The following is a 128618-nucleotide window of genomic DNA, read 5'->3' on the forward strand; positions in this document are numbered from 1 at the left end:
GAATCACAGAGTTCCTAAAATATTGAGTGGTGTTCTGATTTACTGTTTACTTAATATCCTCATCTTGTAATAATTGAAGCATCAATGTGACATTCTACATTCTCAATCAGTTTTCCTCTCATGGTGAATAAGCCTATTTAAAATGCATACTTGTCATATCTTTAAAAAGTGGGATTTATTCACTGGTTATGTCAGTGAAGTATTAGAAGCAGAGTTTTATCCACCATTTGCAGTCAGTGAATGCAATTCCGTTTCACACTCACCATGTGTTTAGACACAATACTAGACAGCCCAAGTGCCGTGTGCACAAAGCACAGCAGGTTGCTGCCCTCAGAAAGCTTACAGCTGTAGAGAGAAAGTAAAGATTAAACAAGACCTGAAAATCGTTAATTAAATCATTACCCAGTGTTGCAAAATGTTTTAAAAGAGAACAAGAAACAGGGGACCTCCTGGATTGTAAAGTACAGAGATGATAATATCTTTGTGGCATTTTCAAGGTAAGTAATACAAGGACGTCGAACATGGTTGGGAAGAAAAAGAAAATTGTCTGTTTTGGGCAAAATGTAGAGTATTAAAGCCAAGGAAAAATGCTTTAAGATATGAAATCTTTGTAGGATAGTTTATTTAATAAAAAAAAAGATATGAAACCTTAAAACCCCTTTCCACCAGTAGCCAAATAAAGTTGCACTAATATGCAAGCAAAGCTGCATACAATAGTGAAAGGTAGTTTTTTTTTTCTATAGTACATTTTGTTTATTGCCAAATTCACTGATATAATCCTAGTGAAACTATTCCATTTTCTTTTTTTTTTAAAATTTTTTTTTCAACGTTTATTTATTTTTGAGACAGAGAGAGACAGAGCATGAACGGGGGAGGGGCAGAGAGAGAGGGAGACACAGAGTCGGAAACAGGCTCCAGGCTCTGAGCCATCAGCCCAGAGCCCGACGCAGGGCTCGAACTCCCGGACCGCGAGATCGTGACCTGGCTGAAGTCGGACGCTTAACCGACTGCGCCACCCAGGCGCCCCTCCATTTTCTTCAATAAACATACATCGCATGAAATAATCCTTTGCAAATTCGTTGAAAATCACATTATTCTCAGGGCGCCTGGGTGGCTCAGTCGGTCAAGTCTCCGACTTCGGCTCAGGTCACAATCTCGCGGTCTGTGAGTTCGAGCCTCGCGTCGGCCTCTGGGCTGATGGCTCAGAGCCCGGAGCCTGCTTCTGATTCTGTGTCTCCCTCTCTCTCTGCCCCTCCCCTTTTCATGCTCTGTCTCTCTGTCTCAAAAATAAATAAAGTTAAAAAAAAAAATCACAGGGGGGCCTGGGTGACCCAGTCGGTTAAGCGTCCGACTTCAGCTCAGTCACCATCTTGCGGTCCGTGAGTTCGAGCCGCGCGTTGGGCTCTGGGCTGATGGCTCAGAGCCTGGAGCCTGCTTCCGATTCTGTGTCTCCCTCTCTCTCTGCCCCTCCCCCATTCATGCTCTGTCTCTCTCTGTCCCAAAAATAAATAAAATGTTAAAAAAAAAATTAAAAAAAAATCACATTACCCTCAAATGTAACACATGCTCAAATACCACATAAAAGATCTGCTCCCAACTACATCTATTTTAATATTACTTGATGGTCCCATGTCCTCTTGTAGAAAGATCAAAGGTGCTTCTTACATGTTCCTGAGGATTTAGATTATTTTGCCATAGGAGACTGGGGAGATAATTATGATAAAATTTCTTCTTCAGCAGACAATATATAATTTACCTTACTAGCTTCAGATTCTGGAAAATTAATTTTGTTCTTTTTAAGCAGGAAGCACATGTCTCTCAACATACGATGAAAATTTTAACTAATTTCTGTTTTTTCAAACATAGAAACTGAGGCAAAGAGCATATTACCTTTTAATTACTATCCACTATTATTACCTTTGGATGAACTGAACTCCTGTAGCTCTGGAATTTTGAATTGCTTTTTAAAAAAGTGTTTCTGAATTTAAAAATTAGAAAGGATAGAGCATTGCCAACAGACTTCCTGGAGCTGGGTAAAATTTCAGCCCCAGACATCAATGACACAGAGATAAATAAGTTTTCCTTCTATTCAACATTCACACATGAATCTGGAAACTGGAACTTTTGTTGTCTATGAAGGAGTGAGGAAGGCATATGGTGAGGGCAACATCTAATTTAATAGCCTTTTACCAAACATCTCATTTCAGGAATATAACCCATCTCATGCCAAAAAAATCCACATTAAAAACATACCACAGATGTTATTCGTTAGCGGAGGGGTTGAGGTTGGAGGGAAGGCTGTAGAGAGAAGTCAGTTTGTTAAGGGAAGTCAAGATCACCAAGAGTGACAGAGAAATTCCCAACAGCCAGAGGACAAAGGTCAGTGTGTGACAGGGAACAAGGGAAGGGCCTGGAGAAGCACTTCTAGGAAGGGATACAGAAAACCAGGCTCCAGCTCTGGTCATCATTTACATTACAGAAGATTTCACATATTACAAAGAGCTTTCCGTACATTACTTTCTTCAGACCTCATTGTGGGGAGGCAGGTTTTACTAACTACATATTGCAGCCAGGGGAACAGAGACCCAGAAGGCGACCTGACTTGGGTTGTGGCACTTGCCTAAGGGAACATAACTAATAAGCAGAGTCCAGACCTTCTCCCAAACAGGCTCACTCCTCTTCCCAGTACCTCACATTTGGACTCCCCTGTTATTACCAGAAGCTCCAAACTTTACTGTTGGCAACGACTTCTCCTACCATGTAAATTTTAACATGTTTCATCAGCCTATGATCCAGTTTGTTTCTTTCTTCTGCTTTGATTGCACAGTATATAGGAAATCTGATTCAAATGGATACACAGTTGTAAATAGTAACAATTTTTTAATAGCTCCTCTTGTAATTTCAAGAAAATTTCAATTAAATAAAAATAACAGAAAAAAACATTTTTCCAATAACTGCATAAAAATGAGTTAAGCTGGCAGCACAAATTATAGAGTTGTCTCCAATGAATAAAGGTACAGAATTCAATGTACCTGTTGTTTTTATAACATAGTTTCAACAGTGTCTGTGTGCATATACAAGCACTATTCTATGTATATAATATGTATGTATACATATATATGACATCTATGACATACACATGTGTATATACATATACAGAGATACATATGGAGGCAGCGATATATATAAACATATACATATATATAATGACTTGAAATTAGAGTCAAGTATTTGAAAAACAAGGTATTACTCTATGTGTATGCCACCAAAGTTTGCTCTGAATCTTTGAAAAAACAATGAGGGTGATAACCAAATGACTTTATCAACAAGAATTAATTGGGTTGTATAAGAGGGCTATGAGAGAAGCTTACAGTGCTGAAGAATTGGTCTTAGATAATTATATTCCTGTGTCTGAGCTTTATGAATGAAAGAACAAACAAATGAGTTAATTCATCTTTATTTGAGGCAATCAATCCATAGATATTTACTGAGTGACTTCTGCTTGCTAAAACCACAATGTTATGAACTCTAGGGGATATAAAGACACAGTCTAAATAGAAGTTAATAATGAAGAACAAACAGGAACAGATAACCAACCTTACAGAGAAGTGAATAATGAGTACCATGAGAGTCTTACGAACAGTAAGTAGTCAAGTGGTTCAGAAGGGGAGAAATCGCTTCCATCCCAGGGATTCAGGATGTTGTAGAGGGGGTTCAGCTGGTGTCTGATAGGTGATTGAAACTGGACTCACAGAAAAATGGAAGAAGGGCATTGCAGGCACAAGTAGATACTACAAACTACTCTGTAGTTTAAAAAGGGGGGTGGGGGAGCTGGTGCCTAGGTGACTCAGTTGGTTAAGGATCTGACTCTTGATTTCAGCTCAGGTCATGATCCGAGTGTGGTGATTCAGCCCACATTGGGCTCTGTGCTGGGTATGGAACCTGCTCTATCTCTCTGTCCTTCTCCCCCTCTCTCTGTCTCCCTCTCTCTCTCTAAAATTGAAAAAAAAAAAGGCAGGCTGTAGCCTTTTGGGGAGTCATTACCTGACAGACTATATAATTTGAACTCTGTCCAAGAAAGGCAACCACACAAAGCTTTGAGGGAAGGGAGAAGCATGATCAAGTGGTAGGGTGCAAGATGATTAGAGACTTGGGAAATTGTCCAGGCATAAAGTAACAAAAGTCTGGAGGAGGGTAGTTGCAGTGGAAAAGGAAAGTGAAGATATGAAAACAATTAAGTCTTAACTAACCAAGGCTCTGACTAGACTCTACATCGCCTGGAGGACAGAGATTGCATTGTATTTACCACAGTGGCTGACTCTTAGCAGGCTGACATTTAGAAATCTGGATTTTTGCAGAGAGAATGAATACAGAAGAGAAAAGAAGGAAGGCTTTTAATGATTACACTTTAAAAAAAAAAGTTTATTTATTTATTTTGAGAGAGAGAGAGAGAGAGAAGAAAGAATCCCAAACAGGATCCATTCAGCACAGAGCCTGACGGCGGGGTCCAATCTCACAATCACGAGATTGTGACCTAAACTGAAATCAAGAGTCAGAGGCTTAACCAACTGAGCCACCCAGGAGCCCCACTGATTACACTTTTGAACCTAAGCAGCTAGAAGAAAGGTGGCATTGTTAACTAAAATGGGAAAATCAGTGGTGAGACAATTCTGATATTAAAAATGACTATAAGCAAACCTCACCTTACTATGCTTTGAAGATACTTGCGTTTTTGACAAACTGAAGGTCTGTGGCAACCCTGCGACATGCAAGTCTGTCAGCACCATTTTTCCAACAGCATTTGCTCACTTCGTGTCTCTGTCACATTTTGCTAATTCTCACAGTATTTCAAATTTTTCATTATTATTATTTTGAGTTGCTGTGATCTCATGATAAAATGTTAATGGATGAGGAGTTGGGCGAACACAAAAGTGGTTTCTTGAAACTGCTCCTGGTGAAGATGTGGTGAAGATTGTTAAAATGACAACACAGGAGTTAGAATGTTCCATAGACTTGGTTGATAAAGCAGAGGCAGGGTTTGAGAGGACTGACTCCAATTTTGAAAATTCTACCATGGGTGAAATGCTCTACAATATCATCACATGCTACAGAGAAATCATTTGTGAAAGGAAGTGTCAATCGATGTGGCAGACTTCATTGTTGTCTTAATTTAAGAAACTGCCACGGGCACACCAGCCTTCAGCAACCACCTGATCAGTCAGCAGCCATCAACACTGAGGCAACACCCTCCATCAGCACAAAGATTACACCTCACTGAAAGCTCAGCTGATAGCTAGCATTTTTTTTTTTAGCAATAAAGCATTTTTAAAATAAGGTATGTACATTTTTTAGACTTAATGCTATTGCACGCTTAATAGACTACAGTGCAGTGTAAACATAACTTTTTATATGTACTGGGAAATCAGAAAATTTCATTTGACTCACTTTATTGAGATATTTGCTTTAATGCAGTGGTTCGGAACTAAACCTGCACTATCTCCAAGATATGTCTGTAGAATGAAATTCGATAACTGTGTTGAATTGGAATATCACCATTATCCCAGTCCCCGTTACCACACCTAATCTATTACTGACCCACAAAATTGTTTTTAGGTCAGGTCCTGCTGGCGTCTGTACAATAACATGAGTCATTCCTTTCCTCAGGATGACTGTCTTCTTTCCTAAGTTCCTAACGCCAAACTTCTGTAACTCTGGGAAGTAATTACAAGAGCAAAGAAAAAAAAAATGGACCGATTGTGCTCAACCTGAAACCATAGCACCAAAAAGGCCCAGTCCATGGGAGCACCATCTAGCCCACACTGTATAGCCAAGGGGACAAAAGACAACCCCCTGACAATGGTTCCTCAGACCTCAGATCCCAAGAACCTGTAATGACACCAAACGTGAAATACATCTGGCATGACGTGGACCGTATCACAGGTACACAGAAGTGGGTGAACTGTTCACTAATGAGTAGTACTCACTAGCTATTTTAAGACCAGGAAAAAAAAAAAATTCAGTCCCAAACAGATTATTTAGTTGGACTTATTCTCTCACTTGTTCATCATTTTTTTAATCAGTGCTTCTGTGGGCCTTTTTATATAAAAGGACATTCTCTATTTCTGCCAAGTCTGAAAATGTTATCCAATTCTTCCTCATAAAGATGGCAGTTTGCAAACTTAGCTCACAAATTCAAATAACTGTGTAATTACCCACCACATCTTTAATTTAGAGCATCTGACATTATAAGGCATAGAAGTAAAAGTAATGATACTGAACACCATAAATGTCTTGATAACAAATAAACCAATAAAAATATTACTCAAGATAATGCATGCAGTAAGAAAACTCGTAGAGGATTTATATGTATGCTTAAGGCATCCATTCAAAATTTGCTTTTACAATCACTTTAAATGAATAATAAACATGTTACATTACTAAAAATAAAATCATTCAACACAGTAACAGAAGCAAAGAGAGCAGCTGGTATGCGCACTCTCCTACTGCAGCTGTTTTGTATTATTAAAATTTTACATTTTACAACTGACACTAAAGCAATCTAGACTTTTCCAAATGCTATATGATTTGGACTACTTAAAAATGTTTCCCTCATAGCCCAAAAATACAACTTAAAAAATTTCTTTTTAATGTTTATTTATTTTTTAGAGAGACAGAGAGACAGAGCACGAGCTGGGGAGGGGCAGAGAGAGGAGGAGACACAGAATCCGAAGCAGGCTCCAGGCTCTGAGTGGTCAGCACAGAGCCCGACGCGGGGCTCGAACTCACAAACCATGAGATCATGACCTGAGCAGAAGTTGGAACTTAACCGACTGAGCCACCTAGGCGCCCCCCAAAATATAACTTTTTAAACCTAAAACCATAAATGTCAATCCCCGTATTACAATGGGTCTACATGCTCAAATATATGAATGGATGGGGTCAACTCTTAATAAGCTTCATATGCTGCATATTTGCATCTGTTTATAAGATTTTTGTTTCAAGAAGACCTGTAAAGGAAAATAGACACAATCTTCAAAATACAGACTATGTATTCCCCTGAAAATTATGTAGGTATGAAGGCCAAATCTAAAGAGATCTGTACATAACAGACCATGTAATTATGTGAAATACGGCCACTGGACATAAACTTTGGAGTAATTCAATGAAAACATCTTACTGGACACCTACTACATGTTGGGTCCTGGAGGCACAAATAAATGAAAACAATTCTTGCCCCCAAAGGGAAGACATGAGCAAGGAAACCACAGATGCTGGGATGCCTGGATGCCTCCATGCCAGTTACTTTCTGGGTCATCTCATTTAAATCTCACTCTGAGAGGTTGTCCCATCGCCTCATTCTTTCTCTCCCTGTGAACCATCTCTCCCCTTCTGTTGTGTCTTCCCCTACATTTATCCACCACTACTTCCCTTTCCTCTGTCTTTTCCTCCCTCTAAGACATCCTAATTACTCCCCCTCTGCCATAAATCCTCCAGAATAGAATAAGAGGCACTGGGAAGATATTGCTCTAAAAGATGGCTTGCATACGAAATTTAAGATCAGGTCAGTGTATGGCCCACTATGAAACCCACTCTTGGCTTCAACCTCCCTGCTGCATCACAGCCGCCTAAGGTCAATTGCTGTCTGCCCAGGAAGCTTTCTTGACATACGGCTTTCATCTCTACTATGGGGTCAAAGGACACAGCTCTATACCCATGGTCATTTCTTATGATCCCAATTTAAAATGAAACTAAATGTATGTGCAGGTCCTCTCTCCCTGGCCCATGCTACGCTATACACCCCGTATTGCTAAATATTCCCATAGTGCCGAAAAGATGGACATCTTCCAAAAATTGCTAATTTCTTAGCAAACAAAAGAGACTTTGTGCAACAACATTGTGTCCTTTATAGATGACAACCATGCTTGAGTGTGAAGCATGCACTTTGTTCTCCCGGCAGAGACCAAGACATAGTCTTTCTCCTCTATTTTCTTTTTATGTCTTGATTAATTCATGTTATCTGTCTAATCGTTAAGTATTTGAGATCAGAGCTCTTTTACACTGTCCAAGCACAATATGATCACACATGTTAACATTGTCGACCCTCCAAAATAATAATGACATTTGGCATTAATGATTCAGAAGTTAGTTTTTCTCTCCTAAGCAAAATTTGTCCAGTGACGCCAAGGTGCCCACCCCTATCCTATAATCAGGAGGGGAAGATTGACAGCTTGTGCTACTTGATGTGATCTCAGGAAGCCATATCTGCTGGTCTACAGGCTGCGTTCAGCAGGTCCAGTGTGTTTCTCTCGTGCTAGGACACATGCAAATATAGTCTCGTTGGATCATCCTGCTAATTTTAGAATCTTCTTTTAAAATACTTTTGTATGCCCATTATAAATTAGCCTTCAGTAAATGATTAGGTCAATTTCCTTTGGCATCGCTAATAGTTTAATAAAACTTGTTCAAGTTTACTGAATATATTGAAAATGCCCTTGAAAGTCAAAATTAAATAAATTCACCACTTTAAAAATATTAAACATCATAATTAAAGCTTCCTTGCGATTATTCTGAATGATATTTCAAAATCATCAGGTCAATTAGTGAAGCAACATTTACATGACATCTTCTCTGTCTTCATTTTCGGATCACTTTAAATGGGAAAGTTGCAGGAGTTTTTAGTCCAAACTGATGGAAATACACACATTTATAGCCCGAGGATTTCTCATTTGTCAGTTGGTTTGCAAAAAATTGGCTCTAAAGAAATCATGGTAGGAATAAGTGTGGCTACATGATATATTGTTGGTATTCTTTATTGTCATTATTTCTGGGGGGGAAAAAAACTAGTACTAAAGTGATTTGCTCTTCTTCGTAAGAGGCTCCAGAATTGATTTCCTACCTAACCACCCACACATGAATTTACATGGAGCACTGCATTAACTCTAAGTATGAATAATCAGTCCCTTACTAATGAGGTAGAATTCAAACTAGACTTTCCCCCTTCAGCTTGTGTGGTAAATGTTTTCCTACCAAGTTAGCAATCTTTACAGGTTACAACTAGTTCATAATATTGTTACATACCCACCCTTGGCTGGGGTGGGGCTGCTACTCAGGTGGTTCTGAAGGACAGAGTGGTCAGAGCATCCAGCCAAAGAGGGTTATTCTCAAGACTTAAAATCTAATGTCATTAGCCCTGCCAGTGTCAGACTTGCTTGGGACCCATGACTCTTCCTCCTCCTCCTCCTCCTCCTCCTTCTTCTTCTTCTTCTTCTTCTTCTTCTTCTTCTTCTTCTTCTTCTTTTTAATTTTAGAGAGAATGAGAACGAATGCAGGTACAGAAGAGGGACAGAGTGGGGGGAGGGGCGGGAGAGAGAGAGAAAGAGAGAGAGAGAGAGAGAGAGAGAGAGAGAGAGAATCTTAAGTAGGCTCTATACTGGGATTCTGAGCCGAAATCAAGAGTCAGCCAGTGAACTAACTGAGCCACCCAGGTGTCCCTCTTCCTTTCTGATCTTACCCCTTTTGGAGTGGAAATGTGTATCCTACACCTGCCCCACCAGTAACTTTGTTTTCTGGTTTCATAGGTTTGCAGATGGAGAGGACTTTTGCCCCAGGATGAATCATATCCCAAGAATCAACCATAACTGATTTAAATGGTATTTGGATATTTTGGACTTAGAGTTGATGCTGGAATTCGTTAAGACATTTGGAGATGTTGGGAATGTGTTTTGTATGTGAAAATGGTAGGAATCCGGGGGAGGACAAAGCAAGAGTGCCATGGTTTGAACCATGTCTCCCCAAGATCCATACATTTCAGTCCTGACCCTCATTACCTCACAGTGTGATCTTATTTGGAGATAGCGTCTTTACAAAGATAATAAAATTTAAATGAGGCCATTAGAGTGGGCCCTAATCCAATATAATTGGTTTCCTGAGAAAAGGGAAATTTGGGGGTGCCTCACTGGCTCAGTTTGTTGAGCGTCCAACTTTGGCTCAGATCATGATCTCACAGTTCGTGGGTTCAAGCCCCATGTTGGGCTCTGTGTTGACAGCTCAGAGCTTGGAGCGTGCCTCGGATTCTGTGTCTCCCTCTCTCTCTGCCCCTCCCCTGCTTGTGCTCTGTCTCTCCCTGTCTCTCAAAAATGAATAAACATAGAAAGAAAGAAAGAAAGAAAGAAAGAAAGAAAGAAAGAAAGAAAGAAAGAAAGAAAGAAAGAAAGAAAGAAAGAAAGAAAGAAAAGAAATTTGGGCACAGAGATCTGCATAAAGGGAAGATGATATGAAGACACAGAGGGAGGAGATGGCCATCTACAAGCCAAGGAGAGAGGCCTGGAACAGAGCTTCCCCTTAGAAGCCCTAGGAAGGAACTAAGCCTGCCGAACCTTGCTTTCAGATTTGTAGCCTTCAGCGCGGTGAGACCATAAATTTCTGTTGTTTAAGCCACACAGTGTGTGGTACTTTGTGATAGCAGCCCTAGCAAACTAACACAACACAATTTAATACTAATGAATTAACACAGAAAACATGCTGATCTTTAAATCATAAAGTTTATGTGATATTTGAACATTTATTCAACGCTATAAGTTATATTTTGCAGTAAGATATTGATAAAGCTTTAATTTCCTTATAAAACATAATTAATAAACATAGAATTATATCATAAAAGTCATGTATTTACTATGCATAGTCTGCATTTGTGTAATTGATTTAAAGGAAAAAAGTCAAAATAGAACACTCTGACAGCATATGCCAAAGAAAAAATAGTTAAAGTAATACTAATTATATATAATGGATAAATATGCTACCGAGTCCTTTTCAGAATTTGGCTGAGCTTTACATTTCAGAGCTGAGACCATGATTGTACTATTCAACAAATCAATTCTTAAGAGAATGAAAAGTTGATTTATTAAAAATGCATAATTCCCCATGAGATAAAGCTTGTATACAAATAAATAGAACTATGTCTAAAAGTCAGACTTCCTCTTACTTGACTCATTCAAATTAGATTAAGGAAAAACTCAAATAACGAACAAAATAGCATCCTTAAGTCATTCTGACGTCAGATTCAACTGAGATTTCTCCAAAAAAAAACACTGCCAATTAAATAATACACTCATGAGAGCTCTTGCGTCTAAAATTTGAAACTTCTCTAAAGCAAATCTCTGCTAAATAAACATTGTACCTATGTACACTACAAATGAATAAAGAATACCAAGTACATTAGAAAACATTCAATCTTTTAACTTTGATCCTTTTTTTTATATGTGTTCTTCATGCATTCCTTTGAAATAAAAAATAGTTACTTCTTTTTTTTTTTTTTTTTTTTAAATTTTTTTTCAATGTTTATTTATTTTTGGGACAGAGAGAGACAGAGCATGAATGGGGGAGGGGCAGAGAGAGAGAGGGAGACACAGAATCGGAAACAGGCTCCAGGCTCTGAGCCATCAGCCCAGAGCCTGACGCGGGGCTCGAACTCCCGGACCGCGAGATCGTGACCTGGTTGAAGTCAGACGCTTAACCGACTGCGCCACCCAGGCGCCCCAAAAATAGTTACTTCTTTTATGTGTTGAATAGTTTAAAGGAACATGGTCAGGGGAGCCTGGGTGGCTCAGTCAGTTAAGCATCTGACTTCAGCTCAGGTCATGATCTCACAGTCTGTGGGTTCGAGCCCCATGTTGGTCTCTGTGCTGACAGCTCAGAGCCTGGAGCCTGCTTTGGATTCTGTGTCTCCCTCTCTCTCTGACCCTCCCCCACTCACTCTCTGTCTCTCTCTCTCTCTCTCTCTCTCAAAAATAAGTAAACATTAAAAATTTTTTAAAAATAAAAAATAAAGTAACATGATCACTTAACATGTCATAAATCACCCCTGAATATTGTCTTTTGTTCTTCCAGGGTCTTGTTTTCAACCAGGAATGAGGCCATTTGAATCAACTCTTTGTACTGGTGCAAAGAAGAGAGTTCTTCATCTACCTCCCACAGGCTTCCCTGCCCTTGAGTCCTTGCCACCCATCATCTTCTCTGAACAGCGACAGCCTGAACGGGAACCCTGGAAGTCAGGGGTCATGCACCCAACAGCCGGAAGGATGGTTTTTTCCGTCATGAGAGCTATAGGACCACCTGCTCTTTTCCAGATGTCAGTTGAAATCTCAGAAGAGCAGACAAACCATTCTGATTCCTCTCCTCCCTCTCCCGCCCCACACACCCTGGTTCCCAAAGGCTCCGACAATAACCGTGCACTTTACATTAATAGGATAACTAGAAGTCATTGTTGGGAAAATTTTAGAAGGTAATGAATGCAGTGCCACATCTTTGATACAAGCTGCATGGTTACATATAAGCGCATGATGATCTCTTTGCCCCATTGGGTGAAGCTTGCCTTTGACAACACCCTGTAGTGTGTGGGGACACAGAGAACAGTGGTGCCCATCCCCGGGCACGGAGATCCCTGTCCAGATCCACGCCAAAGAAGATATGGTCCTGGATACAATCATTGAGATGCAGCAGCAACCACTGCCTTCTTCAGGATGGAGGGACCAATAAGAAATACAGACGCCCCGCTAACTCTGTGGGACAAAGCTGACTTGGCCACTGATGGGCTATGTTCTTAACTGACTTAACCTCTCTTAAAGTTGCTGTCCTGACAGATGACAAATGACCTACGTGGCCAATGGATGCCATTTTCTTTTTTCTTTCTTTTTTTTTTTGAGGGGGAGGCTTATTTGTTTTCTTGACCTATAGCCTTCCTAGAACATGTTCTTCGATGTCTCAGAGACCATTGCTGGCCCCAAGGCCAATTAGAGTAAAGCCTCCAGCTAGGTTTCGCTGCAGTTTATAACGTTAAACATTTGCAAGCAATCTGATTCAAGGCATTCATCTTGTGATATTTAGAATTTAGGTCCTTTTATTCTCCAGCTGGTAGAGAAAAAAAACCAAAAAAACAAAAACAAAACAGCTGCAGTGAAGACCAATTGAATAGCTTAGCCCTGACACAGGGAGCAGAGAGTGTTGTGGAACTTCTCAGTTCATGAGGCAGGAACCTGACCTACTTGTTCTCAGTCATTTCCCCTGAAAGCTAGATGTGACTTTTCTGAAAATGGACTGCCTCCCTGCCAAAGCATAGGCAGGATATTTGGACACATTGTCTCCTTTCTATGACCTATTAAATGTCATTTATGTACTCCAGAGCAGAGACCATTATTTATGGAGTGGGACTTGACAGAAAGTTCCCTGGAGTGACAGGGACATATGAGGAGTCCTTCCCTGCAGGACACACTTTTAGTGAAAGTTGAATTAATTTAGAAGGTAAAATGCGGCTCAGTTTAAACAATACATTTGGGATGATGAGAGATAAAAAACATGCAATATGAATAAGTGAAATTGCTCTGTGTTGGGTGGGCGGGGGAAGCTTTCACAAAATAAATATTTAGCTAGATGTCAAATTTGCATTCTCTAAGCAGAGCTGTCACCAGCCTCTAAGGAATGAACGAAGTCTGAGGATGGGAGCAAGCAAAGCTGGTAACAAAAGGGTTAATGGGACCAATAAGCACAGCTGCAACTTTTTACCCAGACCTTTTTCATTTGCCCTTAAATTTCCGAGTCTCCTCCTTCTGGGAGGTGGATCAGAGGCTTGTCTTTGCATCACCTCCATTTGGGTGCCTTTCAAATAAGCCCTTTCCTTGCTGCACCCTTGATGTCTCAATGATCATCTTTGCTGCCTGTCAAGCACATGAATTTGGCAAGCTAGCCAGGAGCTTTTTGCCTGTGGTTCATGGGCCCCCAGCGTGTACTGGGAGTCCAGTGAGGACTCCAAGCAGCTGCCAGGGCATTCTTTCCTAGGGACCTTCCCTAGGCAACCCCCCCACCTGGGTGCCGCTAACCTTTGGCACTCAATTTAACTCTTGCTGCAAGAAAAGGGTTTTGGGGTTTGGTTTGCACAGACAGACACAGCTCGTGGTGAGTACTTCGTGGGGAACAGCACCTGAGCATATTTCTTCCTCCTCTCTGGCCAGGCTCTCCCTCTCTTAGATTTCCTCCTCCCATTCGGTTGTCTCCATATAGGCAGTGTGGGTTCTCGTCACCGTCTTTTCTAGCTTAAGAAGCTGATAAGGAAGCCATTTGGTTCAGTCAGTGATGCTCCGACCCTTAGGCAGGAAGTTGAAAGCCATCTGGTTCAGTTGGTGAAGCACTAACTTCTGGGGAGGAACCAACACTTGCAGAGGTACCCTAGGCTTCATTTGGTTTGTTTGCTGCTGCAGCTTTGGGTAGGTTTCCATAAAACTGACCATGTTCTAACTGGAAAATGGGAAATGACAATTTGATTCCCAGATGCAGCCGTTGGGCCGTATTCTCCAAAACTGAGCAATCTTTTTTTTCTTTTAAACATTGCTTGGCCACAATATTCAGAAAGGTGACCAAGTAATGGTTCCATGAATTATAATACTATCTTGCAATCAAACTTATTTTGTAAAAGAGAAAAACTTGTAAATTGGGCCTTTAAAATTTTGTTTGCATCTTTGCATTTGTATGTGTTCATGTATGTGGTATGTTGTGAGATAATTTTTCTACCTTCAAAGGTATTGCTAAAATAAATTTGTAAAAGAGCCCTATTTAGTTGGTTTAAAGGCAAGCGCTTATAAGAATTTGGACATTCTAAAACTCAGAAAGATAGAAACTAACTCAAATGTATTTCAAATTCATGCAATCTTGGAAAATACTCAGTAGTAAAACTAACTTAGGGTTGTTGGTTTAATTAAAATGGACATGGTTTTAGAATTATCAGCATTAAATGTAAAACTCTTATTTCACTCATGTTTATTGAAAGTCAAATGAGTCAAATAAGTTCATAATGTCCATTCCATTTGTCAGGAAAAAAAAAAGACCTGAGAACTTTGTCAAATGCCTTAGAAAGTTTTATGGGCAATATAAGAACAAACAGATGTAAACAATTTAAATAAATGTAATTAAGACTACTTAAAATAAGGGAAACAACTCTGTATGCAAGGAAAGCAAGACTGGTTATTTAAAGAGGGAAAACTTAGGACAAAATCTGAATGAATGTAAAAGGAACTTTGGAGAAGGTTTGTGAGAAGGGAATCTTTGGAAAGGAATTTTGTGCACGGTCAGGACAAAGATTATGGAGATTAGTGTGTAAACAAGTGTGTTAGGGAGTGATCAGCACCTGGCAAGGAGAAGGGGAGGGTAAGAACAAGGTTAGGCAGGAGTTGAGTGGTAGCACATCAACAGAAACCTTAGCTGACTCTCTGAGGAGTTCCAAATGTTGGATTGCCCTTCAGAATCCTCCTAAATTGGGACAAAAAGGTCGGACTTTTATACCCTCCTGTTGAACAGTCATTGGATGTGAGCACCTGGGGAGAGGGCATGCCCTTGGCAAGGCAGCTGTCTTCAGTCAGGGCGACTCCCCAGTGGCATCAGAGAGTTGGGGACCATCGGTGGTGTCCCTACAGCCCAGAGTCCGACATTTCTGATGGGGATTCTGGTCAGCACATCCCAGCACCTGCCACAGGAACTCAGATCCACACGGTTCCCTGGATGTCCTGGTCTCAACATCAACATGGGAAATAACAGGTAAGAAAAAAGGGAGAGATTGAATCATTTTTTAAAATTCATCTTCCTGGAAAGAATGAGTCTTAATATTATAAGTATACCAGTAAAAGATTAGAATTTGGTGTGTCTCTGTTAAAATGAGATTTTTCTTAGATTATTGGTCTAAATTATAAATAAAGGTTTTTTATCTTTAAACTGTCTAGAAAAATGAAGCTTCTATGTTTTGTCTTTATTAGGTATTTGATTACTTAATGCTGCATCTTCTCAATATTAAAAGTTACAACTATGTAACCCTCTGCATTTACCTTAGAATCTTATTGCCACCTTCGCTGAATATATAATTTTACAATGACCTCTAATTTTATTTAGGCATGTGCTTTAAAACCTTGATATTTCAGAAAAACTTCCCAAAATTAAGCTTCTAAATTAAATCTTTTTGACTAATTAGGCTTGTAATGTCAAATCACATGGGAAGCATTATCAAACAAGTGATGATAAATCTCCTTAGGTTATGTTACATGGTTGAATGCTAGAACTGTTCAGAATTTGTATAAAATTCCTAAGGTGTTGATATGTCCTGGTGTAATGCCATCACTTGCAACTCTAATTACTAAAGTGTTGTGTGTCACAGAATTTTCTTGCCAATTGCATTGTAATAACAAATACAGGTCTCTGATATCTTTAAGGTCATAAAACTAAATCTGGAACTAATGGGAAAACTGCAAACAGACTCTTGTTAAAAACATTGCTGGTTCTCTAATGTTTGCTATTCCAGATTTAAGGCTACCTATGATTTGTAGAAATTTCGTAAAATATTCCTTTGTAAACAAATATTTGCATTTATCTTTATCTCCCTACCTGATCCCTCCAGAATTCAGACACTTCTATTTTCATGGCAATGTATTTATTTGCATAAGTTTAATAAGAATCTGTTTTACTGATGTCAGAACACAATGGAAAAAACATTGGTTATATTGCCAAGGCTTTGACTGGAATGTCCTAATTTAGGGAGATATGCATAGACTCAGCTATGACCAGATTGCTTTAAGGAATTAAGGTTGACTTCATGGAGCCAATGTAGTCTCTCTGAAAAATCAGCCTGATACCTTGCTTACAGGGTTCCAGCAGCCTTCCCAGGTGAGTAAAGAAGGTCACTTCCTGGCAGGTGCAAGAACCTCAGGATACTTGGGGGACCTTGAGAAGAGAGGAATTCAGCCAAACCTGTAGGTATTGCAGGTGAAATCTGATGGCAAGTATTTGGCTTGGCTTCTTAGCCTTGAGAGGCAATCAAAAGTTCAATCTGAAAATCAGATATGAAATTCAATATGAAAGTTTCCAGGAAAGCAGATGTAAAAAACAAGCAAACAAACAAAAACCTATATGGCCAATCACTGTTTTGCTGCACTTAGGGTAAATAATTAGGCCAAGTTTGTCATAACTGGACTTATTTTAGAAACAAATTAGCGCCAATTTAATTATCTTTGGAAATGGGGGTGATTTTAGAGAAATTCTATTTCAGTAACACACCTTTGTTACTAGTTAGATTCTAGTTCTGATTAACTGTCTTTCGAGTGTTTGTTGTTTGCCTATAAAACTGAGCTGGGTTCTGAATTCTTCTGGTTTCCTCAAATATCTGGCTAGGACTCTCCAAACTAATATTTCCTATTTTCTCCCATTCTCTTGACATGCAATCACTGAGAAATAAAACTGTTCTTTTTGCAGAAGCCCTGCAAACTGAAGCTGGACAACTTGAGGTAAATTTCGAGAAAAACTGCTGCGATGCCCCATGTTTAGACTGTCTTTATGCCTGTTGCTTCATAAACCACTCAAAGATCACCAGAGACATACAGATAATTGAGCAAGTTTATTCCAGACATCCTGATCTGATGGATTTGCTATTGGAAAATCCAAAGTTTGAGACGTTTATGGACAAGAACAGTTGTATGGATCCAAAACCATTAAGAGCTGATTGCAATGGTGACCCATCAGCTATTGTCCACTGCTGAGGACACCAGAAATTAGACTGATTGTCCAAGGGAACAACTGGGCAGATCAAGCTACCAGGCTGGCGGCCTATACTAAGGTCCAAAACCCTCTCTAATTATAGATTTTAGTGCTAGACATAGATTTAACTAAAGTATCAGCCCCAATATTCCTTAGAGGACAAAAAAAAAAAAAAAACTTTAAGGAATGGGGATTTAAACACCATGCTGACATTAAAGCCAGCTGGAAATATAATGAATCCTTATTTCAGAACCTCTTGTGGGAGAAATAATTAACTATATTCACCCAAGCACCTATTATGGGTGAGATGCTACTCTTCAGTGGATCCAGAAGTATATTGCAGATCCCAATATTTAGAGAACTATTAAAAATGTGACAGCTGGACTAAAAAACAATCTTAAGACTGGGCCCGTCCCAGTGCTAAAAGGTATGCAATTTAGAGACACCAAACTTGGAGAAGATTGGCAGGTAGATTTCACCATGATACCAAAACAACAGGTAATTTTTGATATTTTCTATTTGTAGACAACTTTACAGACTAGGTTGAAGCTTTTCCATGCTGTTCAGAGAAGTCCTCAGAAATTGTCAAAACACTTTTAAGCAAAATCATTCCTAGGTTTGAATTGCTGCTAATAACTCAGAGTGACCGTAGAGCTTCATTTGTGGCAAACGACATACAAGCAGTGTCCAAAGCCTTGGGAATTAACAGAAATTAAACTCCTTCCTGGAGACCCAAATAAACTGGAAAAACAGAATAAATGAACTTTAGCTAGGATATGCCAAGAAACCAACTTGGGAAAAAGCCTTGACAGGTGCCTTGCTTTGGGTTAGAGCAGCTCCTTAGAAGTAGGCTTGGTTTAAGCCCCTGAGAAATGTCATATGGAGGACTCTACACTTTTTTCATGACTTAAGAGTTCCTGGGGCACCAGGAGTGCCTGGGTGGCTCAGTTGGTTGAGCGTCCAACTTTGGCTTAGGTCATGATCTCACGGTCGGTGGGTTTGAGCCCTGCATCAGGCTCTATGCTGACAGCTCAGAGTCTGGAGCCTGCTTCGGATTCTGTGTCTCCCTCCCTCTCTACCCCTCCTCTGCTCTCTCTTTATCTCTCAAAAATAAACATTAATTTTTTTAAAAAGTTCCTGGGGCACCTGGATGGCTTAGTTGGTTAAGCATCTAGCTCTTGACTTTGGCTCAGGTCACGATCTCATGGTTCATGAGATTGAGCCCTGTGGCCAGGGCAGAGCCTGATTGCGATTCTATCTCTTTCCCTCCCCTGCTCATGCTTTCTTTCTCAAAATAAATAAATAAACATTAAAAAAAAAAGTATGAGTCCTGTCCTGTCAGGAACTCTATCAGGTATGTTCAGTACATATATTTGCTTCCAGCAGGTTGAAGCACTCCACAGATGTGCCCTTACAGCACCCGAATCCTTGACTTAGTGTTACTGTAGCTGGAAGACCAAACACCCAGAGCACCGACTCCAACTTCCTTGTACAAAACCTTGCAAGGTGCTGTTGACCACCCATCCCTCAGTGAAACTAAAGGGAATTAAGCCATGGATTCATGACACTCAAATTAGAAGAATCCACAGGTTCCTTACATCCTGTCAGCAAGGAGAACATCAAAAAGAACCTCGGTTGGACCAGGAAGCCTCTGAAGGACTTGTAACTATTTAGGAAAGCTAGTTCAAGAAATATATGGATAAGTACAACAAGCTACTTGGTTATAACAAATCTCCCTGAAGGCTCTAGATAAACTATAGTACAAGAACTACTATAAAAATATAAAAATCCAGGTAATGTAAAATGTTGAGTTTCAGCATAGAGCTAAAGATTGCTAAAAGCGCAGAAAGCTCTCATTCCTCTCATCCTGATCTTTGCCCCATTTTAGCAGGAAGTGCCTAGAATGGTCATTGTCCCAATTTCCTCAAGAATGAGAAAGGATCAAAAGACTGGTAACCTAAGGGTTAACAGGACTAATAAGCACAGCTGCAGCTTTTTCCCAGACCCTTTCCATTTGCCTTTAAATCTCAGGACCCTCCTCCTTCAGGGAGGTAGATTGGAGGCTTGCCCTCCTGTCTGTTCATCTCCTCCTTTGGCAGCCTCCTGAATAAAGCCTTTCCTTGCTACATGCTCCATGTTCTAGTAATTGTCTTTGCTGTGCATCAGGCAGATGGACTTGGGTGCAGTTACAAAAAAGTTATCCTATCCTTGCACTATTTTTGTTTCTTTGTTTTGCCTGATACCTGGACTTCAGAGTACATCGATTACTACTTCTTAATCTTTTATTCATTCAATCAACAAATAGCTCTTATGTACCTGCTGTGTGCCAGTCCTTGGCATAAGCACTGGCTATCAGGGTCAACACTGCATCCTCCCTACTCTCACGTTGCTTCATCAAGTTATCCACAAATGCGTAATTACAAACTGATTTAAAGTGGCTTGGGGAGCATAGGAAAAAGGGTTCCTGAAGAAGATGGACATGAACTGAGAGGAAGGAGGAAAGCCAGAAGGATGTGGCCAATGGACAATATGAAAAATAGCCATGAGATTTGGCCACATGGAGTTTGCCAACGACCTCAGGTAGAATTTTGTTGATGTTTCTAACGTGGAAGCCAGACAGTAGTGTTCTAGGAGGGAGGGAGTGGGAGGATAAGTAATTTAGACAGCAGGAAAAACAAAAACCCAAACCCCACTTTCAAGAGGTTTGGTAGGAAAAAAACAGAACAGAGAGAATGTTAGCTGGAGGGTTCGAGGACAAAAATAAAAACTTGGTAGTTTAGCCTTCCGTCATCTCAGCTGCCTACACCCATCTCTGCCTATGATGAAAATAGCACGTGGACCAGATAGTTGCCCAGAGTGAGTGGTGCTTGGACAGGAACCAAAATTACACTCACACAGGAACATTCATTTGGTAAAGTTTAATATATGCAAAAAAGTTCAATGATAGAAAAACCATCCTTTGGACAAGGCAGTAGCTGTATGAACTATAATTCCTCTTGCATTTACAATGGAATTTTACCTGTTTCAATTCAAAATATATATTTTTTTTAATTTCTGGGCACACTGGACTAGCATAATTAGGCTAAACATTTTGTTTTAAATTTGCCATCTCTTGGGGCGCCTGGGTGGCGCAGTCGGTTAAGCGTCCGACTTCAGCCAGGTCACGATCTCGCGGTCCGTGAGTTCGAGCCCCGCGTCGGGCTCTGTGCTGATGGCTCAGAGCCTGGAGCCTGTTTCCGATTCTGTGTCTCCCTCTCTCTCTGCCCCTCCCCCGTTCATGCTCTGTCTCTCTCTGTCCCAAAAATAAATAAACGTTGAAAAAAAAAATTTAAAAAAAAAATTTGCTATCTCTTAATATTGTTATGTGAACAAATCTATACTAATGGGGTATACTAGCATTCTACCTTAGTGGATTATGTAGACCCCTGGCATTTCACTGGCTGATTAAAACATTTAGAAAATTAACTCTTTCAAGGCAACAGCAGATTATTTCTACTCTGGGAGTCAGTGCTGCTGCTGCTGCTGCTGCTGAAATGAATCAAACCGACATCTGCAACACAGTAAAACAAAATAATCTGAGGATAACATCCTACATGTTTAAATTCCCCTTGAAGTCATTTTTACCACTACAGTTTTGGATGCCTCTATTTTCATGGACATCAACCAGTCTCACATTTACACTAATTGCATAAGAAAGCGCATCGCCATTTTATTTACAGGAAAAGATCAGTCTTCCCTGTGCTAAAAGGACACCTCTAATATTTTTTTAAAAACAAGGATGGGAAGCTAAGTAACTAACACTACACCCACGGAAGGCAGGCATCCTTAACTAAAAGCCAGGAAGAAAGAGCCTGATGGCATTCCAAGTGTTAAATAGATTAATTCACAGAAATCGATCCAAGGGCCTGGGGTATTCTGCTACTGTTTCTCTTGACATTCTCGCCTCTGGCTACTATATATTTTTCTACAAAGAAAGTACTTAGGAAACAGCATGTCTAATAAACTCAGAGGGAGTCACTGTTGATCAGATTCGGAAACCACATTCTAAAAAAAAAACGAAGGCAGCCAACCTGCGCCCCCCGTTGTGGTATGTGAGACCCACTGACTAGAAACCAATTTTAAAAGCTATTCGAGTTCGCCTGCCTGGATGCGCATCTTGTTCCTCAAGAAGTGAGCAGAAGAAAAATGCCAGGGTTATTTTGGAAGCACCGAATTACAAGATCTGGAATAAGCAGCTTCATCAGACAGGCAGCTAGAAAATCCTGTTTGCAAAATAGCTCCCACTAGCTTCTTTTATGTCCGAAGTGAGACTCAATTTCGGCTAGAAAATGCACGCCTGTCAGCGGTAAGGAAGAGGTATGGTGGCGCTCCCCCCCATCAGAAACACGGTTGCCTGGGTGAACGGACCGCGGGAGCGCCGTGTCTTCCACGCGCAGAACTGACCCGGTACAGTCGCTGTCACTCTCCCAGTCCTAAAGGACAATCTCTTTGAGGCGTCCGGGGAGAACATCCCGACCAGCTGGTTTGAAGCAGGCAGCCGGGGCTGCGCGGTGGCCGACTACCCCTCCGGGCACGAAGGTCAGTAAGGTAGCCAGGTTAAAGGCACAAAGGAGAGGAGGGGCGAACTCCGGCACCCTCGCCTTAGGTGTCGGGGCGTTGGGACAAATCCAGCGGTCCCGGGAACCAGCCGAGGAGAGACTTGGGACTCAAGCAGGGCAGAAGGTGGGCAGAGCCCCTTCTCCCCGCGGCTTTTACCTGCCACAGCCGAAGCACGGCCACCGGCTCTTGCTGAGTCCGCGCCTCGGCTCCCGACTGGACAGCAGCCACTCCCTCCCCAGCCTGCACCTGCAGCTGAGCCTGCCCTCTTCGGACTGGGCAGTCTCCGGGACATTCCAGCGCCGAGGTCCCATGGCTGGGACTTCTCGGCGCCCCGCTGGGACGCCCCGGCAGCTTGTCGCGGCGCTCGCCTGCGTGCTCCTGAGCTGCCCCGTGCTACATGGGCAGGTGCCCTCGCCTGGGACTGAAGACCACCCTGCGCTCTACTGGCCCACCTGGGGCGCACCGGGCGTCAGTAGCCCCGACGGCCCTAGCGTCCTGATCGCCAACCCCGGACTCCGGGTTCCTGTGGGCCGCTCGCTTTGGCTCGACCCGCTCCGGGACCTGGTGATTCGAGTGCAGCCGGGGGACTGGTGCGAGGTGACGGTGCTGGAAGCCCTGCCGCTGAGCCACGGCGCGCTCTCCCCCGGCCGCTTCCCCTGCGCCTTCGGACCCCGCCAGGTCCAGTACACCCACTTCGGCTCCCGAAGCCCCGGGCGCGCTCGGGTGCGGCTGCAGCTGCGCTACGACGCCCCGACTTACACGCTAGCACTGCCCTTCACGCTGGCTGTGGACGTGGTGTTTCCCCAGCCGGAGCTAGTGATGCGCAACAGGCCTTTGGTGGTGGAGAAGCTGCGGGGCTGGAGCCATGCCATCGACAAGAGAGTGCTGGACTTTGCGTCCCTGGCGTCCGCAGGCTCTGCCCCCAGCAGGTGCCGGCTCACCCTTCTTCCTCCCCAGGGCGGCCCACTGCCCAAGTATGGGCGTTTGGTGGACGCCATGGGGGCCCCTCTCCCCAGGGGCAAGGGCGTAGACTGTGAGGCTTTTGTCAGAGCTGGGGTGCGCTACCAGCATACCGCCACCACCCTGTCGCCCAGTCGGGACTATGTGCCCTTTATGGCGGAGCTGCTAGGGCCAGAAGACAGAGGCGCGGGGTCAGCCGAGGTGCTGCTCCGTGAGCATTTCCAGCTGCTGGTGAACATCCGCGACGGAGTAGAGAACACCGCACCTCGGCCCAGTTTTGTGGCCCTGATGATGATGGAGGTCAATCAGTTCTTGCTGACAGCCCTGACCCCTGACGCACTGGCTGCGGAAGACACGGAGTCTGACCCTGATGACCTGGTCTTCAACATTCTCAATGCCCCCACAACCACACGAGGGCACGAGGGGTACGTGGTCAGCACTGACGACCCCCTGGGCCTTCCAGTCTCCTTCTTCACCCAGCGGGAGCTTCGGGAACTGAAAATTGCCTATCAGCCCCCTACAAAGAAATTGGATTCAGAGCAGCTCTTCCAGTTAGAGCTGGAGGTGGTGGATGGAGATGGTGCCACCTCAGACCCCTTTGCCTTCATGGTGATAATGAAGCCCGTGAACACTCTGGCCCCAGTGGCTAGATATAACCGGGGACTGCTGCTATTTGAAGGTCAGTCCAAGCCCCTGTCCGGCACCCACAGCCTTCAGATCAGTGATAATGATAACCTGGAAGAAGTGACAGTAACTGCAGTTAGGGGCTTAAGACATGGGCAGCTGATGGTGCTTGGGGCACCCGCTGGGTGCAAGCATTTCACACCGGTGGACCTGGCAGCAGGGCGAGTGGTTTACCAGCATGATGGCAGCAACACCTACAGTGACAACATCATCTTCCGGATGGAGGATGGACACCACCAGGTGGAATTCCTCTTCCCCGTCACCGTCATACCTGTCGATGATGAACCACCAAAGGTCAAGGCCAACACCGGGCTCTCTGTTACAGAAGGACACGTGGTCCAGATTTCCCCCTTTGTCCTGAGTGCTACTGATATTGACTCTGAGGACTCAACCATCCACTTTGTGCTGGAGGACCAGCCTCTGGAAGGGAAAAAGGAAGAGGGAGGGCGGGATCTAGCCCCTGGTTCCTCCTACTCCAGTCAGTACCAGGGGGAGATGCTGCTGCGGCAGACTGAACCACCTCAGTCCCCTGAAGATGAGGACTGGTCTTATGTGGAAAGAGAAGGACTTTATGAGAAGGTGGTGACTGAATGGCTTCAGCAAGACATAATGGGAGGGAAACTCTTCTACCGCTATCTTGGACCCCATAGCCCTCAACCTGTAGTGGCCCGGCTGACTTTCCATGTACAGGATGACCATGAGCCACCCAATCTATCCAACCAACACTTCTTCACTGTCAGGGTCCAACCAGTGGACCTGAAGAGTCCGGAACTATTTCCAGGAACTACTCTAGAAATGACTGTGCAACAATACCAACTCACTCACTTCCAGAAGAAATTCCTCCAATATACTGATGAGGACTCAGATGACCAGAACCTATGGTACACCCTGCTGACACCCCCAACTGACACAGATGACAACCACCAAGTCCTGGCTGGAGAAATTGTCCTCACTGATTCGCCAGATATGCCCATCATGCACTTCACCCAGGCCCAGGTAAATCTGCACCAAGTTGCCTATCAGCCCCCACAGAAGATGCTGGGTGTCGCACGACGGGTTGTGCAGTTCACCTACCGAGTGGAGGATGCTGCAGGCAATAGTGTGCCTGGCACATTCACGATATTCCTAAAGCCTGTGGACAATCAGCCTCCCAAAGTCACCAACAGAGGCTTTGCTGTCTTAGAGGGAGAAAGTTTTATCCTCAGCAGGAATGAACTGGGTGTCATAGATCCTGACACAGATGTTGACCAGATTGTCTTCATATTAGTCTGGGGTCCCCAACATGGACACTTGTACTACTTAAACAAACATATGACCCCAGGAGAGCTTTTCATGCAAGCTGATGTAATTAATGGGAGTGTCTCTTACCAGCACAACAGAGACCAGACTACCAATGACACCTTCCATCTGGAGGTAAGTGACGGGGTTCACCACATACCCATCACCATCCAGATTTCTGTGCATCCCACTACAGCTGACAAAACTCCCAGGATCTCTATTACAGGTGGTCCATTATTAGATGTTTCCATTGATGTACTAGAGAACAGAGCCACTGAGATCACCATGGGCATCATACATGGCAAAAAGAAGGGCACAGATGACTTGATGTTGTCTTTCATTTTGGAAGATAGCCCAAAATTGGGTACTATTCTCGTGCATGGTTTACCTGCAGAACAATTCACCCAAGAGGACCTCATCAGTGGGGCAGTAGTCTATGTCCACACTGGGGGTGAAGTTGGTTTCCAGAAACAACATGATGCCTTCAGCCTCACCCTCTCCAAGGGTTCTTATCAGTGGTTGGTGGGGAACAGCATAGTGGAAAGAGTGCAGGTGCAAGTGGTTGTGCTGCCTGTGGACAATGTGGCACCCAAAGTCTCAGTGGCAGAGTCTTATATTGTTGATGAAGGTGGGAAGAGTCCCTTGACCTTACAACATCTCAGTATTGAAGATGTGGACACACCCCAAGATGAAATCCTATGCACAGTGACCAGTCAGCCAGCCTCTGGCTACCTGGAAAACATTGCACCAGCTCCTGGCTCAAAAGAATCACGGGCTGGTAGCCCCATCAGTGCTTTCTCCATCAGTGATATCCAAGTGAGGCATATCAATTATGTACAGAGTATTCACAAGGGGGTAGAGCCACAAAAAGATCAATTCACCTTTTATTGTTCTGATGGCATCAACTTCTCCCCAAATGTTGTCTTCCCCATAATCATTTTACCCACCAATGACGAGCAGCCTGAACTTTTTGCTGGTGAGTTTGTGGTATTAGAGGGGATGAGCCTGGTCATAGACACCCCACTGCTCAATGGAGCAGATGCTGACTTGCCACAGAATGAGCTTCACTTTCAGCTCACAGCCCTCCCTCAGCATGGACGAATCGTACAGCAGCTGGCCACAGGCAGCCAGCCCATCCACAGTTTTACCTTACAGGAGATCCAGGAGGCCTCCACCATTGTGTATGAGCATGATGACTCCGAGACCACAGAGGACAGTTTTGAGGTCTGGCTGAGTGACGGCAAGCACGTTACCCACAGGAAGGTACCCATTGTGGTGATCCTAGTGGATGATGAAACCCCTCAGCTGACCATTAATGATGGGCTGGAAGTAGAGACCAGACACACTAAGGTCATTACAAATTGGGTCCTCAAAGCCACAGATCTTGACTCCGATGAGAAGAGCCTCAGTTTTGTCCTCCGTTCAGGGCCTCAACAAGGGCTTCTACAGCGACTGAGAAAACCCAGAGGGGAGGTGAGGAACAACCTCACCCTTGGGATGAACTTTACCCAGGATGAGATTAACAGAGGCCTCATCTGTTACACTCACACAGGCCAAGAAGGAGTTCTTGACATTGTCAAATTTGATGTGACTGATGGGATTAACCCTTTGATAGACTGCTCCTTCTACATCACTGTTGGCAGTTTAGACAGAGTCTCACCTGAGGTGGTTAGCAAAGGGATTACCCTGACAGAAGGTGGCAGAGTGACCCTTACCACCAATCTGCTTAGCACCAGCGACATCAACAGCCCTAATGAACAGCTTCACTTCAGAGTCACACGGGCTCCTAGCCTCGGGCACTTGGAGAGCTCTGACCACTCTGGGAAGCCCATTGCCTCTTTCACTCAGCTACAGTTGGCTAGCAACAAAATATGCTATGTCCACACTTCAAATGATGAGATAAAGATGGACAGCTTTGAGTTTCAAGTGACTGATGGACACAACCCTGTGTTCCGAACCTTCAGGATCTACATCATAGATGTGGATGATAAGAAACCTATCTTGACCATCCACAAACTAATGCTGCAAGAAGGGGAAAGCAAACAGATCACTCCCTTTGAGTTAACAGTGGAAGATAAGGATACTCCAGATGATCTTCTCCTCTTTACTATCACCCAGCTCCCCATCCATGGCAGGATTTTGTATAATGGCCACCATCCTGTGACCACCTTCACCAAGCGAGACCTGAATGACAACCTGATTAGCTACTGGCATGATGGCAGTGAGGCGACTGAAGACTGTTTCTCTTTGACTGTGACAGATGGCACTCATGCTGACTTCTATGTCTTCCCAGACACTGTCCTAGAGACACACAAACCTCAGGTAATGAGGATCCACATAAGTTCCCTAGATAACAGACTCCCCCAGATTGCCATTAACAGAGGTGCATCGGCCTTGAAGCGCCTTCACACTGGACACATGAGCTTCTTGATTACCAGCAGGTCTCTGAGGACAGAGGATCAGAACAGTGTCCATGGGCTCCTGAAGTATAAAGTGACCAGAGGACCAGAGCATGGCTTCATTATCAACACTGGCCTTGGGAACAAGAGTACGCGAGTGTTTACACAAGGTTAGTAAACAATATCCCCGATGCCTCTGTCCCTCTCCTTGAGCAGATTAGATCTCCCAGTTCTGTTTAAAATTGTCCCAAGCTCTGCATTTGCAGAAAAATTCTGATTCTGATGAAATACAATGGAATGCGAGATTATTCAGATAACAAAAAAAGGCAAGTAGTCTTTCTTCAGCTATTTCCTCAGGATGCCCATTTAACAGGAACCCTTGGACAGCTAGTAAGGCTTTTAGTTATGCCTTAAAATTACAGAACGCAGGTGGACAGCTTCTGAAAAATATCATCATAAGATATGATTACATTAATTTTGAAAATATCCATTGAATTTCAAATTTTAAGTAAAGAAGCATACCTAGGAATTGTTTTCATAGTTCACTAGTAAGTTTACTTTTCTGAAGATGATATTTTATATTTAGATTTTAGAGACAAATATTACACTGCACATTTTATTGTTTTCAAATAATTTTCAAGTAATTTCTGCATCTAAAAAAAAAAAGCATAGAACTAAATTTTCCTAAATGCAGAAGGATATGTTTGAAGGATTTTTTCTTTCTAAATATATTTGTTGTTACTACTAATGGTGAACTTGAGTCAGGTTCCTCTGTTTTCCCAGGCAATGTGACACCTGGTCTCTTTGGTAGCCCTTTACATTGTCTTAACACTTTATCGTGCAGCTCTGTGTGCATGAGATGTGAAGAGATTAAAGGAATTTTCTACATATAATACATTTAAACCTAAATGCAGTCTTAGAGTAAAACTTATGAAGGCTGTTTAAAAAATAATTTAATTATCAGAGTACCTGGGTGGCTCAGCCAAGCATCTGATTCTTGATATGGGCTCAAGTTGTGATCTCACAGTCGTGGGATTGAGCCCTGTGTTGGGTTCATGCTGAGGGTGAAGCCTGCTTGGGATTTTCCCTCTCTGTCCCTTAACTGCTCATTTTCTCCCTCTCTCTCTCTCTCTCTCTTTCTCTCCCTCTCCCTCTGTCCTTTCCTTCCTCTCAAATAAATAAAACTTTAAAATGAAAATAAAAAATAGTTTAGTTACATTTTCAGAATTGTCTCTAAAGCCAATGAAATCATATGTGGTTTTACAAGAGAGAGAAGAGAGAGAGAGAATCCCAAGCAGACTCCGCACTACCAGCACGGAGCCTGATTAGGGGGCTCGAACTCAGGAACTGTGAGATCATGACCTGAGCCAAAACCAAGAGTCAGTCGCTTAACTGAGTGAGCCGCCCAGGCACCCCATAAGAATTATCTTTATAAATAAATACCCCCAAAATGCAAATTGTCTTTAAAATACTAAAAACACGATAATAGACCCAAGGGACAAATTCTTAAAAATCCAAGAGAATAGGTAATAATAAAAAGTCATGATTTGATTCTCATTTTCTTTTTCCTTAGAATGCAGCCATTGTTCTTGTTTAAATTCATTTTGACAAATAGTTAATCAATAACTGCCATCAGGCCAAGCTCCATGCTTTTGCAGAAGACCTAAAACCACATGGACTCACCTCTCCATAGAGGGCCCAGATGTTGTGAAACATGCACATCTAGAACGTCCTTTTTGGGGGGTATTATCCTAAAGTTCATACACATAGCCCAGTAACAACATTTTAAACTAAGTTCTATTTTTGCTGGTATAACATTAAGAACAATTTAGATTCATGTTCACCTAATCGTTTTTAAAAAGTTAGATTTGTGTTCGTTTCATCATTTTAAAATTTCTTTATTGTAGTATTTTCATGCCTTAAAATATTGACTTTTTTTTAAGTTTACTTATTCATTTTTGAGAGAGAGACAGACAGAGAGAAAGCAAGCAGGGGAGGAACAGAGTGAGAGAGAGAGAATCCCAGGCAGACGGTGCTCTGCCAGTGCAGAGCCCGTCATGGGGCTGGATCTCACAAACCGTGAAGTCATGACCTGAGCCCGAAATCAAGAGTCGTTCACTTAACCAACTGAACCACTCAGGCGCCCCAAAATGTTGACGTTCTTAACATCCTCATTTTCTGTTGTGCCATTATGATGAGTGAAACTTGCTCTTTCATCAGCTGACATTGATGAGAGCAGGATCTGCTATGTGTTGAATGAAGGCAGCAAAGCAACAAAGGACCTCTTCTACTTCTCTGTTGAAGACAATGGTAAGTCAGTATTGAAACCTTAAAAGGGAGTCTTGGTTATTTAAAAGCAATATGAAATTGAAAAAAACGAAATCATTTGCATAGTAATCACAATCAGTATATGTCATAATACAAACAAATGAATTCTTTTTGCTTTATTTGTGATCCCATGTCAAATGGTCCTTGACAAATGTTTTTTGGAAGGCAAAGCAATGAGGAATTTCAATAATGAGAGATGAAGTATTTTACCTGACCTAGATTACGTGTGACATCCCATAAGCAGGTAAATCTTTTCTTCAGGAGGTTCTGAGAATCTGACTGGTGACTTCTATCATTCTGGAACACATTGGAAAATCCACCCTTAGATTTTGTTAGGATTTTCAGCTCCAGAACTGAATCTTAGTGGCTCCTTCTCAGAATTGTAATCTTCATGGATGCAGTGAAAAATATATTGACTGGCATAGAGGAAAACTTGCTTAAAAAATCGCCTGTGTGCTGCACCTATATTGGTTTACTCTGTCTTCAAAGTAGCGCAATGGGAAGTAACTAGCTAACAACAGGCACTCTCTTTACACAGCTAGGAATATGCTGACTATGTTGTCAGTGAAAAATTATTTTGCAGTATAACACGATAATTGCAAAAATTATGTCTGTGTGCTGCTTGCCACTCAATAACTTCTCTCAGTATAAATCATTACTCATTCCCAGTAAGTAACATGCATTTTCTTCCTCAGTCTTGTGTAACCATTGAAGACTGTTTGGAAAGCAGACCTACATGAAGGCCATATGGTATACTGAGCTTGAATCCCAACTGACCCCATGTGACCTTGAAGAAGTTATGTTGTCCTCTCTGTGGTTCATTTCACTCATCTGTAAAATGGCAGTCTTCATACAACTTCCAGAGGGCTGCCAAGAGGATTAAGTGAGATAATATATGTAAGCCTTTGGCACAGAGTAGATGCTCATTAATAATGAGTTACCTTCTCCACTTCTAATGAGACTAACTATAGTGGACACCACTAGCCCCTCCTCTCAATCTTCTCACTTAAAGTTTAAATGTTTATTTAATTTGGAGGGAGAGAGAGACAGAGTGTGTGTGTGAACAAATGGGGGGAGGCCAGAGAGGAGGAGGACAGAGGATCCAAAGCAGGCTCTGCCCTGACAGCAGGAAGCCCGATATGGGGCTGGAACTCACAAACTGTGAGATCATAACCTGAGCAGAAGACAGATGCTCAATCAACTGAGCCACCGAGGAACCCTTCACATGAAGTTTAAAAACAGAGCTTTCCTTCATTCCCCAGTTTCCCAAGGATGAAAGTCCCTAAAAAGATGAAGATGAATTTAAGTCTTCTAAACTGATTCACTAATGTAAAGCGCATTTGAGATCCAAATGATTTATAGTGACTATTCTTCTGATTTTGAGTGGGATGATATTCTAAAAAGATATATATCTGACTTGGACACTATGCTTTCTGGGCAACATCAGAAACAGAGTCAGTCTGTGTTGATAAATGTGAATTTTATATTGCGACCATTTTGAATATGTACTTTCTATGGGCCAGACAATGCTTATATACATTACGACTTTGGGTTTTTACTATAAAATAAGAGGTAAATGTTACGATGCCCATTTGAAAATGAAGGCACCAAGGTTGACTAACTGGACTCGTGCCATACAGGTAATAAGAAGGTGAACTAGAATCAAACTCAGGTGTTGCAGGTTTCAAAGCCAAGGTTCTTAACCACTATTGCTATACCACCTCTGTTCAGGAAGATAAAATCATGAACAGAAGTCAGAGAACAAGGCAAGGATAGCACTTCTTCACCTAACAAAGGAGCCCCTAGCAAATTAAAGTGATAAGAATAATCAAGACTCTAAAACATTTGCAGATACATTTACTCATAGTTGGATCTTAAAACACATATGTATGTCCATATGCCGATTCAATATTTATGCATTTATTTGGGGCACCTGGGTGGTTCAGTCGAATAAGTGTCCAACTCCTGATTTCAGTGCAGGTCACGATCTCACGGTTCATGAGATTGAGCCCCGCATAGGGCTCTGTGTGCTGAGAACGACACAGAGCCTGCTTGTGATTCTTTCTCTCTTCTTTCTGCCCCTCCTCCTCCCCTACTCCTTACCTCTTTTGCACGTGCTTTCTCTCTCTCTCCCTCTCAAAATGAATAAGTGACCTTTTAAAAAATATTTATGCATTTATTTGTTCCCTGGATTTTTTTATTGTGTTCTGAGTGCCATACACAGAGCTGAGATCCATGTTGCCATTTTTAGAATCCTTGGAATCGTTTACAACCACTAAAGGACCCACTTAAACATTTTTGTACCAGGTATTTTTAAATTGTATAAATTTATTTCTGTATAATAGCCAGCTTCATCTTTTCTTTAAAAATATCCCAATTTTTAAAATATTTCCCAAATAGAATGGGACAGCATATAGCTTGACAGTGTATAGCCCTTCCAGTTATTTAAGCTTTTGGAATTGGACACACTTCTAGGGATACATTTTCTTACCAATGGGCTGAAATAGAATTTGGTGGTGGTGGTGGTAGTGGTGGTACCGACTTTGGAGGCATTAAAAGAAGACTGTGCCCTACCTCTAGGACTGTGCATTAGGCACATCCTCAGGTGAGCTCAGGGTCTTAAAGGTGAAAGCATTGTCAGTATGACTCTAGAGCTGCAATTTATTAAAACCCCAAAGCTTGACAGCAGGAAGGCTTCCAGTTCATAGGCTCTGAAACCAGGCTCCCTGAACTCAAACCCCAGTCCCACCATTTAGTGGTTGTGTATCTTTGAGGAACTGTGCTTTCATTTGCTCATCTGTGAATTGGAGACAATCATAGTGTGTATCTCATAGGATTATTATGAGGATTTGATTGGTTTCCTATTGCTGCTATAGTGAATTACCACAAATTTAGTGGCTTAGAACAACACAGACTTGCAAGTCTGTCCGTCAGAAGTCCAAAATGGTTCTTACTGTGCTAAAATCAAGGCTTAGACAAGACTGCCTTTCTTTATGAACACCCTAGGGGAGAACCCATGTCCTTGCCTTTCCAGCTTTAGAAAATGTCCCATTCCATATTAAAAGCCATAAGTGTCCAAGTCTTTCTCATGTTGCTTTACTAAGGCACCAACTCTCCTCCCTCCCTCTTTCACTACAAGAACCCTTGTGACTACATTGGGCTTACCTGGATAATACAGGATACTCTCCCCATCACAGAATCTTTAATCACATCTGCAGAGTCCCTCTTGCCCTGTAATAAAACATACGTACGGGTTCTGGGAATTAAGAAGCGGACATCTTTACAGGGTCATCATTCTAAGTACTACAAGTACTAAAGAAACAACCCACACAAGGCATTGAAGTGTGCCTGGCACAAAGCAAGCACACAGTAGATGTTATTACCTTTAGAACTTTTAGCTGAGATACCAAACTTTTATTTCCCATCTTTTAGATAAAAAGAAGTTTAACAATTTATTCCTGAAACTCTATAACTAAATCAGTTGATTATTTAAAAAGGTCAACTTTAAACTATTATGGTGAGTTATCTTATTGGGGTATTGCCTGGAACTCTTGGTTTCTCATCCTTTTCTCTGCCCACTCATAAACTGATTCCATATTTGTTAGAAGTCCGCTAAGGAGACAAAGGAAGAAGAGGAAGTAACTCAAATCCACGGTACAGGTTTTGCCCGTGCTTGCTCAGCCTCTGCACAAAGGAATAGCTTGCCTATCCGCATCCTGTTTCCTGTATCAATTGTGCCTTTTTCTTTTTGTTCTGCTGTAGTTAAATGAAGTCGCACATGCCACAAACGTAATAGGATACGTTTCTTCTTTCCTCTCAAATAGTTATGAGCATACCTATACTTGTATACAGAGCTGAACTGGGAATTCACATGGAAATTTTTGTCGATGTACCTGGTTTGTATGTTGCATCAGTTGCTGCCTCATCAATTTTCAGTAACCAAGACTAAGGCCATTGCTGTTTAAGATCTCAGTCTTTTTTATAACATTGGTGGTAAACTTCATTATGTTCAAGGTTCTCATGAAAGTCACTGGTGAAATAGAGAATACATTTTAGATTTATAAAGCTCTGAACTGTACCAGTTAAGCATACTGTCAAGTGCATTTGTATTCCTTCTTAAGTCATTATACTTATAGATTTGTCTTGAAATTTTGCATATCTCTACTATATGTAACACTGAACAGATCTGTTCCACTTACCATATAATAATATTAACTTAATATATATAGCACTTAACATTTCTCCGAAGTGTTTTACAGATGTTATTTCAATTGATCCTTACTATAACCTGTGAGATATAAGTTATCATCTCAAATTTTACAATGAAGAATGGATTTGAAGAATTAAAATGATGCAACCAAAGGAACCATCAGAAACATTAAGTCCATTCTTTCTAATAAGCCACACTGAATGATTAGATGGGTGTGAGACAATTTTTAGTTTGGCGATGTACTGTAGATATGTCCTTAAGACCAGAAACAAATTGCTTTATTTTCTCTTAAATTATTCCGCGTCTAAAACCAGTTTGACTAACACTATGCATTTTGATATTTGCATTTGACCTGATACTTGCCTCATGGTCCGTATGAATACCAGTTTTCTGTTTAGGTGAACTGTCTTCTTCAAGTTATGAAAATAAAGTAGTGAACAATGATTTTTTTAGGACCAGTGATAGAACTAACCATAAGTCCAGGGAGTCTGCCCCTGTTTTTAAGGTAATATCATGCTTGTTTATTTAGAACTTTAAACTCCCTAGAACACATCTGTGAATTCAACAGCAAGACAGAAAATGTCTCTGAGTAGTCCAATCAAAATCCATGGCCCAGTATTTTCACACTTGACTCAAAGAAGCCCTTTCCTGGAGTCTAATTACTCTTATTTCCCAAACAATTCTAATTTCATTTTATTTTTTTTTTCAACGTTTATTTATTTTGGGGACAGAGAGAGACAGAGCATGAATGGGGGAGGGGCAGAGAGAGAGGGAGACACAGAATCGGAAGCAGGCTCCAGGCTCTGAGCCATCAGCCCAGAGCCTGACGCGGGGCTCGAACTCACGGACCGCGGGATCGTGACCTGGCTGAAGTCGGACGCTTAACCGACTGCGCCACCCAGGCGCCCCTCTAATTTCATTTTAAATAAAAACAGTAATAAGAAGAGAGCGGGGGGGGGGTGGTAAAAAGCAAAGAGTTACAGAATGCAGAAGGTATAGGTAAAAATGAGCAGCTACAGAATTCAAATTCAGGAGAAACCAAGAGACAATATAGAGAAGAGACAACATGTTCCATGTATTTCTATGACTATAATATGGCAGAAGCAAAACTGCAGTAAAACTATAAAATATTTTGCCAGCCTTCAGGATGATGTCATAATAAACCTGTTTTTAATATGGAAAGAGGTTCACAATATACTCTTAAATAAAGAAAATCAAGTAGAAAACAGTATGTAAAGTTGTAAAGGATGATTACAAGGATGATTACATTTTCACGTATACATCCATATGTATATGCATAACAAAAAGTCTAAAGTATATGTAGCAAGATGTTAAAAATGGTTTGTAATGGCAGTGATGGATTTTAAGTTGTTTTTATTTCTTTTGACTTTTCTTTACATTTTCTTGTGTAAATGCCTTACAGTGGCCACTATTATCAGGGAAAAAAAAAGCAATTTCCATTTAAGAAAAAAGAACACTTGAATACATCACAACCAACTTCGTTTAATAATATTGATTTAAATGGCTAACCGTGTTACTCTGGCTTATAAATAATTCAAAAATGTCTCCCTTAATAATGTAATGGATTCAAAAATCCAAACAAAGGAGAATCAGTGTGGATTCTTTTCAGGCGGGAAGAAATCAACAGTTTACACTTGTCACTGACTCTTTCCTTCATGAATCCTACCTGCTTATATCTTTTATCCCTTCCCACCGTGACCAGAAATGAACTGTTAGCTCTTGGACAAGCCATAATAAGCAAGGCAGGTCCAAGGGCTATGTGGCAGACGGCTAGAGGGACAGGAAAGGCTCACCACCAGTGTCCCATGTTTAGTACCAATCTGTGGAAGAATTAGTTCAGAGCCACAAAGTGTAGGAAATAGCTAGAGGGTTGGACGTGATGATACTGTGCTAAGCAAAACTTTGTCATCCCCTTTCCTTTGTGAAATATGCTAGGTAACCTTTCCTTTGTGTCACTTGTGATTTGATTTGATTTTTTCACTTTTATACCGAAGCCATTGATTCTTTATAGAAAGAGAGAAGAGGTACTTCTGTTTAGATCACCTTACATGCTGTCTAGACAGTCAACTCAGCCATATTTCCTCTCAGTTTGGAGGCCACACCTGTAGTTTAACTGTCCTGCAGCGATATTTTGCTACAAATTAATTCTTTTAGAAATGGCAACATCTTTCCACAACACTCAGTATGGAGTCATTTTTAGGAAGAGCATTCAGTGAATGGGAGAATGGTAAGGAACAATATTGAAAACTAGCTTAATGGCACCCTATTCAAGCCTTGTTTTTAGCATTGCTAATTATACTTCCTGCTGAAAGCTTTAAGTCTTCAATTCTGCATAAAAATACCTGACTGTATGGGTATTTTTAACATAGTCTAAAATGTTTAAATGGCCAATAATTCCTCCACCAGATAACTTGCTGTAAACATTTTTTTAAAAAATAAATGCATGTACATGGTTAAAGAATAATAAACTGTACCTTGATACCTGATCCCTTTCCCCAAAGGAGGAATTGTTCTTTCTGTTTTCTTACAAAAAGAAAATTAATCACATAGCAGAAAATATATGTATATCCTTTTTAATTTACACAAAGGAGATTATTTATTTTTTATGCTTGGCTCTGAGCCTTGCCTTCCTGTGTTTAATGTATGTCTATATTATATCCAGACATATATTGAACTAGTAAAAACAGATCAACCTTATCTGCTTTATTTGTTTTAGACAGCTATGTAATATTTTACTTTTGACTGTATTGTAGCCTAATTAACTGGTTATGTAACCCAAAGTATTTTTTGCTCTCTCATTTTCAGTGCTACTATGAACTTACTCTTGACCTACATTTGTGAATGCATACGTCTTCTTAGCAATGAAAGATGCTGATTTAACCTGGATATTTGCATGTCTAAAACATGTCTAAAACATTCTAGCTTTTCCCTAAATTCATAGTTGCTTCAGACATGCAAAACTTTTCCTCACAACAGTACCAAGACAGACATGTAGTTCAGACAGAAAATGTGAAAGCAGTTTATTCCAAAATTAACTATTAATCCTTAGAAGTTAAAAAGTGTCAGCAGGGGCGCCTGGGTGACTCAGTCAGTTGAGCGTCCCACTTCAGGTCAGGTCATGATCTCTCGGTCTGTGAGTTTGAGCCCTGCGTCGGGCTCTGTGCTGACAGTTCAGAGCCTGGAGCCTGCTTCGGATTCTATGTCTCTCTCTCTCTCTCTCTCTCTCTCTCTGCCCCTTCCCCGCTCATGCTCTGTCTCTCTCTCTCTCTGTCAAAAATAAATAAACATTAAAAAAATATTTTTTTTTAATTGTCAGCAAAGAAAAAAAAAAAGGAAAGCCTTTGCTTCTGGGAAGTGCTCCCAGAAATCCCTGAAGTTTTATACCCAGTCAGTTATGGCTTCCTTGGCTCTGCTAGGGCTGACTTTGGAGGAGTATCTAGTTTTGGTATTTTTAAGGTCTGTCATGGCTGAACTTGCAAAGATTGAGTCTCCAATTTAGAATGAAGTCTGAAGTCTGCAGGTGCAGTGAACTGCCCAGGATGGACCACTCTTCTGAGTAGAGGTGAAAACAAGTTTTGCTAATCTCTAGCTCACTGGTCAGTGGGGTCACGAGGACCACTATGCAGTGACAACGAGAGAGACAGGGCAACCTCATCCATTTACATGTCACACACAGAGTGGAGTCTAAGTCACAGCATTTTATAAAATATTGTGTGTCAGTGCCGGGTGCTGGACTACTACACCTATTTACAGTGTGGGAATACTTTTAAACCTCATAATTCTAGATAATTCCCACATCCTATTTTGTGTGACACCAGCTAGCCCATGCTTGATAAACATAGCAGCTTTTAAAAATATACTTAATAATAACAAATAGAATTCTTTACTTGGTTTCCACATAGAAAATTAAGTGGGGATTTGAGATAAAAGTTCTTCAGATGTTGAGGTGAAAGTGAGATGATTTCCAGATGATTTTCTCACTTCTCCATTTTATTCTGCTAGTGCTAATGTTTTCAGCCATATTGTTTTAAACTAAAAATAATATGTGTACAAACAAAATATAGTCCAAATAGAGTTAGCACACACACATACCTCTTGCTGTAATTATGTCTTCCATTAATTTTGAAGTCCTAGAGGGCTGGGAGATAGCAGATAACTTAAATTTTATTTACTTATTGTCTGCTTTTTAATCTTTATGTAAAAAGGGAGTTGTTTAGGATTGTATTTTGGGCTGTGTGTACCAGGTAAAGAAGAAGAGGAGATAATCTGGCTGATTAAATTGATGTGTTCAATCGAATCATATAATCCTGATCATAATCTGTGTTAGAATTGAAATGACTTCCTGACAATACCTAGCATATAATAGGTGCTCCAATCATATTGGTTAAGCAAAAGTATAAACACAAACTCATGAAAAAGCTACCAAATCTCAAATTCATTTTATGATTTGTAGAGACTGTATGCTTAGTCATAGTTGTGATTTAAAAAATAATATCGATCATAATTATGGATAATTTGGAAAGAGATTTTTGAAATTAAAAAATAAATGTATTTTAGAGTTTATGATCGACAGCAAATAATCTCAAAGAAAAATTGCTTTGGTCACTTTATCTTTGAGCATGAAAGCATTTTGTTCATCGTTTTCTCCCCATAAAATAAAACACAGGCTTATTTTTTTTTTACCGTAATCTACTTTTTTAAACCATGCAATTCCATGTATAAAAGTTGAAAGCCAGGCTGAGCATGCAGTAACCTAGGAAAACTCTGGTATGAGAAAATAATCACTCTTCACAAGGATGATTAACGAAAGGAGAAAACATTTTTGAAGGCTAAGAAATCTTATGAATGATGCTCTTTTAGCATTCTCTACTAGTAAGTCAATACCTACTATATTCAGGGAGTGTCTCCTTTAGATCACATTATTGTGCAACGCTTGCTTTTCATTTTCCAGTTGCTAAATATCCTCATTACCACATACATCAATTTAAGAAACATTTTATTGCTTGAAAAGAGAGTTTATTGCTTAAAAAAAGACAAAGCTGTTTTTGTCTTGTGTTATGTAAACAGGCTCTTAAATAATCACTTCAGGGCTGAATTTAAAATAAAACTTGACAGGGGTGCCTGGGTGGCTCAGTTGGTTAAGTGTCCAGCTCTTGATTTCAGCTCAGGTCTTCATCTCCAGGGTCATGAGTTCAAGCCCTACATTAGGCTCTGTGCTGACAGCAAGGAGCCTCCTTGGGCTTCTCTCTCCCTCTCTCTCCCCGCCCCTGTCCCACTCATGTGCATGAGCTCTCTCTCTATCTCTCTCTGTCTCTCTTTCTCTCTCAAAATGAATAAATAAACATTAAAAAGTAAAATAAAATAAAACTTGACAACTTCAGCATTAAATTCCATGGACATAACACATGTGCCTACTAAATAGATAATTATAAATAAACAAATACACATATGTGTATATACACATATGTATATTAGTTTATGAGGTATATATGGACACATAGAGCTCTCTAAACTGAGAAAAACATTTGACTTACTTGGAATGGCTAGTTAACATGTATCCATCTTCTTTTTTTTTTATTAAAAAAAATTTTTTTAACGTTTATTTATTTTTGAGACAGATAGAGACAGAGCATGAACGGGGGAGGGTCAGAGAGAGGGAGACACAGAATCTGAAACAGGCTCCAGGCTCTGAGCTGTCAGCACAGAGCCCTACGCGGGGCTTGAACTCATGGACCGCGAGATCATGACCTGAGCTGAAGTCGGCCACTTAACTGACTGAGCCACCCAGGCGCCCCCCATCTTCTTGATAATGAAGTAAAGTAGTTTGGTTTCAAATTCAGGTTCAACATTTATTGAATGTCTATCTTGTCCCGGGTATTGTGCTCGACATTTAAATTCCTTACCTCTCATTTAATCTCCACAGTATCATCATGAGATAGGTATTATCCCCCCATTTTATAGGAAAACTAACTCTTGGTGACATTGGGTAAAATGACTATTAGTATTAATGTTATTAGCACTTGAACATGTGGAAGGATAAGACAATCACAAAATCCTAGTTCTTATAAAATTAAGTCAGTATTAATATTATCCTTAAATGTATCAATCTGCTCTTTGTTCAGAAATTACATGTTGCTTTGGAATGCAGAAGACATTTAATTTAAAGCAGAAATTGTAGGCAAATACTCGGAAGCTGATGTTTATATACTGCACATGCATAAAGGCAAGTCCTTCAGAGAGAGGAAGACGAGAAGCACAAATGAGCGAATGATGCCATTGCCACTTTTACAAATCAGAAGTCACTGTTTCAACTTAGGGCAGATGACTCATCTGCAGTTTTGAATGACTGGAGTCACGGAAGACAATATTTTTAATAGAAAAATTATCTACAGATTGCATTCTGACTGAGCTTCAAATAAGTTGGGCTGCTGGGCATTTTGTTCATCGTTCGCTATCAGGCCACAGACACACTGGCTTGGCTCCATGTACGATAATGATTCAGACTTTTCTAAAGTAATTTGCAAAAAGTGAGAATGAATATGCATATATCCATCTGTGCCCTTTCAGCCTAAATATATGAGAAGCTGTCAGAGAAACAAAACCTATGTAAGAGGCGCAGAATGAATATCAAACCCTGACCTCACTAGCAGGAGACCATGTAGTTAAGTATGCTAAACATCCCTCATGTTAACCTGGTCAGGTTTCCAGAGGCTGTGTCCTAGCGGTAGCACAAAGCCAGGAAGCCAGTAGCAATGTGATGTCAGCCTCTTGAAATCTCAAGCTAATGTTAGGGTATGTGGTTAACTGATAAAATGATCAAGGATCACAGTGTTTTGTTCATTAGGTGTGTTATTAGAAATAGAGCCTGGGGGCACCTGGGTGTCTCAGTCGATTGGGCTTCCGACTTCGGCTCAGGTCATGATCTTGCGGTTTGTGGGTTCGAGCCCTGCGTTGGGCTCTGTGCCGACAGCTCAGAGCCTGGAGCCTGCTTTAGATTCTATGTCTCCCTCTCTCTCTGCCCCTCCCCTGCTTATGCTCTCTCTCTCTCTCTCTCTCTCAAAGGTAAATAAATAAACATTAAAAAAAAAAAAAAAGAGGGGCGCCTGGGTGGCGCAGTCGGTTAAGCGTCCGACTTCAGCCAGGTCACGATCTCGCGGTCCGTGAGTTCAAGCCCCGCGTCGGGCTCTGGGCTGATGGCTCAGAGCCTGGAGCCTGTTTCCGATTCTGTGTCTCCCTCTCTCTCTGCCCCTCCCCCGTTCATGCTCTGTCTCTCTCTGTCCCAAAAATAAATAAACGTTGAAAAAAAAAAATTAAAAAAAAAAAAAGAAATAGAGTGTGGAAGTAGAATGTTTGGCTTTTGCTACTCTTTTGTGACAAGAGTTTAAGAAAGTGAACGTGGGAATGTACCCTTCTGCGGATATAAGCAGAGGGAGCCTTGGAGCTTCCAAATCATCGTTAAGTGACGTCTTCAGTATTCCGCTTTTTGGCTTTTACTTTCTTCTTCTTTCTACCTCTCCTTTCACCTTCTGTCCTCACTTTCCTTCTCGTTAGCTTTTAATTGCTTCTGCACAACTTAGAGAATTAGTTCTGGAGGCTCGTCATATTCCTCTTCTTCTCTGGTTCTTGGTTTTTTTCCAGCCCTGCAATATACTTCACCTATGACTTTATTCACATTTCTTAATCCTACTTATGCATTCTTTTCAGAAAACAGAACATACTTTGGTGTATGTATTAAAAAGTGTTTGACAAAGTGTTTGACAAAAATAAAATGCCATTATTAAAGCAATCCCTCCATCTTATAATAAGCAACTTTCTTAATACCTGACCTTAGTTACATCAAACAAATGTGCTGAGGAAGGTATGCAAGTTGTTATTTCAGAAGTAAAAATTCTCTGAAACAGAATGAGGTGTGATGATGTTCATGCAAAAAGAGCGAAGAACATTAGAAACATCCACTAGAAAATAAAATCCTGCTGAAGGGAGAGAAATGGAATCCCTTTGAGCTCAGCCATGTAAAAGGTTTCCTTCACATGAAGAGCTTCAAGAAGCTAGACGTCCCGTCTTTAATCATCAAGGCAGGCACTAAGCCATGCTCAGGACAGGCCCTTTGGTAAAGTTGGCCGTGTTACAGCTGGAAGCATCTTCGCTCTGGAGAGCCAACTGAGTTTCTCAGCCGAAATGATTATGATAGCCTGAAAATGGCTGTGGTCTCTGCTTCCTGTGATGAAAGAAAAATGGAATATGCATCAATTGGCACAGCATTGGGAGAAAAGAAAATGGGTTTCTTGAGACAATGACTTTCTGGTCTTTTTAAGTGACTGCATAGAGCTGCTGGAGTTAAATGATTATTTGGGGGAAGACCTGTAATGGATTTCCCATTTCCTTTTTTAAAAAGGCAGTTTGATCTTACATGCTCTGTTAAATTAATAAACGCTGCCTAGCTTCAGAGTCTCAGTGGCCAAAATTGTGTGCGTAGATGAATTAAAGACATTAAAGGCAAATCCAGTTTTTCTCCTGCGTAGTTTATTTTCAGTAACATAAATCTGTAGATCTTAACCCAAGAGATCTGTAGATACAATTCAGACAGTCAAGGAACTTGAATGAAAAAAAGTAAAAAGAATATCTTTATAATTACTAACCTCCACCTAAAATACAGCTTTCCCCCCAATTATACAGGTAGGTAACAAATGCTAATACCACCAGCAAAACTTATGGCTTTGTAACCAACCAATAGGAATAACAGATATTTTAATATCAAATTATGGGAATTGTAGAGATGTCAAAGTATCCTTTATATTCATCACTACTTTGAAATTTTGGTGATATTTACTATTGGAAATTTTTTTAATAGTCTTATGAGATAATTCACGTACCATAATAATTCATATTCATCCATTTAAAGTGTACCGTTCAGTGGGTTTGGGTATACTACATTATTAATTTTTTTTAATTGTAGTCATATATGTAGCATAAAATTTGCTGTTTTAGCCAGTTTACATATATAATTCAGTGGCACTAATTGCATTCACAGTGTCATACAACCATCACCACTATTTTCAAAAATTTTTATATACCCCAAACAGAAATGCTCCAAGCATTACACAGTAATTCCCCAACCCCTCTCCCCCAGCCCTTGTAATTTCTAATCCACTTTCTGTCCCTATAAATTAGTCTTTCTGTATATTTCACATAAGTGGAATCATACAATATTTGTCCTTTTGTGTCTAGCTTATTTCACTGAACATGATGTCTTAAAGGTTCATTCATGTATCAGTATCAGATGTACCAGTACTTCATTTTTTTAAAAAAATGTTTATCTGAGAGAGAGAGAGAGGCGGGGAGGGGCAAAAAGAGAGAGAGAAACAGAGGATCTGAAGTGGGCTCTGTGCTGATAGCAGACAGCCCGATGCAGGGCTTGAACTCACAAACCGTGAGATCGTGACCTGAACTGAAATCAAGAGTCAGATGCCTAACCAACTGAGCCACCCAAGCGTCCCTCAGTACTTCATTTTTATCACTGAATAATATTCCATTGTGTGCATATACTACATTTTGCTTATCCATTCACCTGTTGACAGATACTTGGGTCATATCCACCTTTTGGCTGTTGTGAATAATGCCATAATGGACACTAGCATAGGAGGGTCTGTTCTAGTCCCTGCTTTTCATTCCTTTGGGTATATATATCTAAGAATGGAATTGATAGGTCTCATGGGCTAATTCTATGCTTAGCTTTTTTGGTAACCACCCAACTGTTTTCCATAGCAGCTTCAGAACAAATGTTTACTATTCTGATAACTGTGTTTTAATATAATTGAGTTTTACATAATTATATCCATTTTCTTGTGTACATTCAGAAACATTGTCTGAGGAACGGTCCCCAGGCTGTCAAAGGGCTTCCATGACACACACAAAATGTCAGGAACCTCTGCATACTGGCTTCTCTTTTGTTAAGCAAACTGATTTAAATCTGTGAAATCCTGGCAAGTGGTTGATGTCTAGAACTAAAATTGTCCATCATTATAAAAATAGTGATTTTGCATTACCTTGGAAATTCAGTTCAGCTGAGCTAGACTAAGGACTGAACTTTAAAAATGCTTTCAGAATCAAATTTTCTTGGTTGATAACATAATAGGCATCTTTACTAACAAACATGTTAAGAAAACATAACATGCACTTCAATGGGTAAGTACAAGTTCCGGCTTTCAGTATTCTAGAGCATAAGGGCTGGTTGGATGAGTATACTTTGAAAAGTCAGATCGTTCCTGAAATGTGGCTGATTTATCAATCAGTTACAGTGGAGTTCCGAAAAGAGAGAATAAAAAATATGAACGCTTCAACAATTTGCATCCCTCCCATAGAACTATAGTCGATTTAAAACATCATGAAATGCATTCATTCACAGTCTTGTGCAACCATCATCGCTATATATTTTCAAAACTCTTGTCACTTCAAACAGAAGCCACATAACCATTAAACAGTATCTGTTATCATTAATGTGTCATTTATGTAGAGGTTCACTTAAACTCTGTGTTTTTCAATGAGAAATATATTGTAGCCACTTACTCAGTCCAAGTGTTTAAGATTTGGAATATGATTGTCATCAACTATGAAAAGAAACACATAGGAAGAACTTGCCTCAAATTTCAGAAATGGCATAGTTCTGTTCTGACTTAAGTATCTCTTATTTAATTAGAAAATATTTATTGGGTACCTGCTATATGCCAGGCTCATGATATATAACAGGAAAAAAGGCATAGTCCCAGCTGTGAAGCAACTTACAGTCTCATGGGGGATAAGTTAAAAGTCAGGGTAAATGCTATATTGAGAGTCAGTTTAGATTGTTATGAGAGCAAATGTGAAAGGCATCTTATCCAGAACTGAAACGAGGCTTCCCAAGACGTAGCCAGGTGAGGGAAAAAAGGAAAAGAAGAGTGGAAAGGCAAAACAGAAGAAAGAACAGAGGAAATTTGGGGACTGCCGTGAGCTCACTCTAACTGCATGGGTCAGAGAACAGAGGCTGTGGCAGGAGCTGAAGCAGTGAGCAGGCTCCAGACCAGGAAAGATGTTCTCAATGTGTCAGTGGACTTTATCCTGAAAGTGAAGAAGAAACAGTAAAGTTCAGACAGAGCGGTGACGTGATTACCGGGTGCTATGTGCACATAACTTTGCATTATAGAGACTAGATCACAGTCAGAGGCAAAAGTAGAAAGGGGGAGATTGCAGTAAGATAAGTGAGAATTAATGTTGGTATAAGCTTAAGTGGTAGCAATGAGTGTGGAGAGAAGTGGATAGATTTTTTTTTTTTTTAATTTGTAGGAGCTAGAATTGACAGTTCTTGAATTTGAGGGAGCGGAGAGAGGAACTCAAGAGTGATGCCTAGTGTCTTCTTTCTAACATTATTATTGTCTCCCTAATATACTGTGTTCTCCCAAAGTTTTAAATGCAAGTGAGCAGCCATTCACCAGTGACTGATGGTCTGTGTCCTACTGGAACAACAAAAGAGAACAGAAAAATATAACCAGCTCGAAAAATACAAGCCTGATAGTGCCTTTTGTACAAGGCATAGAGACTCGAAGAGGCATTAGTAACTGAGACTCATGCTAAGACTGATGTTTTGATCAAACCTCTTGATTGGGCAAGAGGATAATCAAAAAGGGGGACTGTTGAAATAAATTCCTAGGCCCAAGATGGAACTGTTTCTGCCTAGGGTGTCACATCAGGGAACTAAACTTAGATAACTTTTGTGTCCCTGTAAAAGCTCCACTTGACCAGAACTGCAGTATACCCAGTCATCCAGTCTCCAAATGCCAAGCCAACTCTGGGCCTTCTCACCCCAATCAAGGGTGACTGGGTGACCCCAGCCAATCAGATGTTCTCTATTTGTTTCTTCCTTGGTCTTTATTCTTTATCCTATAAAATCTTCTTGCCTTCCACCCATTTTGCAGTTCTCCAAAAGGAAACTGTCATGAAGTGTTAAATGAAATTTGTTTATGTCACCTAAAACAAAACAAAACAAAACAAAGTGACGCCCAGGTTTTTAACGTGGGAACCTGGGGGACATGTTGGCAAGGAATAAAGAGTTCTGCTTGGAAAATGTTGAGTGTCAAGTTCTCATTCCAGAGCCAGTACTTACCAGCCCTATGGCTTTGGGCAAATCTTAGGACTTTTTGAACCTCTGTCTAAAATAGAGATGCTGATTTCTGTCTGGTTCACAGGATGTGATGAGGCTCTAATAACTTATGCTTGTGAAAGCCCTTTAGAAACTATATAACTGAAGAGTACTGTGATTGAGATGTGAGTACTTCAGTAACTGACTAAAACCTTATTCAGTGTCATCATTGCTATCCTGAATTACAATTTAGAGATAGGCTTAGTGGGAAAATATAAGCCAGGGAATCAGGAGACCTGAATGTCTGCTAGCTCCACAATGGAGGACTGGTCCTCCTCTGAAACATAAAGTTGTCGAACTCATCATCTCCAAGGGCCCTTCTGGCCCTAAAATTATAAGAATGTTGTTAACTGTTGTCTTGAAACCTATTGGATATCCAGCATGATCTTAGTAGGTCTAAGGGGATTATTCTTGTGGACAGCAGTTCAAGAATTTTCAGTCACCATTAGCCTACTTTATGGAGGAAAGAAGGCTCAGGCTTTCTGAGAAACTATTATTACACAAATAAGTACATATGTGATTAATATGTTACTTGATCAATGTGAATGTGTTGCAGAAACAGTATAATTGAATATGACTAAGGGATGGTAAAATGTGATTCATTTGGTGCAATGAAGAGTCAAGAAGGGTATGAAGTAATTCTAGTATCTCCTATTGGATTTCATTTTATGGATTGAATATATGAAGTTTGATTTTCCCTTATGCCTTTAATCTGTAAAGTCCTAAAAAATTCCCTGCTAGATTATTTTATGCTCTGCATTGCTGAACATAAGCAACCACTCCTGGGGCTTCCCCTGCCCCTTAGTTTTGTTTTGTTTTGTTGCAAAATCTATTTATTTACATGAAATTTAAGTACATAAAAATACATGAAATGTAAATATAATATTTTAATACCTTTATTGAGATATAATTCGTGTATTATACAATTCACCCATTTAAAGTACACAATTTAATGGTGGGGCACCTGGATGGCTCATTCAGTTAAGCATCTGACTCTTGATTTCAGCTCAGGTCATGATCCTGTGGTTGGTTTGTGGGTTCAAGCCCCAGGTCGGGCTCTGTGCTGACAGTGCAGAGCCTGCTAGGGATTCTCTGTCTCCCACTTTCTCTGCCCTCCCCCATCCTCTCTCTCTCTCTCACTCTCAAAATAAATAAAATGAACTTAAAAGAATAAAGTACACAATTCAAAGGTATTAACATATTCCCAGGATTGTGCAACCATCACCACAATCTAGTTTGCTAACATTTCGTTCCCCCAGAAAGAAACCCGTACCTGTTGGCGGTCACTCTAGTCATTTCCCCTAGCCTGTCATTTTCCCCTAGCCTGCCCTAGGCCTTGCCAACCCCTAACCTACTTCCTGTCTCTATAGATTTGCCTATCGTGCACTTTTCATATAAATGGAATCATGGAATGTGTGGCCTGTTGTCTGGTTTCTCTCACTTAGCATAGTGTTTTCAAAGTTCATTCACATTGTAGCATATAGAAATACATCATTCCTTTTATGGATGAATAATATTCTATTGTGTGGATATACCATTTTTTATTTATCTTTCGTCAGCTGATGGGCATTCGGCTTGTTTCCACTTTTTGGATATTATGAATAATATTTTCATTTCTCTCGGGTGTATACCTAGGATTGGAAGCCTTCCCCTAAGTTTTAATAACCCAGAGCTTAATATGTGTTCTCACTGATGCCATGGGGAACCCTTTATTACAGTTGGAAGACTAATAATGAATGTCAACTAATAGAAAATCGATTGAATTTCTTTTGAAAACACATTTTAGGGCTAGGCATTTTTTAAGTGTGCACAAGTCAGTTGTTTGCAAGTTTATCATCACAACAGGGTGAGAAATCTGTCGTGCAGTAAGTACGTTTCAGAGAGGCTCGGTAACCTAAGATTGTAGTCTGTTTTCTTTTTTTTTATTTTTTTAAAAACTTTTTTTTAACGTTTATTTATTTTTGAGACAGAGAGTGAACAGGGGAGGGGCAGAGAGAGAGGGAGACACAGAATCTGAAACAGGCTCCAGGCTCTGAGCTGTCAGCACAGAGCCTGAGGCAGGGCTCAAACTCACAGACCGTGAGATCATGACCTGAGCCGAAGTTGGACGCTTAACCTACTGAGCCACCCAGGTGCCCCTGTAGTCTGTTTTCTTTAGAGACTTCATGACTTCAATAATGCTTACTGCAAGTAATACCAGTCATTAATACAGGGTTTGTGTCCATGGGGAGAGGAGGGCAGTGAGAAGACTCAGTAAATTTGGCACAAATCCCTTGAGCAGAGTTTTACTTTCCTATTAACACAAGCTTTTCTATTATGAAGCTTCACGGGGAATTTTTAAGACATCTCTAAGACTTCACGGCTTATAGCCTACAGCTATATGCCCCAGGTCCCTGGTTCTTGCCCCTCCTCAGGACAAATTCACTTTTATATGTCCTTAGGATTATTTTGGTGTGAGGTTCAAGAAGCACTGATGGATGGAATTTTTTTTTTTTTCACATGGCTGTGATATGACTTGAAAATAATTTAACTGGTATTTCCTGAGTGGAGTGCCATGGAACTAGTTGTTAAAAGATGTTGCATTAAAAGAAAAAATAAAATCCTGTGTTTAAGTAAGTTTGAGAAGTAATGAGAGTAACAAATTTATAGTTCCTTTAATTTAAAACTTCTCAGAGGCCAGAGAGTTCTCTTATCTCTGCTCAAAATGAAAGATCTAGAACTACCTGCCACAACCTTCAAAATTAGACCTGTAAAGCATTTCACAGAAGTTAAACCTTTGCCTTTTATTTTAAAAGTTGAGTCGACCAAAACAATTACAGTAATTAGAAATCATCCCAAATGTTAATTTTAGAGCGCTGAGGAGATATTCATGAAAAAGTACTCTCTAGATGTAAAACACTCCAATTTTATGAACCACTGAATACAGTTTTGTCTGCCTGCAATGCTTCTCTTCTCTTGTTTTCTCATGTGTGACAGTGTTGGGATTGGTAATGCCATTTCCTTAACTGTTTCACCTGGCCTGTTTTCTGATAAAATGGCTTCATGCTGGCAGACACATTTTCCATGATTAATTAAGCATGAAAGGGTGATTTTTTTCTACACAATTTCACCTTTCAAGCTTTAAATTGATTTTCCTTTGCAGCTCCAATTTTTCTCTCCTGTGAACTCACTTGTTAGGAAAAAGAGCCCTAAATAGGAACCTGCTGGTGTATGGTATAACGGATATTTGGAAGGGGTCTCTGACAGAGGTTTCTGCAGGGTCTTTTGGTCCTAGTGTCGCAGGATTTTTTTACCACAACACCCGGAAATCGTTGTCTTGCCTCTTTGAAGAATGAAGAGGTGGACACAAAATGAGCAGCAGGCAAAAGTCTATTAGAGTATTAAGATCAGAGAGGAAGAATAGTATGAAAGCTCTCTTTACAGAGAGGGAACATTCAAAAGTGAATGCCCCAGGACTATAGGCAAGCGTCCTTGTTTTATAAGGTTCTGGTCAGCCGTCCCTTCCCTTCCCCCTCATTCCTTCTCAGGTTCTACCCTCATTGGCTTGATAGCTCTAGGTGCTGCATTGTTCATTCCTGATTGGCTCGTTTCTATGGTATGAGGGATGGTCTATGGCCTTACGTTCCTTGTGGGTGACACGTTTTATGGTCTACTACTTATTTTTGGTTAGGTCTTTTGTCAAATTCCTGAGGGAAATTTGCGGGGGAGTAGGTGGTGTCTATCACATTCTTAAGAGAAATCTTACGCATGAGACGGTTTGCTGTCGTCAGACGCTCCCAGCATTGTTCCAAAATATGTGTTTTTCCCACCCAGGGACCTCAGGTCCTATCCTTTCCCTGTCTGCCTATTTTATCCTATCTTTTCCTATCGTACTAGCTACAGCCTGTGCCATCAGAACTCAGTTCCCTGCTTGGACCACCTGACATAGAAATAATAGGAACAGCTCCCCTATGGCTATTCGTACCAGCCATTTCCTCTGCGCTTCTCCGATTCCTTCACTTACATATCTCTTTAACTCTGACCTGTGTCATTACTAAGCCGAGCATACTCTGCACAGCTCACTGCAAAGTAGTATAGCATAATGCAGTTTGGAAATCCTGTTTCAAGAGTTGTTGTATGGCAAGTTCAGGAAAGTTGAGTCTTCTCTTCCTTCAGGCAGTAGTTCCAAATGCCAAGGAAAACGGGGTCACTCCAGATTAGTGGATGTCATTGCTTTACTCATAGTTGCTCTGGAAGAAGCTGGTTATAAATCATATGGCAAAACATATAAGCCGCATTTAATGGAAAACAAGTACAGCTAGAAGATTGGAAATCATTGCATTCACTCCAGTTGATCTCTTCTTTTTATTCTTACCAACATCATGTTATTACTTATTCATTTCACTCAAAGTTACTAATGTTAATTTGTAGACAAAAGATTCTTTAATGTGTTGTTCTAAGTCTGAATTTAAATCAGTATCTGTCTTGCTAGCACATACTAGAAAGATTCTCTGCTGGCCTTGAAGAAGAAAACAGCCATGTTGCAAACTACATGTTGAAAGATCCACATGGCAGTCATGGGGTATTGGAGTGTTGGTGGGGTTCACGGGGTTAAGAGCTGACAACCAAGAAAGAATTCTTGAAGATGTCTTTGGTGCAAAAAGGTGATTTTATTAAAGCATGGAGACAGGACCAGTGGGCAGAAAGAGCTGCACTGGGGTTGTGAAGAGTGGCTCCTTGTATACTATGGGACTGTGGGAGGTAAAGTCAAAAGGGAAGTTTCCAAAGTGATTTTCATATGCTAAAGATTCACAGATTACTGGAGGCCTAGCTATTGTCAAGCTAAGGTTGTTTTTCCCTCTAGCAAAGCGTTAATACTAGGACGTTAGGGAATTCCTGGACTTTAGACTATTGATGGGATGTCTTTTTTCTTGTAAACTGGTGGTGACTCTTATTAATTTAACCTTTTTTTTTGTCTCTTCCTGTTTTGGGGTAGCCAGGAGTATCCAAGGAACATCATACATATACCACCTGGGGGGGGGGGTGGTGTGCTAATTTGTACTTTGCCCTCAGCCTGTCTTATGGTCCCTCATCAGCAGGAAACTTCAAGGGACCTCTAGAAGCTGAGGGCAGCATCCAGCCAATAGCCAGTAAGAAACTGGGACTGTTAGTCACACAACAACAGGAAAATGAATTCTGTCAATAATCTGAATGAGCTTGGAAGCAGATCCTTCCTACTCAAGGCTTTGGATAAGGATGCAGTCCAGCTAACACTGTGGTTGCTGTCTTATGACCCTGAGCTAGGGACTCAGCTAAGCCATGTCTGTATTCCTGGTCCATTGAAGCTGTAGGATAATGTGTGTGTGCTTTATTCAGCTTCTAAGTTTGTGGCAATTTTTACATGACAGTAAAATACTAATACAGGAACCACTCTCTAATACTTATGTCAGAGCCACTTGTGTTTCAGTTTTACTATGTCTTATAATGTATGCCCAGAATATAAAAGAATAGAGGTAACCTTCAGATTTGCTGGATGCTAGGATCAATTATGCAGCTTTTTTCTCCAAGCTCTTCATGTCATTAAGAACAAGCAGGCAGGTATGATATTGTGATTTGTACTAAGAATACATAGGAGTGAGGCACCTGGGTGGCTCAGTCAGTTAAGTGTCCAACCTCTGCTCAGGTCATGATCTGATGGTTCATGGGTTCGAGCCCTGTGTTGGGCTCTGTGCTGACAACTTAGAGCCTGGAGTCTGCTTCATATTCTTTGTCTCCTTCTCTCTCCTTCTCTCTCTCTCTGCCCCTCCCCCACTTGTGTGCATGTGCTCTCTCTCTCAAAAATAAATAAATAAACTTAAAAAAAAAAAAAGGAACACATGGGAAGACTGGGTGACTCAGTCAGTAAAGTGTCTGACTCTTGAATTTGGCTCAGGTCTAATCTCATGGTTCATGAGATAAAGCCCCATGCTGGGCTTTGTGCTGACAGCACAGAGCCTGCTCAGGAGTCTCTCTCTCTTTTCTCTCTCTGCCTCTCTTTCTCTCTCTTTCAAAATAAATAAACATTACACTAAGGAATCTACTCCTGAAATCATTGTTGCACTATATGCTAACTAATTTGGATGTAAATTTTAAAAAATAAAAAAGGAAATAAGTTAAATAAATAAATAAAAAAACGTTTAAGAAAAAAAGTATATATTTGATCTTCTCCCCATTTTGGAACCAAGCTTCTAAACCCCCTTGAATTCCTGTAAAGAGAATAGTCAAGGTATTGTTTGTTATGTTAATGAGGCGACTCTAGAAAGCACCTAAGGATAGGGGCTGATTAACTGGGGAGCCAATCTTGTGTTTAGAGGGTTAGAAATTTCAGTTCCACCCTTTCAACCCCCCACAACCTGTAGGGAGGGAAAAGGGGCTGAATCAATCATCAGTGACCAAAAACTAAATCAATCATGTCTATGTAATAAAGCCTCCATAAAAACCCAAAGGGCCTATTAATTAGGGGAGCTTCCAGGTTGGTGAACATGTAGAGGTACTGGGAGAGTGGCACCCTCAGAGAAGGCAAGGAAGCTCTGCACCCCCTACCCTGGCTGTTTCTGAGTCATACCCTTTTATAATAAGCCGGTAATCTAGTAAGTAAAATGTTTCTCTGAGTTCTGTGAGCCACTCTAGCAAATTAGTTGAACCCAAGAGGGAGTCATTGGAACCTCCCATCTATAGCCAGTTGGTCAGAAGCACAGGTGACAATCTAGACTTGCAATTGTCATCTAAAGTGAGGGCAGTCTTGTGGGACAGGGCCCTTACCTTACCCTTGCAATTGTCATCTAAAGTGAGGGCAGTCTTGTGGGACAGGGATCTGATGCTCTCTTGGGATAGATAGTGTCAGAAATGACTTGAATTGTAGGATACCCAGCTGGTGTCAGAGAATTGCCTGGTAGTATTGGAAAAATTACACATTGGAATTGGTGTCAGCATCATAGCAAACATGCATGGTCTTTACCTCAATCCATCCAACTCACAACACCCAAAGGGACTGAATGTGATGTCTTTCTTTTTTCTTTCCTTTCTTTTCCTTTTCTTTCTTTTCTTCCTTCTTACTTTCTTTCCTTCTTTTTTTCTTTTTTTTTTTTTCTGTTACATAAACTAACTCATTTATTATAGACTAGCAATGTTTCAAATGGTGGAGCTGCTCCTGGCCTCTGAAGTCCTTCAGTCTTCTGATGGCAGATGTTACTGTGATGGCAGAAGTAGTGATGTAGGTCTGGGTACTACCTGCTGCTGTTTTCATGCAGGAATCACAGTGCCAGATCCCCGCAGCTTGTCTTTTCATCTTGGTTTAGCCTAAGAAGGAGCAAGTGTACTTGGCTTGCTGACTAATTTCAATTTTCTTCACCATTTTCCTGAGGGAGGCACCATAATGAGTTCCATGTTTACTGATGATTCCAACCTTCTTGGTGCATTTAGCCATGTCATCACAAACTAGGTCTGAGTCCAGAAACTGAATGGGATTTATTTCTACATCCCATTACTTTTGCCAGCTCTGTTTTCTATTGTTTGTTATGGCTTTTAAAACTCTTTATGTATTATTCTTTTCTTCTAAGGGCAGGAAAAAGTCCATTTGAATGAATAGTTTAGTTCTTTTTAAAATCACATCTTTAGAGCACACCAGGAAAACCAAATAAACAGGGAGGAAACTGGCACTTTGCACTGGTTTAATATAAAGCACAAAATGGTGAGATGCTATACGCAGTTGGGGACTAATGCAAAAATACAAAAGATAGAAAAAATTTTAAATTGTTAGTCATTCAGAGACTAAAATAAATGTAGTGCTAACAACTGGTCCATTGAAATGAAAATATAATAATATTGACTTAAAGTCCACAATTCCATTAAGTGCTTAACTGATTCTCTTGCCCTGTAGGTCTGTCCCTTCCTCTCCTCCTTTATCTTCTTAGAGGTATAGAGAGAAATAGACTTGATTTTAGAGTGTTCTTTCTTTCTTTCTCACAGGTCAAGTGACTTTCTAATGTCCTTATTGGGTTCTCACAATTCTAATTAATATAGAACCCGGGTCTTTCTAAGGTCCAATGAAGTTGTTAATAAAAGAAATAGATATATAACATTTAGTTGGCCACTTTACTAATCAGTACCCACTGAAATGAAAGCAGTTACTCTCTGTTAGTAAATGAATTCTAGGGCTCTCCAGATCCCAGCATCCTCTGCTGTGCCTCTGAATGTGCGCATCCCTATTATGGGCACCAGGGTGCTTACCAAGTGCAACTCTGAGCCATCTTATCTGAAGTATTTGGTTTTTGAGAATTGGGACGTTGATCTTTTGTAATGTGTTTTCACCCATCCTATGAGCTCCTATTGAATTCACAGGAAATCAAAATATTCTATCTCACTTGGTTTATGTACAGCAAGCCAAATGCTTGGAAGAAATTTAGTGGATGATAGAAAAACTGTCTAATGATGAACATTAAGTCTTTGTTTCCAGAGTCTGTAACAATTAGAGGAAAACTAGCAACATTTTAAACAGGGGGGTGGGAGGGGGACATGTTTTAAAAACCATTTAAGAATTCTGTTGTTTTTTGTTTAATACTGTGGAGTTATATTGCTATCTGTGCTTCTGGAAACACACACACACACACACAAACTAGATAGAGTTATCTCCTATTTAAATAGTGAGTAATATAGAGAATATGAATGTTTTTAAAAGAAATACTGAGACCACTGCAGTGGTCAAATAAAGGAGCACTGAGTTTAGTGACTTGCCAGGCAAGGAAATACACATCAGTGAGGAAATTCAGGGTGGTTCACTAAAGAGGAGAAGTCAGGGACCCATGTATCCCAGAAAGGGGAAGTTCACTGTGTTTGTGCTAATTAAGGACCAAAGCTTACATACAAGAGAGGGTGAAATGACTCCGTAGTACTGATATAACTGCTTAAAACAAATCACATTTTTCATTGGTCACAGAAGGCTCTTCATTTGGGTCTGGTGAGGATCTAACATACCAATCATTGTTTATCTTTAGCTGGTGGGTGCTTTAAATTCATAGCAGTTTCAGCTAAGGCTGTTTAGAACCAACTGTGGGAGATACAACATCCACTTTTATATCTCCTAGGCAAGAGCTGTCGCAGGTACAGAGTTCATTTATAGTCCCTCCTATTGATTTTCATCTATCTAGACAAAACACAGTGATTACAGAAGGATAGGCAAATTATCAGATTTTCAGGTCTACACCACAATTTTGATGAGGGGGGCTAATTTTATAAAATATCACTGTCTTTATCAGAGTCCCTTCAGACTCCTTTTGTTACAGAATCATCAGATGGTTGGAATAGTGATGGTGCAATATTTATGATTTTGTTAACAATTGACAGGACAAGAGCAATACTTAGGAACAAGGAGAGAAAGAGCATAACTAATGTATACAGAATACCCCCAACTAGCTTCCTGTTTTACCAAGCCCAAGCCATGAAAGTAGATGTCATAGATTGGTTTGTTCAATTTCAACAACCGGTTGTTTTCTTCTAAGTTTTATGCAAGTCCCATGAACTGGTCCTAGAACTTACACCAAGAAGAAACAAAAGATGCTAACCAGTGTGAAAACAGAATCTTGATTTGCCATTAAACAAACTGGAGCAATTCTGTTATCTATACTATCAAAGCAAGTACACGGAGGCTCATGTATTAACAATCATGTATTAACAATGTATTACATATATAGTTTCATATGCAATGACAAACAGGTGAGAGAAAGATTTGTATACAGCTTTCAATTTTTATTTTTATTTTTATTTTGAGAGAGAAAATGAGCATGTATGAGCAAGAGAGGGACAAGGGGGGGGGGGGCGGAGAGAGAGAGAGAGGGAGAGAGAATCTTAACTAGGTTCAAAGCCCAGCATGGAGCCCATTGTGGAGCTCAGTCTCAACACCATGAGACCCATTACTGGACCCATACCTTAAACCACTTATAAAAGTTGACTCAAAATGGATCACAGGGGTTTAGTCAGTTAAGCAGTCAAGTGTGCAACTCTTGATTTGGGCTCTGGTCATGATCTCACAGTTGTGAAATGGAGCCCCATGACTGGCTCCACACTGACAGTGCAGAGCCTGCTTGGGATTCTCTCTCTCCCTCCCTCTGCCCCTTCCCTGCTTTTGTGCATACATGTGTGTGCACTCTCTCTTTCTCTCTCTCTCTCTCTCTCAAAATAAATATATAAACTTTAAAAAAATGGATTATAGACTTAAATGTAATCCCTGAAACCATGAAACTCTAGAAGAAAACATAGGGACAAAGTTCTTAACATGAGCAGTGGTAATGATTTTTCAGATATGACATCTAAAGCGCAAGCCACAAAATCAAAAGAAACTATCAAGAAAGTGAAAAAGATAACCTATGAAATGGGGGGGGGGGGGAATTTGCAAACCATAGATTTGGTAAGGAGTTAATATCCAAAATATATAAAGAACTCATACAACTCAATAGCAAGCAAGGAAGAAGGAAAGAAAGACAGAAAGAGTGGGCAAAGGACCTGTATGGACATTTTTCCAAAGAAGATATATGAAAGGTCAACAGGCACATGAAAAGATGCTCAACATCACTAGTCATTAGGGAAATGCAAATCAAAACCACAATGACATTACCTCATGCCGTTAGAATGTCCATGATCAAAAACACCAGAGATAACAAATGCTGGCGTGGATGTGGCAAAAGGGAACTCTTGTGCACTACTGGTGGGATTGTAAGACAGTCACTAAGGAAAACAGTATGGAGGTTCCTCAAAACTCCTAAAAATAACATATGATACAGCAATTCCACCTCTGGAAATATTCAAAGGAAACAAAAACATTAACAAAAAGATCTGTGCATCCCCACATTGACAGCACCATTATTTACAATAGCCAAGACATGGAGACAACCTTAGTGTCCATCAATGGACAAATGGATAAAGAAGTTGTGGTATATATACACAATGTAATATTATTTAGCCATGAAACAGGGAAATCCTACCATTTGCAAGAACATAGATGGACCTTGAAGGCATTTTGCTAACTGAAATAAGCCAGACAGAGGAAGAAAAATACTGTACGATCTCACTTAAATGTGGAATCTAAAAGAAGAAAAAAAGAGATTAGACTTACCAGAGGTGAATTGTTGGGAGAGGGAGAATTGGAAGAAGGTGGTCAAAAAGTACTAGCTTCTAGTTACAAGACAAATAAGCACTAGGGATGTAATGTACATGATGACCACAGTTAACACTGTTGTACAATATACAGGAAAGTTCCCATGAGAATAGATTGATCCTAACAGCTCTCATCACAAGAAGAATTTTTTTTTCCTTTTTTTCTTTTCTTCTTTATTTACTTTTTATTGTACCTATATAAGAAAGTAGACATTAGCTGAACCTATTGTAATCATTTCACAATCTATATAAATCAAACCATCATGGTGCATGCCTTAAACTTTTCTCAAACTGGGCAGGAAGGGGGAAGTATGGGAAGTATGGATAAAGAATAGAAAAAAAGTATGTTCAGTGGGTATTTATTGATGCCTCAAGGTAATGAGAATTTAAATCTTGTGAAGGGTCTTGTTAACACTCCCAGTCAACATTTCTCTCTCCCTGGGTTGGCATTAATTTAACTTCCACAAAGGAAAAATAAACAAGAGCCTGTATACCCATGTATGGTATCAGGAGGAATCCAGAGATTTTCCAAAGGCTGCAGTGCTGATCAGAGGTTGCCTGATGAACAGGATGAGCAGAGGAAGAGCATCACATCCAGCAGGGGATATGGAACATGAGTACAACTAAAGAAAACTTAGTTACAATGAGGAGTTGCTCTGAAGCTCAGATATAGCTAATGTTTTCACACCGGTGAGGCAGAATCTACAACTGCAATCAAATGCATTTACAACGTTCAGGGAAATGTAACAGTCATAGAAACTTGTTCTGATACATTTTTTTCCATCAATGGCATTCTCTTATTTTACTATCCTAATTAAAATGTGAAATTAACTCTATTTTGTAAAACTAAGATTTGTAAGCCACAGAATTTAGGTTTAAAAAAAAATCATAATCCTTAGCTCCAGAAAATATATCAGGATATATCCTAACACTTTAAGTAATGAGTGCAAATGCATCCCTTCTACAACTCAAGTTTTTCCCCAGAGGATTTTTGAGTGGATATTAGGTATATTTTATATAAAAACACTTTTAAACCTTTGTGTTATATCTCTAAACTTTCCTAGCATTTCCAAGCAGTTGTACAGGTTTGGTCAGTTTTATAAACATAGATTTTTCTTTTCCATCTAATATTGTCTTTTTTGAAGGATCTGAGTTTAAAGCTTCATAAAAGCTCTTTGGGCAAATTAGGTAGATCAAAATGGTTCGTCTCTGTCACTGGGGAAAGGGAAAAATTCTTCCCAGAGAATTCATGTTGCAATGGCTGTGTGCTAAATGCATCTGACTGAATTAAAACAAGCAAACAAAACAGGAAGACGGGGTCCAAACATCTAAATATAATTTAAAGGACATGTTGGGAGATGCTTGCATCTAGAATAGTTTCAGAAAAGCTTAATGTATCAGAGGAAAAAAGGGGGAGGAGGCAGGTATTATGGCGACTGTATTAGTCACTGTTCTCCAGAAACACAGAACAGTAGGAGTAGAAGAGGTATAGGAAGTGTGTGTGTGTGAGAGACAGACAGAAACAGAGTATTGGTCACACAGTTGTAGAGCTGGCAAATTTGAAATCTGCAGGGTAGGCCAGCAAGTGGGCAACTGAGGCAGGTTTTTATGTTGCAGTCTGAGTTAGAATTGCTTCTTCTTGGGGAAACCTGTCATTGCTCTTAAGACCTTCAGCTGATTGGATGAAAGCCACACCCACATTCCGTTTTACTTAAATTCAACTGATTGTAAACATTGATCACAGCGAAAGAATACCTTCACAGCAATGTCTAGACTGGTGTTTGTCAAAAATACTGGGCATCATCTTTTTTGTTGACACGTAAAATTAACTTACATCACAGTAACAGTTTTGCCAAAAACTTTATTGATTGATTGATTTACTTACTTACTTACTTACTTATTTCAGTAAGTATTCAATGGGGCACCTGGGTGGCTCAGTCAATTAAGAGTCTGACTTCGGCTCAGGTCATGATCTCACAGTTGGTGAGTTTAAGCCCACACCGGGCTCTGTGCTGACAGCCCAAAGCCTGGAGCTTGCTTCAGATTCTGTGTCTCCTTCTCTCTCTGTCCCTCCCCTGCTTGTGTTCTCTCTCTCTCAAAAATAAATAAATAAACATTTTAAAAATAAATAAATAAATTCAAGTTAATTAGCTTACAGTATACTATTGGCTTCAGGTGTAGAACCCACTGAATCATCACTTATATATGACACCCAGTACTCATCCCAACAAATGCCCTCCTAAATGCTCATCACCCATTAGCCCATCCCCCCACCTACCACCCCTCCAGCAACCTCAGTTTGTTTTCTATCTTTAAGAGTCTTTTATGGTTTGCCTCCCTCTCCATTTTTATCTTATTTTTCCTTCCCTTCCCCTATGTTCATCTGTTTTCTTTCTTAAATTCCAGGTATGAGTGAAATCATAGGACATTTGTCTATTCTGACTGCCATATTTCATTTAGCATAATACACTCTAGTTGCATCCACATTGTTGCAAATGTCAAGGTTTCATTCTTTTCGATGGCTGAATAATATTCCAGTGTGTGTGTGTGTGTGTGTGTGTGTGTGTGTGTATAAAACCATAAATAGATATAGATATAGATATAGATATAGATATAGATATAGATATAGACAGATATACCACATCTTCTTTATCCATTCATCAGTCAATGGACATTTGGGCTCTTTCCATACTTTGGCTATTGTTGATAGTGCTGCTATAAACATTAAGGTACATGTTGGGTTGCTCTCCTCTTGAAGCAGACTACAGATCCGCCTTCAGCACCACTGGAATCTCATGCACGTGCTGCATGAGAAAAGCAGCCACATGTGTCTTAAGAAGTGTTTCTCCTCTGTTCCCTAGTGATACTTATTCCCAGTCTGTTGTGTCAGCCAGTATTAATACATAGAAAGAAATCCAGAATCTGGAAAATTATGGAAATAATTTTGGAAAGGATAATCTTGATAGAAATAGCATATTTTGATCCTTGATTCATGACTTCTGCCTGGGCCTGCCTAGGAAAACCAAAAGTCCATGTAGTGTAATATAACTGTGGAAAATCATGCTGGGCAAAGGACCTTGGCTTAAGGGGCCATCATATTTTTGTTCTATGGTTGGTGCCATAAAATTCATATGCTCTGAGTTGGAAAATATTTCCTTTCCTTATAAACCCCAAGGAACACTTTTTAAAAGAAATTATATGCCCTAAAGATTGAGCTTTCATCTTATTTTAAAAAGAGTGAAATTGTAAAAACTACTATCAGTATCATTATTATGCCCACTTAGAATCATAGACCTGAAGACCGAAAATGACCTCAGAGGTTGTACCCATTTTTATGTTTTAGCATGTTCGGTGAAAGACATGGGGGTAAAGCATTACCTTGAAATTGTTTTGCAAACTTCAAGGGAGCTACTAGATTGGATTCCCTTTGGTATAGTCCAGGCAAAGAATAAACTGAGAAGCCTCTTTTTAGATGCTGCTTATGGAATCACCATTCCTTCCATTTTAAATTTTTTAAATATAGTATATACAAATACTAACTAGTCTTCTAGAAGCTGGAAAGAGCTCATGTAAACACAAAGATGAAGTGGAAATCCAGGAGAGGCAGATATACAAGAAAGGCAGGATGAAGGAAACAGAGAAAGGCTTTGACAAAGCAAACACACACACACACACACACACACACACACACACATCTGTGTGTGTTAAACCTCACCCACAACATTTCTTTTCACAGTTGAGTATCTCCTGAGCATTATATATAATAGGAGCCAATGTCAAATTATGCAACAGCATAGTTCAGAAAGCATATAATCCAAAGTCTTCAAAACAAATTTTGTCTTCATAAAGTATATCTCAAGTGATTGTTACACTTGAATTTCCCTTACCATTACTACAGCAATGGGTTTAGTCTGTCACTGACCTATTAGCTATGACCTATTCTGCCATTTTTTATTCTGTGACTCTATAGTCTCATTCAACATGATGTGTAACAGAGCCACTTCCATTTTCCATAAGGGTCTATAAGATTTATGTATTTGGCATTTGATTGCTTTAGTGGAACCTACTGGGACCATTTATAGCTTGTGCTATAAAAAAAAAGGCACTTTTATTTCTAGAAAATAAATACTTTACCCAAGAGTTTGTAAGTTGAGTGGAAGCTTTTCATTTATCTAGCAATTGTTGACTTGTGGTCTGGCAGAGAGGAATTGCTGACAAATTGAATGCTTCCCCTGGGAAAATAAAAGCTCAGCGTATATTCTTTGCCTGATAAGTACTTGCCAAGAATTAGGCTAATGACATTTGTTGGCTCTCTGGCTTGCCCATTTTTGTAAGGCCTGGACTAACAATGGAGATGACACAGAGCTAGGCTGCGGTTTACTTTACCTTCCAACCTTTCCTCCCTAATTATTGTCTTGCCAGACCTTAAGAAGAACTCTACCAGATGTCATTCCCCATTCATTTAGAGCTTAGTTAGATGGTTCCAAGGTTTGGCCAAACCCACTTACAAGGATATATGAATATACTTGGCTCTACATTCTGGGCTGTGATGAGTAGAACTTTATTTTTATGTCTCTGCAGAGCTTCCTTTTGACCCTTTTTTCACGTGACTCCTCCTTTCCCAACACTTCCAAATCAAATTGCTCTTGAAACACTCTTCTATCTCCTTTGGGCTGACTGTAGACATAAGCTGAGATGGGGATGTGACATTTGTCTCTTTCTTTGTAGGAGAATAAGTGATTCTGGTTTTCAAGCCCACTATTTCAGAGCTGCTTTTAGCTGACATTAGAGTAGCCACCCTGGGGGATGTGTCCTGTGTTGAACACCTATAAAAAACTGTAGGGACTTGGTTTGGTTGGAATCACATCTTCCTAAGGTATAGAGTGTATTATGGCTTTTCAGGAAATATTACTTTCATTACACATACATAACAATTTTTATTATACTATCTCATTTCTTTTTTTTTCTGTTGGGTTGTGGGGAAGGAGAGAAATGCTAAGCTACAAAGCAAATAAAACTGTAGAATCATTCTTAAGAAAATGAAAACACGTATATAAAAGCTATCCATTTCTTGAGAATTCAGTATAACCACCACAATGTTAGTATCGCACTTGAAAGCAATGTAAGCAACATGTCAAAGAGCAAAGTGGCCCAATTTAACTAGTACTTGGAAGTCCTTGCAAGCCCCTAGCATTAGTTCATTTATTTCTGTCCACTTTTAAAAAATAATGTGCTATAAAAAAAAAGCTTAGCATACCATCACAGCTATTTTATTTATTTTTTGTGTTTATTTATTTATGTATTTATTTATTTATTTATGTTTATGTTTTCATTAATTCATAAAATATTTATTTATTTATTTAAATATAATTTATCATCAAGTTAGCTAACATACAGTGTATACAGTGTGCTCTTGGCTTCAGGAGTAGATTCCCATGATACATCACTTACATACAACACCCAGTGCTCATCCCAACAATTGTTCTTCTCAATGTCCATCACCCATTTTCCCCTCCTCCCCACCTTCCCCCCCATCAGCCCTCAGCTTGTTCTCTGTATTAAGAGTCTCTTATGGTTTACCTCCCTCTCTGTTTGAAACTATTTTTTTCTCCTTCCCTTCCCCCATGGTCTTCTGTTAAGTTTCTCAGATTCCACATATGAGTGAAAACATGGTATCTGTCTTTCTCTGACTTCACTCAGCATAATACCCTCCAGTTCCATCCATGTTGTTACAAATGGCAAGATTTCATTCTTTCCCATTGCCCAGTAGTATTCCATTGTGTGTGTGTGTATATGTATATGTATATGTATGTGTATATGTATATATCACATCTTCTTTATCCATTATCAGTTATCACAGACATTTCAAAGGGAAGACTTTACTTTTGCATGGTGTCTGGCTGCATCAATTACTGAGATAAAGAACAAAGTATTCAGCCATGCCTTATACTATCTCATTTCTAATGCCAATCAAGCACAAACCTATATGTCCAGTGTTATGTGATCAGTTTCTAGAACATGAGCAGAACACTGGACTATGGCGGGGGCGGGGGGAGGAGTTAAATAATACATACTATGGAAATGTAAAAGAATATTTTTTTAAATTTTTTAATGTTTTATTATTTATTTTTGAGAGTGAGTGAAACAGCACGAGCAGGGTGGGGCAGAGAGAGAGGGAAACACAGAATCCAAAGCAGGATCCAGGCTCTAAGCTGTCAGCACAGAGCCCATTGAAGGGCTCAAACTCACCACAAGATCATGACCTGAGCCAAAATCGGATGCTCAACCGATAAGCCACCCAAGTGCCTCTGTGAAAGAGTATTGTTATTATTTTTTTTAAAGATGTCTCTAGAACTAGACCCTCAAGTTTAAAGATCAGTTCACAGCCTGTACACACAGTATTTTGCAGAAGTAGTTCTAAGCTAAGAGGATAACAACCTGGATTGCAGGTTCTGACTCCCTTTCTAACTAGAATAAAACCACAGGTCCATGCTATGATATCACTACATTTTTTAAAAACCATTATCTACATTTTTATGAAGCAAGGTAATATATTTACAAACTGCACCTAGGTCAAATTATTGGCAGTGCTCATTCTATTCTTTAAATCTATGTTTAGGTCAGTTTTTCTCCAGGAGGCAGTCAGTCATTCAACAAGTATTTATTGAGCCCTGTAATTTCTAGGATCTTTGCCAAGGGCTAGGAACTCCATAATGAAAATAAGCTACTGATATGGAAAGAGAACCAGACATAGAGACAATTCACTCAAGTACTAGCAAGGAGATATGTGCGTAAGTGACAGAGATGAACCATCACCCAGGGAAGTTTTTCCAAGGAGCAATGTTCAAATTGGGCCTTGAAGGATGACTAAGAATTTTTAGCTTCACCGTTAGCTTCACAAACTGCACATAACTTAGAATAAGCTAACTCATAGGCTCCAAAGGCAGCAAGAGAGGTAGATGACGGGGGGTGGGGAGCCATGGTGGAAAGAATCCAGACCATGGAGGGCTTTGCATACTTTTAGATTTATTGACTAGCTATGTGACCTTGAGTGAGGCACAATTACTGAACAATAGGCACTTCACTTGTCAAATGTCATGTATGCCCGTCCCTGTATTCAAAGTGGTGGTAAGCATTGGATTTTCACATGAGATCTCAGATATTAAAGGATTCAGTTGTAATATGCCAGTGGGGTTAAGATCACACCTCTGGATGTGCCAGTGCACCTCTGTACCCAGATAGTTGGTGTGACTTCCCAAGAACTCATCCTCCTCACATGTGGATAAGCCTCCTGAGAGCTTAAAGTTTGCATTTGATTTATCAAGTTGCACCAACTTATGCTGAGTAATACTATTTTTCCAAACTGGGACATAATAAGTTAATATGTTTTCTTTATTGCTGTGACAGTGCCACCTACCAAGGGGGACAGAAAGAACTAGGGAATGGTAAACCTGGAAGGAACTCAGAAAGGTTTTAATTCCATCCCTCTTTGGAGAGAAAAAATAATGAGGTTCTGAGAAAGACCCTGAGCTTTCTCTGGCTCTATCTAGATGGTATCCAAAAATGAGAATGATTGTTCTGATCTCCAAAGAGGAATTTGCTATATATATTGCATTGGTCTGCATTGCATTGTATTGCATAATATTACATTACATTACATTACATTACATTACATTACATTCTCTGGAAGGAAGAGTTTGCTTCAACATCCTCCTTGAATCCTATAGAGTCTTGAGAAGGAAGAAGGCACAATGTGTTCTCCCTTCCAGTTATGCCATGTGGAGCCCCAACTCCCAAAGAGAAATGGCCATTGCATGTGATCATGCAATTGGTGTATTTTTTCTTTCCTCCTAGTTGGAAACTTCTGCTAATAGAATCTCATCCTTTTTTTAATATTCTAAAGTCTTGCTTTGAGAGTACTTCGGGTAGTTTTGTTTTGTGTCAAGGGCAGGATGTGGTGCCCCTATTGAGGCATGCAAAACAATCGAAGAAAAGCTTCTGGTCTTTACTTTTTCCCCCTGCTTCCACTGCAGTAATATTGAAGAACTCTATTTTAAGAAGGCGAGAAAGGGCACAGATAACTTGTATTGTCATACATAGCAATAACGTGTTGGGTTTTATTCTTCAAAATGGAGAGCCAAATATATCATCAAGACAGTTTGGGGACATCTCCAAAAAGAATACCAAACACCTCTGTCACACTGCATTACACCTGCCGCCCCTGTAGCCCCTCCCACCTGGCGGTGAACACAAAGATCCCTTCCTCCATCACCTGCCCACACATTTCCAAAGACTGCATAAGTGAATATAGAAACACTGTCTGGGAAGTAACATTGCTGTAGCTTAGAAGAATACAATGAGAGAAATGACTGTAGATAGCTCATCTGTTTCCTTTTTAGTTTTCCCCTCCTTTTCTGAAAAACCTGATTTGCACAAAACAACCTGTTGTTCCTCAAGAAGAGAATGGACATGCACCTGTGTGTTGGGGACTCCAAAAGGAGGGCCACCTCTCCTCCCCTGCTTTGGGTCATGGGTGGCCACACCCTGAATCACTGAAGGAAGAATCAGGCAGGCCCATGGAGTTACTGAATAGAAGTGAATTATGCAAAAGAAAAGAGGGTGGAATAATATCCTTGTGCAGGAAGGGGATGTGGCATATCTCACCCAACAAAGAACATGGTTTTAAATTGCTACTCACAACTCCAGGAACACTGGAGACAGCTAGGGAAAGAAAATGAAAGTTGGTCTCATGCAATTTGACTTTTTCTCTTACCTAATTTTGTTAATTCTTCTATCTCAAGTTACTTTCTTTTCCCTGAAATTATACCTCTACTGGGGAAGAATACATTATATTTATCATAGTTCTATTCTGTAGACATGCAACTTAGCTGTACGCATCAAGCCTCGAACACATTTCATCACAATGAGGCACTGTGAAGCATTTTCCAAAGAAAAATGGTATTAACTGACACTACGTGAAAATTGATAGTGATAGGTATTATGATGAGGTGGTGCTTATGGAAGTCAGATACATTTTAAAGTTCGTGGCTGCAGAAGTTAAATGCTTATGACAATGAAGCTATTTGAAAATGTCATGGAGTATTAAAAAACATGAGTATGATATTAGATTTTCATTGGGTAATTATTAAACATTTGAGATCAAATATCCTATTCAATTAAATCTTTTTTCAGGCTCAAGGCCATAAGCCATTAACATTTGACAATGACTGCTACCTTATCATTTCGTACTTGATTTGACTCATTTGAGAGTCAGCATTTATTTGTTTTTTGTTTTTATTTTTTTCTCAACATGGAATGCTTCATGAATTCCTGTGTCATCCTCACACAGGGCCATGCTAATGTTCTCTGTATTGTTCCAGTTTTAGTATATTTAGTATATGTGCTGCCAAAGCAAGCATGAGAGTCAGCATTTATTTTAGATGTATTTTCAAAATTGTCTTTAGCAATACATAATCTATTTTTCATTTTAAGGTGTTTTCCAATCATTTCATTTGAAAAGAAGAGATTATATCAGAAACCAAAATTGGTACCTAAGTTACATCAAAATTAGATCTTCCTGAATATAGTATTTGGGTAAAACACTTAGGATATATTTCCTTTTTTAAAAAACTCAATGGGAGATAATTATGAAAATGTAAATGCATTATGCCCTTCAATTCAAGAAGCTTGAAATTCTGCAGTTGGGTATTTTTCTCCATTATTACTTCCAATTGCTTTCTAAGCCATTGCCATTCCAAAATTCACTTTTCTACTTCTCTTCACCTCACTGTGCACTCAGATCTTTTCCTCGTCCAGACTGGTCCTGTCAGTTCCTATTCCCTGACTCCTATCTCTTCCATCTTGTTTGTCTCTTATTTTTCTTCTTTCTCATTGGCAGATTGCACACTTCCTAGCCCAGAGCTCCACATGTATCAGGCACTTGGGACATGTTGGTCCTGTTTACCCCCATCCTGCATCCCCCATTATGAGCTTATATGTTCTGTTTAGAACATTATAGCATTAATTTCGTTCTACATAGTTCTTTTCTTAATAATTCATTCTCCTGACTCATGAAGGAGAAAAAAGGAACTTAATAATAATAGCTCAAACCATAAAAATGATGTGCCCACACTTCCCCACCTACACAGTCTCTCCCATCCAGTGCCTCCTGTGACCCTGTCTTTACCACAGTCTTACAGATGGGGGAGCAGGGATGGAGGCACCTGCCTATGGCACAGAGATCACGTGTGGGAGGGCTGCCTCTGGTCTTCCCACCTAAACTTAGCAACCTGATGCTTCCATTTCAATAGCTGCCCAGGAAAAAAGTGTGATGGTTAATCAGATCCCATGAATATCGCTCTTGTCCCCAACTTTAAACTCTGATTTGTCCACAGGAAAAATAGTTTTAATGTCCTTGATATTGTATCCTTCTAATTTTCCTCAGATTAACTTAGATTCAGGCTACCTTCTGAAGTCAACGGGGAATGTTTGATTATCAATGTCAAATTCAAATCCAAAATGTTTCATTTGTCATTCTCCCAAAATAGGAGTATGAAATATAGGAACATTTAAAAAAAATTTTTAACATTTATTTATTTTTGAGAGACAGACAGAAGCAGAGCATGAGCAGGGGAGGGGGAGAGAGAGAGAGATACAGAATCTGAAGCAGGCTCCAGGCTTTGAGCTGTTTGTTATCACAGAGTCTGATGCGGGGCTCGAACTCACGAACTGCAAGATCATGACCTGAGCTGAAGTCAGACACTCAAATAACTGAGCCATCCAGGCGCCCCAATAGGAACATTTTTTATCAGAGATGCAGTAAAATCCTTTAATTTCATCTGCACCAGTGGTTCTCAATGAAAGATTATTTTTCTCCCTAGGGGACATTTGGCAATGTCTAGAGACTTTTTTTTTTTTTTTTATTGTTACAATTGGAGGATAGGGGTAGGTGAGAGACTGCTGTCGGTTTCTAGTAGGTAGAGGTCAAGGATACTGCTCAACATCCTACAATCCACAGGACAGCCCCTCACAACAAAGAATTATCCAGCCTAAATGTCAATAGTACTGAGGTTGAAAAATGCTGCCCTAGAGTGTAACTAGATATGTAGCTGTTATCATTTGATATAGCAAATAACAAAGTATCATCCTTTGATAAGATGATTATGGTTATGCTTGAAACTCTCCTTTTTTTTTTTTTTTTTTTTTTTACCTCTGGATGGTAGTTTTATATCAGACTTACACAGTTTGATGAAACTAACTCAAAGGCTTCTTATTTTCCATTTTGTTACTTATTTTCCTTCACTGGCTCCCAAAGGCAACTGTCCCCAACGATTAGTTCTTGATCTTCTTCTTTTTTTTTTTTTTTACAGTTACTTCCTTATTGAAATACATAACATCGTCTATGCAAAGTCATAAATTGGACTTTCATGCAATCCAACGTCTGCATTCTTATTCATTATACACTAAACCACCTCTCATCATTTGGGATGTAATTGTTAATGCATCAGCTGGCTGCCTGCCTGCTTCTGGGTCCAGGGGAAGAAGCTGCACCTGTGAAGAGTGCTACCAACTCAAGCCTGGGAGGGCACAGCTAAGGCCTAGGCAACCATCCTCTCTGGCCCCCACTGGAAAGGATCATAGTCACGTCCCACACCTCCTCTCCTCCTCAGAATGCCCTGACTTCCAAAGCTAAGGGCACTGTAACTGACCCTCACAGGTGGGACCTCCATCTTAGCAGGGGCTCCCTGGCCATTCCAACCACTTCCTCTTTCTTATATTCCAATCCCTTCTACCCCCCACTCCCAACCCTTTCCCCAGCAAGTGATGGTGCATAGCCAACCAATAGGAGAGACTAAGTCAGAGCCACACATGCAAGTCAAGGTGACTGGTAGAGACCAAGTCCTTTCCTCCACATTGCTCCTGGCTTGGCTCCTGTTTCAAAGTCCAGGGACCAACCGGTCTGAGAGTAGAAAAAGGCAATGCCTGAATCAGCTTCTTCAGGGCCCCAGGATGTCTGTCAGGTGCTCAGCCAGGATCATACTACTCTAAAGACAGTGTCTAAGAGGCAGTGTCTGACAAAGTACAAAAAATGTATAATATAGGAGCATCTGGGTGGCTCAGTCAGTTAAGCATCTGACTCTTGATTTCGGCTTAGGTTATGATCTCACAGTTTCATGAGTTCTAGCTCCACATCGGGCTCCACCCTGACTCTTCAGAGCTTGCTTGGGATTCTCTCTCTCCTCTCTCTGTCCCTCCCCATCTTGGGCTCTCTCTGTCTCTCTCAAATAAATAAACTTAAAAAAATTATAAAAATTGGGGTGCCTGGGGGCGAGCCTGGGTGGCTTAGTCAGTTAAGCACCCGATTTCGGCTCAAGCTATGATCTCTCAGTCTTGGGTTCCAGCCTCACGTCAGGCTGTGTGCTGACAGCTCGGAGCCTGGAGCCTGCTTTGGATTCTGTGTCTGTCTGTCTCTCCCCTGCTCATACTCTACACATCTCTCTCTCTTTCTCTCAAAATCTCAAAAATAAATAAACATTAAATTTTTTTTAAAAAAATTGGGGTGCCTGGGTGGCTCAGTCGGTTGACTTCGGCTCAGGTCATGATCTCACAGTTTGTGAGTTCGAGCCCTGCATCGGGCTCTGTGCTGACAGCTCGATCCTGGAGCCTGCTTCGGATTCTGTGTCTCGTCTCTCTGCCCCTCCCCAACTTGTGTTCTGTCTCTGTCTCTGTCTCTCAAAAATGTAAAAATAAATGTAAAAAAATTTTTTAATTATAAAAATTTTATAACATATATTTAGCTCTTTATTGTTATTTTGAAAAACTGGACTTTAAAACTCCCTCTCAGAGACTCCCTGTATCACAGTACACCCAAATATACATTTCTTGCCTTTGTCCGTTCCTGAAACTTTTTCCCAAATCTCCAAGTATCCAAAATAACTGATGAACTTTTCCTTTGGACTTCTTATCATCCCTTCAAAGCCAAATCTGAAATTAAACTCCCAAGTTGTCTTCCCCTCCTAACTTCTCTATATCTGCTCACATTACACAATTCCTCCAGCTGCCCGATTTAAGCTCAGAGTCCCTCTCTGACAGCCTTCCTCACGTGTTCTGGCTTCTCATCCCCCAAACCTGTCAATTCTCCTTTATTCTCTCTAAACTGTCCATTTCTTCTCCACTATCACCGCCCAATGCTTAAGCCCTTACTGTCTCATGAAATCTGTCCATATCCTCTCTGAAGAAATTATACCTTGTGTCAAGTGACAAAAATAATACAATTGAGCAACCAGTTTGATATCCTTTATTCAAGAGAAAGCCATTCATGGACTGGGGGAGGCAGTGCCTCACAAGCAGTGGAACACTTCCCACAGGATTTGGGCGCGAGGGCAAGTCTCATAGAGCATTAGAAGAGGCCGTGCATGGTTGGCTGGGAGGCTGGGGATTTCCTTATAAGCCTTGCATTTCCCTTTTGAAGTATTTGAGTAGCCAAAGTTGAGTTGCAGGCTTGTATGTTGAGTTTCCTTGACAAGAGTTTCCAGTAAGCACAGGCTGACTTAGGTTTAGATTTTGTGACATGGACTGGGCCACTGGTCCATTTTGTGGGTCCTGATATACAAATTAACTTTATCACTTGCATGTCTTTTGATCCACAACACTTAGCACAAATCTTAGCACTGTGTTTGCTGATTGATTAGAATTTAAAGTAATTATTTATAGGATGTGTAAATGAGCAAACAAATGGTCTTCTGTACCTAACTGATTTATACATTTAAAAGTACTGATTTGTACTTATTTTCTCCTGCTTCTCCATTAAATTATGTGCATCGATGTCAGTATAACCTTAATGTGACCACTTTCTTTGAGTGCCTACTGTGTGCCAGGCATCATGCTCGTCATTTTTACCTTTACTATCTCGGGTTATCCTTACAGCTCTGAGGAAGATATTATTCCTGTCATTGTTATTGTTATCATGCTCATTTAACAGTCAAAGAATCTACAATTCAACGGTACTTGGTAACTTTTCTGAGTCCGTATAGCTAATTAATAGCAGAGTGGTCACTTGACGCTATATCCAAAGTCCCTGCTGTTTCTGTGCCACGTAGCTGCTTCTTGGGATTATCTGTACATTTTATTTTAAGAATCTGAGTACAGAAAAACTATTGGTGACAAGAATGTAAAAGGGCCCTCTACTATTTTCACCTAGTTTTTGCATCCTGATGTTAGGACACAAATACCATTTAGATATCTAAATCTTCGAGCGCTTTTCACTAAGAACTGCCTTCCTCCTCAACCTCACGCTGCAGCCAGGCCACACCTAATAACACCACAGCTACCCACACCCAAGCTTGACCATTGAAATGCCATGAGGCTAATCTATCTCTGCTGGTCATGTGAAATAAAGATAAGCAAATCAGGATATATGGGGGACACGCAGGATACATGCATGGACAAGTGGAGAAAGCTAGCTGGTATTCAGAGAATACAGAATGAAGCAAACACCCAGAGAGAAGTCTTAACAAGAAGCCATGTGGATCTAGGGGACAGAAACTTAGGGTAGCTGCTAGGGTCTAAAGATTTTCAGACCCCGTTTTTTGAGATGTTCACATCCCAAATGTTTCACATTTGGGATGTGAAAATATCTTTGTCTCTACTTGTTGATCCTTTTTCATCATGGATATTTTGACTCGGAGAATCTTGTTTGCAATAGATTTTGCCCATTTCAATTTTTTAAAAAATGTTTATTTATTATTTTTGATAGAGAGCAAGTGGGGAAAGGGCAGAGAGAGAGGGAGACAGAGGATCTGAAGTGGGCTCTGTGCTAACAGCAGAGAGCCCAACATGGGGCTCAAACTCACGAACTGTGAGATTATGACCTGAGCTGAAGTTGGATGCTCAACTGACTGAGCCACCCAGGTGCTCCTTGCCCATTTCCCTTTTGAAGCATTTGAGTTGCATTGATCCAGGAGCATTAATCATAGGAGTGGCACTCAGAGTCAAAACCAGAGCACAGGACTAGAAGTCTACAGTCCAGACAAGACCTTGCCACTACCCTGCACAGACCTGGCCCAGTTACTTTATTTTCCTGAAACTACTTGCCTAGATATACAATGAGACTAATATTTGTCCTAATCTGTAGTATGGTTATCAGAACAAAATAAAGCTTGTATGACAGAACTTCAAAAAAGAGTAAACTTGAAGTATTATTTTGACTCATGATTTCAAAATCAAAACAAAACAAAACAAAACTACATACTTGATGAATTTAAGTGGTTTCAAACTAGAAACAAGACCAGTATCATATCTTTAAATAACATAAAAGGATTTCTGGTATATTTGTCTTACACTTTTCTGTACTTATCAAAATATCCACAGTAATATCAATAATCTTCTTTAAAGAGAAGATAGATGGATCATAAACATGAAATTCAGCAGGTGCGTTTACCTTGCATTTATATATCAGTGCATTCCTGGTGCACCAAATGAGCACAACTTGTGATGTAATCAAATTATGATTTTAGCTGTATGTTCTTTTAACATTTTTTTCAGTGGTGGTGCTGGGAAGAAAGGTTCTTCCCTTCCTCCTACAATGGATACTTGGCAGTCACACAACTTTTCTAATCACTCTCAGATAAAAACATCTTACAGCCATATTAAATCAAAAACACAGTGTCAGTCTGGTCATTAGAATTCACAGCCCGAAGCAGTAATTAAATATCAGAACTTGTTCTGTGTTATGCCTTCTCTGCAGCTATTAGCCAGAGCTGGGACAAGGGGGGAGGGCAGAAGCCATCTTCTGCTCTTCCCATGTTCATGGTTCTCCTGGCTTCCTAGCAAAGCTTTGATCCTTCGGCTAGCCCCAGAGAGAGGGGAGATGGGAGACAGAGCATAGTCTGGTGTGGCAAGTATTGTTGCATCCGATGTTGGGGCCCCTGGATGGCAACTATTTAATGGCAACTCTTTCTTCCGTTGGTGTTTTCATGAGTTCCTTAAAGAGTCCGGACTATGGAACGTGCAGTTACTCATCTTTCACCATTTCTGCAGTTGACAGGGATCTGGTGGTCAGCTTCCAGCTTCCCACTGGGATCAAATTGCCTCCTCGACAGGTTCTGTTGGGCAGATGACCCACCTCTGGCCCACACGCATGCTCTCCTTGTCCCAGTCTTCATGGGTACTTAATTACTTCCCAAATGCAGGCCTCTCCACTCTCCCTACCCTGCCAAAGCCACATGAACTTTTTTGGTAATGCATCAGTCACATGAAGGACATGTCAGCTCTCTAACAGGTTCATTGAAGCCCACTCTCCCTGGGCTGGAGGTGAAGAATGTAGCTCTACTGCTTGCCCACACCCTACTTGGGTGGTGGTAGAGATGCCCATCAGCTTTTTCTAAAGTAATCTCTTTACAAATCCTCCATTCTTGTTCTACATGTTGCCTTTTTATGATATGCTCGATCTGATTTAGGGGTTTAGTAGTTGTGGAACTGGTTAGTAAAGCTTTCTGTTGTAAACTTTGTAGGTGGTAGTCTGCCTATACTCACTTTGTTAGCTCATATATATTATATTGGTGCCTCAGTTTCAACCGAGGCCTAGAGAGTCCTATTTCAACATCCTTTTACAAGTGATTATTTGTAACAATGGCTCCCCAGTGGAGGGAAACCTGCTCTTTCTTCCAATCCACACACATTGCACAGGCTCAATATGGAGCCAGGTTAACCATCATCAAAGAAGCCTGTGACCCAGTGTGGACAAGAGGAAATAAGATAGACCCCCTATATCCTTGTCTCTTACAGTCCACTTGGACAGTTTTTAAACAGTGAGAATCTGAGTTCAGGTGCCTGGGTGGCTCATTCTGTTAAGCATCCGACGTCAGCTCAGGTCATGGTCTCGCAGTTTGTGAGTTTGAGCCCCTCATTGGGCTCTGTGTTGACAGCTCAGAGCCTGGAACCTACTTCAGATTCTGTGTCTCCCTCTCTCTCTGCCCCTCCCCTGCTCATGGTCTGTCTCTCTCAGTCTCTCTCTCTCTTTCTCTCAAAAATAAATAAACATTTAAAAAAAATAAGAAGAAAAAAAGAATCTGAGTTCAAGACATCATACCAGATCCTCACAGTAATAAAATAAGGAAATATAATGTGGGCACTGTGTTCAGGGAAATTGTAGCCTGTTGTGAGAGCAAATGGATATATAAACAATACAAAAGAGTATATCAGAAGGCAGAGAAAGAAAATGAGGGGAGAAAGGAAGCAAACAGCAAAAGATGGGAGTGTTGAATATGAGTGAAATTTAAAACTACCAAGCTTTGGTTCTTTGGAACCCTAATGTGTAAGACCTTTTAGGAATAGACTCAGGTTAATAATCCTGCATTAATCAGGGGGAACAGGGCCTCACATAGGGCTCATGACATTCTCTAGAAAAGCAAAGCACTTCTTTCTCTATAAAAAAGGAGCATGTATTTTGAAACCCTTGGCTTTAGAAGCAAAATGCAAACCCTGCATTAGATGATTTTTCTATCTAATTCTCTCACTGTCATCCAACTTCTCCTTTACCCTTATCAATTGCAGGAGGAAATAAGCTAACACATCAACCTTTCCATCTGAACTGGGCTTGGATTTCTCTGGAGAAAGAATACTACATTGTGGATGAAGACTCCACGTTCTTAGAAGTGACCCTCACGCGCAGAGGGTATCTTGAAGAAACATCCTTTATCAGTGAGTAAATTTGGATTGGTTGATGGTAATAGGTAACAGAAACATGACATCTAAGCTTGGAAACAATTATGAGAGAACAGATTGGAAGAGAATCAGCAACCGGTTTGGGGAAACTTCTAAAGAAAATTTATGAAATGGTGCCATAGTTTTTACTCAATGTGAGTTATGGGCTTAAATATACACTCCAACTTTTCATCCTCCTCCTCCTGTTGGGACTTTCCTGGAAGGTTACATTATTTCTCTTTCCAACCCAGAAGATGCCAGGAAAATTTCATAGCCACATATCACAATCCCCAAGTCACTCAGTTTCTTTTAAAGTTGTTTTTAAGTATATAATACATGATTATGCTTAGTTCCAGCTATTTCTTTTGAAAAATTATTTGTGAGTACATGGTAATTATTATGTTTTGTTGTAGCTATTCTTTTGATTATATATAATTGTTTTCACCCTGCTATTAGATTATAAATTCCTCCAAAACATGTACAGCATCAAATTTTTCTATGTTCTACAACTTGGGGTAAACAGATATATAATGACTACATAATACATGTCATTATCATCATTAATTATTAACAATAATTTTTGTAATAATGCATTAGATTTTTATAATATCTGTAGCTGCCAAAACTTTCAGAGATCATTTTGTCTTTATTTTTCGCTAACTATTGACAAGACAGATAGGAGTGTGTTATCTTCATCTTACAAATGAGCTTCCTGAGTTTCCCAGACATTCGGAATCCAGAGACCTGCCAACATATCAAAACTATTTGGAGAGAAGCCAGGAAGGAGATGGCTGAGAACAGGCAATTAAGAAAAGACAAGCTTTTCCCTAGTCTCCTCTCCAGGCCTGAGGCTCTGGGATCAGACTGTTCCCCTAGGAAAAGAGGTCAGCATTAGAACACTCTGATTTCTGGGTGGTCCTCAGCCTTAGTCTATGCTGTGGGTTACTTTCTCAACACACAGTAGAACTTACTGCAGGAACTTCAGGTGAAATATGCCTCCTTTTTCTTTTAGGGTTCTGTCTTTATAATTCTTTATCTCAGGGATTTCTCATAGGCATAAGATTGGGGTTAGTATGTCAAGGTATTTTCATATCCTGCCTAAGGAAAAAACTCATCTATCTGCCCAGAACCATTTGGATGGTTATAGAGTAAACTCTTCAGAGAGATGTCCCCAGCCTCCTTATCTGAACCAGCCCCTACACAGGTGCTATCCCCATATCCTGCTTTATTCTACATGGACCATCCTTGGCATGCCTCATATGTCCATCTGTCCACTGTCTGTCTTCCTCAGTAGATTTCCAGCTCCACTAGGGCAGGTACTACATCCTGGGTAATGCCCAATTCTGAAAACAGCATGGGGCATATGGTAGTCACCCATGTATTGTTAAGTAAACTACATACAGTCAACTCTTCTGTCCTACAAAACACTACTTAAAACCACATCAACACCAAAGTAGGGAAACTTAGTGCTTCAAGAAGTCCATCTAATCCCTTCACCCCACCCCATGCTGGGGCTGGCAGTCAAAGTGAAGGAGCTAGAAGAAAACAAGACAAAGCAAAACAAAACAAACCAACTGTGGGGTTTGAATTCCTGCTCTGATACATATTGTTTTTTGTGATGCTTTAATGACCTTCAATGTCTTTATCTGTAAAATATCCATCTCAAGATTTGTAGATTAAATATGATGTGTGTAATTCAATCTAACATAGTCCCTGGCACACATTAAATACTTAATAAATGTTAAATATCATTATTATATCATGGCACTCAAAATCAAACAGAATTGAAATCACTTGTTTATCTTCCCTTGTAAACCTCTTTTTTTTTTTAATTTATTTATTTTTGAGAGGAGGGGAAGGTCAGAGAAAGGGAGAGAGAGAAAGAATCCCAAGCAGGCTCTGCACTGTCAATGCAGATCCCGATGTGGGGCTCAAACTCACAAACTGTGAGATCATGACCTGAGCCAAAATCAAGAGCAGATATTCAACCGACTGAGCCACCCAGGCCACCCCGTCTTCTAAACCTCTTAAAGGGTAGTGGTGGCTGTACCTCAGCATTGCATTCTTAGCACGTCACACAGAGTGCTCACCAAATATTAAGTAGTCATGTGCCTATTCAATTTATACAGCAGTACCCCCTACCTCTGCTTAAGCTGTGGCTAAGGACAACAGACACTCCCTCTTCCTTATTTTCTCCAATTCCAACATGTGGTCAGAGGAGGCTCTTCCTAAATATTGAGCATTCATTCTTGGTTACCAAACTAGTATTGATGCAAGCTTTCTTCAACAGTTTTTTTTTTTTTTAATTTTTTTTTTCAACGTTTTTTTATTTATTTTTGGGACAGAGAGAGACAGAGCATGAACGGGGGAGGGGCAGAGAGAGAGGGAGACACAGAACCGAAAACAGGCTCCAGGCTCTGAGCCATCAGCCCAGAGCCTGATGCGGGGCTCGAACTCCCGGACCGCGAGATCATGACCTGGCTGAAGTCGGACGCTTAACCGACTGCGCCACCCAGGCGCCCCATCTTCAGCAGTTTTTAAAAGTCAACACAAGCTCTCTTACCTTGGAAATTATTTTCACACTCTATAGATATGGGTGTCTTTGAAAAGATATCAGATTCTCTGAGAATGAGTCAGAGGAAAGGGCAAAAGGAGCTATTCAGCTCATTTTACGTAAAGCTTTCCACAATAGCTGGTGTCAAGTCATAATATTCAATTTCATACACTGGAACAACTACAGAGTCTTCACCTTATAATGAGAACTAAAGTGATGAGGTGTAGGTATTCTTGCTGCATTAGGCCTTCTTTGGGATGTTGGAATCAAACCAAACAATCTAGAATACTGCTTGAACATTTTGTGGTGTGGGGAGGCTCTATTCAGCCTCGATAGAGTAGCACCTTTTACCCTCGTACCTCACATTGAGTACTTTAACACTGTGTTGCTGGTGTTCAGTTTCTTCAGTGAGTCACTGATTTCCTATTTCCTCACAGACCTCAGATCTATCCCCATCTCTCCATTTTCACCAACAGCGCCCTATGTGTCTGGAAAATTACTCACAATTCTCTTACAATCATAAATCACTAGATACATAAGGAATCAAGCCACAAGGAGTAAAGATCTGCATGAGAAAAAAAATTAATTTAATTAATGAAAATTATTAAAATTATTAGATACAAAATATTCACTCAATAAATATTCATGGAATACTTATTACATGCCAGGCACTGTTGTAATCACCAGCAGTGCATCAGTGAAGAAAACGGCCAAAGATCTCCACCTCCATATGGTGCACACACATTCTAGTGGCTTCTTTTTTAGACTCTGAGCTCTCTGGAAACTAAGACAGTTTTGTACTCATCTCTGATAAGCACCTGGTAGAGTTTGGCACATCAGATGCCCTCAATAAATATTTGTAAAATAAATAAGTTGAAGACTGTTCTCTGTTTTTGTCACTCCTCCTTCCCTGCTTTCCTCTCACTTCCCTGTACTTCTACTTACAAATACTCTTAGCCAATAAGTATAGTTTATAAATGTCTCTTGGGAACATTAAAAGAAGTAATTTCCATGTTATCTGTTTTTCATCAACAAAAGAATCTTCTTTGAAAGAAGAATATTTCTTCAGTCACTTGGCTTTACATTCATGGTCTCCCAATTCCTATTTAGGCATTGTAACCAAAGATGAAACTGCAAAGAAAGATAAAGATTTTAAAGGAAAGTCCCAGAAACATGTCCAATTCAGTCCTGGACAGACTACAGCCAAGTGGAGAGTGAGAATTATGTCCGACAATAAATATGAGGCTTCGGAGACTTTCCAGATCATTCTGTTGAACCCTGTCATGGCTGCACTGGAGTTTCCAGAAATGGCAACTGTTGAAATTGTAGACCCTGGAGATGGTACGTGGTTTCTCTTGATATGATTTATCAACCAGTACACATTCCTGTGTCCATTGCAGGCATTATACCTCCTCCCTCGGGCTCCATAAGCCACTGAATGTGTTCATACCATTTAGGATTTAAAGCTAAGTAGATCACTTAAAGGCAGTAATTTTTCCTTTGCCTCTTAAGGTATTTTTAAAGAAATAGAAATAGAAATTATCGAAATAGACATGACTTCACCAGCATCCCTTTAGAATATGCATAAGACCTTGTAGTTAACTTTCTACACACTCAGTAGGGCACAGCCTTGCCCCCAGATGGCTAATTCTCAGGGGTCATTCCAGGTCCACTATCTTCTCACAATTTTCTGGGAGCTCCCCACCAGATCAGAGGGGCACTTTAGATATCCCTTGTCCTAGATGTGGCTTCTGGGAGCAGTCAACTTGGTTTTAGTCTGTGTTCCAAAAAGTTCTGTTATAGTTGTGTATCATATTCTTGAATTCACAGATTCATTTTATTCATTTATTTGTTCATTAATACAACAAATATCTCCCAAGAGAAAGGGGAAAAAAGTTTTAACTAATAATTGTGCTACTTCCTGCCCCTTTTTGTAAAAGAAGAATACTCCTTAAAGGAAGGTTTTAAAATTCATCTTTGAATTTTAATTAGACACATTGATTATCGCAGTAGTTGAAAGAATTCAGATGTCACCTAGAATTGCATGACTTACTACCAGGGCATAAGTCTGAGTTAAATTCACAAGAATGCATGGAGAGTCCTCTGTATTAGTATGTCCCAAAATGCATAACAGAGAACAGTAGTATAATAGAATTTCTACAACAGGGTCAGAAAGATTTCCATGGACCAAAGAAATCTAAAAACTGTTTCAAATATCTTCCTTCCTTTGAAGCATCATAATTCATGCTAGCATATTAATGTTTCTAAAACACTCGCCTGTAAAGAAACCTGTTTAACTTTGTTTAACCGGTTTTCCCAAACTAGACCATGGACTTTTTAAAAAATTTATTGTCCTTACAGAAAATCCTTTAAAATCTCTTGGTTATAGTTTTCTTGAAATACAATTTGGGAAATATTATTCTATAAGCTTTGCATTTTGGCAGACAAAAGTAGAAAACATTGCCCTATCACCCAGTGAACAAATAGAAAACATTGCCCCAATACCCAATCTTATCAGTTTTATTGATAACAACACTTAGACACATGAATCAACTATGAAAGCCAAATGTTAAGATACATGGCTAAAGCAGTAAGAGTTCTGAGGTGAGAAAGTAGAGAGAACATCATAGTCCTAAGTGGTTAAACCTCCTGCAAGAGGGAGGGTTTGAGCTGAGTCTTGAAGAATAAATGAGATTTGGCATGGATGGAAAGGAGTAGCCTTTTCAAAGCGTGAAAATAGAGAACATATCTGAATAACCCAACATTAATGTAATTTTCCAAGTTTTTTCACATGAAATCAATAACTTTAGCTTACTTTTAGCTTCTTCCATTATGCCAGGTTTTTGAATCAAGGTATGTGAAGACAGTAGACTACCATTGGAGGGTAAAATGGAAGAAAGAAAATTATCACTTGTCTTCTTCCTCTGTAACTCAGGACCAATATTTACTTGGAGGTAGTAACTGTTGAAACTAATTTAGGCAGCAAAATAAAGAAGAAAAAAATTAACCCATAATTAACTACACAATTCAACATTGAATTCTGGATTTTCACTTAGTAATAGTTCCAAAAGAAGAAAGTATAGTGTACCATATTTTCCCTTCTTGCTTTCAAGAGGAAGATTCTATGCATATATATGTTATGAAGGAAAGAACTGAAGAAGTTAAATATGGTTTGATCCAGATAGTTACTTCAGTTGTCCACTTGACACTGTGAGTAGGAACAACCCACTTTAAATTTTTATATTTTTAAAACAAACACACATAAAGCGGTGCCTGGGTGGCTCAGTCGGTTGGACAGCCAACTTTGGCTCAGGTCATGATCTCACAGCTCATGAGTTCAAGCCCCACATTGGGCTCTGTGCTGACAGTTCAGAGCCTGGACTCTGCTTTAGATTCTGTGTCTCCCTGTCTCTCTGCCCCTCACCCACTCACACTCTGTCTTTCTGTGTCTCTCAAAAATAAATATTTTTAAAAATTTTAAACAAACACACATATTTAATTTTACAGTGTGCATACTTAATGAAAAGCCCTGGAAAACATTGAAAAGCCCAAAGAAAAATAGTACACACAATTCCATCAACAAGAGATGACCAATATTCATATTTCAGTGAATATTCTGGTAAGGTGTATACATGCATAAATACACACACATGTGCATGCATGCAGATGCACACACTGGACACAGCTCAGTAAATTTAAGTGAGAATATTATTTTTAAAAATTAGGATATGAGCATATTAACTATAATTAAAATAAAAAGCCTGATTAAAAAAAATTAAGGGTAGGACCAGCAACTTATTTTTCCCAAAATATTAACTGGCCAGGTTCTTCCACACAATATCTGTCCAATAAGTGTCGAATAAAATTTTTGTTGAATAAAGCAGGGAAAAAATTTTTCTGAATTAATGAATTAGATTATTTGACCATTAAAAGCATTTTATTTTTTTTAAACAAATTTTTTTTTCAACGTTTATTTATTTTTGGGACAGAGAGAGACAGAGCATGAACGGGCGAGGGGCAGAGAGAGAGGGAGACACAGAATCGGAAACAGGCTCCAGGCTCTGAGCCATCAGCCCAGAGCCCGACGCGGGGCTCGAACTCACGGACCGCGAGATCGTGACCTGGCTGAAGTCGGACGCTTAACCGACTGCGCCACCCAGGCGCCCCAACCATTAAAAGCATTTTAAAAAATAAGCAGTAAAAATAAAGTAAGGGCAGAAATGTGTGATCTCTATACAAAAGACCTAAAATTTGACCCCAAAAAAAAAAACAAAAACCAAGACACAATTTCTGCAAGATTTTCCTTTCCATTTTAGTGCTAGCTTTCCTTTTTCAACCTTTCAAAAGACTCCTAAACCCAATTGCGCTGCCTCTCCAGCTCCACTTAATAATAAACATTTCCTATTCCCACTCTATTTCACGTAGTCATTTGTGTTGGAGAAATATAGGCGGCAAAGACTATGTATATTTCTACTCAGGTTAAGATATCACCAGTATCACCAATCCAACTGCAGTCTTGCTAAAGAGTCTTCTACCATCTTTTCTAGAATCAACAGTTTATATTCCAGAGGCAGAATACAAGATAGAGGAGCATGTTGGAGAACTTTTGATTCCTGTAAGGCGGTCTGGAGATTCTAGCCAAGAACTGATGGTCATTTGCTCTACACATGAAGGTATGAGGCTTTGTGGGGTACAGATACCCAGGAATAAGATTCTTAGGATTGTGGGGATGTGGGGAGTAGCTGAGTGGTGAGTCAAGTGCTTCGGGAGGACTGGGAAGCCTGGACCAGCCCCTGCTCTGTGCCCTGCTGCTTGACAACTTTGTAACCACATGCAGGTGCCCTAACTCCTCTGGAGCTGGTCTCATCAAACAAGGATAAAATTTTACTCAAAATTGGGATGAAAGCGAATGTTGTGACTACCTCATGAAGTTTTTTGAGGGTCAAATGAGATATTTTATGTGGGAATAGTTTAAATATGCTGGTGGAAAATATATATAAGGGATTCTTAATTTTAATAGCTAGCATTGCATTGAAGAAACAACGTAAAGTAGTCCATATGTACTATTCAATCTCTTCTCTCTCTTCACCCCCAACAATTAAAAATGCTCCCTAATTATGGGCCCGGGTGTCCTCACACCTCAAAATAACATCCCATTCTTTCTGACCTCTCCACTTCTATACAGTTAAAATTGAATTGTCCTCTGTCCAATCCCTCAAAGTCATATTTTCTCACTCATTAGAACTATGTAATAGGCAAAAAGGATGGACCTATAAGAAGACCACGCAAATGAGAAGAATAAGCTGTAAAAATAAACTACATTTTTCTATGTTCACACTAGTAGTTCACCTCTGACACCAGATGTGTGCAGGTTTTTCCCACACCAAACAATTCTCCAGTTTCTATGCACACCAGCTGAGTACCCTAAAATTCAATTCTGATGCCATCTACCTGGAGATAACACAGACCCCAAAGGGTAAGAGCTCCATCCCGGAAGACTGCCTCCATTTCAGACACCTATGTCAAGTTTAGGCTGTTAAGGTTGTTACCTGTGTTTCTGAATTACTGGGTATCAATTAGAAGTTCCCACCACCCCTGTTTGGGTTTGAGAATTTTCTAGAACAGCTCACAGAACTCAAGAAACCATTTACTTACTAGATTACATGTTGTAAAGGATACAACTCAGGAACAGCATATGGAAGAAATGCACAGGCAAAGTATGTGGGAAGGGGCGCAGAGCTTCCTTGTCCTCTCTGGGTGGGTCACCTTCCCAGCACCTAGACATGTTCGGCAACCCAGAAGCTCTCTAACTCCTTTGTTTAGGGTTTTTATGGAGGCTTCATTACATAGCCATGATTGATTAAATCATTGGGCATTGGTGATTAAATTTTCTTCCAACTCCTCTCCCCTCCCTGGTGGTTAGGGAGTAAGGCTGAAAATCCCAACCCTCTAATCACTGGTTGGTTTCCCTGTCAACCAGTCTCCATCCCAAGGCTATCTAGGAGCCCTCACCTCTAGTCATCTCTTTAGCATGCAAAAAGACACATCACTTCAAAGATTCTAAAGGTTTAAGGAGCTTGCGTACCAGGAAACAAGGACAGAAACCAAATATATATTACTTACTATGTCACAGGCTAATTTATTCAGAGCTCACCATAGCAAGGGGATCAGCCACCATCACTTGCATTTGGCAGAGACTCAAAGACAGGCAGAGGATTGAAATGCTTTATTGTGGAAAAAAAGGAAGCTATTCCTTGATTAGAGGCTGTTGGCATAAGGAGGCTGGGGGTCTGCATATTAGATTAAGGAAGTATATTTGCCTTTCTCTGGTTGGTCCTAAATCGGAGGCCCGGGCAAAAATTAGAGAAGCTGGCAGTTACTAACTCCTGACCATTTGAAGCCAATTGTTACAGTGGTAGTGGTTTCACTTCCTAGCCTGGTTGCTGCAGAGAGATGGTGGGTCAGATTCCTATTTTTATATATGGTCTGACCACTCTCTGTTCATATATCCAATCTGTCCACATCTGTGCTCACACTTGCTAAACATCCAACAATGCACAGCACAGCCCCCACAATTAAGAATTATATACCCAAAATATTAGTAGTGCCAAGGTTGAGGAGAGGAATGAGAATAAGTTCTCCTCTGCCCCGAGGACAAGGAATTTGGCAGTAAGCAGATAATTCATTTTGAGATTTTCAAAGCCAACTACAAGGACAAGCCCCTGTAGTACATCTTTACGATCTTCATGTTTGTATTCAGCTGTATGTCTAGAGATGAACTGCCCTGTCGCCTATTCTGTAACTAAGACTGCCCTCTTAAAGGGATCAGCTGCACTGCCAGCTACATGTAACTTCAGAATCTCTTAAGTTTTAACCTACTGTTCCCCCATGTGGGAAGTGAAAAGCAACAAGAAGAAATAATAAGGTGAGACAGCCTTTGAGGTCCTTGCCAGGTGATCCCTGGAAGGCTATGCTTCTCTTTCTCTCCCAAGTCCACACAGGGATATGGTTGAAGTCTTACAATGAATGAGGACCTGGGCGTACAGGGGAGTGGCTGTAGGTGGGCCAAGAAGCTGATGGAGAAAGTGCACTCATTCTCTGCTCCACGCTTCCAGATTGGCTTCTGATACCAGTGGCATATTCTCTGTCCACACCCATACTGTCTGGAAGACAATGATTCTAGAGTTTCCCAGATGTAAATAAGAGGAATGAGGTGGTAAAGAGCCCAACTTGGAAGATCAGTTGCAATTGCTAAGTTGGAAGAGACTGCCAATGTCTGCTTATCCCTCTACTTCTGGAATGAGCTACATTGTAGAAAGACAAGCAGAGCAAACTAAGAAGTTCAGAAGATTTGGCAGTGAGCCAACTAAAATAAGGGGATGCCTCCCCCCAACATGGGAGAAGCTACACCCAGATCTAGCTTCCCATAGAACTCTTCAATGGGACCCAACTTCCAATAAGGTCTCTAGGTTCAAGACTGGGAGTCCCAGAAAACTTTCTACCTAGCTGGCACACAACTCAGACTGCTCTGCACCTGAATCTTGACCCACACAAAAGACAATTCTCATGCTTTCAGTAAAAAAAAATATTTTCTTCCATTTTGAGTTTATTTTTGTGAATGGTGTAAGAAAGTGGTCTAGTTTCATTCTTCTGCATGTTGTTGTCCAGTTCTCCCAGCACTATTGGTTAAAGAGACTGTCTTTTTTCCATTGGATATTCTTTCCTGCTTTGTCAAAGATTAGTTGGCCATACTTTTGTGGGTCCAATTCTGGAGTCTCTATTCTATTCAATTGGTCTATGTGTCTGTTTTTGTGCCAATACCATGCTGTCTTGATGATTACAGCTTTGTAGTAGAGGCTAAAGTCTGTGATTATGATGCCTCCCACTTTGGTCTTCTTCTTCGATATTACTTTGGCTATTCAGGGTCTTTTGTGGCTCCATACAAGTTTTAGGATTGCTTGTTCTAGCTTCAAGAAGAATGCTGCTGCAATTTTGATTGGGATTGCATTGAATGTGCAGATTGCTTTGTGTAATATTGACATTTTAACAATATTTATTCTTCCAATTCATGAGCACAGAATGTTTTTCCATTTTTTTGTATCATCTTCAATTTCCTTCATAAGCTTTCTATAGTTTTCAGCATACAGATCTTTTGCATCTTTGGTTAGGTTTATTCCTAGGTATTTCATGATTCTTGGTACAATTGTGAAACTCCACACCCGAAAAACAAATAATCCAGTGAAGAAATGGGCAGAAGACATGAATAGACACTTCTCTAAAGAAGACATCCAGATGGCCAACAGACACTTGAAAAGATGCTTGTCACTCCTCATCAGGGAAGTGCAAATCAAAACCACACTGAGATATCACCTCATGCCAGTCAGAGTGGCTAAAATGAACAAATCAGGAGACTATAGATGCTGGAGAGGATGTGGAGAAACGGGAACCTTCTTGCACTGTTAGTGGGAATGCAAACTGGTGCAACCACTCTGGAAAACACTGTGGAGGTTCCTCAAAAAATTAAAAATAGATCCTATGACCCAGCAATAGCACTTCTAGGAATTTATCCAAGGGATACAGGAGTGCTGATGCATATGGGCACTTGTACCCCAATGTTTATAGCAGCACTCTCAAAATAGCCAAATTATGGAAAGAGCCTAAATGTCCATCAACTGATGAATGGATAAAGAAATTGTGGTTTATATGTACAATGGAATACTACTTGGCAATGAGAAAGAATGAAATATGGCCTTTTGTAGCAACGTGGATGGAACTGGACAGTGTTATGCTAAGTGAAATAAGTCATACAGAGAAAGACAGATACCATATGTCTTCACTTTTATGTGGATCCTGAGAAACTTAACAGAAGACCGTGGGGGAGGGGAAGGGGGAAAAAAGTTACAGAGAGGGAGAGGCAAACCATAAGAGACTCTTAAAAACTGAGAATAAACAGGGTTGATGGGGGTTGGGAGGGAGGGGAAAGTGGGTGATGGGCATTGAGGAGGGCACCTGTTGAGATGAGCACTGGGTGTTGTATGGAAACCAATATGACAATAAATTTCATATTAAAAATTTTTTTAAAGAATAAAAAGGCCAGGGTTTTCCCCTTGGAGCACAAAGCCCCGGTGTTCATGATCACATCCTGACTCTTGCACATCCTTGTGGAACAAGAACTTATAAATCTGTATGTGCATTTGAGTGGCATCATGGTATTTATCTTCATCTAATCCCCACAGATACTTAAAAGTCTCAGGGGATGAAAGTTTAGTTTGGTCTTTTAAACCTTATAGAAGTCTCATTAAAATAAATCCTTACCCATTCTTATTTTCATGAATAAAATACACATAAGCTCTATAAACAGTGGAATGGAAAGCAAACTCATGCTTTGTACATTAGTAGGAATTCACAAATATTAGAACTGTATTACACTTACAGATGTAGATGAAATGAGTAGATGAAATGAGTGGCTAGTTTTATGTTGTACTTTGATGGGGATGTCAAGTTCCCACCATTAAAGTTTCAGTCTGCCATGGCATTGCGTGAACTTGCTACCTGCCCGATTTGTGCATCATCAGTATTCTCACACAATGATATGGGGGCATCGTACTTTAAAGAAATTCTTGGGGTGCCTGGGTGGCTCAGTCGGTTGAGCATCCTACTCTTGATTTTAGCTTAGGTCATGATCCCAGGGTTGTGGGATCAAGCCCCACATGAGACTCCAACCTGAGCATGAAGCCTGCTTAGTATTCTCTCTCCCTGTCCCTCTGCCCCTCTCCCCTGCTTGCACTAAATAAGTAAATATTTAAAAAATTTATTTGGGAGAAGAAGAAGAGCTGAAGGAATAAACTCTCTCGATGAGTGAGAACTATTACTCCCTAGAGAAATGTCTTAAGCTCAAAGATACCTTGGGAAAGGATGTGTGCAAATTAGTTCTTGGCCCTGTTTTATTGTCAAGATAGATGATATCCATCTTTTTCTTCTCATTAGTTACATCCTTGTTAGGAAACTGCTCTTACTGGGAGAAAAAAAAAAGGCGAATGAAGAGCAAACCACAGAACCTAAAACCAACATCCCAGGACTGGTACTGAACCATCCTGTGGTTTTGGTCAGCCCCAAGTCAAATATGTTGAGGTTTTTAAATGATCAACTTTCTCCAGTTGTAAGGGACTATGTGGTAAGCCACAAGCCACGGCCCAGCCCCACTTCTCTGATTGGCTTGTTTCTCTGGGTCATGTTAAAGAGGAGACAGAAAGCAAATTATTCTGAGCAGGTTCCAAGTACATCCAAACAAAAGACCTTCTCTTTTTTTTCTTTAAAAAAAAATATTCTGGGGGCACCTGGGTGGCTCAGTCGGGTAAGCATCCGACTTTGGTTCAGGTCATGATCTCACAGTTCATGAGTTCAAGCCCCTCATCGGGCTCTGTGCTGACAGCTCAGAGCCTGGAGCCTGCTTCAGATTCTGTGTCTCCCTTTCTCTCTGCCCCTGCCCTGCTCACACCCTGTCTCTGTCTCTCAAAAAGTGAATAAACGTTAAAAAAAATTTTTTTTACTTCTGTTTCTTTGAGTATAAGTATGTTTGTAGTTTATAGAAGTTATACCTTGCATTTTGGGGGGGAGGGGGCCTTTGGATCATTCAGAAGTTCCTTAACTGTAGGCTTGCTGGGGGTAAACTCCTTCAGTTTTTCGTTTATCAGAACATGTTTTTATTTCAACTTCCATCTTGCAATTCTAGGTTGACAGTTATTTTCTTCCGGCATTTTGACACTTCAGCATCTTCCAGCTCCTTGTGCTGTTGTTGAAAAGCCTGCCCATGGTCTAAAGTCAAATTTGCAGTGATCTGTCTTTTCTATGCGTTCAAGATCTTCTCACATTTGTTTGGCTGAATCTGTGAAAGATCTGAGGGCTTTACTTGAGGATGCTTTCCTCCAAGGAGGATTTGTTGCTTCTTCCGGGATGTAAGAGCAGCGCTGACCCAGAAACACTCCTGCTCCCCTGCATCCCCAGACTTAATTGTACAGTTTCAGATTCTGCTCTCTGATGGAGCCTCGGCCCGGGGCCCAGTCTCCCCTGAAGTGTGAGGCTGCACTTGCTGTCAGGATGACACCAGCTTCTGAGTGGGATTCCCTTCTCTAGCTTTATGGCATTTGGGGTTTGGGGGTTTTAAGAACTTGCTTTTGTTTTATTCTGGCCCTGGTGATTTTCCTTATTCCTATGAGCACACAAAAGTTAGAATACTATTTCCTCTAGATGATTGTAGTGGGAAAGCACCCCGGTACACCCCAGTAGTCAGCCAAACTACTGGTAACTCTTCTAGACTCTTCTAGACAGAGCTTCTGGTGCTGCTCTAGCCCAGCCTTTCCCAGCCTTCCTTTCATTCCACTTGCTCCTGTACCTCCCCCAATCATGGACCCTCCTGGACATGAAATGAACTGTGCCTGGGGCTTCTGACAATAACCTGCTTCAACCAGGAGTTAAATGCTGCTTTTCTAGAGAAGAGTGACTTTCTGTCTTGCTGCCCTATTAAAAAAATCTATGTTAAATGAAATTTGTATGTTTAAAAGAATTTACAATTAAATACTATAATAACTAAAGATAATGTGGGGAAGTAAAAGATGCCCCATCAGGAGATGAATATTTTACTTATAGAGAGTCAATCAGGGAGTTCTCTACCTCAATTTTCTCATTGATAAAGTGCCCTAGCCACCTCAGAAAGTTATCAAATACTGTAATATAGTGATTCAATTAACCTGTAGTGTAGTTTCTTGATAGAACTTTCTCTGACTTTAAGTACCATCTATGATTTTTATAAAGCAAATGTACTATGTAGCTGCAGAAACTGAGCCATATAGTCTCTGTGAAGAAACGATTTTTTTTTTAAATAACTTCATAGATTCTCCCACTCCTAGTGATGTCTGAACAAGAGACATATTATAGGAGAGCCTTCTCTAATGTTCCTTGCAAGAATGCTATAGAACAACCACTGGTCAAGTGGCCTAACAAGACTTGAGGCTCAGTTGCTAAAGCATCTTTTTGAAAACAACCTGGAACCACATTCATGCTCCTTGGACATGCTTTATTATTAAAAAAGAGATATGTACAGACTATTGCCAAGGAACCTGATCTTATAACTCAGGTTATATTTGATGTTTTCAGAACAGAATTTTCTCTCTTAATTCCTGGGGATCTTAACTTGCTATCAATAAAACAGAGCTTTAATTTTTTTTTTAACTAAAATAAATACCAGTATTCTCTCTTCTTGCCTGTTACACATAACTGATCATTGGTTTTCCAAAATTAAATTTCCAGAATCCTAGGAAGAATGGACCACTTAAATAAACTGAATTTTTTTTATTAAATGAGATATAAATTAGACTACCTTTCTCTATCAATGCTTGTTGTTTTAAAATTTTAAAAAAAACATGCTAAAATATATTGTTTTACTTTTGGTTTGAGTCGAGTTTCACAGCCAAATGATTTTCAATAACAATTATATTTTAATCTTTCATTGAACCCAGAAAGCTACCTAATTACATGAATGTCTATTTCACCAAGTGGATCAGCCAGCTGAAAAAATTGAGCAGAAAAGGGAAAAATCCCAATCACTTTTGTTTTATGAACTATGATAAATCCTTATTTGACTATTCACTAGACAAAATATATTGAGAAAGAGATTTCATAAAGACAGCTTCTATTAAAAAAGATAGCATTAGATACTTACTATGCAAGTCCAGTGTATATCTGCTTTTGGTATTTATCCTGAGGAGCTAAATGTGCAGTTTCTGATAAGGATGTTTTCTCACTTCAGCTGTCATATCAACATTCTGCATGCCAGACGACTAGGGAAAATTTTTAAAAAGTGTATTCTCCAATGTATAATCCCTTTTAAACTTTGGGCTCTTAAAAAAGCATCTCAAAGGTTGTTTTTTAATCTGATTATTGAAAGAGTTTATTGCTTTTCCCCATTTTTTGTGTATATCCTGAAGGCTAAAAAGTCTCCCTAATCAACAGAGTGTCTCATTGTGTTCCTGTGAACTTTCTGTGTTGTAGGCACTTACCTCTCTATTTAGTTGGGGAGGGCCTCTCTCTAACACTTCTTGATAGCCCTGTCTCTGACACTCTGGGAACCAGCCTCTCCTTCCTGACTTGGCTCACAGAACTCTTCCAAGCATGGAGTTCACAGGACTGAAGTGGGAGGGAACATCATGAAGGAATAAATTTCAAACCACAGGCTGGAACTGGAGCTTGGCTGGCTTCCCCAGCAAATGACAATCCCCCAGGATAGCTATCCACACCTAGAAATTACTGCCCTCTGCCTTTGTAAACATGTTTTATTTCCATCAATCCCTCCAGCTCTAACCTTTATTTTTAGGTTCCCAGAATAAAAAAAAAAAAAAAAACAGTCAATTTGCTACTACCTGATAATTCTAAAACTTGTGCTATTGAAAAATCATCCTAAAACATTTTGTGAGTTAGTGCCCTTCTGAGCAAAACCTATGAAGTCAATTTAGGAATCTTCTTCACTTTCTGACAAGCTGTGTGTATACATGAAACACACATTCATCGATATCAACTTATATTTATATCAATGCACATTGGCAAGAAGGCAGTGGGCATTGGTGTTAGCCTGTATATATGCATATACCATAGCCACAAATAAGAAAGACACCTGCAAAACTAGAATGTCCAGTTCAGAATCTCACTGTCATATCCCCATAGTGTGGTGAGAAATATTTATTCTTTTCAAAAAGTGCTTATTTAATATATTGAGTAATGTTACAGTCTTTATTCTACCTAAATCTGGTCTGCCTAAGTCATTTAAATTACTGTAACTACTTTTTACTCTTTTAGCTCTAAACCTGTTGTGTTGATATTTTTTTTTAATACTGCAGAAAAATATACTGACTTGAACTCTTGGTGGGAATTATAAAATGGTACAACGGCTATGGAAGTAGAGAGGTTCCTCAAAGAATTAGAAATAGAACTGCTATATGGTCCAGCAATCCCATTTCTGGGGATATATCCAAAGAAGTTGGAAGGAATTGAAAAGATATTTGTACACCCTTGTTCATAGCAACATTATTCACAGTAGCCAAGGTGAAGCAATCCAAGTATTCATGGACAAATGGATGGATAAACAAAATGTGATTTATATGTACAATGGAGTATTACCCAGCCTTAAAAAAGAAGAAAATTGGGGCACCTGGGTGGCTCAGTCAGTTAAGCATCCGACTTCGGCTCAGGTCATGATCTTGCAATTCGTGGGTTCGAGCCCCGTGTTGGGCTCTGTGCTGACAGCTCAGAGCCTGGAGCATGCTTCGGATCCTGTGTCTCCCCTCTCTCTGCTCCTTCCCCACTTGCACTGTGTGTGTGTGTGTCTCTCAAAAATAAATAAACATTAAAAAAGAGAAGAAGAAAATCCTATCACATGCTACACCATGGATAAAACCTTGAAGACATGGTGCTAGAGGAAATAAGACAGTCACAAAAAAGAGATAAATACTGTGTAATTCCACTTACATGAAGTACTTAGAGTTGAAAATTCGTGGTGGTTGCTGGAGACTGAGAGGGGAGGGGAAAATGGGGAGTTGCTATTTAATGGGTATAGAGTGTCAGTTTTGTAAGATGAAAAAATTCTAAATATTTCAGAATAATGTGAATAAACAACACTATTGATATGTACACTTAAAAATGGTTAAGATGGTAAATTTTAGGTTATTTTTATTTTACCACAATAAAAAATTGCACTAATTCCCAGAAATCCTGCTCCTAAGTATGTCCTCAAGAGAAATAAAATTATATACCCATTCAAAGACCTGTACTAGAATATTTATAGCAATATTATTCAGAAGAGCTAAAAATGGAAAACAACCCAAATTATCAAGTGGTAAGTAGAAAAATAAATTGTGGCATAGTCATACAACGGAGAATACTATTCAGTAATAAAAAGGAAAAACAAAAACCTGATGAATCTCAAAAACATTGTGCTAAATGAGAGAAATCAGACACAAAAGAGTAAGAACTGTATATTTCATTTATATGAAATTCTCATAAAGGCAAGTAAATCTGTAGTGACAGAAAACAGATTAGTGGTTTCTAGGGCTGGGAGACAGGGAAGAAGAAGGATTGCCACAGGTATATGTCATCTTTTATGGGTGGATAAAAATGTTCTGTATTATGCTTGTGGTAATGGCTACATGACTGTATACATTTGTCAAAACTCATCAAATGGTACGTTTAAATTTGTGAATGTTAATGTATGTAAATCATTACAATAAAATTTAAAACACAGTGCATCTAAACTGAAATCTTCCAATCAATCCTGTACTTCTTCTAAAATAACTAGTAATTTTGTGGCTGCATTTTGGTGCCATGCAAGGAACTCTAGTCAGGGCGTGAAGAGTCGGATTACGTAGACAGTACTCTGTAGCTCTGTGGCTATGGGAAGGGGAGAGACAGGAAGACATCTGTACCACGACCATGGCATGGACTCTCTGATCCTAATTTCTCTGCATTTCAGTGTTCCCATCTGTAACATGAACGAATTAAGCTAAACCAAGCCTAGTATTTTATGATCCTTCAGTTTATTTAGCCCCTAATTTAACAGAACTTATTCAGTATGTACCCTATTTAAAGACCACTAACTGTGAAATAACTGTTCTGAAAGCCTTCTAAGTACAATATTAATAACTATGACTGTCAGAGATAAGTGTGATTTATAATTCAGATAGCATTGTGCTCCATGCCGTTACCTAAAAATAGTTTGAAGAACCAGTGGGGAACAGGTTTCCTACTTGGAATTCCATTTCTTCTCACCTTCTCTGTTCATCTCATACTCCTACAGGTTCTGCCTCAGGCTCCATTCCTTCAACTGCATTATCTTTCTCTGACTACGTCTCCCGTCCAGAAGATGGCGCCAGCATCCTCCACTTTGACAAGGATGAGGCTGAGAAAAGCTGCCGGGTCTTGATCATCGATGACTCCCTCTATGAAGACGAGGAATCCTTCAGTGTTTCACTGAGCCTGCCAGTGGGAGGGCGACTGGGAGCCCAGTTCCCCACCACCAAGGTGGTTATCCTGGCTGATCCTAATGATGGTAAGTCCATTTCCTGCTTTCAACTCTTTTTTTTTTTTCCTAGGTAACCTGCATGATTCTTTTTTTTTTTTTCAACTTTAGCTAATTAACATATAGTGCAGTATTGGGTTCGAGAGTAGAATTCAGTGGTTCATCATGTCACATACCCAATGCTCATCACAATAGTGCCCTTTTTAATACCCATCACCCAGCTAGCCCATCTTCCACCCACCCCTCTCTGTCAACCCTGTTTGTTCTCTATCATTGAGTCTCTTGTGGTTTGTTTCCCTCTCTTCTCTCCACCCCCTTTCCCATATGTTCATTTGTTTTGTCTCTTAAGTTCCACATGAGTGAAATATTTTGTATCCGTCTTTCTCTGACTGACTTATTTCACTTAGCATAAATAGATCTATGTCATTGCAAATGGCAAGATTTCATTCTTTTTGATGGCTTAGTAATATTCCATTGTGCATATGTGTGTGTGTGTGCGTGTGTGTGTACCACATCTTCTTTATCCATTCATCAGTTGATGAACATTTGGGCTCTCTCCATAGTTTGGCTATTGTTGATAGTGCTGCTATAAACATTGGGATGTATGTACCCCTTCAAATCTGTACTTTTGTATCCTTTGGATGAATACCCAAAGATGCAATTGCTGGATCATAGAGTATTTATATTTTTAGTTTTTTGAGGAACCTCCATACTGTTCTCCAGAGTGGCTGCTCCAGTTTGCATTCCCACCAACAATGCAAGAGGGTTCCCCTTTCTTCTCATCCTTGCCCATATCTGTTTTTTCTTGTGTTGTTAATTTTAGCCATTCTGACAGATGTGAGGTGATAGCTCATCATAGTTTTGATTTGTATTTCCCTGATGATGAGTGATGTTGAGTGTCTTTACATGTGTCTGTTAGCCATCTAGATGTCTTCTTTGGAAAATCTATTCATGTTTTCTGCCTATTTCTTAATTGGATGTTTGTTTTTCAGGTGTTGAGTTTGGTAAGTTCTTTACAGATTTTGGATACTAATCTTTTATCAGATATGTTCTTTGCAAATATCTTCTCCCATCTTGTAGGCTCCCTTTTACTTTTATTAACTCTTGGCAATAACTGCCTTATTATTACATTGTGCTTCAACAGTTGAGAGATAAATCTATTTGATGTTCCTTTCTCCAAAGACTGTGAGTGGCTTGTCAAATACATAGATATCACCAACCCCAAGAACAAAAAAATAATTCAGGGAGGTAAAATATTTGTGTATGAATTTATTAAAAAAAACAGCCTAAGGATGTGACCCAAGACTTAGAAAGAAGCCAAGAAGAGGACCAAAGTTAAGTATCTGATTCTCCAACCTGGACTGCCCACAGTGACCCTCATCTTAGCAGCATAAGGGGGCTTGCTCATAACAATAAGTACATGATTCTTCAAATGGTACAAGGGTACCATGGAGCTCCCATGTCTAGGCATCCAGACTTTTCTTCCTACCCTATGTGACAAAATATTTGGCTCTAGTTCCAGGGTATCCCAGCTGAAATTTGGCCAGAGAAGAAGGGGTCTCCTCACTCCTCAACACCAACCCCATGCCCCAGATATGATACAAAGTATCAAGCCCAATATTATTTTCCTAGGTCTCAATTGCCCTTTCTACAAGAGGCACTTTCAAGAGAAAATGTTGATAAAGCCAGGAGCAGGATCAGACTATCTCATTACCAGTCTCAGACTGCTTCATCTCTCAAACATGCTTCTGTCAGGATTTGAGCGTCCGTGAGTTGCTGTGTTCAGATCTAGGCAAGATTAGATGGCATTCTGAGGCTGGGCATTACCACCTCTCCAGGTGACATTGGTCAGGTCAGGCTATCTGGAGCTCAGTTTCCCAATCCATAAAGTAAGGAGGTTTAAATGTGTTATCTCTAGGGACGCTTCCAACTCTAGAATTTGATGTTTCTTTTTTTTTTCCAAAGTATGTATGTATGTATGTATGTATGCATTGAGAAAGAGAGTGTGAGTGCATATGAACAGGAGAGGGGCAGAGAGAGAGGGGGAAAGAGAATCTCAAGCAGGCTCCATGCTATCAACACAGAGTCCGATGCAGGGCTTAATATCATGAACCCGTGAGAGCATGACCTGAGCCAAAATCAAGAGTTGGATGCTTAACCAACTGAGCCCCCCAGGCGCCCCTAGAATTTGACGGTTCTTGAAGTCCTTCTTAAGGCTTTAGTTAATCATTATTCATACCTATAAAATGAAATACTCTATAGAATATTTGAGTATTTTTTAAATGTTGTCATGAACTTAAAAATTTGTGTTAAAATATTGCTCCTAAAAAGTCAGGTAAAACGGCTAATCACTGTATTTGAATGGCCTTCTGATTCAGGCTACCCATTTTGTTTTCTGTTTCTCCAAGGCTTCCTCCAGATAAATAAATTCCTATTGTTTGACTCATGCTATTTTTTCTACTTGGGTTCTAGGAGATCCCCCAAAATAATGTCTGTACACTGTATAGTTTTTCATGCTGTAACATTTTCTAAGCATATAATGAGTTATACTTTGATAAGGTAGTACATTGCAATTTTACCCACACATTTAGGAAGAAATTTTTCTTAAAAATCATCCTGAAAAACTAAAGCAAAAGTAAAGAATAAGATTGTCCAACCTTCAATGATTCTCTTTTTTTTCCCAGTGAGAAGTATATTTCTTACAACCTCTTTCCCTAACACTTTTTAAGAGTTTATCAAAACACCAGAGTGTCCTGCAAAACTGCAAATACCAGAGATGAGCATAAATGATCCAACAGACATCAGAGCTAAGCAAGAAATTTCACAGGGCTCAGAATGGACTATGACTTTGTTGGTGTGCTCAAAAGTGAGTTTACTCTTGGACCCACCTTATGGAAGAGCTTGGACCGAGCTTCCTAACCCAAATCTCAGTGTTTGTGTGTACAGTAAGAAATGAATAACTGTCAAAGGGGTGGACATTCAAGTCCATTGGTCAATATGGTAGGCTGAATAATGGCCCTCAAATAAGTCCATGTCCTAATCCCTCAAAGAGAAATACATCCCTCAAAGAGAAATACTTTCTCTTTGAGTCCTGACATATCCCCACTTACTTTTTACTTTAAAACCTTAGTAGTTTCAAAATGTTGTTTTTTTATTTTTGAGAGAGCGCAAGTGGAGGGTGAGCAGATAGAGGGGGTGACAGAAGATCTAAAGTGGTCTCTGTGCTGACAACAGTGAGTCCGATGTGGGGCTTGAACTCACAACTCATGAACTGCTAGATCATGACCTGAGCTGAAGTCAGACGCTCAACTGAGCCATCCAGGTACCCCTAAAAACCTTAGTAGTTTTAAATCTTACCATGTTTAGAATGGAGAAATGGTGTCACTCTCCAATGCTAAATATAAAAAGAAAGGGAAAAAATAGAACAAAAAGGAAGAAAATTAACACAAAATCCAGTATATGATACAGTTGTTAACTTACAGTATTGTTTGAAATTATTTTAGTAGATTAAGTAATTAAGTCATTCAAGAAACATTTATAGTGACCTACTGTGCACTTAGCACAGGACCACAAAGTCAAATAAGGTCTTTCTCTTGCCTTCCTGTCACATCTGACTTGATCTCTACTTAGACTTCTCAAAATCATGACATCTTTGAATGCGGAAACAGTCATGTACAGAAATAATGGAAGATTTTTAGTTTGGTATAAACAATCTCAATCGCTACATACTTTTCTGAGCAAGTCACTGTTAGTAATGGATGAATCCAGGAAACTTGCATTCAGATCCTTTAACATTTATTGACGACGGAGCACTTTGCTAAGCTTAGAAAACCCCAGTACCCACTCATTAAAGGAGACTACATGGGCAACGACCTTATAAGCAGGAAATTGTTTGATGTGCATCTTAGCAATGCCATCAAGCCACAGAACCACCTCTATCTAGCCTGGGCAAAGACTGTCGGGAGTCCTGGACTCTCAAGGTCCATGGTCAGAATACTCTTCCTTTTAACATGGCTGGAAATGGGCAGCCCATTCTTTCTTCTGGCTGCTTTCTCTTTTCTAGGTCCCACACAGAGCAAACTTCATAAAGCAATTTTGCTACAGATGTGACCATACTAATCTAGCCCCACTCTGCTGAGGCTGCACAGTCACGTTCCCTGTAGCCCCAGATGGACTGTACTGAGTAAGTGCCCTAAAACATCCCAATTCCACGGTCAGAATTAATGATATTTCAGCAAAGGTATTCTGTAAAATTCTAAGGTGTGACTTCCCCCCCTTTCAGGTCCCAGCGGTGGCGCTCAGGTAACAACTGCCCCTGAATGACTGCTATGGGTGCTTCTTCCACTTTAGTCACTAGACTAAAGGTATTCAGAGATTTTGCCATTCATGATGCTACTGGTTCCTTTGAATGGTACCATTTTAGCTTCTCCTTGAGAAATAGCCATAGTGATTATTAGTGTGCCTACCACGTGATTATAATCTTTTGGAATACTGATGTTAAATGACAATTCCTCTAATTCAGTTTTTAAGCACTAAACTTTTATCAAACTCTAATGTGTAGTCTATCTCAGGCAGTAATATAGTTGTCATTTCAGTCAGGAATAACAAGTGTCTTACAAAATTGACGATTTGGGAAAATATTGAGCAAAGTGCACACTCATTTTCCAGGGTTAGGATTTTGTGTGTAATTTGCCATAGTCTGGGCACTTGTTAAGAACCAATAATGCTTTCTTTGTTCAGACATGTCGAGTCCATCATCTTGTAGCAGAAGTAGGTTTTCATTTAAGCCAACTATCCAGCAATCTAAAGACGTGGCCAAGCCAGTTGAAGGAAAACTTTTTTTTTTTTCTAATTAGAATTGGAATGCAATGGGTTTTTTTGTTTGGTTGGTTTGAGTTGTTTTAGATAATTTTTTTAATTGAAATATAGTTGGCACATAATGTTACATTAGTTTCAGGGGTAAAACATAGTGATGGTCAAGTCTATATGTTATGATGTGCCCACCACAAGGGTAGCCACCATGTGTCACCATACAACGCTATTACAATACCAATGACTGTATTCCCTGTGCTGTACCTTTTAAGGGATGAAATGTTGTTATTCTATTTAGCTAGATTCTGAGAAGTGTTTTGCCTCCTTAAACAGAGATCAAATATCCCCTCGTCAGATGGGTCACCTACAGGAATACCTTTGTAAAGACAACTACCATGGAGTAACGCTAAGAAAAGAAATCATTCAGGAGCAGAGGCAACTGAACCATCCGAGATCCTGGCCCTGCACTCCCACAGAATCCCTTATAAAAAACAGCAACTGATGAGGGCAGATACCACAGAGTATGGCCAATAAGTATTAGCTAAATGAATGCGTGGTAGGCTTCAGACCCTAACTTCCACTGGCCCTGTACCAGGGGCAGGAGGAAACTGAGGACACTTTTTTTTTTTAATGTTTATCTATTTTGAGGGAGAAAGAGACAGAGTGTGAGTGGGGGAGGGGCAGATAGAGAGGGAGACACAGAATCCAAAGCAAGTTCTAGGCTCCAAGCTGTCAGCACAGAGCCCGATGTGGGGCTTGAACCCACCAACTGTGAGATCATGACCTGAGCGGAAGTCAGACGCTTAACCGACTGAGCCACCCAGAAGCCCCCTGAGGACACTTATTAATTAGCAAATTGTGTCTGTTTTATATTTAAACACTTATAGCAGGTTCCTGTTTTCTACTTAGGATGTTTCTTTCAGTTTTTATGATGTGATTTGAAAACTTGTAATCTGCTACAAAGAAAAAATTGATGTCCAGTTTCATAGAGGGCTGTTAGTTTTGTCCTGAGGCAATAAGATTTGTATAACATGCATAAAATTTGCCTATAAAGATTGCCACATAGATTAGTATCTTTATCATTGAATGGGTATTGAACAGAATGATGACAGATTTAAGAAAACATTGTAAAGAAAAATTGTGTAAAGAAATTGCATATAAACAAAGTGTCATTTTGGTGAAATCAGCACATCCAACCTTTTTGTTATGTGGTTAATACTGTTGCAAGACCAAGATAAAGTTCAACACATAAATGGTTTTAAAGCCTGAAAGACCTTTTTCTGTGCTGTAAAACTAGGAAACCATTCAGAAGAAAGAGTATCACTGTGCTGTATAGGGTTGTTCATATTACAATACAATTGCCACAGGCTTCATAAATAGAAAAAATTATTTCAGTTATTTTTTTTAAGTTTTTTTATTTATTTTGAGAGAAAAAGAGAGAGAGTGAGAGAGAGAGAATCCCAAGCAGACTCCCCACCATCAGCACAGAGCCCAATGTGGATCTTGAACCCACAAACCATGAGGACATGACCTGAAATCATGAGTCAGATGCTCAACCAACTGCTGAAATCAAGAGTCAGATGCTCAACCAACTGAGCCACCCAAACACCCCACTGTTTTTATTCTTAAACTTGGGTGCCATAGTTCACTTTTTGCAGCTTAAAGTTTCGTAAGATGTATTTTTTTGTTTTGCACTGATTGCCGCTGTTGTCTTGCACATATCTTTCTGGAAATGCTTACTACATTTGACGTTGTGACCACTCATTTTTCTCAAAACTCTCTGCTCTTGATACTCCTGGTTCCCCCTTTCTTGCCACCAATCCGTTTTTTCATTCATCTGTCTGTCTGTCCTTCCTTTTTCTTTCTTTCTTTTCTTTTTTTTTTTTTTTGTTTCTCTTTTGCACTTTTTCCCCTCTGCCAGTTTCCCTAAAGGTTGATTCCCCCACTACAATTCTCTTTATTCATCCATATTGGATGATTATATCATCTATACAGGATGGACTCCAACTTGTGTGCCTAACACCCTCAAATCTTATCTCGAGCCCTGATTCTTGAACTCCAGATTCACACATTAAACCTTTCTAGACCTGTCTACTTGGATATCCCATCAGATGTCATCATCTTGCCCTCTGTTACTCCTATATTCCCAACTAAGTTATCGACAGTTCCACTCCCACACCCCCAGGGCATCCTAGAAGCTGCCTACATCCAACCACTGGGTGCTTCTCAGGACACTTACCCCATTCATCTCCCCCTTCAACCTTAATACTAGTATGTACTTAAACCATGCTCATGTGTCACCTGGATAATTGCAGTAGCTTCCTACTTGGTAACATTAACTCTTCCTTCAATCTGTAGCTCACACTGAAGTTAGACAGATGTACAGAAAACAACAACAAAAAACAACCACCTTTCCACTGCTTAAAATCGGTTCCCATGTTCTATAGAGTCTAAAAAGTAAAGACTCATTTACTTCAAATTGATCCAAGTCCCTGCAGTATCTGGCTTCTACCTTCCTCTCTAATGCATTCCCAACATCCCTTTACTCTCATCTCATATATCACTAGGAAACAAAGGCTTGTATTTCTCCCCAGACACTAGGCTTCTTCAGGCTTATATGCCTTTTTCTGTATTAGCCACTCTGTTTGGAACATTCCTCCCAGCTTTCCCATTGGTCCATTCTCCTTCATCCTCAGATCCAGCACAGCTTTATTCCTCCCAGGACTCCTCCTTTGAGCCTTGAGGTTGTGCCTTCTCTTGTCCAAGCACGCAGGGGTCAGCTATTAAAACTGGTGTGGCTGCCCTCTTATACCAAAAATACCTTGAGGGCAAAAAATACCTACTCCTCTATATCCCCATTAGCTACCACAGTGCTTAGAGCACAGAGGGGATGTTCAGTAGGTGTTTAACTGAACAAAACAAAATTGAATTTGACTTCGTGAGGCCTGATATTAAAGAACTCATATTGACTCATAGGCATCACCTCTTTCTTTCCTAAGAATTCAGAAATCATTTTAAATAAACTGTTTGAGAATTTTTCTAGAGATTAAGCTTACCAGTTTGCTTCTGGATTTTATTTTCTCTGCTGAGGCAACTGAAAAGACATTTTCCTACCTTCCATCTTTTGACATCTATCCTGTTCTGAGTGGTTTCTCAATATTTACCAATAGTGCTTCTGTCACTTCCTCTGAAAGTCCTTTCTGGATCTTGTCAAGAAATTTCTCTGAATCTGGACATTGAATTCCACTGAATTACATGACGGTCATATCTCTTTTAAGCGCTTCACTTCCCAACTTGTCATACTCCTTTTCCCTATTTCTGTTTAAAGGACATTCTCTTTGAAAGGAGATAAAAACACATCTATGGCTGTGGAATCAATTTAACGTAAGTGTGCTGGGGTCACAACCATCATTTTCTTTGAAAGGAGATAAAAACGCATCTACGGCTGTGGAATCAATTTAACGTTAAGTGTGATGGGGTCATGCTCTCATAATTGCCTACCCTTAAGGATTACTGCCATCACCTCAGTTCTTTAGACAGACCTAGGACAAAGATAACTGGAGACACTGCTGGGCAACACAGAGGCGGTCTTTTTTCCATTTCAACAAATCTCCTGATGCGCCATACACAGAGCATCTCGGAGGGTTTCATTATTTTTCTTCCAAGTAGCACTATCCTCCTCTTACATCTTACATCTGACTATATTCCTAGAGGCTTGGCACATTTTTTTTTCTGCATAGCGACATATGTGACCCAAGTATGTTTTCTCTTTCTTACCTCTTGACCTTCCCTATACGTAATACAGAATAAGTTCTGTGCTAAAATATCAGATCACTTTGTCCCAACCTAAAAAAAAAAAACAAAAACAAAAAAAAACCCTTTGTAATAAGTTCAAAATATAACAGAAGTGAGTTAAAATTATTTTTTTGACAAATTCTTCAGTACTTGTAATACACCAGCCTCTGTGTCACTGAGGGTACGCTTGGACTACAGTCCCTGACCCTGAGAAGTGTGTAAGGTTGTCATAAAAACACAGAATAGCGTGTTAGCTTGGCAGCTTTAACATTTTAACTTTTTATAGAGGTCATAAATCAAGAGAAGGAGTTCTTTTTTAATTTTTTTTAACATTTATTTCTTTTTGAGAGACAGAGAGAGAGCACAAGCAGGGGAGGGGCATAGAGAGAAACACCGAATCTGAAGCAGGCTCCAGGCTCTGAGCTGTCAGTACAGAGCCCGATGCGGGGCTCAAATTCACAAACTGTGAGATCGTGACCTGAGCCAAAGTTGGATGCTTAACGGATTGAGCCACCCAGGCATCTTAAGAGAAAGAGTTCTAAGGAGACCGTTTGGGAAGTAATGTGTGTCATGTACAATATGGAGGACACAACGAATTGATGTTTGGCTCTACCTGGAAAATCACAATGTAGGAGTCAAGCTGGTCGGGTGCTCTGATGGATGAGCAAAAAAGAGGGGCTGCATCAGGATTAGACAGTATTCCTTGAGTTTGTCAAGGCAACAGTTGCAGAAAGGTTGCCATGGACCAAATGTGAGCCAGGCACACAGGGGAGAGAGCCAGAATGAACTCGTCTTAGGTCTTGTCTGCAGGCGCCATCTAGAGGGGTGAACAAGCCTAAGCAGAAGCACTGCCAATGCTAAAGGACTGAGGAATGATTAAGTGACCCACAAGAGTAGAGATGCATCATCCTCACCAAGGGAACAGCAAATGAGAAATACACAACTACGGGAGTGAGGGCTCTCTAGAGAACACACAAAAGTGCCCGTGAGAAAGAGAATCAGTTTTCTTCCATCGTCTAAGACCAGAGCATGTGATCACCATGATGATAGCCACTAAGAAAAAACTTCCCTGCTCCTTTTGCCTTTCCTCCCTCTGTCCTGTCCCAAGCTTGGAAGTATCTGAAATATTCATCGGCAGCAATGGGGAGATGGCTTGAAAGGTCTAGGCAAGAAGAAAAGACAGAATGCCCCCCCCTCTTCTGTGAGCGCAGTCCTCCCATCTACGGTGAGCCCATAGCAAGGGTGCCCCACCCCTCAGGCACAGAGCTACTCAGAACATTAGGAAGCATGGGGTAAAGAATGCCGAATTTCTTGAGTAAGTTATATATGGCTTCCCAGAGCAGATAACTCTTAATCACATTCTTAAAGAATGAGTAGAAATGTGTGAAATCGGATATTTGGGAAGAGAGTTCCAGCTCAGGAAAAATCACCAGCAACAATGAAGGCCCAGAAACACACAGTGTGTTGGGTATGCAGTGAGCTGTTTAGTGCAACAGGGCACAGGGCCAGTTGTGGTGCCCAGTGATTCCAGAAAAATGGACTCCAGTCAGATAAGGAGAGGTCTTGTATGCCATGTTAAAACTTTGAGTAAAACTTTCCTCAGCATTAAGAAATCTACTAAAATACATCCTGAGTAAATAATGCTTATTAAATTTGATTTCCACCTTCCAAAATTTTAAATTTAATCCAGATATGCTCCCGTGTTGCGTTATGCTTGCAAAGATGTCACCTCTATAATGTTAACTTTCCATTTACTCTCTCTGGGGTCATTCCTCCATGGTGAAGCTGCTTCTTGGTGTTTACATTCTTTTCTTGCCTCCAGATTTCACAGTCTACACAACATTCATTTTAAAACCTTTCCATGACAGCTAGTATAGCTGTCTGGTATAACAGCTAGCTAAACCTGTGTAAGCTTTAAATAGTCAGCTAAGTTCATGGGCTACTTTTTAAAACACCGAGAACAAGATATAACTAGGTATACCCATAAAAGTCCTAACTTTCTCATTGTCAAACTTTTCCTCCCTTCAGGAGATACAGGCTACCCTTCTACCTGCCCCCCAAAGTCTGATTTCCACTTTGGCTTCCTCAACCTACTCTACCTAGGGACCCCCTTCTCTGCCTCCAGTGGAGCATTTCTGACATCTCAGCTCATGGGATCCTGCCACCCCCTAGAATTTCTGTCTATCCCTGTGATCAACAAGTGTTATGAAAAAAGGAACAGCAGCAGTCCTCAAATTCAGAACCCTGGCTAGACTGTCCCTCAACATAAAAAGCACTTTCTCCTGAGAAAAAGCCTTGTAAATTCCCCACCATCTTTTCCCAAACAGTAACTGACTTGCCTGAGTTACAGCTAATTGACCAATTTTCCCCAACAGAGAAATTTCTTTGTATGACAGAAATCTCTTGAAACAGAAAAGTGAGTATAATTCTAGCTGATCTTATCTCACTGCACCTCCTGGAGTCAAATTTGTGGCATGTGATTCTGACATGGATGTGTGTGTGTGTGTGTGTGTGTGTGTGTGTTGTTTTTTCCTTCTCCAGTCTGTGGGATCTGTCAAGTCTGATGATTGTGACAAACATCCAGGGTCACAGGGCCAATGAGATAGTTGGCCTGGTGGGTTGAAGTATTCTTAATTTGTCCTTTGGTGCCTCCCTAGAGCCTACCCTGCACTTTGGGAATGCTGAGTATCATGTCGATGAAAGTGCTGGCTCCTTAGAGATCTGTGTCTGGAGGACAGGCCCTGACCTTTCACAAGCATCATCTGTCACTGTGCGCTCCAGGAAGACAGAGCCAGCATCAGCAGAAGGTGAGAGGGCCATTTTTAAAAAAATGTGTCATGGGGTTCCTGGGTGGTTCATTTGGTTGAGCATCTGACTCTTGATTTCGGTGCAGGTCATATCTCATGGTTCATGAGTTCTAGCCTCGCATGGTTCATGAGTTTCAGCTATCAGCACAGAGCCTGCTTGGGATTCTCTGTCTCCGTCTCTCTCTGTCCCCTCCCTCTCATGCTCTCTCTTTCAAAAATAAATAAATAAACATTTTTTTTAATAAAAAATATATCATTATCAAGATATATGTATAGGGTGGAGACTAGTCTGTTAAGTGTAGTATGCCTGGTCTTTGTTAATGGACCCTGATTTTAAGTTTCTCCTACCTGAGCACATAGATGGTCTGTGTATGTAATGACTTTTGCTGTTTATAAAACAGACTTTATGATCCATTCATTACCCATTGGATTGTCATAGACCAAAATTAATTTTCCGAAGTTCAGAATATTTGTAGATACTACAAGCTGTTCGTAACAGTATTTCAGACCAAAATACTTCTTTAATGGCTGAACCAGGCCCATCTCCTGGGGAAACCCAGGTACTGTTAGACCCTAGAAGGATAGGAGGTTTGCACTCTGACTCAGGCATTTTCCTTGGCTTAAGCATCGTGTCTTCATGGCCCACTCACCTTTGCCCCTCTTGATACGGACAATTAAGGCCTGGCTGACAGTGGAGCTAGACAGTTCTGGATACTACCTGCTCTGGCAAGCCTGTCGGCTGCTTTACCAAAAAATAAAACAAACAAACAAAAACCCAAAACACAGAATAATTCAACAGGAAAAGAAAGGGAAATTTCCATCTACAATGATATCCACATTTTCTCATTTGTCATCTGGGACCTTTTAGTCTCCTGGGTCATGGACAATCAGTTAGTTCAGGATATCCAAGGCACATGAGAATATTTTAAGATAAAAGCACAAATCTTGCAAATAAAACCCAGCAATATTAAAGTCTACACTAACTAATGAGGCATCAAGAGAATAAAATCTATATTGACCTCTCAAATTGTAAACCCAGTTTCAACATGTACCCATAAACAGGAATATAAAGAAGGAAAATAAAGACAGATTTAGAGCACGGTGCTTGCTCTTGGAAGAATTCACATGTTATAACTCTCCAGTGATTATATCATAGCACATGATACATGAAACCAGTAATGATCCTTACAAGGTTTTTTAGTGGGTTTTTGTTTTTTTCTTCTTGCTTTTTTTTCTTTTCTCTTCTTTCTTTTTCTTAATTTACAGAGGTCATTTTTCACTCTCTATGTGTTTGTGGAAACAAAAATAAATAGACTAATTGGCTTATTGGGCTATTTTGCTTGTGGTTGGGAAAATAAAATTCGAATTCATTTAGATAAATCCCTTTGCATACAAGTAATGACCCTTCTGCTAGCTCTCAGGTGGGGATGGACTAATAGAAATAATGCATCTGTGGAGCACCTGGGTGGCTAAGTCAGTTGAACGTCCAACTTCACCTCCGGTCATGATCTCACAGTTCATGGGTTTGAGCCCCACGTCGGGCTCTGTGCTGACAGCTCAGAGCCAGGAGCCTGCTTTGAATTCTGTGTCTCCCTTTCTCTCTGCTCCTCCCCTGCTGTGCTCTATCTCTCTCTGTCTCTCAAAAATAAGTAGATGTTAAAAAAAATTTTTTTTAAAGTAATGCTTCTGCTCAGCTTGGTTAATTAACAATAATAATTATGCATACATAGTTATACTATATCATTATAACTTGTTACATAAATAATAATTATAATTTCTTTGTACTAGATGCCTACTATTTGCCAGACTCCATGCTAGAATCTTTGCTTTATTATCTCTAATCTTCACAACAACCTTGTAAAAGAGCAATAATTACCCCATTTTGCAGTTAAAGAAACTGAGACTCAGAGAGTTTCAGTAGTTGGTACAAGTAAGCAATAAACTCAAGACCTGAACCAAAGTGTAAGAGATCCAAAAGTCTCTTTTCCTTACTCTCCTGCCCTGGTATTTTTCAGCATAATCTTGCTTTGCCTTTCTTAAATGTAATTATTTAATGGCTTTTTTAAAAAATATCTTTGCAACAATCTCAAACTTAACAGAAAAGTGACAAGTACAGGAAAAGCAGGGTTTTTTTTTCCTGAACCATTGAGAGTAGGTTGCCAATAAACTTGGAACCATCTCTCTGAAAACTTAGATTGCCATTCCTACAAAGATATTTTCCTTTATGACCACAATGCAAGCATAAAATCAGGAAATTAACTTGATAAAATTACTGCAATTTAATCCAAACACCTCATTCAAGATCCACCAGGTCTGATGTTTCCTTATAATTAGATTCAGGCTCTGCATCTTTGGCAGGAAAGTTGCAGAGATGACACTGTGTTGTCACTGGAGCCAATCAAACGGCACACCATTTCCATTTATCCTATTAATGGTGGTGTTCACTTTGATCACTTGGTAGTGGTATCTTCCAGGTCTCCCCACTGTGAAGTTATTTTTCTTCCTTTGCAATTAATAATTATTTTATGGAGAGATACCTTGAGACAATATAAATATTCTGTTCCTCGATTTATTAATATATTCATATTACCTAGGGTTCTCTATTGTATTCTATTGGTTATAATTTACTGCTGTCTTTACATTTGATGACTTTTTTAAATAAGTAGCAAAGAAATTATATGATTAGGTGCACTAACTTACAAAATAATAATGCAGAAAGTGGCACCAACTCCATGACTTAGTAAAATTGAGCAGAATGTGATAAGGTTAACCAAATATCTAGCAAAGGTGAATGAGTGAAACCTAATGAAAATTAAATTCCTGATAGTTATCTTAACAATAAAAATTAAAAAAATAAATTCTTCACTACAAATTGAAGTTGCCTTCAGAGAACCTTCAGTCTATCAGTGGGATTTTTGTGGAAGTACTTAAAAAGTGATGTGCCTGGTCTCAACATGGAGAACACTGATGAGGATGGCCCATGCTCATGGATGAGAGACTATCATGGCATTCAGTAGAATATGGAAACTTTCTCTTTCTGGGGGTTGAGCCCACAAAATATGATTCTGAAATTGCTGTGCATATAGGAGAATGTGATTATTCCCTGAAGAAAATTTTTCTTTGAAGGAAAACTTGTGAAAGTGAATCCTACAGTCTCACTCTTGACCTTTCCTTTCCCACTAGCTGGAATAGATTATGTTGGCATCAGCCGAAATCTGGGCTTTGCACCAGGAGTGCATATGCAGATATTCCAAGTGACAATCCTTGATGACCTGGGACAACCCATCTTGGAGGGTCCAGAGAGGTTTGAATTAGTTCTCCAGATGCCAGTGGGTGCAGTGCTTGGAGAACCAAATAAAACCACCATTTTCATCAATGACACCATCACTGACTGTAAGCAGAGTACTTGTAGTTCCTTTGATTGAAAGACTTTAAAGACTTAACAGCCAAAATATGTCTCCTAACAACAGAATGAAACTGTACTGTATTAACAGCTTAGCAACTCTGGAATATCAATGATATTGTACTGTTATTGATGTTATATGTATGCTGGTGATATACACAAATATAGCTTATGTGACTGTATGGATACAGAGATGTGCACATATACAGAGAGAGGACTGAGCCCACAAAAGATTAGACTGTGTTCTTGTTTTCCTTTTCCTATTTTCTTTTACTTTGTTTCTAAAGCTTGTGAAAAACATTGTCATCAATTAAATCAAAAGTTAAGAACAAAAGGGTCGGCTTCTCTTTGCCAATTGATGCTCAACATGAAGCACCTTTCACCCACATACATACTGTCACCCTCTTTCAGTTTTTCAGGTTATCGTGATAAGAGTGCCCTAACTGAAATTTGCCCATGCGCTGAAAGCTCCTTTTTGCGAATTGCTCAATTTTCCTCCACAAGTCCTTTTATCAGAGCCACTTAGGTAGGAAAATCCTTTCATCACCTCTCCCTTCTTTTACAAATGCCTTTATAAAAGATGATTTTAAAAAAGCAATAAAATGATTTTTTTAATGCAAGTATCAAAAAAGAGAAGAAAGAAAAGTTGAAGAGTTGCATAATCCCCAAACTGCCCAATTAGTTCTTAAAGAAGTTTAAAGTTGGCAATATAAATTACCGACAGCATGCCTTAGCTAATACCCCATAAATCCGAGTTTCCCAACTATTTTGAAAAACACATCTTCGTTCCCGTCATATCTTTTAGGTATTTCTTTGACAAACGCTTTTTAAATCTGTTTCAGACATGACTTAACCTATTTGCAAGCCAACATTGCACATAACAACTGTTCCAAAAAACAAAACAAAACAAAACAAAACATTTCAAGAAGCCTTCCCCACAGATAGTGAAGGGGACGAGAAGGCCCTTGGCTGCCACGTGATCTACATATTTAGGTAGAGAAGTCCCTGTCATCAACCTGGGTTTTGCTTCCTTACTAGACAACGTCAGCTTCTCCAACCAGAGAGGAGATTTTTCCAAGCTACCTTGTAACTCTTGACCTCACTTCTCCTTAAAATGAGAAATTTGGACTTGATTTCCAGTTCTAATTCCTGTCTGAGTACTTATCTATCAACAGAAAATCACTCTCCCTCATCTTATAATTTGCCCAGTTACCAGGATCAAAAATCTTTTAAACTCAGTTCAATTCAACAGACATTTATTGGGCTTCTCCAATGTGTCAAAAAGATATGAACCCTTCATAAATGTTTTTTTAAGTAATGAAAAAACTATGTATTGGCCAGGATAACTCTTAGGTACACCCAACAGTCCCCAAGTGAAGCAACCATCCTAAACTTCCCATTGAGCACCTCTGTGCCCATGATAAGTCCACATTGTCAGCCTTATAGAGAAAGCCACAGAGGATTCTAGTTTGAACCTGAAATTAATCCCGGTCTTCCAGTGTTTTTCAGCCATTCTCTCTCCCTCTTCCCCCCACCCTTCTCTCTCTCATTCTGTCCTTGGTGAAGGAACTACATTGAGAAGAATGCAGTGTTTATGCATGCATCATTTTTGTTGGGTAACATTAACAACAGTGCTTTCTGTGAGGTCAGTCTGTTCGATTCATAATTTCCTCCCAGGAAGACATGCCTGGAAGCAAAATGACTTTTTTTAGGCTTCTAGGATTTAACCTGGTGTATTCTATACAACTTTAGTTGTACTAAATGAATGTACATGCTGAATGAAGGTGATCTAACAGTCTAAAACAGTGAAAAATGCCCAATTTCCTACCAAGAATGGACTGACACACTATGGAAAATTGGACTCATTTTCATTCCTCACATATTCTTTCCTCATGCTAACATTTTTAGGGAATAAAAAGTATGTACATATTTTTCTCATTAATTCTTAATGGAGATATACCAGCTGCATCCAGGATGTTGCTGCTACTGCATAAAACTATACGTGGAAAAGTGTTGTATATTTTATTCTAGTATCCAGAGTCCAGTTTAAGGAGCCCAATTTACAGGAGCGCTGCCTGAAAAAGACAAGCAGCCAAGCGCAGTCATTTTACTGGAGCAGAGGAGACACCAGCTGTCAGTCCATACACTGCTGTACCCACCAGGTTTCAGCCCAGTTGATGATGGACCATGAGGAGCAGCCCAACACTGATGACTCCACAATCCATTTTCTACCAGGTAAGCATTCTGCAAATTTTTTGCCATGAGGCACCACAATGTTGTACCTCCTAACCTTATTATAATAATGAATAATTATAAACAACCTAAATGTTCCCTGCTAGGGAAATTGTTAAATGAATTGTGGGACATCTACTTGATAGAATAATATGAATTCTAGATTACCAGTGATCATGTTGCTATTGTAATCTTTAAACATATGAAAGAGAGTAAAAAGGACATGCCTGGAAAAGATAATAACTTTGTTTTAGGGTAATGAGATTATCAGCCTTTTTTTCCCCCAAACCTACTGAATAGTTACATTGGTAAATATATGTGTTCAAGAGCACATTGTTGCTACTTAGACATTAAGAAAATTAAGCAGGTTATAATGACCTCACTCTGTTACATTATCACAATTTATGACAGAAGCAAATAGGGTCCCTTGGGAATATTAGCCCTGACTTTAGAAAAATGACCTGGATACAAAGAGGTATCCCCAGAACTAAATACGATAGAAGTGAAAATAAAAGAAAAAGGTAAACAGAGTTGCAAAACTGGGTTTCACCAAAGGTGTCTCTAAATATGATGAGGCGGAGACAAGGAAACAAAACAGAATCTTACAGGTGTAATAGGCTGAAAATGGCCTCCAAGGAATTCAGGTCCTCCCTGGAGTGCATGAATTTTGCCTTACATGGAAAAAGGATCTCTGCACATGAAATTAAATTAAGGGTCTTGAGATGGGAAGACTCCTGGATGGGCCCAAACTGTGATCACAAATGCCCTTGTAAGCGAGAGATGCTGGAGATCACACATAGAAGAGAAGAGATTGGGTGATGGGGCCACAAGCCAAGGGAGGCCGGCAGCCACCAAAGCTGACAGAGACGAGAAGTGGCTCCTCCTCTAGAGCCTCTGGGAGCAGAGCCACCTGCCCTCGCCTAGATTTTGTCCCAGTGATACTGATTTCAGACTTTTATATTTGTATACCCCTGTAAGTCAAATTCATAATGCTCAGATGAAAGGCAAGTAATGATGTGATCTTTCATATCCTTGAAAGAATATTTTCAGAGCAGGGGGCATATATGCAGCTGTCTTCCTTTCTTTTTACTCATTTACCAGGCTCTCTTGACCTGAGGTTCATGTTGTTGTTTGAAGGACCCAGTGCCTCAGACCCCTCCATTCTTAGTATTGAGGCATATCTTGACACTATGATATGTCAACTGAATTCAGGTGAGAGCAAACACAAATATGTTGGACTTTTTATGAAGCCTTGTTCTTTTGACTCTACAGTGGAACATCAATTTTAAAAACATGATGGGCAGTCAGGAATCATCCCAAATGCTTGCCTTCTCCACCCACCCCCCACATTTATAATATTAAACGAGGAATTTGAGTTCAAAATTATAATCAAGACAGAAGTATACCATAATTTTGTGTTAAGAATATTATATTATAATTCTTTAAAAATTGGTGATTCATGCAGTGATCTCTACTAACCAAGAATTTAATTAACCAGAACCATTCAATCCATCTTTCTAGAAATTCAGCAGTGTACTTACTGTTCTTAATATGATCTATTTGTTTGGTAAATATTAGGATGCATGAAAAAAAACAGTTTACTGCTGTAAAAGATGTGGATGTGATAGTGTTCTAGAAGGAAACAAGATTGGGATATTCTACATTAGGCCTCATAACGTGACTAGCACAAAGCACGCACATAAATGACTGAATGCAGATCATGCATTTGAAATTCCTAAAACATCTTCAGTAAAAGAAAGTTTGAGTCTGTCACGTTACTCTTTTTTTGTCCAGCACCTAACACCACACTTGACACATAGGATTATTTTCAAGATTACAAATAAATGAGCAAATAAATTGATGACTCTAAATACATGATTAAAGTACTATTCTTCTGGGGTGCCTGGGTGGCTGTCGGTTAAGTGTCCAATTTTGGCTTAGGTCATGATCTCACAGTTTGTGAGTTCAAGCACCGTGTCGGGCTCTGCACTGACAGCTCAGAGCCTGAAGCCTGCTTTGGATTCTGTGTCTCCCTCTTGCGTTCTGCCCCTCCCCTGCTTGTGCTCTCTCTCTCTCTTACTCTCTCTCTCTCTCTCTCAAAAATCAATAAATAAACATTTAAAAATAATAATAAAGTGCTATTCTTCCTAAAGGAATTTTTATTGGGTCAGGGTCCCAACAGGAAATCATGGCACACTCAAAAGCATTTAACTGGAGAGTGTTCAATGAGGGGAATATTGCAGAGGTGTGGGTGGGATTGCGGCAACCAAAAAGGGGGCAGAAGCACTGAGGGAGCAGCGACCATTGTCGCCATCAGGAGGCCTGAAGAGGCAAGGACAGAGCAGTGTGCCAGAACCTGGAGAGAACAATACCTGGAACCCTACAGAGAGAAGAACCACCCAGTAGGAGCCATATGTGCAGGGAGAGCCAGGGAATCAGTATCCTAAGCTCTCTCTGCTCCCACACCCTGCTTTCCTGAGGGCACTTCCCATCAGGGAGATCCAACAGGAAGCCAGAGGGAAAGGGAGCTCATGGTCCACTGGTGTCATCTTCCAGGGTACCAGAGAACTGGGACAGTGGATCTGGAAGAAATGGACAGAGACTATTACCGGCTCACAAGTAAACTATACAGACAACCTCTATGGGAATTATGGGCATCTGACTCATAAGAAAGCTCCACTCATCATTACCAGGTGCATGTTCTACATCTGAATCTGAAGGACAAAGAGACAAATTAATGCAATAAAATAAGGACTACAGTTTCTTCGGTACGGTCACTTTAGTATTGTCAGTAAACATCCCACAGCGGAATACTGAGATAATCTAATGAAAAATAAGCCAATGCCCTGGGACCACATATTACCCATTTTGCTGCTTTTGAAATGACATTTGTGTATTTCTATTTCAGATGGCCAAACCTATTGTGTGCATTGAAGACACGCATAGTGTTGCAGATGTCACCTTTCCAGCTGTTGCCCAAGTGATGTCTCTTCTTATTGACGATGACGCGTCGACCACTGAAAACAAGGAAAGACCTCTGCTGGTTTCCCACTTGCATATGTGACCATAGGACACATTTTCAGTGCTCTGCTCAGCCCAGCACGCATTAGCCCCCAAAATAGTCACTTGCGCTCGTAGCTAACAAATGCCACGGGTATGCCATAAACAAAACTCTGCGAGCCTCCTATTCTAGCTTACTCATTTCTCTGTAATCTGAAATCCTGTAGGCCCAAATTACCTTAACACATTGATGTTGGTGTTTTTTGGTGTTTTGGTCTGTAGGTAATGATTCTTCTCCAATTGGGAGTATGGGTACTTGCCAACAGGTCTCTGACTGAATGTCAGGTTATACCAGACCAGATCATAATGGGAAATTTGATGCCTCTCCCTCAAACATTAGTGATATGTATTCGAACTATTTTAATGAAAACAAATATGGTATGGACTAAAATAGAAAACTGTCCTTACTAAGACAAGCCGCACATTTTAAAAGTGTTTTCTCATTTCCTCTTCTTGCTCAGCTCCCCAGGGTGACATGTAAATACATGGCCAAATGTCCTTTTTGCAGTCAGAGCTACTCAGTAGAAATGTTTGATCCACACAGACATAACCTAAAAGAATGCGTCTTTTTCTCCCACTTTTGTCTCATCTTAGGCCTGTAATCCCCAAATCTTCCAATTATAAGATTTGTTCTTGACTGAAAACATTAATGACACCTTAACCCCGTATGGCTGGCTGGCCAGGGCCTCCAGCAGCAGTGATGGGGACTGCAGGAAGCCGACCGCAACACTTTCTTCACTGACACAAAATCCATCACACTTGACCCCATCTCTGTCCAAGCCGGCTCAAGAGGAGAGTGGGCAGCTTGAACTGTCAGTACCAGTGGTGATGTGGGGCTTGCACTTCTGAGTCCAGTTGTCATTGTAAACAAAGAGGACGGGGAGTGGTAGTACCCCAAAAGTAAATTCCTTGGCACAAGGGCTGCATAATGAAAAGAGAAAATTATAATTGCTTGAAACCTACAGAAGTTGGTCCATGCCGTATTCATTCTTCACCACTGAAATAACGTGACTTCTGGCATATGTAAAATATCTCAGAGCACATTAAGCCAGATTTGGGGGTAGGCATTTTTTTACATCTATTTTGCATCTTTTTCTGTACTATAATGAGATGAATGGAAGATAAATGGATTTTTTTTTTAACTTTCCAAAAAAGAAAGCCCATACACTTGTTAGTTTGAATATAAGTTGGTGCAGCCACTGTGGAAAATAGCAGGGAAGTTCCTCAACAAATTAAACATAGAAACACCATACAATCCAGTAGTAATCCCAGTACTGAGTATTTACCCAAAGGAAATAAAAACACTGATTCAAAGATGTATGTGTCCCTATATTCATTGCAGCATTATTTATAATAGCCAAGATACGGAAGCAACCCAAGTGTCCACCCATGGATGAAAGAAGATTCCATACACGTGGAATATTACCAGAAATCAGAAGACTTCATAAAAAAAGAATAAGATATTGCCATTTGCAACAACATGGATGGACCTACCAGGCATTATGCTAAGTGAAATAATTCAGACAGAGAATGACAAATACCATATTTGTCATATGATTTCACTTATATGTGGAATCTAAAAAACAAAACAAGGGACGCCTGGGTGGCTCAGTCAGTTGGGTGTCCAACTTCGGCTCAGGTCATGATCTCACAGCTTGTGGGTTCAAGCCCCACATTAGGCTCTGTGCTGATGGCTCAGAGCCTGGAGCCTGCTTTGGATTCTATGTCTCCCTCCCTATCTGCCCTTCCCCCACTGATGCTCTGTCTCTTTCTGTCTCAAAAATAAATTTAAAAAACATTAAAAAAAATTTTAATAAATAAAAATTAAATTAAATTAAAAAATAAAAAGCAAAACAAGCAACATAAATAGAATCATAAATACAGAGAACAAACTGGTGGCTGTCAGAGGGGTGAGCTTTTATACCCATAAAATAAATGTTAAATCAAAGGGATAGCCATTTTCAGGTCACAGAATGCATGTCCAGTCTCAGTGTGTGAAATGGATAGCAACTTTGTCTAAGATAGAGCACCCCATTCATGAGATAGTGTGTGTAAGTGGTCCACAACAGGGCTAGTGGGTGGGACTCCCCATGAGGAGGAAGCCTCTACAAACAACCTGGACCTCATATCAATAAAAAACTCCATGCAACAATTTTTAAACCTAATGTGTTTTTCCACTGGGTCCAGACTCCCCTGCTCCTCAACCCCCTAAGACACTCCCAGCCATCTAGCCATTGTAGGCAATAAGTATACTTGAGTTTCTTCCTCCTCTTTCTTTTCTCAAGTCATTCTGAATCTGATCTGTTGTGTGTTTTACATAAAAATCAACTAATAAAAAATAATTTCACTAAGCAGGTGTTTGTGTTCATGTGTACTTATAATTTTTTATGTCTACAGTCCTATCTTTCAAGGACTAGAAGAAATCCATCAGAGGGTCAGCTGAAAACATCCACAGAGGGAAGTGTTCCATACATTTGCATCTTGTTGAAACAAGAAATCAAACCTCTTTGGACAGGAATTGTTTGGGAAAAAAATACATTAAAAGAGGGGTGTCTGGCTGGCTCAGAAAAGCACACAATTCTTGATTGCGGGGTCATGAGTTTGAGCTCCACACTGAGTTTAGAGACTACTTAAAAATAAATAAACAAACTTTTTAAAATATACATTAATGGGTGCCTGGGTGGTTCAGTCGGTTAAGCATTCAACTTTGGCTCAGGTCATGATTTCACGGTCCATGAGTTGGAGCTCCACATCAGGCTCTGTGCTAACAGCTCAGAGCCTGCAGCCTGCTTCAGATTTTGTGTCTCGCTCTCTACCTCTCTCTCTCTCTCTCTCAAAATAATAAACATTTTAAAAAATTTAAATACATTAGAAGATTATTATTAATCAATTTATTCCAAGATTTTCTCCCTTGTTATACAGAAGTCAATATTTTCCAAAGACAATTGTCAGTGACTCCATTTCCTCATCTGCAAAATGAGAGTATCTTCTTTGTAGGATTGTTGGGAATAAATGTGATGACGTATGTACATTAGTAATTATTAGGCACTCGACAAATTGTGACTACTATTTCTTTCCTTATTAACCCTGGACTAGCCAGTGGCTTATATTTTCATTAGAATCTGTTTCTCCAGGTTGCTGTCAGCCTCATCTGCTGGCACAGAAGAAGCTGAAACTTCCTCAGCCAAGATTTAATATATGGGCCTGATGGGGACTGATTATCCCAATCTGATCAAAATAATTGTGATGATGTTTAAGGCAAATGGTAAGCATTACTGTAAAACCAAAGCTATAATTATTGCTTTCACTGAGAGAGGAGGGGGACCCTCCGGGCCATGCCACAGGCCACTGGAAGAACTAGAGCTAGAGATGGGACCCAGGTGCCCGTCCTTGAGTCCTGACCTATGTAGGGTACCTCTCTGTGAATGCTGCCTGTTATCTCCACATGGGTTTAGGCCAACTTCAAGCTCACTCTCAGTCCTAATGGCACCTGTGTGGGCAGTCACAAGTGCTCCAATTTTCTAGACAACAGTAAGCTTCGCCAAGAATGCTTCACCACAACACCTGCCAGGCATGGACAGAGCAGCCCTTATGAGTACTGTACCTCCCTGAGAACTGTCTGCACCCTCCACTTTTACCAGAAATCAGTAGTTACTATGACACGTCTTAACTGCTGGCTAAGCGTGGTGATGACCAGGTGGCCTTCTGAGAGTCTCTGCTGAGAAGGGACAAAGCAGCACTCCAGTCCCTGTGACCGAGGACAGACAAGCCATGCAAGACTTGGAGAAAGCCTAAGTGTGGGGGATCCCGGGTTCATTAGTGAGGCTACTCCAAGACTAAAATTTCAAATGAGCTTTAGATGCCATTGTAATCCATTATCACTAGCTACTTATTTGAAGTTGACAGAAAAGTTTTTTTAAATCATTTTCTCATGTAATCCTTAGTCACATGCAAAATATTTAAAAACACCCCATAATAAAAATTTTTAAAAACCCTGAATTACTCAGGGTAACAGGGGCGGAATTAAGGCGTGAACCCACATCATCTCCCAATTGTACGCCTCCCCATATGCCGTATGAAGTAGAGAATGCATTCGAATGACCGCGAGGAGCGAGGAGCACGTACACGTAGCTGGTAGGGATGGAATTGAACAAGGATTCCTGGAAGCCACGGACAATGAGGCTTGCACTAATTCAACTGAAGTGTATGGGCGAAAGTGCTTTAATACAGTGAGCTTAAAGCTGGTAACCAAAGGGTTAATGTGCCTACTAAGCCCAGCTGCAGCTTTTTACTCAGCCCTCTTTCCATCTGCCTTTAAATTTCCCTGACTCTCCTCCTTCCAGGAGGTGGGTTGGAGGCTCGCTCTCCAGTCTCCTAGTTTGCCTCTCCAACAAGATTTTTCTTTGCTGAACCCTCTATGTCTCCATGGTCGGCTTTGCTGTACACCAGGCAGGAGAACTTGAGTTTGATAACAAAGCTGAGTTGCTGCCTGGGAGTTTTTGCCAGTGTGTTGTCAGCCCCCAGCTGGTCACGGGAGTCCAGTGACGAGTCCAAGCAACCTCTAGGCTCTGCGTCTTAGGGGCTGCCTGGGGCACAGACCCCAACTGGGTGCCATAGACCTTCGGTGTTAACTCCTGCAGCAAGCAAACAGTTTGGGGGTTCGGTTTCGACAGACCTCTTTTGGTGAGTATTTCATGTGCAACAGCACCCAAGTTTACTTCTTCTTCCTGTTTGGTTTGGATTTCTTAGCCTCCTTTTCCTTGCATGATTCAGAAAGGGGTGACAGGAAGCTGTGTGGTTCCATCGGTGAAGCACTGACTTTGGGAGAAGAACCAATGCTCACAGAGGTACCCTGGGCTTCATTTGGTTTGTTTGCTGCTGCAGCTGTGAGTAGGTTTTGATAAAACCAGCTGTGTTCTAATTAGAAAATAGGAAATGACAATTTGATTCCCAAATGCAGCCCTTTGGGCTGTACCCCCCAAAACTGGGGAGCATTGAGTTGTAAACCCATGAAAAGAAATAAGATGGTTTTTGTTGTTGTTACACTGCTTGGCAACATTTATTCGACTCTGAAGAAAAATGACTAACCTATCCAGAAATCCCAATTCTATCTTGTAATTAGATTTGTAAAAGGGAGATTTGAAAATTGGGCTCTTAACGTGTTCTCCGTAAATATTAGTAAAACAAAGGCTGTAAGATTTTGTTTGCATCCTGTTTGCGTAGTTGTACATGTCTACCTCCAGGGGGGTATTGTCTACCTCCAGGTGGTATTGCTGAAGTTAATTTGTAAAAGTGCTCTGCTTAGTTGGTTTAAAGGCAAGCCCTTGTGAGAATTGGGCATTCTAAAACTCAGAAAAATGGAAACTAGCCCAAATGTTTAAGGCTTTATGATCTGGGAAAACATCTGATATAAAGGATAATTTAAGGTTGTTTAATTAAAATGAATAGGGGGGCGCCTGGGTGGTTCAGTCGGTTAAGCGGCCGACTTCGGCTCAGGTCATGATCTCACGGTCAGTGAGTTCGAGCCCCGCGTCGGGCTCTGTGCTGACAGCTCAGAGCCTGGAGCCTGTTTCAGATTCTGTGTCTCCCTCTCTCTCTGACCCTCCCCCATTCATGCTCTGTCTCTCTCTGTCTCAAAAATAAATAAACGTTAAAAAAATTTAAAAAATAAAATAAAATGAATAGGCCTTTACAGGTGTTAGCATTAGATGTAGAACTTCCACCTGTGTTTACTGAAAGTCAGGTAGTTCCATACTAAGTTCTAAAGATGACTAGAAATAATAAGGGAAGCAACTCTGTATGCAAGGAAAGCAAGACTGGTTATTTAAAGAGGGAAAACTTAGGACAAAATCTGAATGAATGTAAAAGGAACGTTGGAGAAGGTTTGTGAGAAGGGAATCTTTGGAAAGGAATTTTGTGCATGGTCAGGACAAAGATTATGGAGATTAGTGTGTAAACACGTGTGTTAGGGAGTGATCAGCACCTGGCAAGGAGAAGGGGAGGGTAAGAACAAGGTTAGGCAGGAGTTGAGTGGTAGCACATCAACAGAAACCTTAGCTGACTCTCTGAGGAGTTCCAAATGTTGGATTGCCCTTCAGAATCCTCCTAAATTGGGACAAAAAGGTCGGACTTTTATACCCTCCTGTTGAACAGTCATTGGATGTGAGCACCTGGGGAGAGGGCATGCCCTTGGCAAGGCAGCTGTCTTCAGTCAGGGCGACCCCCCAGTGGCATCAGAGAGTTGGGGACCATCGGTGGTGTCCCTACAGCCCAGAGTCCGACATTTCTGATGGGGATTCTGGTCAGCACATCCCAGCACCTGCCACAGGAACTCGGATCCACACGGTTCCCTGGATGTCCTGGTCTCAACATCAGCATGGGAAATAACAAGTAAGAAAAAAGGGAGAGATTGAATCATTTTTTAAAATTCATCTTCCTGGAAAGAAGGAGTCTTAATATCATAAGTACCCCAGTATAAGATTGGAATTTGGGTTTTCTGTTAAAGTGACAGTTTTCTTAGATTAGTCTAAATTATAAACAGGTTTTTTTTTTTTTTATCTTTAACCTAATCTGCCTAGAAAAAAGTTTGTTTTGTCTTTATGGGTCTTTGACTAAAAGCTGAAACAACTGTGTAATCTTCTGCATTTGCCTTTAGAATCTGATTGCCACCTCACCTAAATACATAAGTATTAGATTTTTGCAATGATCTGTGAGCCTATTTAGACATGTTGTTTAAAACCTTCTGATCTCTGACAGACTTCCTAAAATTCAACTCCTAAATGAAGTCTCTTTTATTAATTAGGCCTGTTTACTTAGTATGTCAAATTACATGGGAGGCATAGAACTATTCCAGAAAGTATATAAAATTCCTAAGATTTTGACATATCCTGGTGTGTCATGACTTGTAATTCTGACTATTGAAGTATGTGTCACAGAATTTCCTGGTCAGTTGCACTGTAATGACAAATACAGGTGTCTGATACCTTAAAGATCATAAAAATAGAGTAAGAATTTCTGGAACTAATGGGAAAACTGCATTCCAATAGAACAAGAATTAATAACATGGGACTGAATGAATTGAGGCAGGTAATTCTATGGCTTTTGTTTGAAGCTTTGCTGGTTTTCTAATGTTTACTTTTCCAGGTTTAAGGAAACCTTCCCTCTTAAGCTATTTATGACTTACTGAAATTTGATAAAATAATACTTTTGTAAACAAACATGAAACATTTATCTTTCTTTCCCGGCCTGATCCCTCCAGAATTCAGAAACTCCAAGTGAATGTTCTTCTGTTTTCACGGCAATGTATTTATTTGCAAAAGTTAAATAAGAATCTGTTCTTTATGTCAAGACACAATTATAAACGTTGGTTATATTACCAAGGCTTTGACCAGAATGTCCTATTTGAGGGAGATCTGCAGAGACTTAACTATGACCAAACAACTGGTGTAGTTCCAACTTTAAGGAAATAATGTTGACTTTATAGAGCCAATGAATCCCCTTGGAAAAATTGACCTGGTACCTTGCTTACTGAGTTCCAGCAGGCTTACCAGGTGGATAAGAACCTGCCACTTCCTGGCAGGTCCAAGAACCTCAGGATATTTGGGAGACCTTGAGAAGAGAGGAATTCACCAAAACCTATAGGTATTGCTGGGGGAGTCTGATGGCAAGTATTTGGCTTGGCTTCTTAGCCTTGACAGGCTGTTAAAGTTCAATCTGAAACTCCTTATGAAAAGTTCTAGTAAAGCAGATTAAAAAAAAAAACTATATGGTCAATCACGATTGCTGTGCTTCTATAAATAATTAGGCCAAGTTTGCTACAACCGAGCAGAATAATCTTAATTTGGCTATCCTTCATGGAAATGAAGGTGATTTTAGAAAGATTATTTCAGTAACACCTTTTTGTGGAAGTTAGATTTCAGTTCTAATTAACTGTCTTTGAGTGTTTTATTTGCCTGTAAAACTGGGCTAGATGCTGAATTCTGGTTTTCTTGAATATCTGGCTATGACTTGGAATAGCTGAGAGCTAAAACTGCCCTCTTCCTGAAGTCCTGCAAACTGAAGCTAGACAACTTGAGATAACAGAAAATTGCCACAATGGCCCATATTAAGACAGTCTTCATGCCTGTTGCTATATGAGCCTCTCAGAACAAGTTTATTCCAGCCATAGGGATCTGCCACTGGAAAAATCCAGATCTTCTGATGGTCACAGATGCGAGTAGTTTTCTAGACTAAGAACAACAAAGAGCTAGGTACGTTGGTGACCCATCAGCTATTGTCCGTTGCCAAAAACACTAGAATCAGACGGTTGGATTGTTCCTTAGTGCAGTCAGGCAAATCACGCTGCCAAGTTGGCAGCCTGTGCAAAGACCTTGTGTGATGTTTAGTACCAGACCTAGACTTAACTAAATATCCATTCCAATATTCTCAAGACCTAAGAAGAGTTGCAGAATGGTGATTTGAACACAATGCTGCCATTAAAGCCAGCTGGAAATATAATTAACCAGGGATCATTCTTATCCCAGAACATCTTCTGGAAAAAACAATTAGTCATATTTCCCAAAACACCCATCATGATAGAGTTGCTGCTCTTCAGTGGATCCAGAAATATATCGTGGGTTCCAATCTTCAGAGAACTGTTCAAAAGATGGTCTAAAAATGTGACATTTATGCTAAAAACACTCCCAAGACAGGATCTCCACCAGTTCTAAAAGGCGTACAAATTTGAGGCTCCAAACCCGTGAATGCCAGCAGGTAGACTTGACTAAAAAAAACAAAAAAAGAATTTTCAATATTTTGCTAGTATTTGCAGACCCCTTTACAGGTTGGGCAGAAGCTTCTCCACACCCTTCAGAGAAAGCCTCAGAAGTTGTCAGAACACTTTCAAACAAAATTATTTCTAGGTTTGAATTGCCACTAATAATTCAGAGCAGCATTTATGGCAAAAAGTCATGGGAACGGTGTCCAATGCCTTGGGCATTAATGAAAAGCTTCCCAGCAACCCCAATAAACTAGAAAAACAAACAAAAAAACGATGAGGGGTGGAGGAAGAATCTTTGGCAAAAACTTGTCAAGAAAGCAACTTTGGAAAAAGCCTTGCCAGTTGCTCTACTTCAGGTAAGAGTGGCCCCTAAACTGTAGTGATCATCAAAGTTGAGGTACTGAAACCAGTAACCAAAGCCTTACTGATAACAATTGATTAACACATATTTTGTATATTATATATATAATACAGTATCCTTATAATAAAGTAAGATAGAGGGAAAAATTAAAATCCTAGAGAAAATTTATAGTACTGTACTAGGTTGGGGGAAAAAAATCCACATTTAACTGGACCCATGCTATTCAAACCTATGTTATTCAAGGCTCATCTATACGGTGTTCTGATGGGCTCAAGTGTAAAAGCCAAACAGATAGCCTCACCAGATCCAGAATCTTCACTGTTGAGATGTACCTCTGTGCATTATCATGAGCCCAGAACTTCCCTATATTCCCCCTTGGGGCAAATAAGCAACAGGTCAGACCAATCTAGAGAGAACTAACATCCAGACACAAAAAGCCTTGAAAATTACCATATACAGCTTATTTATAATAATACAACCGAGAAATACTTTCTTAACCCCTCTCGTTGTTGGTTGCCTGGCATCTAAAATGGCAAGAAGGTGCTTCTCTTTGGGGAGCATCTGTTCCTGTCAGGACATATCCAGAACTGAGATCTGCAATGAGGCTGAAAACAGAATCAACCACTCAAGAGAAAAACATGTCGTTGGTGCCTACATCAACCCATCATGTGAAACTTAGGCAGTGGAGAGAGCAAAAGAAATAAAGCATCAAGAGATTTGAACTGAGGGAGATTTAGTAACCAAAGGGATGGTTTATCTCCCTGTCTTTTAAAAGTCTTGGTGCTAGGGGTGCCTGAGTGGCTCAGTCAGTTAAGTGTCCGACTTCCACTCAGGTCATGATGTCACAGTTAATGAGTTCAAGCCCCAAGTCAGACTCTGTGCTGATAGCTTGGAACCTGGAGCCTGCTTCGGGTTCTGTGTCTCCCTCTCTCTCTGCCCCTCCCCGCTTGTCCGTTGTCTGACTCTCAAAAATAAACTTAAAAAAAAAAGTCTCCGTGCTAGAAAACCCAAAATGTTCCTGATGTATACTTATGAGGGTTTGACTTTCTATCCTCACCATTTCAGGTGTGAAATCTGCTCCAGGCTTACGTGACTGTGTGCACCCCTCTTGTCTCCTGCATCGTTCACACCCCAGCCTGCATTGGTGGCCGGCAATCAGGTGCAGCGCCCTTTCGTCTGTGACCCGGCCATCCTGTGGAGAACACGGGTCTGCAGAGCCCCAGAGTCTGAGCTTCCAGGTGAGCCTTGAGAAGACCTCAACTGATATTTGCAATTTCACTTTAACTGCTAGGACTGTTTCGTCTGTCAAGCACTGGGTCTCACGTACAATGCAGATGCAAATGAGGGCTTGCATTTATTTGTTTAAGGTTTATCCCTGCTATGGAGAGACTATGCTCAGTCCAGTTTTGAAGAAATTCCCTCTCACTTGTTTTATGACTATTAAGGGTGAGAAGGAAAACTGCTGTGTCTGCAACACTTAAAAACAGTTGGGCAGAAGTATCCTGCAGGGCATGTACCATTCATTTCCTTAAACTGGCTCCAGGAAAAGAGGCAAGAAATGGGAGGGGGAGGGGCACATGGGTGACTCAGTCAGTTGAGTGTCCAACTCTAGATTTCGGCTCAGATCATGATCCCAGCATCATGGAATCATGTCCTGCATCAGGCTCTGCACTGAGCGTGGAGCCTGCTTGGGATATTCTCCGTCTCCTACTCCGACTCACTCACACACACAACCAGAAAACCTACTAAAAAGCAATTGGTGTGCTAGGATTAAAGGGAATCTAAAATGAAAAGGAGAGTTAAATTACACCTTACAAATCCAGGGTGAACAAATGACCCCCGGCCAACTCCTAGAAAAGAGTCAGAATGTCTGCTGATCTCCAACCTGCTCTTGAGGAAAGGTGAGGAGAGGTAAGCACTCTTCCTCCAAACAGTAAACCTGCTCTTGAGGAAAGGTGAGGAAAGGTAAGCACTCTTCCTCCAAACAGTAAACCAATGTCAACAATATTCCTCTTTTCCCCTCTGCTTGGGTACCATATTCCCAACCAGCATGATCATCAACGAGAAAAACAGACTGGTGGTAAACCTAAGGGCAGAGTTTTGCTTCCAAGGACAGCTAGAATGTCTAATCAGGGTAAGTCTTGCTTCAAGAAAACAGCACCACCTCACCCAAAGAAGTTGCCAATCTGCATGAGAAGCTTTGACAAAAATTGAAATATTCACCATAGAGAAATACCAGTGGTTGGTAGAAACAATGCTTATTCTCTGCTGGATTTCTCTAGCCTCTTTGAAACAAGAGTATGTCTGATGAGTAAGAGCGATGCTCACCGTAACCCAGCATTGGAAAGTTGCTACTATTGTCTATGATCTATCCTTTCCCTGACCGCTTGGCACTTCTCTGTCCTCTCAGGTGGTATCTGCACACCATCCGGATGTCCCCTTCACTCTGTTCCTCTTAAGGAGTAGACCCACCTTCCACCTTCCACAGGCCAGCACATCACTGGAGTTTCATCTCTGATTTCCCAGTGAATTCAATTTTCAGGACAGGATTTGGTCTAGGAAGAGAACAAAGTTTCTGTCATCCAGTATGGCATTCAAATCCTGGGTTCTTCAGTGATGAAAACTAATAAAGAAAAACTTGTAAAATATAGCATCAAAAAAGCTAATGTGCTTTAGCAAGAAAAATATATGCATAATTGATCGGACTTTGCAAGCATTAATTAAAGTCCTTTTTGTCAATGTAAAGCCACCAGCTTTAATTAAATTCCAAGAGCTTTTTTTTTTTTTTTTAATTTTTTTTTTCAACGTTTATTTTATTTTTGGGACAGAGAGAGACAGAGCATGAACGGGGGAGGGGCAGAGAGAGAGGGAGACACAGAATCGGAAACAGGCTCCAGGCTCTGAGCCATCAGCCCAGAGCCCGACGCGGGGCTCGAACTCACAGACTGCGAGATCGTGACCTGGCTGAAGTCGGACGCTTAACCGACTGCGCCACCCAGGCGCCCCCCAAGAGCTTTTTTATACTAGAGATCCAGGCTATGCTATATGAAATGGTGATGTCCTAGAGATAAGACCCATCCATAGAGGGTGCCATAGAATTAGAGGTGACCACCTAGAACCTTGGTTCTCATAGCCTCATTACTCCAAGATGAGGTCTCATCAAAGCTGGGGGACCTCTCCAGACACAGGGGATACCCATGTTGCCAGTCTTGGGCAGAGAAGGTGAGGTGCCAGTCCACTCCTGAAATGATGCTCTTCTGTACTTTTATGTGTACCAATAAATTACCCCACTTCCTTATTTTCCCACTGAGAATCACATCATTTGTCTTTTTCTCACTACAATATTGGTTCTAACAGCATAACCTCTGATCATCATGGTTAAGTTAATGCTGCAAGAGCCTGTGTACTAAAACCTTAATAGATCCAAGACTATTCTGGGATGTATACAGTGAAGTTAATTACATGTATTGCTGTTCCACACCAAGAACATTTTACCTATTATCTGTTACCTAAAGGATCCCATCAGCTTTGAACTTGACATCAGGTTCCAACAGGTAAGGATATTTTAGTAACAGCTTCTTACCTATATGTTTCAAGGCTTCTACTAGGTTAATACATGCCTTCTAGCATATCCTTAGTTTGGATTTTACCAGTTCATACTGGGCTATCAATTCACTTGTTTAGATCTCCTCCGTTAATCCTTATATTTTTAGGAGTGTTTGGCCACACACATGTTCCACCCTAAACCAATTGATTTGACATATAGCCTATCATCTCAAAGGGATTTTTAAGGCTAAAAAGGGGGTAGAAAGATGAACTTTTTTTTTTTACTCAATTTTTCTAGAAAACCAAAGTGGTATTTTGTTTTTAAAAGTGGATCCTCAATTTATCCAAAGGATACAGGAATGCTGATTCATAGAGGCACATGTACCCCAATGTTTATAGCTGTTCTTCCAATAATAACCAAATTATGGAAAGAGCCCAAATGTCCATTAACCGATGAATGGATAAAGAAGATGTGGTTTATATATACAATGGAATACTGCTTGGCAATGAGAAAGAAAGAAATCCTGCCATTTGCAACAATATGGATGGAACTGGAGGGTATTATGCTAAGTGAAATAAGTCAGAGAAAGACCGATATGTTTTCAGTCATATGTGGATCTTGAGAAACTTTACAGAAGACCATGGGGGAAAGGAAGGAGGAAAAACAGTTTCAAACAGAGAGGTAGGCAAACCATAAGAGACCCTTAAATACAGAGAACAAACTGAGGGTTGATGGTTGAAGAGTGTGGGGGTGGGGGGAAGGGGAAAATGGGTGATGGGCATTGAGGAGGGCACTTGTTGGGATGAGCACTGGGTGTTATATGTAAGTGATGAATCACAAGAATCTACCCCCAAAACCAAGAGCACACTGTATACACTGTATGTTGGCCAACTTGACAATAAATTATATTTAAAAAAACAAAAACAAAAACTGAGGCCCAGAAACATACCTAAGCAAAAGATAGCTTGTATAACCAAATAGAGATGAGTTCATGTAACCAGCCTATATTAACATTCAAGTACTCTATGCTTCAAAGTCTCCTCTCTCAGCTTTATGAAGGACTGACTGATAGAGTGCTGCTTTTTAGTGGGTTTTACTTACATTTTTAAAAATTTTTTTTATTTGTTTACATCCAAGTTAGTATATGGTACAACAGTGATTTCAGGAGTAGATTCGTTAGTGCCCCTTACCTATTTAGCCCATCCCCCGCTCTCACAACCTCTCTAGTAACCTTCTGTTCTCCGTGTTTAGGAGTCTCTTATGTTTTGTCCTCTTCCCTGGTTTTATATTATTTTTGCTTCCCTTCCCTTCTGTTCATCTGTTTTGTATCTTGAAGTCCTCATATGAGTGAAGTCATATGATATTTGTCTTTCTCTGACTAATTTCGCTTAGCATAATCCCTCTAGTTCCATCCACGTAGTAGCAAATGGCAAGATTTCATTCTTTTTGATTGCCGAGTAGTACTCCATTGTATATATATACCACATCTTGTTTATCCATTCATCCATTGATGGATATTTGGGCTCTTTCCATACTTTGGCTGTTGTTGATAGTGCTGCTATAAACATGGGGGTGCATGTGTCCCTTTGAAACAGCATACCTGTATCCCATGGATAAATACCTAGTAGTGCAATTGCTGGGTAGGGTAGTTCTATTTTTAATTTGTTGAGGAAAGTGCATACTGTTTTCCAGAGTGGCGGCACCAATTTGCATTCCCACCAGCAGTACAAAAGAGATCCTCTTTCTCCACATTCTCACCAAAATCTGTTGTTGCCTGAGTTGTTAATGTTAGCCATTCTGACAGGTGTGAGGTGACCATCTCATTGTGGTTTTGATTTGTATTTCCCTGCTGAGTGATGTTGAGCATTTTTTCATGTGTCAGTTGGCCATCTGGATGTCTTCCTTGGCATTCATGTCTTTTCATGTCTATTCATGTCTTTTGCCCATTTCTTCACTGGATTATTTGTTTTTTGGGTGTTGAGTTTGATAAGTTCTTTATAGATTCTGGATATTAACCCTTTATCTGATATGTCATTTGCAAATATCTTCTCCCATTCTCCCTTTTAGTTTTGCTAATTGTTTCCTTCACTGTGCAGAAGCTGTTTATTTTCATGAGGTCCCAATAGTTCATTTTTGCTTTTGTT

The 128618-nt window shown here is 40.2% G+C and overlaps 1 protein-coding gene, 2 non-coding genes and 1 pseudogene across 3 annotated transcripts; 1 reads left to right on the forward strand and 3 right to left on the reverse strand.

The window, feature by feature from the left end:
• Nucleotides 1-22470: 22470 nt before the first annotated feature.
• Nucleotides 22471-108615, forward strand: FREM3 (FRAS1 related extracellular matrix 3). The gene is made up of 8 exons (XM_030313003.1): nucleotides 22471-27652; nucleotides 29703-29792; nucleotides 74933-75079; nucleotides 78747-78977; nucleotides 82184-82309; nucleotides 93478-93729; nucleotides 104964-105113; nucleotides 108297-108615. Exons 1-8 carry the CDS (start codon nucleotides 22471-22473, stop codon nucleotides 108536-108538), a joined length of 6420 nt encoding a protein of 2139 aa, XP_030168863.1. The 3' UTR covers nucleotides 108539-108615.
• On the reverse strand, nucleotides 53352-53657 carry LOC115511673 (annotated as a pseudogene).
• Nucleotides 63203-63322, reverse strand: LOC115513228. Its single transcript, XR_003968633.1, has one exon. It is a non-coding gene; the product is annotated as a small nucleolar RNA SNORA15 (small nucleolar RNA).
• Nucleotides 66684-66789, reverse strand: LOC115513171. The gene has a single exon (XR_003968594.1). It is a non-coding gene; the product is annotated as a U6 spliceosomal RNA (small nuclear RNA).
• Nucleotides 108616-128618: the final 20003 nt, after the last annotated feature.

The sequence above is a fragment of the Lynx canadensis genome, chromosome B1 (assembly GCF_007474595.2).
Source record: "Lynx canadensis isolate LIC74 chromosome B1, mLynCan4.pri.v2, whole genome shotgun sequence".
In the NCBI taxonomy this organism is placed as follows: Eukaryota; Metazoa; Chordata; class Mammalia; order Carnivora; family Felidae; genus Lynx; species Lynx canadensis.

Bases quoted from the DNA above. Each gene is read 5' to 3' on its own strand.
- FREM3 (XM_030313003.1), top strand. From the start codon at position 22,471: ATGGCTGGGACTTCTCGGCGCCCCGCTGGGACGCCCCGGCAGCTTGTC. The intron at 29,793-74,932 runs GTAAGTCAGTAT...TATCAATTGCAG, and splicing joins CTTCTCTGTTGAAGACAATG to GAGGAAATAAGCTAACACAT. The intron at 93,730-104,963 runs GTAAGTCCATTT...GTGCCTCCCTAG, and splicing joins CCTGGCTGATCCTAATGATG to AGCCTACCCTGCACTTTGGG.